At 33.0% G+C, this 144,179-nt stretch overlaps 11 protein-coding genes and 1 pseudogene across 19 annotated transcripts in view; 3 read left to right on the forward strand and 9 right to left on the reverse strand.

The window, feature by feature from the left end:
• Window positions 1–9,829: 9,829 nt before the first annotated feature.
• Window positions 9,830–14,055, reverse strand: LOC148612041 (uncharacterized). Its single transcript, XM_088593148.1, has 2 exons — window positions 12,955–14,055; window positions 9,830–9,964 (listed from the first exon to the last, which is right to left on the reverse strand). Exons 1-2 carry the CDS (start codon window positions 13,312–13,314, stop codon window positions 9,953–9,955), a joined length of 372 nt encoding a protein of 123 aa, XP_088449274.1. The 5' UTR covers window positions 13,315–14,055; the 3' UTR covers window positions 9,830–9,952.
• Window positions 14,056–24,760: 10,705 nt separating this feature from the next.
• Window positions 24,761–38,040, reverse strand: LOC148612042 (myeloid differentiation primary response protein MyD88-like; annotated as a pseudogene). Its single transcript, XR_015924299.1, has 6 exons — window positions 37,201–38,040; window positions 36,115–36,189; window positions 34,724–34,904; window positions 33,498–33,589; window positions 31,646–32,342; window positions 24,761–25,247 (listed from the first exon to the last, which is right to left on the reverse strand). The product of XR_015924299.1 is annotated as a myeloid differentiation primary response protein MyD88-like (transcript).
• On the reverse strand, window positions 25,308–31,308 carry LOC148612043 (myeloid differentiation primary response protein MyD88-like). Its single transcript, XM_088593143.1, has 5 exons — window positions 30,691–31,308; window positions 29,606–29,680; window positions 28,215–28,395; window positions 27,002–27,093; window positions 25,308–25,835 (listed from the first exon to the last, which is right to left on the reverse strand). The coding sequence occupies exons 1-5, from the start codon at window positions 31,025–31,027 to the stop codon at window positions 25,543–25,545; spliced, it is 978 nt and encodes a 325-aa protein (XP_088449269.1). The 5' UTR covers window positions 31,028–31,308; the 3' UTR covers window positions 25,308–25,542.
• Window positions 38,041–38,277: 237 nt separating the features above from the next.
• Window positions 38,278–44,698, reverse strand: LOC148612044 (myeloid differentiation primary response protein MyD88-like). Its single transcript, XM_088593144.1, has 5 exons — window positions 43,774–44,698; window positions 42,687–42,761; window positions 41,280–41,460; window positions 40,027–40,118; window positions 38,278–38,852 (listed from the first exon to the last, which is right to left on the reverse strand). The coding sequence occupies exons 1-5, from the start codon at window positions 44,108–44,110 to the stop codon at window positions 38,560–38,562; spliced, it is 978 nt and encodes a 325-aa protein (XP_088449270.1). The 5' UTR covers window positions 44,111–44,698; the 3' UTR covers window positions 38,278–38,559.
• A 154-nt stretch (window positions 44,699–44,852) lies between these two features.
• Window positions 44,853–50,814, reverse strand: LOC148612045 (myeloid differentiation primary response protein MyD88-like). Its single transcript, XM_088593142.1, has 5 exons — window positions 50,054–50,814; window positions 48,964–49,038; window positions 47,572–47,752; window positions 46,317–46,408; window positions 44,853–45,421 (listed from the first exon to the last, which is right to left on the reverse strand). Exons 1-5 carry the CDS (start codon window positions 50,388–50,390, stop codon window positions 45,129–45,131), a joined length of 978 nt encoding a protein of 325 aa, XP_088449268.1. The 5' UTR covers window positions 50,391–50,814; the 3' UTR covers window positions 44,853–45,128.
• A 2,522-nt stretch (window positions 50,815–53,336) lies between these two features.
• Window positions 53,337–59,467, reverse strand: LOC148612046 (myeloid differentiation primary response protein MyD88-like). Its single transcript, XM_088593147.1, has 5 exons — window positions 58,890–59,467; window positions 57,495–57,572; window positions 56,362–56,542; window positions 55,228–55,319; window positions 53,337–53,712 (listed from the first exon to the last, which is right to left on the reverse strand). Coding segments are annotated over exons 1-4 (603 nt in total). The 5' UTR covers window positions 59,233–59,467; the 3' UTR covers window positions 53,337–53,712; window positions 55,228–55,318.
• On the reverse strand, window positions 53,393–55,297 carry LOC148612047 (myeloid differentiation primary response protein MyD88-like). Its single transcript, XM_088595354.1, has 2 exons — window positions 55,228–55,297; window positions 53,393–53,712 (listed from the first exon to the last, which is right to left on the reverse strand). Exons 1-2 carry the CDS (start codon window positions 55,295–55,297, stop codon window positions 53,393–53,395), a joined length of 390 nt encoding a protein of 129 aa, XP_088451480.1.
• Window positions 59,468–64,083: 4,616 nt separating the features above from the next.
• Window positions 64,084–73,376, reverse strand: LOC148612048 (proteasome subunit alpha type-2-like). Its single transcript, XM_088593149.1, has 7 exons — window positions 73,241–73,376; window positions 70,666–70,742; window positions 68,929–69,061; window positions 68,424–68,546; window positions 66,974–67,061; window positions 64,943–65,016; window positions 64,084–64,601 (listed from the first exon to the last, which is right to left on the reverse strand). The coding sequence occupies exons 1-7, from the start codon at window positions 73,276–73,278 to the stop codon at window positions 64,427–64,429; spliced, it is 708 nt and encodes a 235-aa protein (XP_088449275.1). The 5' UTR covers window positions 73,279–73,376; the 3' UTR covers window positions 64,084–64,426.
• Window positions 73,377–73,414: 38 nt separating this feature from the next.
• Window positions 73,415–80,032, forward strand: LOC148612049 (large ribosomal subunit protein bL32m-like). The gene is made up of 3 exons (XM_088593150.1): window positions 73,415–73,573; window positions 76,654–76,899; window positions 79,783–80,032. Exons 1-3 carry the CDS (start codon window positions 73,480–73,482, stop codon window positions 79,998–80,000), a joined length of 558 nt encoding a protein of 185 aa, XP_088449276.1. The 5' UTR covers window positions 73,415–73,479; the 3' UTR covers window positions 80,001–80,032.
• Window positions 80,033–99,817: 19,785 nt separating this feature from the next.
• Window positions 99,818–100,827, reverse strand: LOC148612050 (neuromedin-U receptor 2-like). The gene has a single exon (XM_088595355.1). It carries the CDS (start codon window positions 100,825–100,827, stop codon window positions 99,844–99,846), a length of 984 nt encoding a protein of 327 aa, XP_088451481.1. The 3' UTR covers window positions 99,818–99,843.
• Window positions 100,828–105,354: 4,527 nt separating this feature from the next.
• LOC148612051 (uncharacterized) lies at window positions 105,355–114,040 on the forward strand. Of its 3 annotated transcripts, XM_088593152.1 has the most exons (6): window positions 105,362–105,469; window positions 106,584–106,822; window positions 107,222–107,312; window positions 108,853–108,951; window positions 109,880–111,623; window positions 112,554–114,040. In XM_088593152.1, the coding sequence occupies exons 5-6, from the start codon at window positions 109,896–109,898 to the stop codon at window positions 112,941–112,943; spliced, it is 2,118 nt and encodes a 705-aa protein (XP_088449278.1). In that variant the 5' UTR covers window positions 105,362–105,469; window positions 106,584–106,822; window positions 107,222–107,312; window positions 108,853–108,951; window positions 109,880–109,895; the 3' UTR covers window positions 112,944–114,040. The 3 variants fall into 3 exon arrangements, with proteins under 3 accessions (XP_088449280.1, XP_088449278.1, XP_088449277.1); XM_088593154.1 differs by lacking the exon at window positions 108,853–108,951 and having other exon boundaries at window positions 105,355–105,469; window positions 109,880–111,618; window positions 112,554–112,721; XM_088593151.1 differs by lacking the exon at window positions 108,853–108,951 and having other exon boundaries at window positions 105,363–105,469.
• A 12,708-nt stretch (window positions 114,041–126,748) lies between these two features.
• LOC148612052 (TNF receptor-associated factor 2-like) overlaps window positions 126,749–144,179 on the forward strand; it is a 23,359-nt gene continuing 5,928 nt past the window's right edge. Inside the window, exons 1-8 of one of the 6 annotated variants that reach the window (XM_088593155.1) lie at window positions 126,762–126,954; window positions 137,551–137,730; window positions 138,250–138,331; window positions 139,390–139,488; window positions 140,513–140,671; window positions 142,084–142,158; window positions 142,558–142,626; window positions 143,772–143,783. In XM_088593155.1, the coding sequence (XP_088449281.1) occupies window positions 137,585–137,730; window positions 138,250–138,331; window positions 139,390–139,488; window positions 140,513–140,671; window positions 142,084–142,158; window positions 142,558–142,626; window positions 143,772–143,783 (642 nt within the window). In that variant the 5' untranslated portion in view covers window positions 126,762–126,954; window positions 137,551–137,584. Of the gene's footprint in view, window positions 126,955–133,775; window positions 133,936–137,550; window positions 137,731–138,249; window positions 138,332–139,389; window positions 139,489–140,512; window positions 140,672–142,083; window positions 142,159–142,557; window positions 142,627–143,771; window positions 143,784–144,179 lie in introns of those variants that run through there. The other 5 variants (XM_088593157.1, XM_088593156.1, XM_088593158.1 and 2 more) reach the window with 5 other exon arrangements.

Genomic DNA, 144,179 nt, shown 5'->3' on the forward strand with positions numbered 1-144,179 from the left:
TTGTTTCTGTTGAAATATGCCTTAACTTTGAATTATTTCTTCTAAATTGTACTTTTCTTATATATTTGTATTTTATATCCTCAAATAAATGCATTGAATACATGAAATAGGTGTCGATACATATATTTTCTTGCAAGACTAAAAGTCGACCTAACTAAAATTCATATACATGTAACTTCTGGTGACCTTAATCCACGCATTTGCTGTAAGGGTCGACTCTTAAAAAAAATTTATCTGAGTGCAAAGCAAAAGTAGTTAATCAACGAGAAGTTAGACCCGTTTCTTTGACGGACTCAAGCCGTAAAAGAATAAAGTTTGATTACAACGCAAGGATCCTTTTGTAATTTACATATAGTAATATGATATGGCACAAATGCGGTCAGTAATTGTTATTATTTATTTGGAAACTAATAAAGAAATAGTTGAAATTAAATTAAAACAAGACATGTGCTTATCTATGTATCCGCTATTTTGAACCAAGGTGAAAGTATTTTCAACCCATGTGAATGTCCTCTTGGCAATCTTCGGAAGGAATGGCAAAAAATACAAGATTAGAGCTATCAATCTTCTTCGATTAATAAAACCTCGTTTTTCACAATATTGTGTGAGTATTATCGACTTCATTAATCATTGCTTCAATTTCATTACTACAAACTTAATTTCATTGAATTAGCAACATTCAGGAGAATCAAAACTGAACAAAATTAGCAGCTAAAGCAGCTTTAAACTTTGCGATTTCCATCTAAAAATCATTTAACATGATAATCACATGAAGACTTATTTATGAAGTTTATGATTTTATTTCGACTACGATTGTTTCGCCAAAGACATGACTCAGTGCATCTTTCATCATTCAAGAAGATTACTTAAGTTTGGAAGTAGATTCAACTTACTTTAATCACATGTCAAACTACAAGTTGGGTTTTATTTTCTGGGGTAATGCACCAATAATATTAAACTGGATGTGATAATGTGCACGTGGAACCGACACGTCGCGATCGATTTATTTTGAATAAGTCATCTTCTATTTTGATCCACATAAGATCACATCCTTTTTCTTTCCCTTTTTAATTAGTGGAGAGATTTACATGTGGTTCATATTGTTGGTTAAATATTATTTACTGTAAATTTACAGTTGACTCATTGAAGGAGAGTGGTTTATTCCGATATGTTGAGAATAAAAAAGTATATACCATGGCGTATCTCACCATTTGAAACACAACAGCAACAACGGAAAAGCTAGTTCATTAACCTAATTGTTATAGAAATTGAACAAATTTATTTTAATAGAATATTTAATATGTGATGCTATAATGTCATAAATTATTGAAAAATACAACACTCCAAGAACCTATTGTTACTTACGTGGATTTTGTATTATTAGCCTCCGTTATAAAAAATAAGGTATCTTGTGCTCCTCTACTTGCTGACCTATTCCTTCACTCTTATGAGGCTGACTTTATAGGTGATCTGATCCGAAAGAAAGAATATCGTTTAGCTATATGACGTATTATTTTTTCAATCTTAATTTCGGGGATTTGATACAACGCATCTACCCCCAAAGAACTTAAGATAAGGATACCTACAGACACTGTGAGGTCAGCCTCATATCTTGACCTACACTTAGAAATCGATGTTAAAGGAAATCTATTGACCAAATTTTACGACAAACGTGACGAATTTTCATTCAGAATTGTCAAATTTCCTGTCTGTGACAACATCTCTTCAGCACCTACGTATGGAATGTTCATATCACAGCTCATACGTTATGCCGGAGCTTGCCGAAACTACAGTTTTCGTTTCGTTTCGCGCTAGATTTCTAACAAATAGGCCTATGGAACAGGGTTATGTTGCTACAAGATTGAAGTCATCACTTCAGAAGTTTTATGGTCGTCATCATGAACTCGTGGATCACTACGGTGTACCCATCTGCGCAATGAAAACTGATTTGTTCCACGGGTCATAGTTTTCATACCCACCTTAGTCTACCCCGGACATGAATTTTTATGAGCAACTCGATGGGTATTCCTAGAAAAGCATAGGACGCTGTTCCTACTGGTGCTCCTGGTCCATGCTCCCAAATTTTAGTGGATCCCGACTTGCTTATTTGCTTTTGTTACTTTGAATGTATGATTTTAGTTACTTTATGGTCTGTGTTGTGTATGTCTGTTTTCCATGTCTGGTCTTTATCACTGGATTATATTCTTTTGATTACCGCTACAAACTTGGTTCCCTTGATTACTCTTTCATATCCATGATGAACTATAGTATAACCAATGAAGCCTATACTTCTTTTTCGAGTGGTCTTTGATAATAAAGGACGAGGAGTCAAAGGCATTAACCTTGACCTTTTAAAATAGTTCAAACGTTCATTCGAAAGGGAAATATTGTTGTATTCTTGCATAGAGCATGTAGTAGATTTGATTGAGGTAAATTATAGTTTCCATTGTTAAAGAAATTTTTCCCTCCATATTCAGAATGCGTTGAAGGTTTTTATCGGTTCAGTTATTCACTGCATTTTATTTTGGTAGCATACATTTAGCTGTGGTGGATCCATTATTCCAGGCTGAGGGGCGGTAATAAGGCCGAACAAGGCGAGGCAAGACCTTTTCGTGGTAGAATGTGTGAAAAATCTAGGCTTCATTTTTCGTCATAAAACACTAGGGGGCGTACGTCGAGTCCACGACATATGAAACTGTCCGCACAGGGACGGATCGAGAGTTTTGAACATACTTTTCTTACTTGTTTTGTCAGAATTCTGCTTGTAATTAGCAAACCTTTCCCCAAAAAACACTAGTATTGCATATACATTCATTTTAAATGCCACTTTGTATTTTGTTGAGGGAAATATCAATGTGCATTTCATTTTATTGGTTAAGATAGGGTGAATGATAAAAAAAGGACAGACAACTAATACATTGTTTGGTTTCTGGACAATAATTTGACTGAAAGTGGATGGATCTCTGAATGACATTGTCCTTTAAGTTACATCCAACAAAAGTAGGTGTGGATTGATTATTGGTGTATATATTCCAGATTTACGTCCATTCTCATCACTTTTAAATCTAGAAAAACTCCTGAAATATATTTGATATACACGATAAGAAAGGCTGAATACAAACTCAGTCAAATACCCCTCCCTCGGAAAAATAAAATATAGACCAAGAATTTCCCTAACAACAACCAAAGCGGCATGGACATGAGTGAAATCATATTCAACCAAATCTAAAGCTCAACTAATCTTCCGAAATTATATCGATTAAATTGCACGAGAGTTTTGTCCTTTTTCATGAAACTTATTTCGTTTTCTCCATGTTGATTGAGGGACCCTGGATAGCTACAAAAAGGTAGCTCTTGTGAGATATTCTGATTTTGTGGAAGTATATCATTTAATGTATCGTTTAAAACGTTACAACGACAAAAAGACGTTTTGGCCCGTTACGGGTTATTGGATCTCGTAGCCCTAGAAAAGGAGATACATAGGTCGTATCCAGAGGGGTTCAAGTCTTTTCTTTGCACATATTTGCCCTTATTTTACACGTAATTAACACAACAATCCCACAAAGGTAGGGTCTAACACCGAACCCAACCTGCATTTGCCGCTGTAATATGTCAAGGGAATTACATGCACATTTTTCTAGCTAGACCGTGAAATACTGGATATCGCCAGATTATCCTTATAACTATCAATGATCCTACAGATACCCCGAACATGCAAAGGAATAATCAAACTTTAAATATAAAATTTAACTTTTCTTTTTACATATTATTTTTTATAAACGTGTACCACTTTGTTATACCTGATGGCACCAAAACTCAGGTACTTGAATTTTTTTGATTTTTCGGATCTTCAATATAAATGTCAACAAAATAGCTGTACATAAAGCGAACGTTTGGGTGCCTAAAGATGTAAAAACTGTGGTATATGAAAATAATTCAATTTACGGCAAGAAAAAAAAGAGGTAAAGGCTAAATGCATCCCAATACATACAAATTCTGAATTGTTTAATTCATTGGAAACATGTAACATTTGATTGCATTATTTTCTAGTTTCTTGGCTATAACCTTATATAAAGTTTGATACCAATCATCACATTTATTTCGATCGTTCTTAAATTCCCCAACAGTCTTTCAAATTCCAAAGAATAGTACTTCGTATTTCATATTTTTCAGATCCGCAATTGTATACTACAGAACTTGTGTCATACGAACCATGGGACATGTAATTGTTGCAGCAAGCCTTTGCCATATCCACTCTAGATCTCTTGAGAGAGGGTCTGTAAAGTTGACTACACTATCTTTGTTGAATATCATTGGTATCGTAATAATGTCAAATAAAACTGGTTGTTGATATGCTAGAATAGTTGAATGTCAATCCTTGAGAACAAATAATCAGTACAAAGTTATATAAAGTTTATATAAAGTTAATAAAATCATAAAGAAAGGATATTACTTTACTGCAACTACAATGACAGATAGGAATTACAGATGCAAAGAAAAAAATTTGCTCTACTGTTGACATGTGGTAAAACAAAAAAGTGACAACTTCTTATTTTTATATTCACTCCGATTGCCTTTTTTAAAATTAATATCGTTGACATTGCGGAAGGATTTCAATAATCGTAAACCATATTACTCGTGCAAAACAAGTACCTAATTTGCATTGGAATTATATTATGTCATTTGAAATGAATTATTTTCAATCTTTCATAATAATTTTCTCCTATGAATCGATATATGTATTGCTTTGTAACAAACTCATGATAATGGCAGCCCAATGACCTTAACATCTACTGTTTAGTTGAAGAACTGGCCGTTGAATCATTACTACTTACTTGGTAGCTGTTGCTTTGGTCGTTTTTGGATATGTTTTCGTATCGTTTCTATCAGGAATAAACAATTTAACTTTGTATTTTTCTCCTTCGAGCTCTTTAGCCAGACTGATAACGCACTTGATATCATGGTCTGTATTGGCATGGACCATCCTTAAGAACAACTTTCCCATTTCTCAGTCAACATTCGTAATGTCATTCTTTCAAATGCTATTCTTGTTCATATTGACTTAAAGCATGTGCACAAAATTAGGAAAAATAAAGAAATTATTAGGGAAAATGTAACTTTGTATTACAAGCAATGTATTGTCTGACCAATGTAAGCTGTATACTTTTGAGAGACTCAAGATTTTCTAGCAAGAAAGGTTCTAAAGAATTGGCAACAAACTTCTATTCATGACGACGTTCAAAACTAAACTAATAAAGAAAGGAAAGTCGTATTAAGTACACATAAGTCATATTTACTCGACAAAGACACATATGACATAAATATAATTTTTAATTGCATTGATGAGAAATCGATACAATCGATTTTAATAACAAATACCTGAAATGACACATTCGTACAAATCCAACTTAAGAACAAAGGCATGATGACGACTTGACACATTTGTATCATATCAGTTTCTACTGGTTTAACGCCAATACCCGGCAAATGTTGTGGATTCTTGATACCCCTTACCTCCTGTACTGGAAAATAACATAATGTATAGTTGTCTAATGTAACTTGTTGTACTTACTAAATGTGTTTCCATGTACAAATGAAAGTATCGAAATTAATTCCTTTGTTCTTATTTGTAAATATAGTCACCATAATTTAATGATACAAAATTAATTATATCCGATGATGTTTTAATATGTTTATGAAAACTTTGTCAATGGATGTTTACTCTCTTACATGAAATTGAGCTTCGACCAATACTAAAATAAATTGTTTCACTCCACTGTTATTTACTCTATTACTCAAACTGTACTAAATAAATACAGCTGAAAGAAATAAATTAAACCATGATAATTCCGTTTTTCTTTTGGCAGTTACATTTTGTGTTTTGGAACTTTTTTTTTCAGTCCAATTCGTACTAATACACGTTTATTGTTTAAGAGTTCCTGTCACGTAGAACTACTTAGTTATTTATTTAAATTATTATTTTATGTTTTATATTTGCAGCGGAATGATGACTTTTCATCATTTATTTCTAAACAACAAAATGTACGAGTATTTTAGTTTTAAATTGGAAATAAGTTTAGTTGTATAGACATAATTGATTACCGGAAAAGATGTACAAAGAGTATAAAAATGATAGCTTTTTTACATTCTTTGAAAATATATTTATCCATTAGATAGTTAGGTCTAATTAAATCAACTCTTTTTTATTATTTGATATGAAATATTATTTGTAGGTTATCACAATTCCACATAACGATGCGATGTGTACAAGTCTGACATTATACTCATCCTCGCAAAAGAGACTTATGTATTTCCTTTCTACAAGCTCTAATTATATAAGCTACATTCAAAATTTTTAGATGATGTAACAACTTCCCTAAAGATTGGTTGGTTCATTCTTAGGGCCATATCAGTAGGTATACGTTCTGAAGGGTTCCTTTCCGCCAACACAAAAGATCGTTCTATCGCAAATAATTATCTTCTGTAATATCCAATGATTTCAGCAAGACCGATATAATTACAAGGACAATATCCAACATCAAGATATCTTTGGAAGTGTTAAAAGTTTGTACGAGGTTTGGGACAGACGAATATTTTATATAAGCTGAATCAACTCCTTAATTTCATCTGAATACGGAAAATTCATGAGACCTTTTAAATGACCCCAAATGATATCACGACAGAATTTAATAAAGTATAAGACGTTCTCAATTCTTTATTCAATATTATTAAAGCAAGCTGCTAAAGGAAGCATCGTCATTTATCAAATTTCCACTCTGTCGGTTTTCTCTCAAGACTAGTTTTTTTCTTTTGTGTTGGTAAATAGCAAACGTATTTCCGATATTTAGAAGTGGGAACTCGAGCGATTAAAACAAAATCCCGACCAACGTCACTCCCTAATGTCATAAGTGTATGGAGCATTGTACGAGCATAATTATTATCTCACCTCACCAGACAGAGTTTACTCGTGGAGATTCCGCTATCAATCTGGTAAATATGACCAACGATTTTGGGAGAGCATTAAAGAGTGCGAAAGAGGTACGGTTTGTTTTCTTATATGACATAATCAACGCCTTCGATTGAGTATGGTATAAGGGATTTGTTCATAAACTGAACCAATACGATGTATCCGGATAGCTTTTATAGTGGTTCAAACACTATTTAAAGGGAAGAGAGGGCAAAGGGGCGTTGTGATTGGGCAATATTCAGATTTGAAAAAGGTTGAAGCCGGAGTGCCAGAACTATCGATAATAGGACTTTTTATATTTAGTATCTTTATAAACGATATTGTGTAGGTTGTATACGCTTCTATTAAGCTCTTTGCAGAAGACACAAGTATCTATATCAAATCGATGATCCTCGTGCCTCTGCAGAGATTCTTGAAAGTGATATCGACAAAATTCACACATGGTCAAAGCAATGGTTGGTAAAGTTTAATACGTTAACGAAGGAAATGATTGTCACGGAAAAATAATAATCCCATCCCTCACTATGAGCCAACACCTAATTCAAAAGATCAGAAAACATTTCGATGTAATTTTGTCAACCAATGGTATATTGTAGATCATATTCATTATAATACCAAAAAGGCTTACACACAATTAAAATGATTAGGAAACTTCGCATTTTAGTAGATAAACATACTTTGGAAAAATTGTACATGTCATTTTTGCGACATATATTTGAGTATAGATGTGTAATATGGGATTGTCCATGCCAAGCATTGATTGGCAAAACTCGAAAATGTGCTGTTAGAGGCTACTAGAATTGTCTCCGGCAGTACAAACTTTACCCCCTTAGATAGGCTATACGATAAAGTGGGTTGGAAGAAACTGTCGAAAAGGACGGACGGAAAATCACAAACTGATTTTATTTTTATAAAATTCTGGAAATGGAAACTCATGAGTATTTACAAAACTTGATCCCTGGTATGATTCAGGAACGACACTCCTATAAGAATCGCCAGATTCAAAATGTTATTGGAATACGCACAAAACTTTTATTCAGATTATTTTGTCTTTTGCCGTCCACGAATAAGTCTTGGAATTTAGTACCACACGTCATGAAATCCTCGACTTCTCTTTGTATGTTTAAAACTTAATTTCGTCGTCATAATGTAAAGTGCCCTTCGTATTACTCCGGCTGTATAATAGGTCAAGTGCTACATGAAAGATTAAGACACTGGTGCCGTTCTTTAAAACAACACTTGTTTTGTTGTAATTTACTGGGGTATTCTTATTGTATGTGTGGTGCAGTCGAATCTAATGAGCATTATTTATAAACAATGAACTCTTACCCTACCGGTGCACCTGGTCCACGCTCCCAGTTATTAGTGGAGTCCGAGTTGCTCATTTGATTTTGTTACTTTGTTTGATTTTAGTTACTTTATGTTCTTTGTTGTGCATGTGTGTTTTCCATGTCTGGTCTTTGTCCCTGGATTACATTCTTTTGATTACCACTATAACCTTGGTTCCCTTGATTACTCTTACTCAAATTGTAATTTATATAATGATTTGAGAAATAAAACTATCAATCTAATTGATGTTCCTGTTATATATAAGATTTGTATTAGTAATTATTTCGCGCACACAATTTAGACGATTATCAGAACAGGGAAAATTTTCTCACTGTCCTTCAGTGTATATTCAAAAACAAAAGATACACAAATTAGACTTATATGAAATATGAAACATGTAATATTCTTTCTGCTTGTTTGTTTGTTTGTTTGTCTTTGTTTTTTGTTGTTGTTTTTGTTTGTGTTCTTCATTTATATATCGTTTTGTTATTTTATTATTAGCAGTATGTATATTATCTTTATTTATAACTTCTTTTCTTACCCGATTTCAATTTTATGATTGAAAGTTTTGTTCATAACATTGTCTAATTCTATCTTACAAAAAACATTCATCACCTTTTTTTTCACAGTATATTACAGAAATCCATAACTTATAGAGCATTGTACAAGTAAACTAAGTCAGCATAACATCCTATTGATTTTTGTCGTACTTTGTATATTGTAAATTATTTTTTCAAAATGTGTGTTATTTTTCAATAAAATATGAAACGCTAAATGTGTTTGTGTTTCAAACGAATGTGACATTGTTTGTTTTAAAAAAAAAAACCATGTCTATTGAAATGAAGTTGAGATATGAAATCGGTGTTGCCAATATTCCGATATTGTTGTAAGAAATATTTCATGCTTTATCAAATGTTTCCTGCCGAGAGATTGAAATGATGATGATGAAATCAAATCTACAAAGAAAACCAACCGGAATCCAGAGGACTTTTTTTTAAAAATTTAAACATATTTTTTTCATCTATAAGAGATCCATTGTCTACTTGAAAGAAATGCACAATTTAATACAATTGCTTTGTTTGTGTTACAATTGTGCATTTGTACTTTCAGAATTATGCATTTTAATAGATGTTTAAACAGGAGTTCATTTTCGAAATTTAAAAAAAATGACAAATGAAAAAATAAAAGGATAAAACTAACGTGCCTGCCTTTGATTTCTTGTTGCCCTTGTTGAGAAATTGTCATTTCCAACGTTCTACTGTCATTTTCTATGATTGGATTGACCTTTATGGGCTTTCTATTCCAATAAGGTAACCGACACAATATTCTGTTTTTCTATTCATCAATTCATTTTCCTATTTTGCATAATACCATTCAAAACTGTAAAGTCCACAACAACAGGTTCGGGGATTTCTGTTTTCAGTTCACAAACATCAATGTATTGAAGAAAAAATCTTATAGAAGATGGTAGTAATTCAACATGTTGTAAAATCACATTTGGAATAGAGGTAACTGTTATAAGAGAGCCAACGTAGACGATTTCAACTTGAAACCGGTCTTTTAGCATAGCAGTGGCTCCCCGTAAAACATCTTGAATCTTGGTTACCTGCCAAGAGTCAGGAGCTTGTAGTTTCAACTCAATAAGGCACATTTTCGCTACAGCAGCCGCTGAAAACATATATATATAATATATTTGTCTTACAACATACGTTTATGGAAAGGAAATGCATACAAATTGTTTTGACTTATGATGTATAATTTCTGACATGAGGCAGCAAGTAAAATTTTAGTGTAGAAAAAAAGCTTTTAATTCGACTCATGTAACTTAGGCGACTTACATGTACCATGATTTTAACTAAGTGACAGTTCACAATTATAGTAGTTGAATAAAGATTTTTAGATTTTACATTTAATTTTACTTTCTTTATCCCTGTTTCCTGTTGCTAATTGTTGACCATCATCTTCTAGTAAAACTGTTTTGGCTCCTAATCTTGTCAAAATTATGAACAAAAAGTTTCGAATTTGTTATACTTATACTTAACAATTTTACATCAAATTAAAGAGGCCAGCATTAATTTTTTAAATGATTTAACATCCATTGTAATTATGTGTAAATAGACAATGTATTTATTATAATTTTATACATTTCTACAGGCAAATTTGTTAGACCATTTACATGATGCAGAGGCTAAGTTAGCATTGTAATGTAAGAAATATTGATAAAGTTAGTTAGTTTTTTTTACATTATCTTTAACCCTTTTAATCTACACAAAAAATTGCAGCATATGCTTTTCATATGTTTTGAAATCACCCAAAAACATATGTTTAAGAATAACAAAGTAATTCATGAAAAAAATAAAATGATGATATATGATATTACTATGATTTCAATAGATATTCACATACACGAAGAGGATGGTTTCCATATGATCTTCGAAAACATGATTTCGTATGTTTTTTTTTTAAACACAAAAAACATACATTTACCATATTGGTCCTAAACATTGTTTGCATTTGTTTCAAAACGTGTGAAAACATATGATGCAATTTTTCCTGTCTAAATGATTCGTTAGTACAGAACATTACAGAAACACAGACCTTCATCTTTTTATTGATAATGAGTAAATATTTTGACATTAATCTAACATAGGAATGAAGATGTTGATTTTTCCATTGTTAAGTACACTACTATCTATTCATAACAGACTCCTAAATAAAGGGCTAAAAGGAAATGTGTCGGAAAAAGTCTCTTATCAGATTGTGTTTTCAAATATCAGTCCTTGGTTGAAAAACACTTACTTTCTTCTATAAAATAAGTAATTATTGTTTTTTAAAATCATTTCTATGCTGATATGACCATCGATTTACCCATTGAATACTGTAGCATACAAATGATTTTTAAACATCGCCGGTATATTCACGCCGCAATGGTAAGAAGGAGGTTTGGCGTGCTGTAAAACCTAGACTTAACCCACCATTTCGCTTTAAATGCCTGTACCAAGTCAGGCTAATTGTGGTACCAGCTGGTCGGGCGGTATAATGTCTTTTTTGTCAAATTTGCCTTGGACTTGACTTTATTATGGAACGGAAATAGTGTTAGGTAGTTTTACCCTTATTTTTCAAACATAAGCAAAACAGTGAAGTCATTGTGCAGTAACATCACTGGGACATGTAGTTACTTTATGAAATTTCAATTTCTGCATATCTTACCGAGACATTTTCTGTGTTCTACATTCTTCACAAGGCACATTTTTCAAGGACAACACGACTGATGATTTATACGGAAAAAAATATCAGTTCACTCCTTAGACGTAGCATAGTACAACCTCGGTTTTAAGTGGGGTTTGTATGGTTTGTGTATAAAAATATTTTAGTTTTCAGTGTTTCTGTCTGTCACGATTACTCTTATTTGACCATCATTATTACTATTATTATGTATTGGCGTCATGGCCGTACCCAGTGGTATCGATATTTCTATACTTCCTCACCGAAATTACTGCGTGAAGTGAATGAAGACAAATAAATAAATGTTATTACTTGCTTACCTGCTTTAGGTGCCCTAGACTGTTGAACATATTTGTCAAGATCATGCATTTTTATTTTGAAATTTAACTTTCTTATCTTAATGATAAGTTTGGCTGACAAAAATAGTTAGAAGTCATTAAATGTTAAAATAAACCTTTCCTAATGAGCATAAACACGACAAAGTGTATAAACCTTCTTTGAACTCATGTTTTTATTCATTGCTTGAATGTCCAATTTGTATTTAAATAAAAGGATTTATATTGCTTTAATATGTCTTTTGGTGACACAGATCGAACGCATTTGTTCGACATAAGTAGATATTCCTATAGTATCATATATTGCTGTTTCTTAATAATACACAACTCAGTGTGCATGGTATCCTACAGCATACAAATTCAAGTTTCATATGTTGCTATTACCTTCCGTGACGTTATATATTAATATAACCTTTAAACTTGTCAAGTAGTCTGCACCCTTTACATTTTCAAATGTCTGTGTCAATAATTGTGTTTCCCCCACTCGGTTTTTCAGTATGTCATGATATGTTCTTCCCCAATCGTGTTTTTCAACTGTTATAGTTATGATCGTACACTCAGTTTTTCTGAAGCCAAAAAAAATATGGATAAAGAGTAATCAAGGGAACCAAGATTTTAGCGGAAATCAAACGAATGTAATGCAGGGACATAGACAAGAAAAGGAAAACGGAAACACACAACAAAGGACATAAAATAACCATCATAATACATACATGGTAACAAAAGTATATGACCAACTCAGACTCCACAATGGGGAGCATGAACCAGGTGCATCGGTAGGGTAAACACATGAATCTATACTTTACGTTATTCTTACTTCTGTGAAAATTCAATGGACAAATACAACATTTTAAACGTCAAAACCACCAGAAATTATAAAACAATATCAGTATTTATAGATCATTCATACCACACAAAATTATCAGTAAATACGACATAACATGTAACATTTTTTGGGGCGTTTGTGACAAAGCAGTGAACCATTTATAACTGCCAATGCCGTTTGTCTTTAATTTTCTCACATATCATATTTTTAAATGAAGTCTGGATGATATATTAGATTCAAACATACTTTCTTTTTTAATTTAGTACACAAACCTTAGAATTTTCAGCTTTTACGGGATCCACAATTTTATTTGCTTGTTTGACATCACAACTAGCCATTTCCAACATCTTGATTTGGATCTGCACGGCTTCCATATACTCTGGTATTGGTAATATGTTTGATGCCAAACCAAGAATTGATCCTTTTACTTTATCCCACCAATTCTGGAGGCGATCTTGAACAAACACACGAACTCTTTCGTCATGAGCAAGCTTGTTTCGTACTTCTTGTATTGTATTCCACCACATGTCATCAGCCGGGTTTAGCTTATAACAGTTTTGAATAAAAGTATGCATAAGTGTCATATCAAATTTGTCTATATAACAAGCTGGGTTTACATTCAATCCACACATACAGTATTGTATTGCTTTGAATTGTTTGATATAATGTCCCGGAACAACATTATCAGACAAAGTATAGTTTTAGCAGCTGTTCCTTGTTCAGAGCTTTCTCTCGATTTAACTGGATTACATTACAATTCACTCTACAACATCTGGTTTGGTTGATCCAGAGATAATATATATCATGTTCATGCTGTTCAAAAGGTTTTACTATGGAATTCATGTAATTTGGAAGAATGTTTAAAGCTGCATTAGCTGCCAAATTTGTTCAGTTTTGATTCTACCGAAATTTGCGGATTCAATGAAATAAGTTTGTGTTAATGCAATTGAAGCAATAAATGTTGATAATACCTATAGAATATTGTAAAAAAACAGCGTTTTTTAAGAGACGATCGATATCTCTGATCTAGTTATATTTCGCCGAAGATTGCCAAGAGGACATTCACCTGGGTTAAAAATATTTTAACCTTGGTGAAAAAATTAACAATAATGGATACACAGGTAAGCACGTGTCTTGTTTTCATTTCATTTCATCTATTTCTGGATTAGTTGTCAATTACATAATGACCACATTTGTGCCACATAATATCACAATACGTAAATTTCAAAGGAATCCTTGCGTTATGTTCGAACTTTTTCTTTTACGGCTTGAGTCTGTCGGTCTTCCTTGCCGACGAATAACTACTTTCGCTTTGCATTCAAATTTGTCATTAAAGAAGCGACCTTTACAACACATGCGCGAATTAAGGTCACCAGAATTCACATGCATTCGAATTTATTTGTCTTGCAAGACAATAAATATATAGACACCTATTTCATGTATTTTAATGAATTTTATTGTAGATATCAAATGAAATTATACAGGAAAGTAAAATTTAATAGAAAATAATTCAATGTTAAGGCATATTTCAACAAAAAAAATATACAAAAATAACAGCCAATACAGCTTTAATTTAGTAAATACCTTTGCTACATTGTGTGAGGTTTCATATGACAATAGTATAAATCGGAGAAATGTTCCTGCATTCATTTCTTTGACCTGTATCAAAACAAAAGTAGTTACAAGGATAATTCTATTGAAATGCATAAACATATATACAAAAAAAGACCATAACGGAAATAAAATAATACATACAAAGTAACAAAAGCAAATGAGCAACTCGGACTCCACTAAGAAGTGAGGGCATGGACCAGGTGCACCGGTAGGGTAAGCGTCCTCTGTTTTTCTAGAAACACTCATAAAAAGTCATATCTGGAATAGACGAAAGAGGAAAGAAAAACTATGACACGTTGAACAAATCAGTTTTCATGGCGCAAATGGATACACCGTGGCGATCCATGAGTTCTTGATGACATCCATAAAACTTCTTTAGTGATGACTTCAATCTTGTAGCAACATAATTCTGTTAAAGATAATACGTCATCTATATAGCGGAAACTACGATTAAAGAAAAAGTACATCAAACATGATTTTATGTATAAATGTATGTATCTAATTTGTCATAGCTTTCATTTGTGTCATTGGTGTCCTAACATCTTTTGGCGTTCCAATCTTCAACTGCTTTTTTGACAATGAAATATTTTGTAGTGTCTATAAGGCCTTGAATTTTATGATAATAAGTTTTCCGTGATAGATATGTAGTAAGTCGTTAATCGGAATTGGACATTTTTATTTTAACCCGTAAGGAAACCTGAAATCTGACAATTTCTGTAGTGCCAACTTGTGAGATATCCTAGTATTGGTGGCAAGAACACAGTGTACGAGATGAGCCTCTATGTCATTGTATATTGAATTGTGTGAAACAATAAATGACCAAATTAAGTTAGATTATTCAAAAATTGAAATAATCTTTATTATTCTTGTAATATAAAAAAAGTAGAATTCTCATTACATTTCGATGAAACATTTTCCTGCAAATCATCTCCCTTTGGGAAGATTTAAAAAAAAATAATATTTGTAATTTTACCACACAATGTATGCCAAAAGTTATTTTAAAGTAATTTAAAGACATTATTTTCACATTATTTTAAACTCTAAATTCTCAATAAAAAATCATTCTTCTGTATGATTTTGCAAGACGAAAGAAAAGAATGTTCCTCGTAACGAGTGTGCTCTACCTGAGTGAGTTTTGTCAGATGACAAACCAAGATCTGTTGTTCACTCAAGAAACTCAAATTTCCTCTACCGTGTCAAGGGAAGCCAGATCTCAAGAATTGTGAGTTTAACAAACTAATGAGTTAAACACATAATTTGTTCTTATATTTACATTTATATTACTATTATTAAAAATACATTATATTACTTTCATTTAAACAAACAAAAAACAATTTCACTAATGAGTAATTACATTGTAGCTTTAAGTTAATACAACTAAAAAAGTATGTTATTATCTTCATTTTATTTTAATTAAAGCCTTTTCATTCCATTTTTATGTGAGAGTTGCATTCATATTGAAATGTACATAAACGGCCTGTATGAATTTCGCAATGATGTGAAAACATGTGACATTTGATTGCATTTTTTTTTCTCTTTTTTCTAAGTTCTTGCTCCTGACCTTTCATTAGGTTTCATATAAATAACCACCTTCTTGATATCATGAAGTCCAGTTCCATAGAACATGTGTGCAACATTCTTTGATTTATATTTCATATTTTTTCAGATCGTTAATATTACACTGTAGATTATGCATTATAGGAACTATGGGACTTTTGATTGTTTCAGCAATTGTAGGCCACACCCACATGTACATATAACCACAGAGGCTTATTAGCCTCAACTAAACTGTTTAGTTTTATATTTCTTGCGTTATCATGCGACATTATGCATCTACAACATTAATGCAGAACATCCGCTACAGATTTTGAATACATATCTCATAATACTTATACAAGTTACATCATAACAAAAAAAAAGACGGCCAGACACATTGTTTTCGGTGAAAACGAGAGTGTGAACGTCTTTTATTTGGCTGTACGACTAGTTTAAATCAGGGTCTGTTCGATTGGTAAAAGTCGTTCTCGTTCTCTTTCTGCCAAAAAGACGTTAAACCATCACATTAAATGGTCAGAAATTCGATATAGTTATACCTAAATTTGCAAAGTGAGGATATGTAAAGATGTAGGGTGTCCGTACTTCCGTCAGTCCATACTATCTTCCTTCCTTATGCTATATAGGGGATGCTTCTCGCATCTCTCATATCTTCAATTATTTCTAAAATGCTTAAAACATATTTTGGTTTCTCTTCCGACTATAAATAGACGTACTAAAGATTTAGAAAATTAATTGCAAATTAATTTAAAAAGATAATACTATTATTGACAGGCACGAGTTAACCCAGTTTCTTCTCTCTATAAATCCTTTTATTGTGGAAAACCATAAATCTGTGCTATCCTCTTTTGGTCTCTCTACCAAGGACGATGATTGTGATTTACCGTCTATGTACTGGATTCCCAAACTTCACAAGAATCCATACAAACAACGTTTCATAGTTGGATCTGCAAAATGTACTACAAAACCTCTTTCAAAACTTTTAACTTCTATACTCACAACTGTCAAAGAGGGTCTACAGTCCTACCACAATACTTGTTACTCCCGTAGTGGTATAAATTCAATGTGGATCCTGAAAAATTCGAAAGATCTTTTGGAGACACTCAGTTCAAGACTATTATCTGAATATAATAGCATCAAAACCTATGATTTTTCAACACTGTATACTTCTATTCCCTATACTCAGTTAAAATCCCGACTTAAAAACATTATACATCGTTGTTTTTCCAAAAAAGATGGTACACCTAGATACAAATATATGGTTCTTGGTAGAGATTCCTCATACTTTGTAAGAAATTATTCCAAATAATCTTCCAAATATACATAGGAAGATGTTTACAAAATGCTGGAATTTTTAATCGACAACATATTTGTCCAGTGTGGTGGACGTGTCTTTCAACAAACGGTCGGCATTCCAATGGGAACAAATTGTGCTCCTTTACTTGCTGACCGATTCATTCACTCTTATGAGGCTGACTTTACAGCTGATCTGATCAAAAAGAAAGAATATCGTTCGGCTAGATCCTTCAATCTCAGTTTCCGCTATATAAATGACATATTATCTTTAAACAATCCTAATTTCGGGGATTTGATACATCGCATCTACCCAAAAGAACTTGAGATAAAGGATACTACAGACACTGTGAAGTCAGCCTCATATCTTGACCTACACTTAGAAATCGATGGTAAAGGAAAACTATTGACCAAACTTTACGATAAACGTGATGACTTTTCATTCAGAATTGTCAACTTTCCTTTCATCTGTGGCAACATCCCCTCGGTTGCTGGGTATGGAGTGTTCATATCACAACTCATACGTTATGCCAGAGCTTGCCGAAACTACGCAGACTTTTTGTATTGCGCTAGAACTCTAACAGATAGGCTTCTGGAGCAGGGTTATGTTGCTAGAAGATTGAAGTCATCACTACAGAAGTTTTATGGTCGTTATCATGAACTCATGGATCGTTATGGTGTATCCATCAGCACCATGAAAACTGATTTATTCAACGGGTCATAGTTTTCCTTTCGTCGTTTGTTTACCCCGGACTTGACTTTTTATGAGCAACTCGGCGGGTGTTTCTAGAAAAGCAGAGGACGCTTACCCTACAGGTAATGTTCTTTGTTATGTATGTCTGTTTTCCATGTCTTGTCTTTGTCCCTGGATTACATTCTTTTGATTACCGCTATAACCTTGGTTCCCTTGATTACTCTATCATCCCCATGAAAACTTTTCTTCCTCTTAACGCTTTTCATACAAAATTTATCCAGACCATAACTTTTTTGTCTTTTGACCTAGATTTTTAATATTTGGTATATTGGTATATCCTCCCAAGGCAGAGTGTCGCCTACCAAATGACCTTTAACCTCAAGGTCAAATAACATACAAATTTTGGCAAAATATGATACACAATTTTGTTTGTGCCATTACTTTTTGGTCTTTTTATTTAGATATCTGACCTGTTTGACATTTAAGTACAACACATCAAGTTAGAGTGAAATGTTCTAGATTGGATGACTTTTTACCTTGGTCTTTGACTCCAAGGTCAAATGACATACAAAGTTTTGGCCAAATATCATACAAAAGTTTGTCCGGGCCATAATTTTCATTTGTCTTTTTACTTAGACATCCGATATGTGGTATGGGGTTATGTTTTCTCTTGGCGAGGCGCCTCGCACTAGATTGGTTGACATTTGAACTTGACCTTTGATCTCATGGTCAAAGTTATCCCGAGCAAGTCCGGGTCTCAAAAGAATAGGCCTGCAGCTTCGCTAAGCTTGTCGTAAAAGACGACTAAATAGTGCTCAGAAACCTTGCCGGGGGCTAGGCGCTCTGCCCACAGAGGAACTGGGATGTGTGCCCCAGGTTGTGGAATGGAGTACCCCTGGTGTGTTACATGCTGGGGTTGTCAGGTATAATACGGAAAACCTGACCGGAAACTATAGTTGTGCACCGTGTTGGGAAAGTTGTCACGTTCCTTGCACGTTAAAGATCCCTGCTGTAGTATTCGATAGGATTAGGAACCTTTGCGCTCCGCCACAGGAGGCTAAATTGCCCGACCTTACCCATCCCTCCCTTTTTCTAGTGGCAATCAAAATTTTTCGACCCTATTATCCTTGTGTCCCATCCCTGTTTTTTTCATTTCATCATTTCATGTTCATTTTATCATCCTTTTCATGTTCATCGTCTGAATATAGCTGAAATATTGCTGATCGGACGGACGTTAAACCCCAACAATTAATCAATCAATCATGCTCAAATAACATATCAACTTTTGACTTGATGAGTGTTAATGATACTAAATACTGAAATGCACATCTTCTAATCAAAATGTCCTAGGATTACAATCTTTTGATTTCCGCTAGAATCTTGGTTCTCGTGATTACTCTTGTAAACATGAACATGTAGGTTCTCGTTTACAGAATATTTCAAAATGTTTTATAATTTTGTAGTTTAAACAAAATGTCACAATACTGTGACTTACCCAACATGGATTTTTTTTGCCAGAAATTTAGATAAGAACAATTGAAAATCAACATTTATAATATATTATAGAAACCTTATAAATGGATAACTAGAAGCTTAAGAGAGCCTGAATCGTTCACCTCGTTTACCATTTGCTTATTTGAAAAAAAATGGCAGTGAGACAGGCTAAGTTAAAATTAACTGAATAGTCAAATGCAGGAAATGCTTTTAATAGCATTTTATGACCTGAACCAGAATTTTGTTGAAGGCAACACTTTTTGAATTATTTTTTAAAAAACTCTTCTGGTTTTAGAGAAGATTTTCAAAATTGCACATGTACATGTGGAAAAATTAAGAATTGTTTCAGGAGCCATAACTCCTACATTAGTAGACGAATCGTTTTGAAAATGTCGGTATTGGTCAATCCAATCTTATAATGCTGAACTATATAACCCTCCAAACAAGGGCAACAACCTTTGAGTTGTTTGCAACAAATTGCCTTCTGACCCCTTTGTTCTATTTTAAGTAACAGGGGTTATGTTTTTGTCATGGATCAAGAATCCCAACATTTATTTTGTGTGGAATATCATACAGAACGATTGTTTTTGAGGAGAATATATTCAAAGTTGTACATACGAGAAATGCCAAAAAATCTTGTATAGGGGTTATAACGCTTACATCAGTTGTAAATATCGTTTTCAGAATTTCGGCATAGGTTTTCTCTTAATATTATTCCCTGCCAGAATTTTGCACAAGGCAACGGTTTTTTTTAGTTATTTAAATAACAAAATGCCTTTAGACATGTTCTATCTCTAATAACGGCGGCTATGTTTTTTTTTCACGGATCATAAATCCCAACGGACATTTTGTGCACAAATATCTGGAGGAGGAGAATTTTTGGAAAAATTGTCGATGACGAAGGACGCCATGTGATGGCATAAGCTTACTTGGCCATTGGCAAGGATAGCTAAAAATAACAAATGCTTGTTTACTGGCCTATTACCCTACATCTATTACTTGTAGCTGTCTAGAAACTATGTGAGAACCAAACATGGGTAACCTAAAATTATACTTTAATTATCGTCAACGAGTTTACATGATCTTTCTACTTATTATTGCCCATACAAGAGATCAGAAGTTACATTTATACAGTCAATGAAATGTAAAATATAGGTTGCAGACTTCGTCTGGATGCTGTTTCAATATCCTTGATGCATCCGTATACGACTTCAGTTATATAATCCTGCCTTTTATTCAACTATATTCAACTATGTTGGAACACAGACATAAACATGTAGGTAGATTTATAACCGAAATACTTTTATAAGGACCTAGTTAAATCAGGTATAGAAAAGATTGCAACAAAAATGAAATTTAAAAAAGATTTTTGAAAATGATTTTTATAGACATTAGAAAAGATTGCAACAAAATAAAATTTAAAAAAAAGATTTTTGAACAAGTCAACAATGACAACAGACAACTACAACGAACAGAAAGTGATGGCAATAGCTCACACTGACCTTCGTCCCAGATGAGCTTAAATATACGATGGGAAAACCAACCTTTTCTCACTAAATTCTGTTATTCAGAATGTTAGTTTAAAACGCCAGACTTTGATTAATTTAAGTTTTAATTAATCTAAATTAAATATCATCGTATTTGAACAAAATGTAAACTTGACCTGTAACTTGTTCTTGTGAACTTATCATGTCATTATCTGCAAGCGTTTAGGAAAAAGTCCTTAGAACAATTATTTCTGTAAATGTTGCTAAGTTCAAGGCCGGTCATTTCGGTAAAATCATCGAAGCGAAGCCAAACACAAATTTGTATTGTAACTTATCACGTTAATTTATAATAAACATCATGTCAATATCTGCAAATGTTCAGAAAAAAATTTCAGGAAAACGGTTATTTCTGTGAATTTTGATAAGTACAAAGCACGTAATTTCGGTAAAAATTATCGAAAAGTAAATTTGACTTTTAACTTATCATGGTGAACTTATTAACAAAAAAATATTTCAATATCTGCAAGTGTTTAAAATGAAGTCCGGAAAACTTAAAATGGACTGATGGACAGACGGTCAGACGGACGGGTCAAACACATTATACCCTGCGCAACTGCATTGCGTGGGGTATAATTATTTAAGCTCAGAGTTATTCTCCTTTGAAATTAAGAGAACACATATTCCATTACAGATGTAAAAGATAAGTACTGCTACTGGAGTTACCCACAATCAGGTGGTAAGGGGCAAGTGATTCTTTACATTTACGACATACTGTGCGGTGAAATATTGCATGAAATCAGTCATTAACTTAAGCCAAAATTTTTACCATAAGGTCAAAGGTCATGTTTAAAAGTCACACACCTTGGTACATGACACTCAACCTTGGCGTGAAATACCCGCATAAAAATGTCAGATATCTAAGTAAAAAGGCAAAAAAGTATGGCACAGGCAAAACTTTGGGTGGTATTTTGCCAAAATGTGTATCTTATTGGACCATGAGGTTGACAGGTTAAGGTGAAATGTCATCTATTCTGGTACGCAACACTCCACCCTGAGAGGATATACCACTATACTAAATATTAGAAGTCTAGATCAAAAGGCAAAAAACGTTATGGTATGGACAAATTTTGTATGAATGGCGTCAAACTTTGGTATGTTATTTGAACAGGAGGTCAAAAGTCAAGTTCAAATGTCAACCACCCTAGTATGTGATGCCTTTCCTTCAGGTTTTATAATCCAATACCAAATATCAGATGTCTAAGTGAAAAGACAAAACAATTATAGCCAAGACAAAATTTTGTATGGTATTTGGCCAAAATTTTGTATGTCATTTGACCTTGGAGTCAAAGGTCAAGGTCAAAAGTTATCCTATCTTGAACATTACACTCTACTTAATGTGATTCACTTACATACCAAAAATCAGATATCTTGGTAAAAAGACAAAACACAATATGGCCAAGACAAAGTTTTTTTTATGGTATGTTGCCAAATTTTATGTTATTTGTCCTCGGGTCCAAAGGTCAAGGTCACAGGTCACCTACCTAAAACATTACTCCCTGCCTTGGTGTGATATACTTTTATGCCAAAGATCAGATATCTAAGTAAAAAGACCGAAAAATAATAGTACAGACAAAATTATGTATCGTATTTTGCCAACATTTGTATGTTATTTGACCTTGAGGTTAAAGGTCAAGGTCAAAAGTCTCCCACTCTGATATGCAACAATCTACCATGAGAGGATATACCAAAATACCAAATATTAGAAGTCTAGGTCAAAAGACAAAAAAAGTTATGATCTGGACAAAGTTTGTATGAAAAACGTTCAGAAGAAGAAAAGTCCTTATAGGAGATGATTCTGGGTCCAGATGAGCAAAAAACTAAGATATGCTACATATTTTTATTTTTGATATGTCTCAGTGGAGAGCACCTTCTACACATCCATACATACATTTAATTAATATCTTCTTGCTCTTGTTAGCAAAACGGGTCTGAACATAGCCTATTTTTGTACATTTCAAATTGTCAAAAATTAAGAATTTTGGTTGCTATGATAACCAGATCTAAACCAATCAAATTGCTTTGTACTTTATTGTAAATTGTTTTTCCTAAGACATACTTCATTAATATAATTATGTAGTTTTACAAATTTCCGTCATTAGATATAAAAAAATACATTCAAATTGTGATGTTTTTTGTGTTTTAGGCCCAAAATTGGTCGTTGCTATGGTTACGGTGAAAACATTTTTCCTTTTTTTATATTAATTCTTGGTTTTTCCATTAATTCCTACATATTGCAAGTCAATTTGGTTCAAATGTCTGATATTGATAAATCACCCACTGCATAATTTTTAGGTGGACTGCTACTTAAATATTTGTTATCGAGACAGTTTGAGATTCATTTGAAACTGGTCGAGACTTCTTTCAGACTATTCAAGACTAATAAGACTGTACAAGACTCTTCAAGACAGGTTGAGACTGGTGAAAACTTGGTCGAGACAGGTCAAGACAAGATAAGACAAGTCGAGACACAGTCAGACTTGATTGGATATGGTGAGACTCAGTCGAGACAATCCAAGTATTTTTTCAGACATATTTAGAGAAGTTAAGACAGAGTTAGCACAAGTTAGAACAAAATGTACCCTATTTAGACTTATATAACTTAGTAGTGAATTTCAATAGGTTTCTAAGATGTTGATATAATATACTAGTTATTACCTGGTGATAAAACTGGAAAAATTATAATGCAAAATTCACTGTGCTCAAATCCTGAGATAGTGGGAACTCAACTTATCATGGTATATGAAAACAGTCCTCTTTACGTGAAGCTGTCAGAAATTTGTTTCAGAAGAAACTAAGTATTTTCCAACCGCGACTGATATCTAAAAAAGAATTTGGTAAGAGACCTTTAAAGACGCATTTCCTCATATCCTTGATTCAGGAGTCTGTTTCGCAGATATTTATGGCGTTTAAGGAAATCAGAGTAGTTGCACTTGCTTTAGCGTAGCGATCAATTATGAAATATAAATACCATATGCAGAAGATGCAAGAATATTGCTGCACAAGTAAGAAGGTAAGAAAGTAGAAGATTTTATAGTAGGACGCAGTTTAATACACTTGTGTCTAGCATACAAATGAGTCAACTTAAAGGTCATCCAAACGAATTAGTTTTAAGCATACTTATACAAAAAAGACTTTTACCTTTACCATTGTCTACAATACTTAAAAAAATGATTTTGCAAAAAACCTTGATTTCACAGCAAATATATCAAAAGTAAAAGCGATGGTACCATGATTAGAACAGGAAATGCAGGATCAAGTGATAAAGACAAGACTGAGAAACTGACAAAAAAAAAATAGTACAAATTAAACTAAGGAATACAAACGTTAAGTACAAAAATAAATGTCTGTAGTTTTTCTATATGTAGTATATAATTCTTAATTGACGCAAGACTTTAAGCAATATTTGCTTTGCTCATTGGAAGTACATATTTCTATATGACTTTTTTGCAAGATGACCTTTAAATGTCCCATGTATTAGATATGATTTATCTTGAACGAGAAAAAAATGAAACATTTACTTGTTGTTTTTGAAACACGATTTAACTTGCAACTTTAACGTCAGCAAGTCGCCAGTTAAGATTTGTAAATATATTTTACGATAAGCAGGGAATGATTGACAAAACTGATTTGCCAAAGATTTATGTTATTTCTATGTTAATAAACGAATTTGAATCAGTGTTTTAGTTTGATGAACTTTGATCTAAATTCAATCTACATGGGACGACTTTCGAAAGTGTACGTCGTGATATCGTTAAGACAAAAAAGGCTATTCAAAGTTCATTTGTTGCTTTACTGAAACTTCGGGTTTACAAATGCTATATAGCTGCAAACTTTTAAAGGACATTACTAACTTTGATGAACTTTAATCATGAATTGATAATGTTTAATTGTCAAATTTATTTAGAAATATACTTGTCAGTCATAACTACAGTCACAATGTTTCTATAAGTTATCCTTGAAAACACCTGTGAAATTTTGATATAAAACACATAAGTAACCGAACTATATTCCGAGATAATTGAGACAAACAATAGGCGATCTTTTGCAACATTTCATATAGACTGCAAACTATTAAAAAAACTGGTATATAAGATTTCTTGGTAATGTGTATAAAGAGAACATGTCTGACATTTTTTCTTATTTCATAATGACAATTTGGGGTCATCGAACTTTCATACGTGTTATATCAAGACAAAATAATGTTTGTAAATTTACCACATATAGTTAATGCCAAACATTATTTTAAAATAATTTAAAGACATTATTTTTACATCATTTCAAGCACTATTTTTTTCAATAAAAAAACAAACGTATGTACGATTTTACAAGACGACATTAAATACTGTTCCGTGTAATGAGTGTGATCTACCTTAATTAAAGCATATGTTGTTCTTAAATTTATATTAACAAACACATAAAACAATATCACTACTGAGTAATTAGCTTTAATTCAACACGACTCAAACAAGTATGTTAGTATCTTAATAGTATCTTAATTAAAGCTTATTTATTCGATTTTGATGTTAGAGTTGCATTCATATTGAAATGTATATAAACGTCATGTACGAATTTTGTACTGATGTGGAAACATATGACATTTGATTGCATTTGTTTTTTTTCCTTTTTTCGAAGTTCTTGCTCCTGATCGTTCATTAGATTTCCTATCAATCACCACCTTCTTCTTCATCGTCCTTGAACTCACGAAGTGCGACTCCAATTCCATAGAACATGTGTGCAACATTCTTGGATTTATATTTCATATTTTTCAAATCGTCAATTGTACATTGTAGATCTTGTGTTATAGGAACCATGGGACATTTGATTGTCGCAGCAACTCTAGGCCACACCCACTCTCTTTGAAGAGGGTTTGTAAAGTTTACTACACCCACAAAGTTCAAGATTAATGGAATCTCAATATTGTCAATTAAAATTGGGATTATTCGTTTTGTCTTTGCACCTGGAAATTAAAAAAGAAAACAAACTTAATAACTTAATGTTTATTGATTTTTTTTCAACATTGTGTCGTATTGTCCTAATCACATAGGGTAGGAATCATTAATGCTATTAATTTTGGTTGGTTTATTCGTTGTCTTTATATCCCACATTTAATTTTGCATTTTGAAATAATAATAATCATGTACGTTGACATATATATCTTGAAAATAGACACATTCATCTTGAAATTCGTAATTACTATTAGTGTTCTGGCATATACGAGACATGTATGTCGACTAACAGAGCATGCATCTAGAAGCCAATTGTTTTTGTCAACTATCAATCCCTTCGATAAATTTCCTCATACAATACATCCAAAAGCGAACATAAAAGTGTTAATTGTACTGAATACAATAATAAACTCCGATAGATGTTGTGATATTTAGGACTGACTGCAGAACGGTAACTTTCTGTATAAACCAAAGTTACACATAAAGCTTTGGTTACACAGGCAATTATTTTTCACCTGAAATTCATTTTAATCGAGCTTCACGTGAAATTCATGTGAAATTTACATGAAATTAACATGATTTTGATGTGAAATTCACTAAACACGAATTTCATATGATCATTTCGTGCGAATTTCACGTGAAGGTTCCAATCACCCGAATTTAACGTGAACTCTGTCACTTAGTTTATTTGCTCAATTCATGTGAAAATCATGTCAAATTCATGTGAAAATCATGTGAAATAATTTTGCCTGTGTAGGTATTATCTACTATTACATCTAATTGGTTTGTTAAACGTTGATTAGAGAATATTCATAATAATTGATGGCAAAGTTTGTGAACATTTCAATAAAAATTAAATTCAATAATAACTCCTTTCAGTTTGGATAACAAATTGTGTCCATTATCTCATAGAGAATTTTTTAATGTGTCTTTGACGTCATCAACCTTTTTAATGAAGTACTCGTTGTATTCTGATACTTAAAGTTTAGTTAGAAGGAAAGACTGTAATATTTTTTGGCCTATTTGGAATAACTTAAATGCCCGTGGTAAACACTTGAAAATAACTTACTGCGCAGGTCATCTAGTGTGCACCACGTGATTGAGTTTATTTCTTCATAGAACGAAAAAATGTAACAAACATTCCTTAATGGTTTGTGAGACATATATTAGTACTTACCTGGAGATAAGGACTGGGCGAATTTTAATGCAAAATCGCATTCTTCACTGTGTTCAAATCCTGTAGAAAGAATAACTATAACTCTTCTGCATCTGTAAAGAGAAATATCATTGACGCTCTAAAGGAAACTATGTATATGTATATATGTATATATATATATATAGGTCTGAAAAATTCCCAACGATATTAGAACTGTAAAGTTTGCGATGCAAATTTTTGATCGTTCTCTCCGCGGGACTCGAACTCGTATCGCTGTGACATCTATGACAACACCACCTGCACAAAGTCCAGCGCCCTAGACCGCTCGACCAGCTAGGCTATTTAAAAGTATTGCTTTCACTGAACTTGTCATTCCTCCTCGTAGGATTAATCTAGGGCTGTAACTTAGTACACGATGTATGGTAGTACGGGACATTTCATTTAGATGTTATTATGTAGGATAGAGGATCAAATTAATGATGCATGTCATGTCACAAAAAATCAATATTATACACACGTCTCAGAATGTGACGACTCTATTCGCTACACTGCTCCATCGGATCAAATTGATACAGGGAAGATATCTAAACGTATAGAAATGTCTGACAAATTCCCAAAGATGTTAGAACTATCAAATTTGCTATGCAAATTTTTGGTTGTTCATATATAAGGTTAAAAGAATGTCTTTCCATTTCAGTTTTCAACATTGCGTTTGCATCCCTATTTTTGACAGAACACTTTCTATTTCTGAACCTGTTGAAATGTTTCGATACTTTACTTTTTAGTGCGAAATAAATCTATTTCATTACCTTTCACCTTTAAGATTTTGTGATTACTGCCTTAGCCTTTTGCTAGTATTGTAATTTTATGAGAAATTAATAAGATACATGTCTAAACATTTCCTTAGTTAAGGAAAGCAAGGAATCAAGAATTCGAATAGTAATAAACAAAGATATAAATCAGTACTAACGACTAGACAGTAAAAATGTACGCAGTCAGTAAAGATAATGAAATAACCAAAATAGCATGCGTATTTAAACAAAAGTAAATTGGCAACATGGACTCACTAAAAACTGTAAGCATGGACCAGGAGAACCGGTGGGGTAAGCGTCTTATCCTTTCCGAAAAAGATAATTGTTTCAACTTGCGTAAAAAAAGTTGTTTTAGACACAGTAATGTATTTAACGAAATAAAAATATTTCAGTAGACTTTCCCTGTTATTGTTAGTACTTACTTATTAGCGATTGTTTCTGCCGTGTTAGGATATTTGTCTGTGCCAGCTAAGTCATCTCTTCCAGGGATAAACAGTTTTATGTTGTGTCTTTCACCTTCAAGTTCTTTAGCCATATCGACCATGAATTTGATATCTCTGTCTGTATTGGCATAAACCACAAAAGCATCGAATCTCTCGTCATCTAAGGTGGAAAATTTTGGCAGTCACTCTTTATTCTTTATGTTGTTCTTTAAAACCTACTCTTGGTCTACTTTTGATGATCAGCACATATGTTAGGAAAGTTGCGTTGCAAGATATCAATTAACCGATCAATTATAGGCTTTAGAGAGCCCAAATCTCTTAAATGGTGATATCTAACTTGATCAAAATGGTCAAAATAATGTGGCATAGAAATTGAGAGCTACTTAGTCATAATGGAGGTCAAATCTTGAGTGTCAAAGGAACGAGAGAATCAAATACCAGTAAAGAATTAGAAAAAAAATGTTAAAAACAAATGCCTTGATTCGTCTATCAACTGAAACTAAATTTAAACTTTTTGTTCCATTCAAGTGGGTATTGAAAAACTTCATAATTAAGCGTCAGTTCCTGTAAGAATCAGGCAGTAGGTGAACCATGGTACGAAAAAACATCATTTGGATAGTGTAATTTGACTATTTACACCATCAAAATCTAGGAAAACATACAAGAATTTCCATATCATGCTGAACCATTGAACTACAATTTCATTGAAATACACTGAAAATTTCAAAAAATCTCTTTTCTAACATTCTATTGAAAAAATTGAGAGCAAAGCCAGTGACGCAGAGATAAAAACAAATGGTCTTAACAAATAAAAAAGCATCCTTGAGTGATATTACATTGTCAGATCAGTGGGGTTTTGATATGCATGTTTCTGATTTTTCCAATTCTGTCCGATTTTTACAAACACTTATGCTTAAATACAAGTAAACCAAAACATTAACAGAAATCTAAACGCATTATGATTGATCAATATGTAAACTAAATAATATAACTACCTCCGAAACCAACGACACCAATCTTATGTTCATATGTATGACAGTCCTATATTAAGGTTATAATAGACCCACTGATATAAACACACTTATAACACATATACAAATCACTGCGGCACCATCTGAAAATGCCGTGAATGGGCTTGACATATCATATGTCTTACCTTTGACGTAGGCATGGGGGTTCGGTGGTCGCGGCGATCTCCTTGGAACAAGGGAAGTACTAGTATTAAAACGGTGACAAACGAGCTTATTGCATTTGGTGAAGCACTACAGTAAGAACAAAAAACGTTCTCCTAAAAAAAAAAAAAAAAAAAAAAAAAAAAAAAAAAAAAAACTTCGAACCGCCTCAAAACTTTCTAGCTATGGGCATGTTACCTGTCATCACTGGGGGGCTTGGCCTAGGAATAGATACATGTTGAGATCGTGACGTCTGATGTTCTATATCCTTTCCTGAAATACACCGTAAGTAGTGAAACAGTAAATTTTACCACATAATACTAATTATAATTTTAACATTATATCGAGCAACAATAACCCTTAAAATTTAGAAGAAACAGTATAATTCTTCAACCAAAACCAATAAATAAATAAATAAATAAAGCGTAGAAATTTGAATTCAGTACTATTGATAAATCATGTTGAAAGCAGGAGAATAGACGCGAAGATTTATTGGATTGCAAATTTAACTGAGAGTATTTTCTTTCTAAGATGACCGAGGTAACGATAAGTTTATTATGTGAATGTTTGTCTTTATATCGTTCAAGCTAAAACGTCAGTTCTTCTGTATGAACTTGGATTTTTCTTGAAAGGAAAATCAAGGGAACCAGGATTCGGGCGATAATTATAGAATATAATCAAAAGTTAACGAAAAGACAGGCAAAATAGACACACACAACAAAGAACATGAAGTAACTAAAATAACATGTACAAAGAAAAAAATGTAAATGAACAAATCGGACTCCACTAAGAACTAGAAAGATGGACCAGGTGCACCGGTAGAATGAACACCCTCTGCTTATCCAGAAATACTCGCAGGGTTGCTCATAAATGTCATGTCTGTGACACGGTGAACAAATTGGTTTTCATGGTGTAGATGGATACGTCAGAACGATCCACGAGTTCGTGATGACGATTATAGAACATTTGTGGCGATGACTTGAATCTTGTAGGAACTTATCATTGTTACTGAATATGAACATTATTCCTTGTTTTTTTTCCAAACGATTCGGGATATGTACAACGTAATTTTATTTACATATTTAAATGTCTTAACTTGCACGTTTGAGTGGCTGCACATAAATATAATTTGACTTCCTGTAGGCAACAAATATATGAACTTTTATTAAATACTACCTGGGTTAAAAAATGTGCAAGTAAACAAATCGTTTGAAACACTCCATTACTCCAATATATTAACTTGTAAAAAATTCCCCACTAGTTGTTAGCTTCTAAGTACTTACTTATATTCCTCTCGCATTCTGTGATGACATCCGGTCTCTGTATCCGCAGTAGATGTTGAATTAATCTGTCAATATTTGGTGCCAACTGTGCCCGTGTCGACCAGTTGTCTAAGAGAGCACATGTTGGACTGTCTGATTGTTCAAATTTCCGTATTTCTTGGTTACTATAGCCTATAACTTCTGCTAGCCCATACCAGTCACTAGTGAACTCCCCTATAACGAACCCCTCACTATCTAAGTAATTCGAAATTTGTTTCCTGGCACTCGTTCTAAGAGCAAGAATAGGAACGTTTTTGCTGAACTCGATCAAATCTTTGAAACCTTCGTGATCCGCCATTAGAAACTATAACTTCACTATACAGTACTTGACGATAATACTTTACACTAAACAATTCGGGTAACAGCTTATTTCCCCCAACACCTATGAACTATGTATATCTGTTTGATTAAGCCTAGTAAAAATACAATGTTTGAAGTATAAATCTTCCGGGATTCCCAACTCAATCGATTTCGATATTTTTATCGCTACATCATGACGATTCAGGTCTATATTTGGCAGATTTAAAGGGTCTAAAGAGAGATAGGTTTTCACAAGTTTAATCCTTAATGGTATACCGAGTAAAGCCTCACTTTACTTTAGGATGTATTCTTTTCTTAAAACTATTCCAATTGACTAAGACAGGAAACAGAAGTTTTTTTTCTACATGTGCGTGCCTATATGTTGATATTGATACACGTATGTTTATTGTATTCGTGTATTATAAACAAATATAAAGACAAAATAATGTTTGTAAATTTACCACATGATACTTAATGGCAAACATTATTTTAAAATAATTTAAAGACATTATTTTTACATCATTTCAAGCACTATTTTTTTCAATAAAAAAACAAGCGTATGTACGATTTTATAAGACGACATTAAATACTGCTCCGTGTAATGAGTGTGGTCTACCTTAATTAGTATTTTCAAACAAACCATGACTTGTCATCTATTCAAGATACTTTAAAAGTTTCTTCAATGGGAATAAGACTTCAATAATTTTAAAGTTGAATAAACAAGTATGATAGAGCATATTTTGTTCTTATATTTATTTCAACAAACACATAAAACAATATCACTACTGAGTAATTAGCTTTAATTCAATACGACTCAAATACGTATGTTAGTATCTTAATAGTATCTTAATTAAAGCTTATTCATTCGATTTTCATGTTAGAGTTGCATTCATATTGAAATGTATAAAAACGTCATGTAAGAATTTTGTACTGATGTGGAAACATATGACGTTTGATTGCATTTGTTTCTTTTTTCCTTTTTTCGAAGTTCTTGCTCCTGATCGTTCATTAGATTTCCTATCAATCACCACCTTCTTCTTCATCGTCCTTGAACTCACGAAGTGCGACTCCAATTCCATAGAACATGTGTGCAACAGCCTTGGATTCATATTTCATATTTTTCAAATCGTCAATTGTACATTGTAGATCTTGCGTGAAAGGAACCATGGGACATTTGATTGTCGCAGCAACTCTAGTCCACATCCACTCTGTTGGAAGATGGTTTGTAAAGTTTCCTACACTCACAAAGTTCAAAATTAATGGAATCTTAATATTGTCAATTAAAATTGGAATTATTCGTTTTGTCTTTGCACCTGGAAATTAAAAAAGAAAACAAACTTAATAACTTAATGTTTATTGATTTTTCAACATTGTGTCGTATTGTACTAATCACATAGGGTAGGAATCATTAATGTTATTAATTTTGGTTGGTTTATTCGTTGTCTTTATATCCCACATTTAATTTGGCATTTTGAAATAATAATAATCATGTACGTTGACATAGATATCTTGAAAATAGATACATTCATCTTGAAATTCGTAATAACTATTAGTGTTCTGGCATATACGAGACATGTATGTCGACTAACAGAGCATACATCTAGAAGCCAATTGGTTTTGTCAACTATCAATCCCTTCGATAAATTTCCTCATACAATACATCCAAACGCGAACATAAAAGTGTTAATTGTACTGAATACAATAATAAACTCCGATAGATGTTGTGATATTTAGGACTGACTGCAGAACGGTAACTTTCTGTATAAACCAAAGTTACACATAAAGCTTTGGTTACACAGGCAATTATTTTTCACCTGAAATTCATTTTAATCGAGCTTCACGTGAAATTCATGTGAAATTTACATGAAATTAACATGATTTTGATGTGAAATTCACTAAACACGAATTTCATATGATCATTTCGCGCGAATTTCACGTGAAGGTTCCAATCACCCGAATTTAACGTGAAGTCTGTCACTTAGTTTATTTGCTCAATTCATGTGAAAATCATGTGAAATTCATGTGAAAATCATGTGAAATTCATGTAAAAATCAAGTGAAATAATTTTGCCTGTGTAGGTATTATCTACTATTACAGCTAATTGGTCTGTTAAACGTTGATTAGAGAATATTCATAATAATTGATGGCAAAGTTTGTGAACATTTCAATAAAAATTAAATTCAATAATAACTCCTTCCTGTTTGAATAACAAATTGTGTCCATTATCTCATAGAGAATTTTTTAAATGTGTCTTTGACGTCATCAACCTTTTTAATGAAGTACTCGTTGTATTCTGATACTAAAAGTTTAATTAGAAGGAAAGACTGTAATATTTTTTGGCCTATTTGGAATAACCTAAATCTGCAGGTCATCTAGTGTGCACCACGTGATTGAGTATATTTCTTCATAGAACGAAAAAATGTAACAAACATTCCTTAATGGTTTGTGAAACATATATTAGTACTTACATGGTGATAAGGACTGGGCGAATTTTAATGCAAAATCGCATTCTTCACTATGTTCAAATCCTGTAGAAAGAATAACTATAACTCTTCTGCATCTGTAAAGAGAAATATCAGTGAGGCTCTACAAGGAAACTGTGTATATGTATATATAGGTCTGAAAAATTCCCAACGATATTAGAACTGTCAAATTTGCGATGCAAATTTTTGGTCGTTCTCTCCGCGTGACTCGAACTCGTATCGCTGTGACATCTATGGAAACACCACCTGCACAAAGTCCAGCACCCTAGACCGCTCGGCCAGCTAGGCTATTTAAAAGTGTTGCTTTCGCTGAACTTGTCATTCCTCCTCGTAGGATTAATCTAGGGCTGTAACTTAATACACGATGTATGGTAGTACGGGATAGTTCATTTAGATGTTATTATGCAGGATAGAGGATCAAATTAATGATGCATGTCATGTCACAACAAATCAATATTATACAAACGTCTCAGAATGTGACGACTCTATTCGCTACACTGCTCCATCGGATCAAATTGATACAGGGAAGATATCTAAACGTATAGAAATGTCTGACAAATTCCCAAAGATGTTAGAACTATCAAATTTGCTATGCAAATTTTTGGTCATTCATATATAAGGTTAAAAGAATGTCTTTCCATTTCAGTTTTCAACATTGCGTTTGCATCCCTATTTTTGACATAACACTTTCTATTTCCGAACCTGTTGAAATGTTTCGATACTTTACTTTTTAGTGCGAAATAAATCCATTTCATTACCTTTCACCTTTAAGACTTTTGTGATTACTGCCTTAGCCTTTTGCTAGTATTGTAATTTTATGAGAAATTAATAAGATACATGTCTAAACATTTCCTTAGTTAAGGAAAGCAAGGAATCAAGAATTCGAATAGTAATAAAAAAAAGATATAAATCAGTACTAACGACTAGACAGTAAAAATGTACGCAATCAGTAAAAGATCATGAAATAACAACAATAACATGCGTATTTAAACAAAAGTAAATTGGCAACATGGACTCACTAAAAACTGTAAGCATGGACCAGGAGAACCGGTGGGGTAAGCGTCTTATGCTTTTCGAAAAAGATAATTGTTTCAACTTGCGTAAAAAAAGTTGTTTTAGACACAGTAATGTATTTAACGAAATAAAAATATTTCAGTTGTTAGCTACATGACATGAAGTCGAAGACTTTCCCTGTTATTATTAGTACTTACTTATTAGCGATTGTTTCTGCCGTGTTAGGATATTTGTCTGTGCCAGCTAAGTCATCTCTTCCAGGGATAAACAGTTTTATGTTGTGTCTTTCACCTTCAAGTTCTTTAGCCATATCGACCATGAATTTGATATCTCTGTCTGTATTGGCATAAACCACAAAAGCATCGAATCTCTCGTCATCTAAGGTGGAAAATTTTGGCAGTCACTCTTTATTCTTTATGTTGTTCTTTAAAACCTACTCTTGGTCTACTTTTGATGATCAGCACATATGTTAGGAAAGTTGCGTTGCAAGATATCAATTAACCGATCAATTATAGGTTTTAGAGAGCCCAAATCTCTTAAATGGTGATATCTAACTTGATCAAAATGGTCAAAATAATGTGGCATAGAAATTGAGAGATACTTAGTCATAATGGAGGTCAAATCTTGAGTGTCAAAGGAACGAGAGAATCAAATACCAGTAAAGAATTAGAAAAAAAAATGTTAAAAAACAAATGCCTTGATTCGTCTATCAACTGAAACTAAATTTAAACTTTTTGTTCCATTCAAGTGGGTATTGAAAAACTTCATAATTAAGCGTCAGTTCCTGTAAGAATCAGGCAGTAGGTGAACCATGGTACGAAAAAACATCATTTGGATAGTGTAATTTGACTATTTACACCATCAAAATCAAGGAAAACATACAAGAATTTCCATATCATGCTGAACCATTGAACTACAATTTCATTGAAATACACTGAAAATTTCAAAAAAATCTCTTTTCTAACATTCTATTAAAAAAATTGAGAGCAAAGCCAGTGACGCAGAGATAAAAACAAATGGTCTTTACAATTAAAAAAGTATCCTTGAGTGATATTACATTGTCAGATCAGTGGGGTTTTGACATGCATGTTTCTGATTTTTCCAATTCTGTCCGATTTTTATAAACACTTATGCTTAAATACAAGTAAACCAAAACATTAACAGAAATCTAAACGCATTATGATTGATCAATATGTAAACTAAATAATATAACTACCTCCGAAACCAACGACACCAATCTTATGTTCATATGTATGACAGTCCTATATTAAGGTTATAATAGACCCACTGATATAAACACACTTATAACACATATACAAATCACTGCGGCACCATCTGAAAATGCCGTGAATGGGCTTGACATATCATATGTCTTACCTTTGACGTAGGCATGGGGTTCGGTGGTCGCGGCGATCTCCTTGGAACAAGGGAAGTACTAGTATTAAAACGGTGACAAACGAGCTTATTACATTTGGTGAAGCACTACAGTAAGAACAAAAAACGTTCTCCAAAAAAAAAAAAAAAAAAAAAGAAAAAAAAAAAAAACACTTCGAACCGCCTCAAAACTTTCTAGCTATGGGCATGTTACCTGTCATCACTGGGGGGCTTGGCCTAGGAACAGATACATGTTGAGATCGTGACGTCTGATGTTCTATATCCTTTCCTGAAATACACCGTAAGTAGTGAAACAGTAAATTTTACCACATAATACTAATTATAATTTTAACATTATATCGAGCAACAATAACCCTTAAAATTTAGAAGAAACAGTATAATTCTTCAACTAAAACCAATAAATAAATAAATAAATAAAGCGTAGAAATTTGAATTCAGTACTATTGATAAATCATGTTGAAAGCAGGAGAATAGACGCGAAGATTTATTGAATTGCAAATTTAACTGAGAGTATTTTCTTTCTAAGATGACCGAGGTAACGATAAGTTTATTATGTGAATGTTTGTCTTTATATCGATCAAGCTAAAACGTCAGTTCTTCTGTTATGAACTTGGATTTTTCTTGAAAGGAAAATCAAGGGAACCAGGATTCGGGCGATAATTATAGAATATAATCAAAAGTTAACGAAAAGACAGGCAAAATAGACACACACAACAAAGAACATGAAGTAACTAAAATAACATGTACAAAGAAAAAAATGGAAATGAACAAATCGGACTCCACTAAGAACTAGAAAGATGGACCAGGTGCACCGGTAGAATGAACACCCTCTGCTTATCCAGAAATACTCGCAGGGTTGCTCATAAATGTCATGTCTGTGACACGGTGAACAAATTGGTTTTCATGATGTAGATGGATACGTCATAACGATCCACGAGTTCGTGATGACGATTATAGAACATTTGTGGCGATGACTTGAATCTTGTAGGAACTTATCATTGTTACTGAATATGAACATTATTCCTTGTTTTTTTCCAAACGATTCGGGATATGTACAACGTAATTTTATTTATAATATTTAAATGTCTTAACTTGCACGTTTGAGTGGCTGCACATAAATATAATTTGACTTCCTGTAGGCAACAAATATATGAACTTTTATTAAATACTACCTGGGTTAAAAAATGTGCAAGTAAACAAATCGTTTGAAACACTCCATTACTCCAATATATTAACTTGTAAAAAATTCCCCACTAGTTGTTAGCTTCTAAGTACTTACTTATATTCCTCTCGCATTCTGTGATGACATCCGGTCTCTGTATCCGCAGTAGATGTTGAATTAATCTGTCAATATTTGGTGCCAACTGTGCCCGTGTCGACCAGTTGTCTAAGAGAGCACATGTTGGACTGTCTGATTGTTCAAATTTCCGTATTTCTTGGTTACTATAGCCTATAACTTCTGCTAGCCCATACCAGTCACTAGTGAACTCCCCTATAACGAACTAAGTAATTCGAAATTTGTTTCCTGACACTCGTTCTAAGAGCAAGAATAGGAACGTTTTTGCTGAACTCGATCAAATCTTTGAAACCTTCGTGATCCGCCATTAGAAACTATAACTTCACTATACAGTACTTGACGATAATACTTTACACTAAACAATTCGGGTAACAGCTTATTTCCCCCAACACCTATGAACTATGTATATCTGTTTGATTAAGCCTAAGAAAAATTCAATGTTTGAAGTATAAATCTTCCGGGATTCCCAACTCAATCGATTTCGATATTTTTATCGCTACATCATGACGATTCAGGTCTATATTTGGCAGATTTAAAGGGTCTAAAGAGAGATAGGTTTTCACAAGTTTAATCCTTAACGGTATACCGAGTAAAGCCTCACTCATTGGGTAGCGTTTATATAGGATGTATTCTTTTCTTAAAACTATTCCAATTGACTAAGACAGGAAACGGAAGTTTTTTTTCTACATGTGCGTGCCTATATGTTGATATTGATACACGTATGTTTATTGTATTCGTGTATTATAAACAAATATAAAGACAAAATAATGTTTGTAAATTTACCACATATAGTTAATGCCAAACATTATTTTAAAATAATTTAAAGACATTATTTTTACATCATTTCAAGCACTATTTTTTTCAATAAAAAAACAAGCGTATGTACGATTTTATAAGACGACATTAAATACTGCTCCGTGTAATGAGTGTGGTCTACCTTAATTAGTATTTTCAAACAAACCATGACTTGTCATCTATTCAAGATACTTTAAAAGTTTCTTCAATGGGAATAAGACTTCAATAATTTTAAAGTTGAATAAACAAGTATGATAGAGCATATTTTGTTCTTATATTTATTTCAACAAACACATAAAACAATATCACTACTGAGTAATTAGCTTTAATTCAATACGACTCAAATAAGTATGTTAGTATCTTAATAGTATCTTAATTAAAGCTTATTCATTCGATTTTCATGTTAGAGTTGCATTCATATTGAAATGTATAAAAACGTCATGTAAGAATTTTGTACTGATGTGGAAACATATGACGTTTGATTGCATTTGTTTCTTTTTTCCTTTTTTCGAAGTTCTTGCTCCTGATCGTTCATTAGATTTCCTATCAATCACCACCTTCTTCTTCATCGTCCTTGAACTCACGAAGTGCGACTCCAATTCCATAGAACATGTGTGCAACAGCCTTGGATTCATATTTCATATTTTTCAAATCGTCAATTGTACATTGTAGATCTTGCGTGAAAGGAACCATGGGACATTTGATTGTCGCAGCAACTCTAGTCCACATCCACTCTGTTGGAAGATGGTTTGTAAAGTTTCCTACACTCACAAAGTTCAAAATTAATGGAATCTTAATATTGTCAATTAAAATTGGGATTATTCGTTTTGTCTTTGCACCTGGAAATTAAAAAAGAAAACAAACTTAATAACTTAATGTTTATTGATTTTTCAACATTGTGTCGTATTGTACTAATCACATAGGGTAGGAATCATTAATGTTATTAATTTTGGTTGGTTTATTCGTTGTCTTTATATCCCACATTTAATTTGGCATTTTGAAATAATAATAATCATGTACGTTGACATAGATATCTTGAAAATAGATACATTCCTCTTGAAATTCGTAATAACTATTAGTGTTCTGGCATATACGAGACATGTATGTCGACTAACAGAGCATGCATCTAGAAGCCAATTGTTTTTGTCAACTATCAATCCCTTCGATAAATTTCCTCATACAATACATCCAAACGCGAACATAAAAGTGTTAATTGTACTGAATACAATAATAAACTCCGATAGATGTTGTGATATTTAGGACTGACTGCAGAACGGTAACTTTCTGTATACACCAAAGTTACACATAAAGCTTTGGTTACACAGGCAATTATTTTTCACCTGAAATTCATTTTAATCGAGCTTCACGTAAAATACATGTGAAATTTACATGAAATTAACATGATTTTCATGTGAAATTTACATGAAGTTAACATGATTTTCATGTGAAATTCACTAAACACGAATTTCATATGATCATTTCGTGTGAATTTCACGTGAAGGTTCCAATCACCCGAATTTAACGTGAACTCTGTCACTTAGTTTATTTGCTCAATTCATGTGAAAATCATGTGAAATAATTTTGCCTGTGTAGGTATAATCTACTATTACATCTAATTGGTTTGTTAAACGTTGATTAGAGAATATTCATAATAATTGATGGCAAAGTTTGTGAACATTTCAATAAAAATTAAATTCAATAATAACTCCTTTCTGTTTGGATAACAAATTGTGTCCATTATCTCATAGAGAATTTTTTAAATGTGACTTTGACGTCATCAACCTTTTTAATGAAGTACTCGTTGTATTCTAATACTAAAAGTTTAGTTAGAAGGAAAGACTGTAATATTTTTGGCCTATTTGGAATAACCTAAATGCCCGTGGTAAACACTTGAAAATAACTTGCTGCGCTGGTCATCTAGTGTGCACCACGTGATTGAGTTTATTTCTTCATAGAACGAAAAAATGTAACAAACATTCCTTAATGGTTTGTGAGACATATATTAGTACTTACCTGGAGATAAGGACTGGGCGAATTTTAATGCAAAATCGCATTCTTCACTGTGTTCAAATCCTTTAGAAAGAATAACTATAACTCTTCTGCATCTGTAAAGAGAAATATCAGTGAGGCTCTAAAGGAGACTATGTATATATATATATATATATATATATATATATATATATATATATATATATATATATATATATATATATATGTATGAAAAATTCCCAACGATATTAGAACTGTCAAGTTTGCGATGCAAATTTTTGATCGTTCTCTCCGCGGGACTCGAACTCGTATCGCTGTGACATCTATGACAACACCACCTGCACAAAGTCCAGCGCCCTAGACTGCTCGGCCAGCTAGGCTATTTAAAAGTATTGCTTTCGCTGAACTTGTCATTCCTCCTCGTAGGATTAATCTAGGGCTGTAACTTAGTACACGATGTATGGTAGTACGGGACATTTCATTTAGATGTTATTATGTAGGATAGAGGATCAAATTAATGATGCATGTCATGTCTCAAAAAATCAATATTATACAAACGTCTAAGAATGTGACGACTGTATTCGCTACACTGCTCCATCGGATCAAATTGATACAGAGAAGATATGTAAACGTATAGAAATGTCTGAAAAATTCCCAAAGATGTTAGAACTATCAAATTTGCTATGCAAATTTTTGGTCGTCCATATATAAGGTTAAAAGAATGTCTTTCCATTTCAGTTTTCAACATTGCGTTTGCATCCCTATTTTTGACAGAACACTTTCTATTTCCGAACCTGTTGAAATGTTTCGATACTTTACTTTTTAGTGCGAAATAAATCCATTTCATTACCTTTCACCTTTAAGACTTTTGTGATTACTGCCTTAGCCTTTTGCTAGTATTGTAATTTTATGAGAAATTAATAAGATACATGTCTAAACATTTCCTTAGTTAAGGAAAGCAAGTAATCAAGAATTCGAATAGTAATAAAAAAAAGATATAAATCAGTACTAACGACTAGACAGTAAAAATGTACGCAATCAGTAAAGATCATGAAATAACCAAAATAGCATGCGTATTTAAACAAAAGTAAATTGGCAACATGGAATCACAAAAAAATGTAAGCATGGACCAGGAGAACCGGTGGGGTAAGCGTCTTATCCTTTTCGAAAAAGATAATTGTTTCAACTTGCGTAAAAAATGTTGTTTTAGACACAGTAATGTATTTAACGAAATAAAAATATTTCAGTAGACTTTCCCTGTTATTATTAGTACTTACTTATTAGCGATTGTTTCTGCCGTGTTAGGATATTTGTCTGTGCCAGCTAAGTCATCTCTTCCAGGGATAAACAGTTTTATGTTGTGTCTTTCACCTTCAAGTTCTTTAGCCATATCGACCATGAATTTGATATCTCTGTCTGTATTGGCATAAACCACAAAAGCATCGAATCTCTCGTCATCTAGAACGATAAAGTAAAGGTTGAAAATTTCGGCAGTCCCTCTTTATTCTTTATGTTGTTCTTTAAAACCTACTCTTGGTCTACTTTTGATGATCAGTACATATGTTAGGAAAGTTAGGAAAGTTGCGTTGCAAGATATCAATTAACCGATCATTTATAGGCTTTAGAGAGCCCAAATCTCTTAAATGGTGATATCTAATTTGATTAAAATGGTCAAAATAATGTTGCATAGAAATTGAGAGCTACTTAGTCATAATGGAGGTCAAATCTTGATTGTCAAATGAACGAGAGAATCCAATACCAGTAAGGAATTAGAAAAAAATGTTAAAAACAAATGCCTTGATTCGTCTATTAACTGAAACTAAATTTAAACTTTTTGTTCCATTCAAGTGGGTATTGAAAAACTTCATAATTAAGCGTCAGTTCCTGTAAGAATCAGGCAGTAGTTGAAACATGGTACAAAAAAACATCATTTGGATAGTGTAATTTGACTATTTACACCATCAAAATCAAGGAAAACATACAAGATTTTCCATATCATGCTGAACCATTGAGCTACAATTTCATTGAAATACACTGAAAATTTCAAAAAATCTCTTTTCTAACATTCTAATGGAAAAGTTGAGAGCAAAGCCAGTGAAGCAGAGATAAGAAAAAAAGGTCTTTACAAATAAAGAAAGCATCCTAGAGTGATATTACATTGTCAGATCAGTGGGGTTTTGACATGCATGTTTCTGATTTTTCCAAACACGTATGCTTAAATACAAGTAAACCAAAACATTAACAGAAATCTAAACGCATTATGATTGATCAATATCTAAACTAAATAATATAACTACCTTCGAAACCAACGACATCAATCTTATGTTCGTATGTATAACAGTCCTATATTAAGGTTATAATAGACCCACTGAAATAAACACACTTATAACACATATACAAATCACTGCGGCACCATCTGAAAATGCCGTGAATGGGCTTGACATATCATATGTCTTACCTTTGACGTAGGCATGGGGGTTCGGTGGTCGCGGCGATCTCCTTGGAACAAGGAAAGTACTAGTATTAAAACGGTGACAAACGAGCTTATTACATTTGGTGAAGCACTACAGTAAGAAAAAAAAACGCTGTCCAAACAAAAAACAAAAAAAAAAAACAATAAAAAAAAACAAAAAAAAAAAAACACTTCGAACCGCCTCAAAACATTCTAACTATGAGCATGTTACCTGTCATCACTGGGGGGCTTGGCCTAGGAACAGATACATGTTGAGATCGTGACGTCTGATGTTCTATATCCTTTCCTGAAATACACCGTAAGTAGTGAAACAGTAAATTTTACCACATATTACTAACTATAATTTTAACATTATATCGAGCAACAATAACCCTTAAAATTTAGAAAAAACAGTATAATTCTTCAACCAAAACCAATAAATAAATAAATAAATAAAGCGTAGAAATTTGAATTCAGTACTATTGATAAATCATGTTGAAAGCAGGAGAATAGACGAGAAGATTTATTGAATTGCAAATTTAACTGAGAGTATTTTCTTCCTAAGATGACCGAGGTAACGATAAGTTTATTGTGTGAATGTTTGTCTTTATATCGATCAAGCTAAAACGTCAGTTCTTCTGTTATGAACTTGGATTTTTCTTGAAAGGAAAATCAAGGGAACCAGGATTCGGGCGATAATTATAGAATATAATCAAAAGTTAACGAAAAGACAGGCAAAATAGACACACACAACAAAGAACATGAAGTAACTAAAATAACATGTACAAAGAAAAAAATGGAAATGAACAAATCGGACTCCACTAAGAACTAGAAAGATGGACCAGGTGCACCGGTAGAATGAACGCCCACTGCTTATCCAGAAATACTCGCAGGGTTGCTCATAAATGTCATGTCTGTGACACGGTGAACAAATTGGTTTTCATGATGTAGATGGATACGTCAGAACGATACACGAGTTCGTGATAACGATTATAGAACATTTGTGGCGATGACTTGAATCTTGTAGGAACTTATCATTGTTACTGAATATGAACATTATTCCTTGGTTTTTTTTTCAAACGATTCGGGATATGTACAAAGTAATTTTATTTATAATATTTAAATGTCTTAACTTGCACGTTTGAGTGGCTGCACATAAATATAATTTGACTTCCTGTAGGCAACAAATATATGAATTTTTATTAAATACTTTCTGGGTTAAAAAATGTGCAAGTAAACAAATCGTTGAAATATTCCCTTACCCCAAAATATTAACTTGTAAAAAATTCCCCACTAGTTGTTAGCTTCTAAGTACTTACTTATATTCCTCTCACATTCTGTGATGACATCCGGTCTCTGTATCCTCAGTAGATGCTGAATTAATCTGTCAATGTTTGGTGTCAGCTGTGCCCGTGTCGACCAGTTGTCTAAGAGAGCACATGTTGGACTGTCTGATTGTTCAAATTTCCGTATTTCTTGGTTACTATAGCCTATAACTTCTGCTAGCCCATACCAGTCACTAGTGAACTCCCCTATAACGAACCCCTCAATGTCTAAGTAATTCGAAATTTGTTTCCTGGCACTCGTTCTAAGAGCAAGAATAGGAACGTTTTTGCTGAACTCGATCAAATCTTTGAAACCTTCGTGATCCGCCATTAGAAACTATAACTTCACTATACAGTACTTGACGATAATACTTTACACTAAACAATTCGGGTAACAGCTTATTTCCCCCAACACCTATGAACTATGTATATCTGTTTGATTAAGCCTAATAAAAATACAATGTTTGAAGTATAAATCTTCCGGGATTCCCAACTCAATCGATTTCGATATTTTTATCGCTACATCATGACGATTCAGGTCTATATTTGGCAGATTTAAAGGGTCTAAAGAGAGATAGGTTTTCACAAGTTTAATCCTTAATGGTATACCGAGTAAAGCCTCACTTTACTTTAGGATGTATTCTTTTCTTAAAACTATTCCAATTGACTAAGACAGGAAACAGAAGTTTTTTTTCTACATGTGCGTGCCTATATGTTGATATTGATACACGTATGTTTATTGTATTCGTGTATTATAAACAAATATAAAGACAAAATAATGTTTGTAAATTTACCACATGATACTTAATGGCAAACATTATTTTAAAATAATTTAAAGACATTATTTTTACATCATTTCAAGCACTATTTTTTTTCAATAAAAAAAACAAACTTATGTACGATTTTATAAGACGACATTAAATACTGCCCCGTGTAATGAGTGTGGTCTACCTTAATTAGTATTTTCAAACAAACCATGACTTGTCATCTATTCAAGATACTTTAAAAGTTTCTTCAATGGGAATAAGACTTCAATAATTTTAAAGTTGATCAAACAAGTATGATAGAGCATATTTTGTTCTTATATTTATTTCAACAATTACATAAAACAATATCACTACTGAGTAATTAGCTTTAATTCAATACGACTCAAATAAGTATGTTAGTATCTTAATAGTATCTTAATTAAAGCTTATTCATTCGATTTTCATGTTAGAGTTGCATTCATATTGAAATGTATATAAACGTCATGTAAGAATTTTGTACTGATGTGGAAACATATGACATTTGATTGCATTTTTTTTTCCTTTTTCAAAGTTCTTGCTCCTGATCGTTCATTAGATTTCCTATCAATCACCACCTTCTTCTTCATCGTCCTTGAACTCACGAAGTGCGACTCCAATTCCATAGAACATGTGTGCAACATTCTTGGATTCATATTTCATATTTTTCAAATCGTCAATTGTACATTGTAGATCTTGTGTTATAGGAACCATGGGACATTTGATTGTCGCAGCAACTCTAGGCCACACCCACTCTCTTTGAAGAGGGTTTGAAAAGTTTACTACACCCACAAAGTTCAAGATTAATGGAATCTTAATATTGTCAATTAAAATTGGGATTATTCGTTTTGTCTTTGCACCTGGAAATTAAAAAAGAAAACAAACTTAATAACTTAATGTTTACTGTTTTTTTTCAACATTGTGTCGTATTGTACTAATCACATAGGGTAGGAATCATTAATGTTATTAATTTTGGTTGGTTTATTCGTTGTCTTTATATCCCACATTTAATTTGGCATTTTGAAATAATAATAATCATGTAAGTTGACATAGATATCTTGAAAATAGACACATTCATCTTGAAATTCGTAATCACTATTAGTGTTCTGGCATATACGAGACATGTATGTCGACTAACAGAACATGCATCTAGAAGCCAATTGTTTTTGTCAACTATCAATCCCTTCGATAAATTTCCTCATACAATACATCCAAACGCGAACATAAAAGTGTTAATGCTACTGAATACAATAATAAATTCCGATAGATGTTGTGATATTTAGGACTGACTGCAGAACGGTAACTTTCTGTATAAACCATAGTTACACATAAAGCTTTGGTTACACAGGCAATTATTTTTCACCTGAAATTCATTTTAATCGAGCTTCACGTGAAATTCATGTGAAATTTACATGAAACTAACATGATTTTCATGTGAAATTCACTAAACACAAATTTCATATGATCATTTCGTGCGAATTTCACGTGAGGGTTCCAATCATCCGAATTTAACGTGAACTCTGTCACTTAGTTTATTTGCTCAATTCATGTGAAAATCATGTGAAATTCATGTGAAAATCATGTGAAACAATTTGGCCTATTTGGAATAACCTAAATGCCCGTGGTAAACACTTGAAAATAACTTGCTGCGCTGGTCATCTAGTGTGCACCACGTGATTGAGTTTATTTCTTCATAGAACGAAAAAATGTAACAAACATTCCTTAATGGTTTGTGAGACATATATTAGTACTTACCTGGAGATAAGGACTGGGCGAATTTTAATGCAAAATCGCATTCTTCACTGTGTTCAAATCCTGTAGAAAGAATAACTATAACTCTTCTGCATCTGTAAAGAGAAATATAAGTGAGGCTCTAAAGGAAACTATGTATATTTATATATATATATATATATATATATATATATATATATATGTCTGAAAAATTCCCAACGCTATTAGAACTGTCAAATTTGCGATGCAAATTTTTGGTCGTTCTCTCCGCGGGACTCGAACTCGTATCGCTGTGACATCTATGGCAACACCACTTGCACAAAGTCCAGCGCCCTAGACTGCTCGGCCAGCTAGGCTATTTAAAAGTATTGCTTTCGCTGAACTTGTCATTCCTCCTCGTAGGATTAATCTAGGGCTGTAACTTAGTACACGATGTATGGTAGTACGGGACATTTCATTAAGATGTTATTATGTAGGATAAAGGATCAAATTAATGATGCATGTCATGTCACAACAAATCAATATTATACAAACGTCTCAGAATGTGACGACTCTATTCGCTACACTGCTCCATCGGATCAAATTGATACAGGGAAGATATGTAAACGTATAGAAATGTCTGAAAAATTCCCAAAGATGTTAGAACTATCAAATTTGCTATGCAAATTTTTGGTCGTTCATATATAAGGTTAAAAGAATGTCTTTCCATTTCAGATTTCAAGATTGCGTTTGCATCCCTATTTTTGACAGAACACTTTCTATTTCCGAACCTGTTGAAATGTTTCGATACTTTACTTTTTAGTGCGAAATAAATCCATTTCATTACCTTTCACCTTTAAGACTTTTGTGATTACTGCCTTAGCCTTTTGCTAGTATTGTAATTTTATGAGAATTTAATAAGATGCATGTCTAAACATTTCCTTAGTTAAGGAAAGCAAGGAATCAAGAATTCGAATAGTAATAAAAAAAAAGATATAAATCAGTACTAACGACTAGACAGTAAAAATGTACGCAATCAGTAAAGATCATGAAATAACCACAATAACATGCGTGTTTAAACAAAGGTAAATTGGCAACATGGACTCACTAAAAACTGTAAGCATGGACCAGGAGAACCGGTGGGGTAAGCGTCTTATCCTTTTCGAAAATGATAATTGTTTCAACTTGCGTAAAAAAAGTTGTTTTAGACACAGTAATGTATTTAACGAAATAAAAATATTTCAGTTGTTAGCTACATGACATGAAGTCGAAGACTTTCCCTGTTATTATTAGTACTTACTTATTAGCGATTGTTTCTGCCGTGTTAGGATATTTGTCTGTGCCAGCTAAGTCATCTCTTCCAGGGATAAACAGTTTTATGTTGTGTCTTTCACCTTCAAGTTCTTTAGCCATATCGACCATGAATTTGATATCTCTGTCTGTATTGGCATAAACCACAAAAGCATCGAATCTCTCGTCATCTAGAACGATAAAGTAAAGGTTGAAAATTTCGGCAGTCCCTCTTTATTCTTTGTGTTGTTCTTTAAAACCTACTCTTGGTCTACTTTTGATGATCAGTACATATGTTAGGAAAGTTAGGAAAGTTGCGTTGCAAGATATCAATTAACCGATCAATTATAGGCTTTAGAGAGCCCAAATCTCTTAAATGGTGATATCTAACTTGATTAAAATGGTCAAAATAATGTTGCATAGAAATTGAGAGCTACTTAGTCATAATGGAGGTCAAATCTTGAGTGAGAATCAAATACCAGTAAAGAATTAGAAAAAAATGTTAAAAACAAATGCCTTGATTCGTCTATTAACTGAAACTAAATTTAAACTTTTTGTTCCATTCAAGTGGGTATTGAAAAACTTCATAATTAAGCGTCAGTTCCTGTAAGAATCAGGCAGTAGGTGAAACATGGTACGAAAAAACATCATTTGGATAGTGTAATTTGACTATTTACACCATCAAAATCAAGGAAAACATACAAGATTTTCCATATCATGCTGAACCATTGAGCTACAATTTCATTGAAATACACTGAAAATTTCAAAAAATCTCTTTTCTAACATTCTATTGAAAAAAATGAGAGCAAAGCCAGTGACGCATAAAAAAAGAGGTCTTTACAAATAAAGAAAGCACCCTTGAGTGATATTACATTGTCAGATCAGTGGGGTTTTGACATGCATGTTTCTGATTTTTCCAATTCTGTCCGATTCTTACAAACACTTATGCTTAAATACAAGTAAACCAAAACATTAACAGAAATCTAAACGCATTATGATTGATCAATATGTAAACTAAATAATATAACTACCTCCGAAACCAACGACACCAATCTTATGTTCGTATGTATAACAGTCCTATATTAAGGTTATAATAGACCCACTGATATAAACACACTTATAACACATATACAAATCACTGCGGCACCATCTGAAAATGCCGTGAATGGGCTTGACATATCATATGTCTTACCTTTGACGTAGGCATGGGGGTTCGGTGGTCGCGGCGATCTCCTTGGAACAAGGAAAGTACTAGTATTACAACGGTGACAAACGAGCTTATTACATTTGGTGAAGCACTGCAGTAAGAAAAAAAACCTTGTCCACACAAAACAAAACAAAAAACAAAAACAAAAAAAACACTTCGAACCGCCTTAAAACTTTCTAGCTTTGAGCATGTTACCTGTCATCACTGGGGGGCCTGGCCTAGGAACAGATACATGTTGAGATCGTGACGTCTGATGTTCTATATCCTTTCCTGAAATACACCGTAAGTAGTGAAACAGCAAATTTTACCACATATTACTAATTATAATTTTAACATTATATCGAGCAACAATAACCCTTAAAATTTAGAAGAAACAGTATAATTCTTCAACCAAAACCAATAAATAAATAAATAAAGAAAGCGTAGAAATTTGAATTCAGTACTATTGATAAATATAAATCATGTTGAAAGCAGGAGAATAGACGCGAAGATTTATTGAATTGTAAATTTAACTGAGAGTATTTTCTTCCTAAGATGACCGAGGTAACGATAAGTTTATTGTGTGAATGTTTGTCTTTATATCGATCAAGCTAAAACGTCAGTTCTTCTGTTATGAACTTGGATTTTTCTTGAAAGGAAAATCAAGGGAACCAGGATTCGGGCGACAATTATAGATTATAATCAAAAGTTAACGAAAAGACAGGCAAAATAGACACACACAACAAAGAACATGAAGTAACTAAAATAACATGTATAAAGAAAAAATGTAAATGAACAAATCGGACTCGACTAAGAAGTAGAAAGATGGACTAGGTGCACCGGTAGAATGAACGCCCTCTGCTTATCCAGAAATACTCGCAGGGTTGCTCATAAATGTCATGTCTGTGACACGGTAAACAAATTGGTTTTCATGGTGTAGATGGATACGTCATAACGATCCACGAGTTCGTGATGACGATTATAGAACATTTGTGGCGATGACTTGAATCTTGTAGGAACTTATCATTGTTACTGAATATGAACATTATTCCTTGTTTTTTTTCAAACGATTCGGGATATGTACAAAGTAATTTTATTTATAATATTTAAATGTCTTAACTTGCACGTTTGAGTGGCTGCACATAAATATAATTTGACTTCCTGTAGGCAACAAATATATGAACTTTTATTAAATACTTCCTGGGTTAAAAAATGTGCAAGTAAACAAATCGTTGAAATATTCCTTTACCCCAAAATATTAACTTGTAAAAAATTCCCCACTAGTTGTTAGCTTCTAAGTACTTACTTATATTCCTCTCACATTCTGTGATGACATCCGGTCTCTGTATCCTCAGTAGATGCTGAATTAATCTGTCAATGTTTGGTGTCAGCTGTGCCCGTGTCGACCAGTTGTCTAAGAGAGCACATGTTGGACTGTCTGATTGTTCAAATTTCCGTATTTCTTGGTTACTATAGCCTATAACTTCTGCTAGCCCATACCAGTCACTAGTGAACTCCCCTATAACGAACCCCTCAATGTCTAAGTAATTCGAAATTTGTTTCCTGGCACTCGTTCTAAGAGCAAGAATAGGAACGTTTTTGCTGAACTCGATCAAATCTTTGAAACCTTCGTGATCCGCCATTAGAAACTATAACTTCACTATATAGTACTTGACGATAATACTTTACACTAAACAATTCGGGTAACAGCTTATTTCCCCCAACACCTACTAACTATGTATATCTGTGTGATTAAGCCTAAGAAAAATACAATGTTTGAAGTATAAATCTTCCGGGATTCCCAACTCAATCGATTTCGATATTTTTATCGCTACATCATGACGATTCAGGTCTATATTTGGCAGATTTAAAGGGTCTAAAGAGAGATAGGTTTTCACAAGTTTAATCCTTAATGGTATACCGAGTAAAGCCTCACTCATTGGGTAGCGTTTATATAGGATGTATTCTTTTCTTAAAACTATTCCAATTGGCTAAGACAGGAAACGGAAGTTTTTTTTCTACATATGCGTGCATATATGCTGATATTGATACACGTATGTTTATTGTATTCGTGTATTATAAAAAAATATATCTTACATGGGAGATTTTATGTACATGTTAAATCAAATTAAAAATCATTAATACGTTACCCTGACCTAATTGATATGAGACAGGAATATTAAGTATTTTGTATGTACTGGTATGGGGCGACCATTCAATTTTGAGGGGGAGGGGGGCGGCTTTGCAGAATAACTATTTTTGAAAATTGATACCTAGATTTGACAGAATTTTTTGTTATCGCTCTTAATCACTCTGATCTGAATATTATGTTTTTACACATGCGACAGGGGCGGATCCAGGATTTAAGTTTAGGGGGGAGCGTAAATTGAATTAAATACCGTGCAAAGCAAGGCAAAATATATTATGGGGTGAAACTTGTGGTGATTATTTTTTCTTATCGATTTAAGGTGGGGCGTACGCCCGGTACGCCAGTCCTTGGATCCGCGCCTGTACGAAAATGAGTAGTTTGATTTGATGTCAGTAAACGGTTGATATTTTAACGAATAAATAGTTTGATCCGAAGAAATTTTCCATGCCCAACCCCCCTCCCCCTTCATCTCCGGAGACTGAGTTGCTTACCATGTTTTATGTATGGTGGTTTTCAGTTGCTATGTTGTCTGTTGAAATTAATTTGCATCTCCTTTGTAATTTCAGATTATTGATGCGCAATTATTTTTTTTTACTTTCAAAAACCATAACGATACTTAAAATGGTTTTTAACTATTTTATATCCCAAGACCGTAGCTGGGTTTGCATGAACCCGATTTGAAAGAATCTGGATTTTGTACGGTCTTACTCCGACATTGGTACTTACTCATATAAAACCACTTGATGCACTGGTAATGTCATTATCAACATTCACTTTTAAATTTTAACGATAAGTTAACGATGTGATGTCAGGTAGGTCTGGTTTATAAACCCAATTCGTATTCGAATAGACTTGCTACTAGTCTCTCTGTATTAAAAGTTTACAAAATGTAGAAACAGTGGCGGATCCAGAGTAACTGAGTTTTAGGTAATAGGGGGAGGGGTGGCCAAAAATATTTCTTGATAGGATCATCGGTGAGCATCATGAAATGATCCGAATTTGCTAGGGGGTTGGGGGCATGCTCCCTCAAGAAAATTTGGAAATATTAAACCTCAAATCCTGCATTCTGATGGTATCTTGAACAATTTTTCAACAATTTTAAAAATTGCAATTTTCTAAGAGGGGCGGTCCCCCTGGATCCGCCACAGAAACTGTAAACTATTCACTACAAATGTATACAACTGCTGTACTACAAATAGTGTATGAATATTTGATAGTATTGATATTAAATTATTACAGAGAGACATGTTGCAAATCTAGTGCACAGGTCTTTTATCAACAACTTAATAAAACCGTTTTACTCAGTGATGTACTTACTGTTTGACACAGTCGACTTGTTTCCTTTAGGGGGGTATATCAATTTGGGTAAATATCCTGTACTGAGTTGTCGAGATTTGCCCGATAAAACTGACCCTGTAGTATTTTTGAAAGTGAAAAAAGGTCTTAAAACCAGTGTATCCAAATCCAAACACCAGAGCAGAAGCACCCAATGATCATACCCGTGAGGTAGATGTATAAGGTAGAACTATACGAAAATCAGGATTTCCAATAAGCAATGCAGTTGGAGTAATCCTCTATGGTGCCGAATTTTGTAAATTAATATCCGAATCATACCTAACTAAATTTAGGTTACAGACCACCAATTCAACCAATGAGCATTTGCAAAAATAGTCCTACGCAGAAATTACCCCTGTTCCTCATAGTGCTGTGAAAAAAGTTCTCATCTCATTTAAAAAAATTTAACAGTTTCTGAAAGGAAAAACATTTCTGTCATTTTATAGGTGCATTTTGCTTCTTGTGATGTGAAGCCTAATCTCCATAATGATTTCTAAATATACCCCTATTTTGTGAAAACACTGGGATTTCCCATGCTATTTGTAGACACTTCACTTCCGGTGACCAGTACTGCACTGCAAGTCTGCTAACCCCACATGCCATTCTGAGGATTGTGAGCTGACATATGTAGAATCATGCTGATATATAGTCCTCTGTAGGTTAAAGTTAAGGTAAAGTCCAGAGAAGCCATTGAATATTGTGAAATTAGCATAGAAGCCTATGGGAAGTGGAATTAGTGGTTTTTAGCCTAAAGCTTAATGCTGTTCATATCCGGTGCCTATGCAGAGTATTACGTATATATATAGCAAATATCATCCCACTCAGAAGGTAAAAAGAAACATTAAGGGGAGTAATGATTAAACGTGTTAAGAATGTACGTCTTTCCATCAATAGGGTAGCATAGGCCACAAAGGGATTAGAATCAAACGATCGTTAGTGAAGGAGAAGAAAGAAAGGTATTGGACATGAGAGCAAGTCCAACAATGGTCCAGTGACAGACGGAGGTCTCTGTCGATGAAATTATTTGCAGAAAAGCATAACAGGAATAAGTAAGTACAATACTAAGCTTTAGGGCACTCATTCAATAAGAAAAAATAAAAAAATATCAAATATCATGATAATTAATAAATATAATATTATATATCGAGGCTTTATCTTGTGTTATTTTTTCTTCTCCTTTGAATTATTTGTATTACTATCATCTTCATCCTCTGTACTCTGTATCATAGCAACCATGCCAAGGGAGTATAACATGTGCAAGGTTGCCTTAGTGTTATACCTCATACTCCTAAGGTCATCAATTGTGCACTGCCAGTCTTCTTTGTTCGGAATTAGAGGAGTTTTTATTACATTAGCTATTCTATTCCATACCCACTCTCGTTGAGACTCATTGAAATAATTCACTTGTCCCACGTGTTTAAGAATCGATGGTACTTCGATGTCATCGAGCATTATTGGGATCACTCGTCTAGATTTTGCCCCTGAAGTAAAAAAATAAAAAATAAATACGAAAAAACGCTATTCTGAGGCTAAACGTATATAGCAGCATTCCGATCTTGGTATCTGTTCTGTTTTTTTTCTTCTTCTTTCTGGTTTTTCTAACATTATCATCTCTTGAAGCTTCTAGAATCATAACAGATTTGAAAGTGCTTAATGGTGAATTATTTTCAAATGTATAGTATTCACAAAGTCCTATGACTTGCTGACATGAGACGGAGTAATTCAAGTTACTTTAAAAGCAAAACAAACTAAAAAAAAATAATAATAATAAAAAAAAAAAATAAATAAATGAAAAAAATGAAATAAAATAAAAAAAAATAATAATAATTTTTAATCTAAACAAAAACAAATATTTTTAAAGAGTAATCAAGGGAACCAAGATTCTAGCGGAAATCAAAAGAAGGTAATCCGGGGACAAAGACCAGACATAGAAAACAGACAAACACAACAAAGAACATAAAGTAACTAAAATAATACATACAAAGTAACAAAAGTAAATGAGCGACTTTTTAAAAAGTCATATTTACGTTAAAACTCGGACCGAATTCCTCATCTATGTCTGTATCAAAAGTCTTCGGTTACATGTACCACAGGCGCTTGCGGTTCAGATGGTTTCGACCACTCCCCCTTTTTTCCGAAAACCAATCAATTTAAATTGATAAAAATCGTATACTGTAAGTTTCTGGGTCCATTCAGTGAGACAATCACAAAGAAATGCCTAATACCACATACATGTATAATTTATAAATTCGACTCGGTACTACATGGTTCTCAAAAAATGGGGGATAATCGAAACCATACCTCCGAGGGGAAGGGGAAGGGGGGGTGCACTCCAATACTTCTCTGATAGGGGGTGTCGCTGGGATTCTATATCATCACCCTATCCATATAATGTTCTTTTGATAAAAATAGCCCTTTTCATATATTTTGTCGGAAAAAAAAACTTAATCCTATATATATGAGGAGTTTTCTCTTGATTATGATACGCTAAGACATAATAACAATATTCATCATGCTATTATTCTACAAATACGAAATAATTAATTACAACAGATGATATGACAAGGATGTTTTTGACTATACATATATATATTAATGTAAATTTTATTGACTTAGGGTAGGGGACATTACTTATGTCTATTGAAATCAATGATATGTTTGAATCATATTCAATTGATCAAAGCCTATCGAGCTTTCATTTGAATCAGAATGAAATCAGTCCATGTTTCTTCGATGCTTACTTGAGATTGATGTAAATTGCTGAATACAAACGTTCCAATGATTTTTAAGAGTTGTGTCCCTTACCCTAGGTCTACCTAATTATGTTCGTTCCAATATTCACACGGTACCTATTCCAGCGGCACGTCCTATCACCTTATATATTGGAAGTGCCCCCTCTCCTCCCCCCCCCCAAAAAAAAAACATCCGTACCCACAGTCCCTATTTAGGTTACGTATACGTTATTATGATACAAAGTCTTTTAATAACATACAAACCTGGTGACAGTGAGTGAGAAAACTTCAAAGCAAAGTCACAGTATTCGCTGTCTTCAAAATCCTTTGACATCACCAACAATACTTTCCGACATCTGTAAATTAATGGGGGCGGGGCGATTAAAATATATTCAACGTTTTAAAATGTCTAAGAAGTTTTTGTTTTAAACTTATTTTATCATAATAGCTAATTAAAAGGAATTTCAAGTAAAACGATGGTGCGAATTGTGGCTCTCTAAAGATAGAATAAAAAAAAAATGATTTAATCCAATTGTGTAAGGTAATTGTTATCAGAAATAACGGTTAACATGAATGATCAGTCAGTATGCGATTAATAAGGACCATCCTGACCTTAGAAAGGAGAATTCAAGAATGGTTCCAAAAATGGGGGTTCCAGGCTATCATTATCTCATTTAGGTCCAAAATTTGCACGAAATTACAAAAAAATCCATACATTTGTAACACAAGGTTCCCACCCCGACCTCCCCCAGCATTTTCCCAATTTTTCGAAAAAAAGAAGGCCCAAACTTTTATTTGCTTATGTTTGTCCAAATTTCGCACGAAAATTCAATATTTTCCAACAAATAAAGGGGGTTCACGGCAGCTGTGGACCCTAGTGGGTCCGCCTTTGTGACCTCGAACGACCCGATTAATTTGATTCACAGTTATCAGTCGGGTTTCATTTCAAGGAATATAAGCGTTACATTGTTGAGATCAGCAAAGGGCTAATATATTTCTTTGGTTTAGCGTGTTTTTTTTTCGACCTGAAGATGTCAGTGATAGTTTTACAGAGGACCTCGCCCAGATATGCCAACTATATTATAACCGTCCATAACAACATACATCGACGATTTTGCTATGTTTCCCTCGTCACTTTGGGAAGAACTTCCTTCAATAGACCAGAGCAAAAATTGTACTTTAAGCTTAAGGGCACCAGATAATATCAAATTTACTTGTATTTTGTCGCAAAGGATTCTTATTATTTTTTGGGGCGCAGTTCAACTACGAAATTTGAAAAATGAATGATTTGTGACGCAACAGAGTCCTATTTGGCGCAAAGGGAAATCGTTCTCAGCCAGATACCTCATTTGTCAAAATCAGTCAATGCGGATATTCCTTGATTGTTATTATATCTACCAATTAGCTATCATATCTGCAGTGAGAATGTATCTCTCTGTGCCAGCTAAGTCGTCCCTCCCCGGTATAAACAACTTGATACAATACTGTTCTTCCAGAATCTTAACCATTTCTTTTACAAACTGTGTATCTCTTAGGCTATTTCTGAATACAACGAACGCATCGTACCTCTTAGGAACATCTAGAAATCATTAAAGAATTCTAAATAAGCACCACACAAAATCATTGACTTCCTGGATACAAATAATGACAGCGAGCAATATAGTTTGAGTTGTATATAAATACAAGTGTGTTTATAAGAATCAGGCAAAATGGGAAAAATCAGAAACATGCATGTCAAAACCCCTGACAATATCATATCACTCAAGGATACTTTCTCCATTTGAAAAAAAAAAAAACATTATTGATTTAATCTCAATATCACTGGCTTTGCGCAGGAATTTTTCAATAGAATCTCACAAAATGAGGTTTTTGACAGAGTTATCTGCCCTTGAAATTTTCATTTTCAATGCATTTCAATGAAATCAATGGGCTAGCATGATATGGACACTTTTTTCTGTTTTTCTTGATTCTGATGGTGCAAACATCTATTAATTACACTATCAAAATAATGGGTTTTTTTCATACCATGTTTCACCGACTGCTTGATTCTTACAGGGACTAACACTTAATGAAAATTGCCACAAAATATACCCTTAGATATTGCTACGCGTTTTGTTACTTTCATTTTCTTGAAACTTAGAAAGAAACACAAAAGAACCATAGATTAGTAGCGACCATCTTATAATTTTTACTTACAATGATAATTCATAAAACCGTTGAAAATATGGAAAAATTGATATAACTGAAAGAAACTAGTCAAACAAATTTTCATTTTATAATAAAGAAGGCATTAGGCCAGTCATTAACACAAACAAAATCGTTAGGTGGCTCTGTGCTTTACAAAAAATGATAAATAATAAATAAATAATAAATGTAACTATGTTAATACGGTAGTGGTATCTCTCTAATATAATCGTTGTATTTCCTGGACTTGTATACTAGGCTATTCCTTATATCTTTATAAATATTAAGTTGTTTTTCATTATTTAATGTTTTACAGTAGTTATAAATCACGTTGAAATTAAAATTACCGCTTTCCAAAAAACTCTCTTTACTAGAAGGTTGGTGTTCATTCTTTCGTGACTGTCTGTAAAAATCAACGTCTCTTACTGAAAATTTCAAATCATTAATATATAAGGCAAAAAAAAAGATGTCTGTTAATGTTACTTTAACTATCTATTTTTTTCTGCCCATCCAAGCACAATTTATTGGTATTTTTAATGAAATACCACTATACCATCATTTTTCAGTAGAGCCCTATTTGAGTCAAGAAATTTTCTCATAAGTTCTATATGAAATAGGAAATAAAATGACTTCACCTACCAAGCTACCCTATTTTTCATCCAATGTAACCTTTTGAAATAGACATATTTTCCTTGGTCTAATATCAAAACATAGAGTCTACAGTTTGAAACAATAAAACTTGAATTGAACGAATAATTTAATTCAAACAAGTTCAGTACAAACGTACACTCCTTGAAACGTTCACGTTTCCCATTTTAGCGTTCGTGCATAGTTTATCGTGCGTTTAAACATCGTTTTGCGTTCGTTTAAACGCACGATAGAAGCGTTTGGTTTTTTTTTGTACTTTGATTATTTCCTTCATTCAACTGTTATTTTCATACTTTTTGCTATTATTAATTTATATAATTTCATCAATTCTATTTTCTAATTTTTCTTTCGTCATTATTTGTTATTATTATTATTTTTTTCATAGTTCGTCCATCGTGCGTTTAAACGCACGCTGTGAGCGTTCGTCTATCGTGCGTTTAAACGCACTCTAGGAGCGTTCGTTTATCGTGCGTTTGGTGTGCGTTTAGCGTGCGTTTAGGCATCGTGCGTGCTGGAAACCTAAACGTTTCAAGGTGTGTATACCAATAATGCATCATACAGTTTAAAATGTATGAAAACATTCATGCAGTAAAACGGTCACCGTACTCGCTATATACTTAACGTAAACCGGGGTATAGATACTTTAAGTTAGTTTGGACAAAGTAAATATGAACTAATTTTTTTGTCTTGTAGATCTACAGTACACACTTTTATGAAAATTTAGACAAATCCTGCAGTTTTCGTTTTGTTAAGTCGTTTGTGTGTTTTTTTTATAATCTGCGTTTTTGTTTGTTTGTTATTTGTTGTTTTTTTTATATCATAATAAGATAATGCATTCAATGTCGTTTATTTAAGATAGCATGTAAGGTGCATGCAGAATTAATTAATGGAGGATTAGCTAAACCATTTTTTTTGGCTCTTTATCTCGCGAAAAACTTAAATCTTAAGTATATATTTGCATTCTTTTTCAATATCCGTGACAGTGACTCGGATTAAATTACGTAATTCGACACAGGTAATGATCTTTCCAAAAGTGAAAAAAAAAAAAAAACTATTGCCTCCCCCCTCCCCCCCCCCGGCCTACACATACTTACATATATTCACTTTACAGTCCATGAGAACGTCAGGTCTTTGAATCTCCTGCAAATATCGGATCAATGCATCAATAGTAGGAGACATGTGTTCCCTTGTCGCCCAACAGTCCAAAAGAGCTTCCGTGGGTTTGGAGAACCGTTCAAACATATTTATCTCTGTATTTCCAAATCCAATGATTTCTGCTAGACCTATCCAGTCATTCGTATAATCGTTCACAAGATTTCCTTCTTGGTCCAAATAACTAGCTAGTTTAGTTTTAGCGGACTGTCTCAGTCCACTTAATGGCACATTTATACATTGGTCTACGAGTTCTTTGATTTCGAATTTTTCTGTTGCAGCCATCGACCACTATCATAATTAGTACACTTGCAAAGTAACTTATATCTTGAGTGCTTATATAAAACCTCCGTTTAGATATTGATAACTTTTTATAATCATTATGTCATCAGCCTTGATTTTGGTTGCGATTGAGAAGGTTAATTCTTTCGTTGCAAGGCGCACAATGTAAAGGTTCTTGTGTATATTTAAACATTTCAACCGATATTTTATTTACAAAACATTTGAAAATGATAAAATTTTTCGATAAATGGTTTAAATTAATTCTCTCTGTTGAGCGGTTGGCTTATATACCAACCAATGACAATAGTCACCTGTGACTGAGGAAAACAAATACTTTATTCGCATGTATTTTATTTACATACTTGTGTAAAAGTTCACCTTTACTTCATTACTATCTTTGTTCTTGAGTACCTTTCCTTGTTTTGTTTTACCGAAAAGTCAATTTTACAACATACAAATAAAAAGGGCAATGAACCTGTCATTGTCGCATGAATGTTTATACTAGAGGGACTGGTTCATGCATGCGGAAGTTATCGTATCAACGAATGACGATCGGGTTCACAAGTCTTTAAGAAAGGGGAGCAACTATTTGATTTTAAGGGGCTAGGATCAAACTTGAAATAAAAAGGCAGGACAATGATGTATGGTTATTAAAATTCCAAAATGAACAATTGAGTAAATGCAAGACTTGCTAAAAAATTATAAAATGTCATGCAGGTCAGAAATTATTCTGAAAAAAAAAATTAGGACACTAAAGGTGATCTTAGTCCCCAATAGCAATCAATTTGTTGCTCCATAATGGCATGCTAATGCTAATATAAAAATTACAACCTTAAGTATTATGGTGATGTTTACAATAAAACGGAAATATGTTTGTTTTACAACAATAGGCCGGGCTTCGAGTATTTATGAAAGGGGGTTCCGATCTTGAGTTTAAAAAATGGCACATGCAGGCTAGTATGATTCTGTCCAAAATTAACAAACTTTTGCAACAAAAGGGAGAGAGTGCAACTTCCGGAACCGTCACATGTATTCGTCACAGTGCTCCAAATTAAATGGATAATGAATACAACACAGTTTAGTGAAGTTTTTGCAAAAAAAAAAAACAACAAAAAAAACAACAAAAAAAAAAAACAACAAAAAAAAACCAAAAAAAAAAAAAAAAACCGCGGTTTTGTGTATGCAGAATCACAGTGTTGAAAAGGGATATTCTGTTAAACCAATTTTCAACCCTAACGCCCTCTTTTGTTTTATTGTTTTGGAGGGGTCCGAAATTCACTCGTTAAGGGCTCAGACTCAGATGTAGTAATACCCTGCTCCCTTTCCCAAAGGTACACATTGGCATCTAGTGTAAAAACATCGTGAACATTTCTGCAAACCATTAAGCGGTTCGAGAAAAGTTGCGTCTTACAGCATTCACCCCACCCCACAACACAAATGACAAAATCCATGTTTTGTATTAAGAAACACCAAATGTCATTGAGATAGGAAAGCCAAATAGAAGGTCACAACGGCATTATGTCATTAAGAATATGTAAAAGTTTCATCATATTCTTTTCAGCGGTTTTAGAGAAGTTGTAGATTATATGATGCCACGCCCCTTTTTGAACGGAAAATGACGAAGTCAATGTTTTCCATCAGGAAACCCCAAAAGTCATTCAGATGAACACAAAATAGAAAGTGCAGAATAGCATCATGAAAAATATATTTGGTGAATTTTATCAAATTCTGTTTTGCGGTTTTAGAGCGGGCGACCGTAACGCATGATCACCGTATAAACCACTCGATTAGAGACGTAATTGTAATAAAGGACATGTACAAACTGTTCTAATATAGTTAGATCATTTCAATACGTCACCGAGTCGATTATGTACTCAGGGAACAAACATATGATTAGTGAGTGGGAAAGAACTTGGATTTCCTTATTTTCTTAAACTAATGAAAATGAAATATTCCAAATTTTAGTCAACACATTTTTTTACTAAGTTATGGGCAGAAAAATATATGATTCAATATTTCTCCACTTACTTGCAATTCTATGAATAATAGACTTAGTCACGAAAAAGTTGTGGACAACGTATCAGACCAAGATTTGCTGTGAGAAACGCATTAGTCATCAATAAAATTTTCAACAAAACACAAAAGTTACTAATTCTGACCTTTTCCCTACAACAGTTTCTTCGTACAACTTCAGATGGAGACTGGCTAAGATTAAGCTTGTAATACTAAGGCTACATAATATTTACACTGCATGTGTTTGATTTCTTCTCGAAATGTACCAAATATCTAGAAAAAATACCGAAGCGTCAGTAGTGAGATGATTCAAATATATCAAAATCCCATAACAGCCTAAACGAGAGACGATCTACTTACACCGTGACAATGTAGAAAACCGAAGAAAAAAAAAGATTACATTAAAAACTGAAGGTAAGGGGAACAAGACGTCACACACATAAAAAAACAGCTAAAGCAAATGCACTAGTTGTTCCGGAAGGGAAAGCACGTAATCCTTTTATCAATCAGGAAGACGAGTTTTCGTAAATTACAGAACGTAAAAAACATACATGTACATACAGTTCTTCCTTGTAAATTCCCAACTGTTAAAGAGTTAACATATACTGGGATTTTCTACAAATATTAATGAAAACATAGGACTTCGTTTTTTTTTAATTGGCACAGCTTGTGGTCAAAACCTTGGGGAAAATGGCCGAAGTACCATTCGACTGTAGCCACTCAATAACAATTACTACAATGTACTATAAACTGCTAAAATGTTTGAAGAGCTGGTTTGATAAGGCCAATTTTACTTGAATAGATGTAGCAGTTTCAGTGGTGTAGGTTTAACTGAAGATAATTGATAATAGAAGACCACGTGGTGGAATAAACCAGTAAATGATATAAAATTGAAGCTATGAAGGTCAGTCTTAAATGTTTCACCTCCCATACAGGAATGTTCAAATAAAAAACGTGAATTTGCACCTGTTGTGGTGCTAAGTATACAGTTAGTATCGAACAGCAACAAAGAACTTCTGTCCCATCTATACAAAGCAACATACCAAATTTGAAATTAACCTGTCCAGTAGAAGCAATGATTTTTGTGACGAAAACTTCAATGGGCAAGAATAATAAGATTCCATCTGTCTCTGTTAACATGTTAAATACACTTGTATATAAAGTATCTGAGCTCAGATTTTAGCACATGCTTCCTGATCATGAATAGTTTTTGAGTTAGCAATCGTGATTATGTTGGTCAATATATTGTTCATACAATGTTTTGTATGAAAATTTACTATTTATTTGTAAGAATGTCTATCTTGTCTGTCATTGTTGTATTGTAAATGTGTTAGTTATCTGCCTCTTGTTACAGTGTAATACCTGTCAGAGAGTATTAATAAAACTTCAAACTTGACAAGGTGATTCGAATACACTATTTACTGCTGCTTGGAATTATAAATTCAGTTCACAATATCAGCAAAACAGAATATGATGGCATTCTTTTTTTAAAAAGAATTGCATTGTTTTGTCCTTTAACTTAATGAAGCCTACTTAATAAGAGATAATTGAGTATAAATATAGGTGAATTTTTTACCACATTTATATATTCTACAGGGAATTTTTAGTTTTTTAGTTTAGTTAAAAAACTGGTAGATAAAATTTCTCTCAAATTTGTCTAAAGAACACTTATCTGACATTATTGCATACTTCAAAGAGAAAATTAGGGGTCACCAAACTTATTTTTTGTAATATTAAAAAACTAAAATAATACAACATTTTCTTGGCAACTACCTCCCCTTTGAAAGAAGGCTAATAAAATTGATGTTTGAAATTTTACCACATATAAATTAATGCCAAAAAATCTTCCTGAATAATTTAAGAACATTTTTTGCATCTTTTCAAACACAACTTGCTCACTGAAAATAGACACTTCTGTATGATTTTGCAAGATAACAGAAATGAATGCTCTCTATATTAGGTTTGATCTACCTTAAATATCAATGTAAATTTCATTTGAACTGATGACAATTTCATCAACTTTGATAGAAAAAGCATAACGATGCATGCATCCTCATACTTTGTCTTACTGGAGCACAACCAAAGCTCTTAACATATACTAAAGCTACACACTAAACTCTGACAACTTAACGAGAGCAGAAATAATTGCACATTGCCAATAAAATTGGGATGGACGAAATGACAGATGAAGGTGATTCCAGTTTACCAATCATTTAGTGAGTAGGCTAGGGGTATAATATATGTTAATAAATACGTAATTTCATATTGGCCCTGTTATAGGTTTGAGGTTGGTCATATTGGTCAGGTGGTCGTTACCGAGGGCCAATATGATTGACCGAAACCTATAACAGGGCCAAAATGAAATTACATACTTATTGACAATTGACAATTGTTTTTGTGTTTTACCAAGAACATGTAGGTTAATTTGCATTAAACAGTCTTAAATATCCTTTTTGTATAAAATGGAAGATTTTTTTGTGTTTTTTGCAGCTAGTCCTGGTGATCAAAGTTCATGAAATCAAATTGTAACTAAAAATTGTGGTGTCAAATGACTGGAAGTTATGATGCTGTATTGGCCCTGGTTTAATCCATATTGGCCCCGTATAGATGCCCATTTTGAATTCATATCAATTGGTCAGTTTTTGACATATTTTAACATATTTTGGGTAGTTGGTTAATAACGATACATACAGACCCTTTAATTACATGGAACAAGAAATTTATTCCTGAACACCCCAAATTAAGTGACATGTAGATATAAGCATCTGACTTACAATTGTATACTAACTATGTCAATGGGATTGAACATTTTCATTTTCAAAGGCCTACATACAAAGTACAGTAGTTATAACTATTTATTTGGTTGATCAATAATGTACAAGTGCACCAGATCTGGTGTGACAATTAGAAACCATCCAGAGACAGGTAGGCTTAAAAATTTTTTTTCGGTGATTTGCAGGGGCTTATTTGGACAAAATTTTCCCAACTTGAATAATACTTCATCCATTTTAAGCTTGTTTTCAACACATTTTTGCTTCCAAGGGAGAGAAGTAAGAACCCTTGAATCCCTTTAAGTGGTCAGCTGGTTTTAAAAATGATAACTAATCAATGACAGCTATAGACAGACTTTCTCTGGATGGTTTATAGCACTATAGAACAATGAGAAGATGAATGTAAACAGGTACTATTGAACTGATGCTAAATAGTCTTTGACCTCAGGAGGGGTCAACCTTCGGAATCCATCTTTATTACATACACCTATCTCAATATTGTCCTCTGTCATTTGTCCTTCAAAACTTTCTTTCAAGGTCAAAATGGCTGTATGTATAGCATCTTCTAATTCTAAATTATCACTGTATCTAAAAAATAACAAAATAATTCCTTTACTTCTAAAAGCACTTCATAACTTTCATGCAAAGTGCCAATATAACTATCAGAAAGCACTAATGTTGCAATACTTAAAAGATATTCAAATATGAGTTAATAAACAGTACACAATACATGTCCCCTCTTTTTTTTTTTGTTTCAACTTGAATAAAAACTAAAATGAAATCTTACAATCAAACCCAATATCATTTACAAATGAAGCAGTTTAGTTAAAAGACATTTCCACAACAAAATGTTCTTTTCTTTTAAGTAGCAAGTCCATTAAGTAAGAAAAAAATGAATCTAATTTATTCTGAAAAATTTCATTAGTTACCTTTTTTCTAGAAATGTTTTACCATTAACGAAATTCTTCCCCATAGCAGTTGCCTTCCATGCGAAGTATGCACCCTGTTAATAAACAGAAAGACAGAAACTTTCATGTTTGTAAATTGCATACACATCATAATTGAAGAACAATTCCCTTGTTAGATTTGTCAGTTGGATATATTAAATATCTTAACTGTAAGTTTAAATTAAAAATGTTATGAAAAATATTAGCTCTTTTATCCCACTAAAGATACAAGCATATTTCTATTTTTAGCCATGTGAGATTTCCACTGGTGAGATAAAAACATGTGACATTTGTGATGTAACATCTAATGCTGCACATGAAAGGAATTTTGGCCAGCAGAAAATTTAAAAAAATAACAAAATAAGTTCTAAATGTAAAAAAAAGAAACCCACAATACTAGAAAATTCGACACTAGTGCAGTTTTGTTTACAAATTAATTAAAATTAGATCATGCACTTGCTTGCCCTTTATTGATGTCACATCATATCTATAAGTAGGAAGCATTATATTAGTGCAAGATCTCTTTTTAATTAGATTGCTTTTGCTTCTAAAACATAAATACTCATTGTAACTACTGAATTTCATTTTCAAATTTAGCCATTGGAATAAGAAAAAGCAAAAATATATAAAAACTAGATGCCCTGTTTATCACAGAAGCCCCCGCCTCATTTGTTAGTAGTGATTTTTTATTTGATTAAGAAATCAAATGTGTCTGTAAGACACTAATGCTGCCCCCCGCTCGCTAGATTTGCCCAATTAGGAACATGTCTATTTTTGTATGGAGACGTGGTTTGCAGATTCAGAAATCCTTCCAAGGCTTGTGTTACTCATAGTCTGGGGATCAACTTGGGGATCAGAAATTCCTAAATATATGCATATCTACATATTGTATCCTGGCCACATAGTGTCATGAAATTCTGTTTGGTAGTGTCAGACTAGTTGCGAGGATCATGTGTAATCCGGACGGACGAACGAACAGACAGACAGGGGTAAATTAATACGCCCCAAACAGTTTGTCACAGGGGCATAAAAATATATATACCAGGTTTTGTATCAGCTTTCAAGGACTTTTTTGAGTAACACAACTTAGCTTAGCACAAAAAGGTATATATCTACAATATTTGTCTGAATGGTCAGTTATATAAAAATGTGAATATTCAATTTACTTCAATTTCATTTCAGAAACATTTGTTATGTTTTCCTGATACAATAACATGTAGGTCAAAGTTGTTATAAGAAAAAAAGGGTTTGGTCAGGAGCTGTATTATGTGTCAGTCTCTGTAAGAATCAGGCAGTGGGTGAAACAAGGCATGACAAAAAACCCTCCATTTTGAAAACTTAATTTGACTATTTGCACCATACAATTTGGTAAATTGAGTTATAATGTCATTCAAAAGAACTGAAAATAAGCATTTCAAGGGCAGATAACTCAGTCAAAATCTTCACTTTTCTAATATTCTATTGAAAAATGTCTGACCAAATATAGTGATGCAACAAATAACAGTCTTTTCAAATAAAGAATTCATCCTCAAGCAAAATTGTACAGTCAGATCGGTGGGTTTTCAATGTGCATTTTTCTGATTTTTCTGATTTTGCTTTATTCTTACAAAACCTTGCACTTATACAAAACACTTCATACTCTTTTGCTTCCATGACAGTAATTTACAATTATAAAAACCTATAGAGATAGAAATAACAAGATGATAAAGGGTTCCAATAAGTGTGGATCTTCTGCTTTTCCTTCATTTCATATTTTATTGAAACTTTGGAAAAATCCAGGCCCAAGCACCACAAAAGTTAAAAAATACTTAAGTATGAGAATATTCTTTACTTCCATGGTAATTTCAAGCAGTCTTTGAAACTGATGACGTCACAATCTGTAGAGAATTTTCTCAGACTTAAGTATTTTTTTCAAGTTTTTAGGTGCCGGGGAGAGGACCTTTAAACCCCAAAAATAATTGTACATTTAGTTCAAAGTTTCCGAAGAAGAAGCATTTGGTATTTAGAACTTACAGAAGGATCACACTGGTATAAATATGGTCTTTCCTCATCTTCATCCCATCCAGCTAACAGCAAAGACACTCCAAATGGACGAACTCCTCTGTATGTATAAAAGAAACAAAGCAATCTATATTTTATTCTATGTTGATAAAAAATATTCAGATAATATCAATATAGATTCACATACAGCCATAGGTACATGTAAAATGATAAGGGTGATATTTCAGAATGAATGCTGCTTTCCTCAGCTCTATTTAAGTACTTCTCAATCTAAGAACCAGGCAAAATGTGTATTTATAAGGTGTGGCACATGAAGGGAAAAACACTGAGATTTCATTGCATTAACCAAGTATTCATACCCGATAAAATCCAGAAATAACCATCAAAGTGTTTGTAAAATTTGCCTTTTTAAGATATTGATAGGTCAAACTTAGTTGAAATGCACTATGAAAATATGGTGGGAAAATTTTTCCATACTTCTTCCTTACATTACCAGTCAAAAAATATCGAAGTCACAGATGCTTCAGGATAGATTTAAATAGCTTTTCAGTTGTTTTCTAGATGAATAGAATATTTTTGAGGCAAAAAAAAAACCAGATTGAGAAATATGATTTGCCAACCATTGCCTGATTCTTACACAGAATGGTACTTAATTCAGATTGATTGATCGTTGGGGTTTAATACCTGAACAGCAATATTTCATCTATATTCAGGCGATGAACATGAAATGGATGATAAAATGAACATGAAACGTATTTAATTCAGACCATACCATATACAGTGAAACTTGTCTACATGATTGTTTTTTTGTAATACATGTATGTTCTTTGTGCTGATGTGACTGCTGATTTACCGATTATGGCAATAGCGTGCAAATGCTTTTCAATCACCACTGGTATAGTCATGCCGCAGTGGAAGAGGGAGGTTTAGCGCGCTGTAAAACCTAGATTTAACCCACAATTTTGTCTGAAGTACCTGTACCAAGTCAGGACCATTGTTCAATTAAAAATGTACCTAAAACATTGTATTAAAACATGCAAGAACAAACTTATAGTAAACATGCAGTAATGAGGTAATCAGGTATCTAATTAAATTGATTGGTCTTTTATGGGTCACACACATATGTACATGTACAGGTACTTCATTTCCTTATATAGTAGAAGTATCGACTTGTTAAAAGAAAGATAACTCCAATTAAACAAATTGTTTTTGGGGGTAAAAAAAAATTAATCTGTCAATCTTGATCTGTATTTTATGATACTCAATAAGTACCCAAAGTTTGAAAAAGCTCCTACAACATCTTCTTAATTATCATCTGGGAACAGACAGAAGGATGGACACCCAGCTTTTCACAGGGTATCCCCTAATACCTGGCTACTTCATGTGGGGTGAGGGGGGGGGGTATAAAAATGATTTAAACAGCCATGACATTGGTTTAGAAACTAAACAATTGCTTTTTTACCCAGATTGTGTGTATTCCTGCATCACATTAGCCACTTTGTGTACAATCTGTGCTGTTGGAATATTCTCTTGGTAAGACAACTGGTATTGCTGGGCTAATTTCCTGGCTGACTTCAGTAGTACCCTAAAGTAATAAAACTTAATGATACTATACTCCTTAATATTACAACATAACCTAGACGGAAGGTAATTATAATTAGTCAAACTTTTAAAAAAATCTTTGTATCATTGTCCTCTAAAAGAAAATGTCTCCATGAGAAGGACTAAAATCCTTTTAATAAGTCCATCGTTCTTCAAGTCTTGCGTAAAAATAGACAATTACTTTTTGATTGATACTTCAATACTTGTTCTAATGCACACTATTGTATTGTGTTACTTCATTGGAAAGTTTATTTTATTTTAAAATTGTCATTGCAACTTTTTTTTTATAAAACAGTGTATGTAATGCCTTGCCAATGTACAATTTATATCACTTCTCAAAAATTTCTATTGTTGTATACTGTCACCTAAAATCAGGTCCCATTCCACTGTAAACCATGCCAACATTCTTGGTAATCATTTCTATTTTGTGGATACTATTTTCATCATACAGTATAGATTTCTGCTTTTTCTCTGTCGCTAAAACTACTCCATTTGTGGCTGAAGTGAAAATTGGATATATTCATTCAATAAAAATAACAGATTACACTTACCACAGTGGTTTGCTCCCACTATCAAATATGCAGCCAGACTAGTGTCTATATATTAATAAGGCTGTATACAAATTATTTGATAGTGGGATTAAGCCTGTATTTATATACTAGTTAAGCTGAATGTTTGATTAAGATGAAGCAAGCTTCTCGATTGGAATTTACATGTACTTGGTACATGTACCATACCACTAATTCACAACTTATAATATGATTAGAATAGTTCAACAAGTACTTGGTTAATTGACATGTATAATATCTTGTTGACTTGTAAATATTTGTGTCATTTTTCAAGCATATTTTTTTAAAGCAATTACAAATTTGTATATTGTCTGTTATTTTGCCATGCAGCATGTAAAAACTAAAAATTAATTCAAAATGTCAAAGCATTATTTTTTAAACAAGCAATATAACCTCCAGAAATAACAATCAAAGCCTTTGTAAAAATGATGTGTCCCCATTGCATTATTCTTAGTACTTTTCCTGTCTAAAAACTCATCATCATGGAATGCAAGAAAACTAAGTAACATTCTGTGAAAGAATCAGGCAATGGGGCACATCATTTTTCTCAATTCAGTCCTTTTAGCCTCATATATATATTCAATACATCAAGCTAACAACCAACAAGCTATTAAAATTTGTGATGCAGATATTTTTTACTGTTTACATAGGAAAAATTGAAGGAAAATTTTCCCGCCATTTTTCCATATAGCGTATTTCAACCATATTTGACCTATCAATACCTCAAAAAGGCAAACTTTAAAAACAGTGACTTTGATGATTATTTCTGGAGGTTATAAGATATGAATACTTAGATATTGCAATAAAATCTTTGTATTCTTAGACAGGAAAGTTCTATAAAACATTGTCTGAATATAGCTGAAATATTGCTGCTCGGACGTTAAACTCCAACAATCAATCAATCTATAAAACAAGGGCTTGATGCATGTGTAAATAACCAAATGTTAGTTGTATCATGATATCATGATAATGTACATTTTTTTGTGTATTTCATTCACTGACATGCTTTTAGCCATAAAGTCACTTTACAATAGGACTTGTTTCACTTCTAAACAGTCCTTTTACTTTACATAAGATAGGATACATTCTCTGAGATTATAATCATATTAGTGGAAGTATTGTGTATTTTTTTCATTTTTTTCAAAAGTTCGCTAAAATAAAAAAAAAATACATAAATAATAACTCCAAGCAAAAGACTTTGGAACATCCGTTGTCATTTCTATCAAAGCCATCTTCCCTTACAACACTGAATCCAAAATACTTCTATACAAGAGATCTAAAGCTTTCAGGGGGATCTCGCAGTTAATTTTAATAGTAACAATTTCTGACTCGGTGACCAAGCCATCCAAGTTCCCCATTTTGGTTATTTTCCTCTGCTTAAGACTCCTTATTACCATAAAGAAGTAATACCAGCCAATGCTGCAAATAGAGTCAGACACATGGTAATTACCACTACACCGATAAAGATGAAAATACTAATCTTTTTTCAGTACCTTGGAATAGAGTTTTACCTCTACATGCTTTACAAGTTACCTTTGATTCCTACAGAAGGGGCTCCTGCTGCCACTGCTGCTAGAGCATATTCTATCTGTACAAGTTTCCCTGAAGGGCTGGAAAGAACATTAAAATGTTATTACCAAAACAGCATACAGCTAGAACTATGAACAATCGCACAAATCATGTAACATGTACACATACCTAACATTCATTAATACAATGAGTATACCTGATTATTTTGGTAACTTCAATAAACGTTTAAATAAATAATTACAAACCAGAATTGTTTTTATAGTAGTAATTTAATTCTTGACAAGCCATGTGGATGGTTTTGATACAGCCATTTTTTCATTCATTTTAATTTTGGTACAACCAATATACAAATTACAATCATAAATATAAAGAACAACAAAGAATAAAACAGAATTGTCAGAAACTTTATGATACTCTAACAACTCATTTTTGAAGATATTTCAGAAAGTTAAGAGGTTTTATCTCAAAGAAAAAGAAATTCATTAAAAGAATTGGCATTACCGCCTAAATACTGATTACTTTAGTCGCAAATAATGGTACATCATTGGCTGGGTCATGTTTCTATTACACCTCTGGGTCTTTAGCTATATGAGTGAACACAGGCCATAATTGATACACAAAATGGATGAGTGGGAAATACGAATACAATCATGAAAGGCCAGTATTGTGGCAAAATAAAGACTAAACAGTGAATATTATGCTTTTAGCTGCAAATGGTAAGAGATGAAGACAGTCTTCCTAAAGCAGACATTTACATTTTTTAAAACATTTGGGTAAACGGTCTGGCTATTCAATAATGTTGGTGTCACGCGCATGTCAAGTATCAAGCTTTTGACATTTACAAACTGAAAATTTTGTACAGAACCTACACTGTAGATCTGGTCTATAAGTTGGAATCCTTCCCAGCAGTTAAAAATTTTATCCTAAAAATCTGACTTATAGGAGAGTATGAACGGTAGCTAGAAAGTGTTGAAATATTCATGGGTAACTGTTTTTTTTCATGAAAAACTTATTTCAAGTATGTTTAAATAATATAGTGAGCAATTATTCCACCATAAACATATTTTATTTAGGTTTTCAGATATATGCACCTGATTTTCAGATTTTCTATCTGATTTATGGTTAATACCGAGGTTTTCAATTATTCCAGCTACCTGGTTCTAAGACTAAGGTCCAATAACCTCAATTTCTTACAGAGGATACTTGAAACTTTTAATACCTTGGACCTACCATTAACCTGTTTTGTTGACACTTTAAAATGTACTGAGGACTTGTGGTTTTCCTCCAGCGGACCACTGTCATTGATTTTAAACATGGAAATGTAAAACTTGAGTTTTACATGATTAGGATTGCAGAATTAAGACAATAAAAGTTTATTGTCTAGAATAAAAAGAATATTTGAATTCCGATCAAATAGGAAAAAAGCTCGGCAAAGCTTCACATTTTCCCCTTTTGAAGCCTCATTCATATTTTGTATTTATTTAAACTAAGACAGTTGCTGCTCATCCACACATTCATAGACTGGGAGCCTATTCAGGCTAATTGTCCACACATGTATCAAATGTAACAAATATTGATTAAAAATAATTCAAAATTAAGACAAAATACACATTTAACAACCTTGACTATCTTAAATTTAGCACATCCAAAAAGATTATTCTAGCACATAATTCAGTTCAGCACATTTATATCATAATGCTGCCATTTAAGACAATAATCGCAAGCAAGTGAGTCTTGATCAGACAATTTCTCCTTACGCATGAAAAATGTTCATTTACACAGGTCGGCTCTTCTTTATTACAAGAAACTAAAATTTGAAGAGCATCTCATGCATTAGCATTGAAGTATTTTTTAACACATGGGATATTTGCATTTCTGTCCAAGATTTTATTACAAAGTTTTAAAACATCTTGTAAAGACCATGCATAGACTTAGGCACCAGTCATGACAACTCCTGTGACTTGTTTTGTGTCTGACCAACAGAAAATCTGTCCATTTTCAAGCACAGGATCTAGATTCCCATTCAAATATGCAATGCCTTATAGCATATACATGTACATGCAACACAAATAAAAAACTTCAGTCTATTAAATGTGAACTCTATTTGTGAAGCCATTAATAGTCGTACATTTGCTGAGAAGTTTTCAACCGTATTTCTGTAACAAATCAGGCATTTTCATCACAATCTCATATGTATATGGCACAAACCGTATGTATGGACGATTAGCCTTAAACTAAAGTCAATACATGTAAGAATGGTTACACTTGCCTCACAAAGACATGTTGAAAATTTAAACACATGATTTATGGGGCCAGAGTAATTAAGGACCAGTTCAACTTTAAAAAGCAAACTGGAAGTATGGTAAATGTTTGATTAAAGACGTTTGGAAGTGGAAACGTGCTGTAGTACACATTCTTCAGCGGCATGACAATGCAAAACATGGGAAAATATTCCTACTTTTTGCAATTACTTCACAATAACAAGACATTCAATTGTACTTTCGGAAAGAATGGTAGGGTATTGAGTTATTCAAGTATAAAAATGATAAAAAAATAATCATATATATTGGCTGTTTACCTAAAAGTAGTGAGTGAAAAGCTGTATCTCTCAGACATTTTCTTACTAGTAGAAACTAGCCGGTAGAATTGTTAACCCCTCAATGATTGGACAATCTCGAAAAATCAACCAATGAAATTTGATTTTCTTGAGACTTACGGTGCGAAAACTTCCGATTACGTTGACTGGTTTAAAATTCAAGTCACTCATGTAGTATTGCTCTTATTCAAATTCTAGGTAACAGTTGATGGAACTTATCAATGATGTCGAACTTAATATTGCGTATTCGTCAGTCTTTACAGAGAATTGAACAATATCTCCAGACATCGATAGCATCACATGTACTCAATCAGCGTATGTTTTAAATGTTTTTTGTCCATTGTAGTATCATATAAACAATATATTCAATGCAAAATTCTCGTAGGAAAAATAAATTTTGAATTATTTCAATCTCGGAGGTAAGAACGAAAAATAATTGTAAGGGAATCGTACTACAGAACGACATGAATAAAATGGCAAGTTTTTGAAAGGAACCGTCGAGTAATTACAAAATTAAACGCAAACAATCTGAGGTTACTTGGTGTATAGTACCCTTGATACTTATATTGGCATGCAATGGCAAGTGAAGAGAGTGCAATCTTACAAAGTTTATGCAAAAACAAACATACACTACATTTTTAATTTTATAATTTTTATTTAAAAGTTGTCACTTCAATAGCTACTATTGCATAAATATGCATCAAAATGATTTCATTATTAACTTTGACTTCAGTGCAGCATTGAATTTGGAATAGTACTTTGCTTTCTTGGCAGGAAGTGCTGAAGATGAAATATTACGTTTCCGCATTTTGACGGTTGATGAAAATGCTCCTAATTGAAAAATTCACATAGTTCCTCCATTGACTTTGATAAAAAACAAGCCATACTTTGAGTCAATTTCTTTTACAGTGGATTCATGGTCAATGTTTCCATAACCATCAAAAGATGAAATGTTTCGCATCAATATTTACACAATAAGTCCCAATCGTCGGTAATACATGTAAATCATTTAATCATTAAAGTGTGTGCCACTAAAACTTAGGATAATTGTCAATCATCTCCTGTTGTAATATAATCATCACACCTTTTAAATCATGTCGTCGGTAACCACTTAAACTCTAAATTACTGTTTATGACCCTACTTAACATGTTCATCTGTCTTCCTGAGATCAACCAACAATGTCGTTATTCAATCCTCTCAGGTTTTTGCTTCAGTAAATAAAATGGCTTCCAAAATTTTCTGTTTCAACGGTAGAACAGTAGGAAGGTTGTAATGCCGGTAGAATTGTACTACTGCCGGTAGATTCACATTTACATGTATGATATCGTAATAGTCTATGAGGCAAAACAGGGGATTCATTTGAAAATATGATACTCCTAACCTGGAGTGCTCCATATTAATGGAGGATATATATGTTTGTGTGTGTGTGTATTAAATTTTACTTACAGCTACAAAAGTACGTTCAAGGAGTGGGCGATATCATGTAGAAATATTATTTTGTATTTTTATGAAGTAATAATGCAGTCTTTTGATTTTTTAATTCTGCACTTTTAAATTGATGATTACTTTAATAATTATAAATAAAACACTCTGAATGTATAGATTGTTGTACCAACAATTTTGATTTGAGTGAAAGACTTGTAAAAATAGTCTGGTGATGCTTTTTTGTTTCTGATAGTTTTAAAAATTGAACAGCTTTTCCAGAAATAAAAGAAACTACTTACAAGTTCTAAGCCTTCTAGATAATGTGTGCAAAAGAATTGCAAAGAAGCCTTTATTCAGGACTGCCAACATAGTCAGTGATAAGCTACATGTAATGTATAATACTGTGTCTAAATGAAGACTAGAAGGTGACTTTGTTAAGTCTTCTTCAACAGGTTGGAATGCTTCCAGTTTACTCTGAGACATTTCTTATTTAAAGTGCGTTTCAAATACAACCAGTATACATTTTTTTTTAATTACATGTATAAGTTTTATTAAACAATTTCAAACTTTAATTGGTACTGACCAATGTTTACTCGTGAATGAAAACAATCCCTTGACAAACCTCACTCACAGTTGTCTATTTTTAGACATCTCTGATGTGTGTCCAGTCATCTAATGGACTTCAATTAATTATAATTCTGTGCGGAACAGTTATGAAGTATTTATTAACAATAAATATCTATTCCATGATTTTCATATTCTTTTCATGTTATATTTATCAATCCTTAATACCACATTCTAATTGTCTCAACTACTGTATTATTGTGCCCATGGCTTGGGTTAAAGCTGGAGAAATTGTATTACAAGTGTATTTCGGAAATTGGATTGAGAATTTTCACAAGTCCCTTGGACCCCTGTTGTTTTTTTTTTTTCAGGGGTCCCCAATGAATTTTGGAGGTCAGGGACTCTAGAGTCTTCATACCATGAACGACTCTTAACAACTAGCTTACTAGCTACACAAACCCTGTGGATTTTTTTATGTAATAGGAGGTCATGATTTGTCTCGTAAAATTAAATTGTCACCGCCAAGAATGGAACCATGGACTGCTTGGTGACAAGCCAGCAACAAACCATTTTGGCTAAAGAATAGCCAAGTCAATTAACTGGCTATATAGATCTCACTAACTGCTACAATGCTGGTAGCCTGTCCTGCCACACAGTAATAAAATAGTTAATTACCTTTCTCAATTTTGTTTTCAGCAACATTTCATAGGAGTAGGCCTTAAATTATGGTCTTCCTATTTTAATTTAAAATTAATCATTTACATGTGAATGTATTCTTATAAAGATGTAATAAAATCATCAAGACTACAATTTGTTAAAATGGTTTTAACATTTGTTGTGTAACAGGAGAGCATGATTTGACTCACAAAATTATACTCCGCCACTGAGGATTGAACCCTAGACTGCTTGGTGACAAGCCAGTGACAAACCGATTCAGCTAAAGAATTAATCCTTTAGCCAAGTCAATTAACTGTCTATATAAATCTCACTACTTACTACAACGCAGGTAGGCTGTCCTGCCACAGCTGTGATAAATAAAAAGCCAAACTTTCTTTAACCCTGCCACAATTTTTGTGCCTGTCCCAAGTTGAGAAATTCTGGCCTCTGTAGGAATTGATTACAGAGTAGTTTTCACTTTCAGTTTACTTTTATGTCACTGGAGTATGTGGGGAAAACTTTTTTATTGTACCTGTGTGAAATGTTGTTTTGGGGCCAGCTGCAGCCTGCTCTGTGGCCTTAAGATTTCCTCATCATTCATTGAAGTCCCATGGGTGGCCTTGAGCAGACATTTTTCATCCTGGTGGGGTTGTTGATCATATATCCATTCTCATTATATTTAAATTGTTATTTTGGGATTTTTCCAAAAAAAATATCAGAGTCAATGTCAACATATTTTCAATTTCAGCTCACTATGGCTTAGCATTAGACATTCCTCCTAAAGTAAACGCAAATCCAGCTCCTGAAAGAACTGTGTTAGATGAAATATTCTCACCAGTTGACTATCATTTAGCTCCAAAGCACAGAAGAAGTAGAGAGCGTAGAATGCAGAGACAGTTTGGTGAACATCAAATGAAAAAGATGATCGATATTAAACAAAATCTTATTATGTGTTTAGAGTGTGGACACTGGCATGAGAAAAGGACAATCTGTGGTAAAGTTTTAAAAGAAAATACTCTTTGAATAGTCATTTTTTCATATTATGGAATGCAAGCCATTTAGCATGTTTTTCATTGAAGTCATCACTATAGAAATTTTATGGTTGTCATCATGAACTCGTGGATCGTTATGGTGTATCCATCTGCACCATGAAATCTGATTTGTTAGACGTGTCATTGTTTTCCTTTCCTCTTCCTTCTACCCTGGACTTGACTTTTTATAAGCTGAACTCTGTGGATGTTTCTCGAAAAGCAGAGGACGCTTACCCTACTGGTGCACCTTGTCCATGCTCCCAGTTTTTAGTGGAGTTCGAGTTGCTCATTTACTTTTGTTACAGTGTAGTTTGTACATATTATTTTGGTTATTTTATGTTCTTTGTTGTGTGTGTCTGTTTTCGATGTCTGGTCTTTACATTGGATTGCATTCTTTTGATTTCCGCTGGAATCTTGGTTCTCTTGATTACTCAGTCAAAGGGACCTAACCCACTAACACCCAACATCTTGGTTGGCGGCCTCATTGAAGAAGGGAAGAACAGTAAACATTTTTTGTTACTGGATACTAACTTAAACTGTTCACACTTTGGTAAGTAGTTAAATGATTTGTGTTTGCATGAGGTCAACTGCTGTCCATTTACCAATTGGACAGTAAACCAATCTGTCAGGTTTGAAGTATACTTCCCTTTGCTCAAAACTTGAACAAACCAAGTCGAAGTCAGGAACATGAAAAAGCTATATTTTCTATGTCTATGGTGTGCATTAGGCACAGACCATTTCCAACTCATGGTGGGGGGCACCAGGATTGGCAACTCATGGTGGGGGCACCAGGATTGGCAACTCATGGTGGGGGCACCACGATTGGCAACTCATGGTGGGGGGCACCAGGATTGGCAACTCATGGTGGGGGCACCAGGATTGGCAACTCATGGTGGGGGGCACCAGGATTGGATTCTTTTCAGTGAAATTTTTTTAGCAAGTTGAAATTAAATCTACTTTTTTTCAACAGGAGGAGGAGTTTAAATGTTTAGTTTTTTTAAATTCTACAATGTTAAGTAATTAAGGAAATATTGAATCATAATTTTTTTCCGTCCATGACTGAGTAAAAAATTGTTTTAGTTAAAATTTTGATTCAATTTATGATTATTTTAAGATCACATTGCTGTCATACAAATGTATGCTCTCTGAAATCAAGGGCTATTTTGTATACATTGTACATTGACTGCTTTTTAAACTAGAGTCTAGAATAACTACAATGTACATGTTTTTCTTTTTCACAGTATTTGAAATATTAATTTTTTGTAAAGTTAAAATCGCAATTCATTAAAATTCCTGAAAGGATTTGATACATTTAAAAATTGTATTTGATATTTCATATGCAATTTTCATCATGATGGCATTCCGATACATGTACATTCTGTATGCAAAACTTTTTGCCGTGATACAACTAAATTTCTATTTTATTGCTAGAGAAATATTTTATTACACTGTTGTTTTGATGAGGTCACATACATGTATAATGTACAATCTCTATACATGTATGTACAATAAAATGAATAACCATAAAATGCACATACATGTACACTATAAAAGGTGATCTAATTTTCAAGTGCTCACTCACACAAACAGATCTTGTAACCCTACTCAAGGAGTGAGTGGTACATGTATATTGGAATCATCTTGCATTGTATCTGTCCCTCCATTTTCCATCCATCATTCTATTTATTAGAATTTCATTGCAATTAACTTGACTCTCAATTAAAGTATTGAATATTTGTTGTGTAATGTGGATTTAGATGGATGGGGCATATGTTTCGAGAGGGTGTCCTTGCAAAAACTAGGCAGTTAATTGCACATGACAAATTTTGTTTTCAAAATTTTTTTATCCATTTCATATCATGAATGCATCCTTTCTCAGAATAGTGTGTTAGTCTTTGATTTATTGCAATGGTTAAAGAGAAAAAAATAACATAGGAAGCATTGAAAAACATTGAAGAAGGGAGATAATGCTTTATTTTGGTGGAGAATTTGGTTGGTGTGAAACGGAACTTTAAAATTATTTTCCAAGCCATTGATTGCTGCATTAGAAAATCTTTTTATTATTTGACATACATATGATATAAACATTACACTGGAACAAAAAATTAAGTGGGATAAAATTTACCATTTGACAACCATATCATAGGATCTGCCTGATTTTTATATGGACAGACTGTTCTGTGATTTTGATTGTCTGGTATCGACTTTCTGTTTGAGTGGGATTATATCCAAGAGTAATCAAGGGAACCAAAGTGATAGCGGTAATCAAAACAATGTAATCCAGGGACAAAGACCAGACATGGGAAACAGACATACACAACAAAGAACATAAACTAACTAAAATCATACATACTAAGTAACAAAAGTAAATGAGCAACTCAGACTCCACTAAAAACTGGGAGCATGGATCAGGTGCACCGGTAAGGTAAGCATCCTCTGCTTTTCTAGAAACACCCGTCGAGTTGCTCATAACAAGTCAAGTCCGGGGTAGACAAACGAGGGAAGGAAAACTATGACCCTTTGAATAAATCAGTTTTCATGGTGCTGATGGATATATCATAATGATCCACGAGTTCATGATAACGACCATAAAACTTCTGTAGTGATGACTTCAATCTTGTAGCAACATAACCTTGTTCCAGAAGCCTATTTGTTAGCCTATCAAGCTAGACAATATGTGCAAGTTCTTGTTTTGACTAATAATACAAGGTTTGACATGATTTAATTTTAATGAAGGTTTAAAGAAAAAAAATATGAAATATACCGACCACAAGTAACCTCTTTGTGACAGTACGAAGATGATTTAGTATAATGGTGGTATATGTACATGTCATGTTTTTTTTCAGGTAACTGTTATGACAAGGTTAGACAAGAAACAAAAGAAATGAAAGAAGCACTAGGAGAAGGCATGAAATATACACCAGAACAAAAAGAAGTTGAGTTCAAATATGAAAATGAAGATAGACAAAAAATTCATGGAAAGTATATTGTAGAAATGAAGAAATCGAGACCTAAGTGGTTTTCAGATTCTCTAATGACAAAGGTGAAGGGTGGTAGAACATGACAGATGTTTTATTGAATAAAATTACAACCATTTTTTACATTTTATTCTTCTTGCCCAACTGACCCCCCCTCCATATTTCTGCAAAAATAATAATAAAATAAAAAAATAAGTGGTACCTTAGAATCATTTTGTTCATCTGGATGTATCTTTTAAGAGTAACTTCTGTGGAATATGAATAAAAATATTTGAAGTCTGAGTTTCTAACAGTCAGTAGATAAATGATAAAGTTTGGGATGAAGATAGCTTTTGGTGCAGTTAACGAAAACAACGATGGACCAAGGTTGTAGTTCCATTATGGAGGCAGTTTTCAAATTGGTTAAATAGCCTGAATATAGCTGAAATATTGCTGCTCGGGCATTAAACACCAACAATTAATCAATCGATCAAGTTGGTTGACATAGCAGGATGATGATTGTACAAGTCAGTACTTTAAGAAAAGATGAAATAGAGTATTGATTTGTGATATGTTGTAAAAGTAATCAAGGGTACCAAGGTTATTGCGGTAATCAGAAGAATGTAATCCTGGGACAAAGACCAGACATACACAAAAAAGAACAAAGTATCTAAAATAATACACACAAAGTGACAAAAGCAAATGAGCAACTTGGACTCCACTAAAAAATGGGAGCATGGACCAGGTGCACCGGCAAGCGTCCTCAGCTTTCTAGAAACACCCACCGAGTTGCTCATAAAAAGTCAAGTCCGGGAGAGTCGAAAAAGGAAAGGAAAACAATGACACGTTGAACAAATCAATTTTCATGGTGCAGATGGATACACCATAGCGATCTAAGAGTTCATGATGACGACCATAAAACTTCTGTAGTAATGACTTCAATCTTGTAGGAACATAACCCTGTTACAGTAGCCTATTTGTTAGAATTTTAGCCCGATACAAAAAGTCTGCGTAGTCTCAGCAAGCTCTGACATAACATGAGTTGTGATATGAACACACCATATGCAGTCCATACATGAAAAGATGAAATAGAGCAATTTAAATGTATTGTAATTTTGGTGATCCAATGTGTAGCCAAACTCATCAGCTTCAATATAAAAATTATTAGCTGTAAAAACCCATTATTAAGCGAATCAGTTTGTCATGAATTATCAGTCTATAATTCTTTTACAGTATCTTTAATTTGTGAAACTGGAAAAAAAGATTATTTGTAATTTGATTCAATTTCCAAGTCCTGAGAGTTTACAAATGAAGAAATTTGACATATTACCCAGTAACCTGTTGTCTCAGCTTTTTAAGTAGCAGTCTTTGTAAGATCATGCAAATTTTGTAAACTGTTATATACCTCACAAAAGGCTTTATATTTTTATTTTTGTTATTAAGTTGCTTAATTTGTCTTCGTGATGAAATGCATAATTATTCACTCCTATCTGTCTGCTCTAAGGAGATAATTGACATGGAGAATCCAATAGTTTCTATTGTATTTTATTGTCATTTATAGAGTTAGTGTAGTCCGAGTTGTTCATGTGCTTTTGTTACTTTGTACGTAAGATTTTAGTTACTTTGTTGTGTATGTCTGTTTTCCATGTCTGGTCTTTGTCCCTGGATTACATTCTTTTGATTACCGCTATAACCTTGGTTCCCTTTATTACTCTTTGAATACTGCAGTACAATCTATGTAATTTTATCTCATATGAACAAGGATTACATGAAAAGCCACATGTTACTATCTGTTTTCTGTGGTATTTTAAACAAAATATCAAAAATAAAAATATATAGGCTTTCCAACTATGAAACACATATTACTCGATTCTTATGTTGAGTGCCACTGAAGATGTCCATTGAAGAACATATTTTGTTTCAAATTATTTTCAACCATTTGATACCTCTAACTCATGTTACTATAAAATAAATGTTTGTAATTTACTCAGAAAGTAAGAATGAGATATTTATATCAAGAAAGCACCAGAAACTTAAAAAAAGTTCCTTACCACAAAAGTAAGCTTGGTATTTATTTTTGGGATAATGACTCCAAATTTTTGGGTTAAAGGGTCATAATACTTAAGTATAAGTATATAGATCTCTTTCATCTTGTACTGCAGTGTTTTATACCACATGATCAGACTGGGATTGATTTTTGGGTGACTACGCAGAATTCATAGGAAATTTTCAATGGCTTTCTTGTTTCCGAACTATAGGTTGAGTAAAAGTATATGGTTTTCAATGTAATACAATAAGATTCCATACCACGAAAAGATTGGAATGCACTTTGGGGGTTATATCATTAAGTGTTTAGGAATGGGACGGAAAAGCGACCAGAAACAAACATTTTATAAAATTAAGAATGTGCATTGATCTCAATGAAATTGTGTTGTAAGATTCCATATTACCTTAGTCAGACTGGGATTTATTTGGGGCCGTTATGGCCATGACCCTGAAGGAATTAGGGACCAAAGGAGGAAACATTCATTTCTCTTATTTCTGATCATATAAAGGAAAGGTCTTGATGAATATAAAGGGTTACTGTGAAAGTACTTTAATTCGTGGATCGAAGAAACACAAGTTCGTGGATTTTTGAATTCGTGGTTTTGGGATTTTCAGTATACCCTTCAATGGAAATCTCCTTTTCATTGGGAACCAAATTTTGTGGTTTGACCTACCCATGAAGACCACAAAAATTGGTACCCCACGAACAATAGTACTTTCACAGTATTCCTTTCACTTGTATCAATGGCACAAAGGAAATGTCTTGACGAATATAAAGGGTTATTCCTTTTATCTTTTAGGAAGTAGGGGTCAGTGTCTACAAGATGTTTATAATTGTTTACAATTGTTTTATATTAGCTTTGGAATACCGAAAAAAATTGTTGAAATCAGAATAGAAGTTAAGAAATCGCTCTTTTTTTTTACAATAAAACTTGTCTAATTCGAACCCGATAAACCGATCATTTGTGTCCACCAGACACTTGTTAAGTATCAGTCCATATAAAAATCAAACACTGCCTATGGTAAGGTGATTCATGATGTAAAAAACCCTCGGAACTAACAATGCATTTTTGGTCTACATATGCTATATTTTTATGTGACAATAGTCCTTTCTGTATTTAGTTCTGTACTTTTGATCGCCTGAATATAGCTGAAATATCAAACAAAAACATCAAATAGGACAATTTAGAGGCATAATAAATGAAATTACATACGCTGTAGGCGTGCTTCAAAATTGAAGTCATCACTACAGAAGTTTTATGGTCGTCATCATGAACTTGTGGATCGTTATGGTGTATCCATCAGCACCATGAAAACTGATTTATTCAACGGGTCATAGTTTTCCTTTCCTCGTTTGACTACCCCGGCTTGACTTTTTATGACCAACTCGGCGGGTGTTTCTAGAAAAGCAGAGGACGCTTACCCTATAGGTGCACCTGGTCCTTGCTCCCAGTTTTTAGTGGAGTCTGAGTTGCTCATTTACTTTTGTTACTTTGTAAGTATAATTTTAGTTACTTTATGTTCTTTGTTGTGTATGTCTGTTTTCCATGTCTGGTCTTTGTCCCTGGATTACATTCTTTTGATTACGCTATAACCTTGGTTCCCTTGATTACTCTTTCAACACATCATCGGCAGCAATAGGGCCAAACAAAAATTATATACAAGCAGTGCTCAAAACAAAAAGTATCAAAATAGGAAACCGAATTCCATGGCCAGCACCGCAAAGTTCTACCTAGTGCAATACAGCAGTTTTATCGCTTTTGAGTTTTGTATTATAAAGCTTTTGGTAAATGATCGACATTACGAATCGGACCAGGCAAGTCTAGACTGTTAAATAGACCATCGGGGATCTTTTGTAGAATCGACCCAGTGGTTGCTAAATATCAATCCCCCCCCCCCAAAAAAAAAAGAAAACAAAAAACGTATATATATCAGTATTGCAAATCCGTATGCTGCATGTATTTTTATAAATGAATCAAACTAGTAAACAGCAGGTTCCCGTTAGAGTTTCAGAAATATATGATTCTACAATTTTTTAAAAATTATCACCTATGCCTCAGAGACACCATAGTCATAAAAATACTAGTACCCTATTAAATGATCTTAACTTGGTTCACCTTCCAAGGGGCCAAATTTCAACTTCCACATCAAATTCCAAAATCTCATTATCAATTCCCATGTAATATTGGCAATTTGTCTAATATTTCTGAACCAAAAATTAAGCAACACATAACTGCTAACCGAGGACAAAAACGAATTCATCCTCTCTTAGCTGTATATGCAGGAAGAACTTTTTTAATGTTTAATATTGCAGTAATTAGCCGTTTAAATGCAACAGTTGTCTTTAGCATTTGCTGGCGCATATCAAAGAAATAAATAACGCGACCACGTTAATGTAATTAACATTTTTTTCATCTGCTCTAGATTTATAAATCAATAAAGTACTCAGCATCACGACTGTTTAACACTTTGGTAATGTATAACAGCGAGTAAAACAGTTACCTTTATGTAATATAGTTGGTCTTCCCTTCGTCGAAGGACCATTACATGCTTAAATGTCTTAGGCGTTTAGCTGGAAGCTGACATAGAGATTTAAAAAAAAAAAAACTTTTTCAAAGTTGGATAAAAAAATACCTAGTTAAATCTCCTGGTTAATACCTTAAGAAGTTCATCAGGTGATTGCAATTTAATCAAGGGAAGATAAACTTTATTCCTGGTTTGAACTATATCATTCGCTATATATTTATTTCTACTCTTTCATTAAGCATTTTACAAAGGGAACGCTAAATGAAACAAGTTGTCCGTTGTTCTAAATGTTCGTTACATAAAAGTACAAGATTGTAATGTTCTAGGTAATGGTAGTTACTAATTAATGATTGTTCGAGTTTATTCAATGGTGTTTTACTTTTGATCAATAGAATAAAATAAGAAAAAACTATTGCTATTCTATTGCATTAGAAGAACCATAATTTACTAGCACAAAACAGATTTAAAATTAAACAATGCGTTTTTTACTTGGCACAATTTACAAACAACACTTTACCAAAGTAAGACCAAATAAAACGGTATGGTTCCTTATAATAATAATTTTGTGATTTTCAATGTTGCTAAATATTTTGTTTCTGCTCTTCTTAAAATTATTTAATATTTTTTTTCAACAGCAATCGAATTACATTTTTTTCAGGTATTGCAGGTTTTTTTTGCTAGTCAAATTTACGATAAATAATAAGTGGAAAATATTATAAAAATAACAAGGGAGGACATATGAAAGTGAAGACAGATATTGTATTCTTGTAAAGACCAAATAAAATTATATCAATTAGGCATGAAGCCATCTATGAGTAAATTCATAATTGTATATTATATCTAATTAAATTCTTGCACACTTATATAGAAATAAAGGGTGACTGGAGACTACCTTGGAGTATTTCGTGTATGTTCATTGGAGGGTGGTGAGTGTTGAATTTTGGATGACTTGGCATTTGGTGTTTTTGTAGAGTCCTTGGATAATCTTTACAATTTAGTACCTTCCAAAGTGCAATTCTGTGAAGGCCTTCTTGAAGCCCACGAAGTTAATGTAGAGGGCAGATTGCCATTCTATTTACTCCTCGATGATGACCCTTAATGTGGCAATTTGGTCAATGCAGGATCGACAGCATTGGATTCTGGAGAGTAGCTGAATTCCTCTCCAGTTTTGGGCAGTTGCTCAGGTCGCCCTTCTTTGGAAGCATAATGATGTAGCTTAAACTTCGACTGTTTCCCAAATGTTTTCAAACAGGTCATGCAAGGTGATGTAGGGCCCCATGCAGGTTCGAGTGTCAACAGGACAGGTGAAATATTGCTGCTCGGGCGTTAAACCCAAACAATCAATCAATCAATCAATCGAGATGTTGTGGGTTTTTTCCGAGTTGATCTTCAAGACCTCGGATGGAAATTTGGTTCGGTCCTGGGGCTTTTGCAGTCCTTATTCGAAGGGCTTTTATGATTTCCTTCTTCGAAATTTGACTAGTATCAACATCAAGGTCTTCTTCAGGAGGTAGATCAAGACCATCTTATATAACTTCCCCATTTAAAAGTGGTCGATCTAGGTTTGGTGTCACATTGCCATCTTTGTCTTTCACTAGTTTGGATGTGTTCGTCTTTCTACCTGTCAGTTGGCGTGTGATGTTGTACTACTCAGTTTTTGTGTCATTTCTGCCCAATGCATTCTTTGCGTTTGAAGCGAGCTTCTGATGAGGTTCTTTTATCGTGTCATTACTCTTTACTTCTTTTCTAATGCTTATATGTTCGCTTGTCAACCATTCTTTCAGCAATGTTGTCTTGACCTGGTCAAGTTGTATCTTAACAGACCTACGCTTCTCAGTTGTCTCGATTGTATCGTCAGATAACCATGGCTTGTATTCCTTTTAGAATCCAAGTTCCTCTTGGCATGTGGTATTATATGTGGATTTTACTCTTTCCAATTGTTTGCCTACTGCGCCTCTTCCTTATGTTATACTTTCACCTTTTAATCTATTCTTGTCTGGTTGCCATGACTGTCTTGATCTTCAATTTAGCCACCACAAGTTGATGATAGGTTGCTATATCAACACCTCGATAAACTGTAACGGCTGTCATGTTCTTTCTCCATCTTCTGGCGACTGTAATGTGGTCTTCATCTCTGGAGATACCCGGGTTGTTTTGTGTATATCCTTGTGAGGGAGTTGGAATGTCATACTCCTATGACCATATAGTTCATGTCACCTATAACAATCAAGATGCCCCAAGTGTTGTTCAATATAGGGTAGCTTGGAGCTGGTTGTAAAACTCTTCTTTGTCTTCCTTCTCTACTACGTTGGTAGGAGCGTGGCAATGAATGACAGTTACTTTTTGTATCTTTGACATAAATCTTGCCGCGATAAATATTTCACTCACAGGATTCCATTCGATGAATGATGATTTGGTCTTCATGTTGACCTCGTTTTGTGGTCCAGATTACAGTAAATTTTATCCTGACGATAGCATGACCGCTTCTGATGATTTCCATCCAACTTATTCTACCTAAATATCAGGTTTGTAGCGCTCCACTCCTATTGCAGCCTGGGCAGCTTTTCCGGTTTCGTATAATGTCTCCACGCTCCAGCTTGCAATCATTGAGGCTGTCTTAAGGGAAAAAAGTTTCATCGGCGGATGAAAAATTATAGTTAAGTAAAATCGAATGTATTTTGTAATACATATATACATATCACAAGTATATATCACGAATGTTGCATTGGCTTCAGATCATATAGTGAAAATATTAATTAGTTTCGTAATTACATGTATTAGGTAAAAGATGCATATGTAAATAACGGTATATACATGTGATGATTTTATCTTCAACAGATAAAAAGTGTTCGGGAGTATAGTTCAATTGTTCATGAAAGACGTGCATTATAAAGGTTTGACCAGGGTCTGCTTTAGTGATGTTTCTAATAGTTGAGAGCATTCAGGGTCATTAGTTATATAAGACCAGTGCTTTCGAGATTGTTTGTCATGTTGGATAGTATTTTGTTACAAATGTTAATAACTTTTTATTATTTTATTTTCTTGACTAAGTCTGAGAGGAAACGCTCTGCTAGTGGGCAGCACAATCTGTATATTTTGCAGTCGAGTAACTTTTTAATGAATTAAAACTTTTGAGATTATGCATTAGGCACATTGGACTACTATTAAGTCTTAGGTGTCGTAAGGTTTCACCCTATTCCATTTGGATTTAATTGCACTTTCTCTAAGAAATGTACTGTGGACTTAGATAACGTATAAGTAAATTTGAGTAGTTCAGGTTCTCATTAGCAATGTTAAATAACATTTGAAGTTGATCAAAAGACCCATTAAAGACAATAAAGCCATCATCTCGGAGCTAATTATGTTGTGCTTGTTTGGGAACTTTTCAACCATAAAGTTAATAAGTTCTTACGCTTGTATGTCGGATATGCACATCGTATTAAGAACTAATTCTAATAGAACAAATTATAATATTAGAAGTAAATTCTCAAAAGTATAGCATAGTCTTCTTTTTTTCATTTGAAAGTGAACGTTTTCAGCCGCCTTAATTAGTTCATTACTGAACATGCTTGTATACATGCGTACATAAGTTCCTTGGTCTTTAAATATAGGTAGCAAACAAAAATAGTGAAGAAGTTTCCACAATAGGGAATAATCGGACGGCATGGTATTCTTATCTTTTCTTTATTGGAGATAAAATCTGAATTGGTTATAATGTATAGTGGTAGTTGGCATATTTTTTGCATCTTTCTAACAGTTTGTTTAACATACTGGATTAATACAAAATATCTCTGGATATTAATATCCATTTAGTTGCTTATTATAACATTATGAATTTTTCGACTATAAACCGTAAAATGTTAATATTGAAGACATTTGTTACATACTTCTTCATACATAGTTTAACATGTTGAATGGCAGTGTATGGTACATTCCCTATATGTACATGAGATTCCTCTCCTTTCCTTAAAAAAAAAATTCTACCTAAACATTTGTTCTTATGAAAAACAAAATACAACATTATTTTTTATTCACCATTAAGCAACTTCATTTATTTTTTTTTTGCCACAGCAGAAATATTTTTTTTTTATTTTTCTTCGAAGTGAAATTCATATTTTTTTTCAAAAATATCCCAGCCCCCCCCCCACCTCAGTATAAAATGCTCGTTGTCATAATATCAATCAACAATAGTATATGTTAAATGTTTTTGCAAACAATGGGTTAGAAGAGCGATCGCTTGACAGTTTACATATCTCCTCTGATCATCATCAAGAAAAAAGCTTACTTAAACAACTGGCAAAAATGTTTTTTTTTTTTGCGCCGGCGGATAAAGCGAGTACTAACGTAGTTTTTATATGACATAAATATCATACAGAAGTACTTCGTAAGGAAATAACCAACTCGGGTACTTTCCAGTTCATAAATTCTACAGTAAGTGAAATAACTAAATAACATAAATCGGCTGCATTTTTTTTTTGTGAACTTTCACCGATCACAATACCGTTTCGACTTCATACTCGATACCAAAACATTACAAAAAAGCCGTTCAAATCACGTTTTATTTCATATTCTAGCAAACGTTCTACTACAATTTTATTCTAATTTTCTAAATTATAACCCTCTATTCTAACCACCATGAAGTGTAAGTATTTGTAAGAATTGGGCAAAATGGGGAAAAAAAACCAGAAACATGCACGTCAAAACCCCATCGATCTGATAATATGATTTCACTCAAGGATGCATTCGCTATTTGAAAAAAAACCATTATTTGATCTCTGCATCACTGACTTTGCTCAGAAAATTTTCACTAGAATATTAGAAAAAATGAGGGTTTGATAGAGTTATCAGCCCTTGAAATGTTCATTTTCTGTGCATTTCAATGAAATTAAAACTCAATGGTCCAGCACGATATAGAAAATCGTGTCTGTTTTCCTTGATTCTGACCGTCCAAATAGTCAAATTACACTATCGAAATGATGTTTGTTTATACCATGTTTCACCTACTGCCTGATTCTTACAGGGACAGACACTTAAAAACTTTGTAATTACATGTAGTTAAATATTACAATAAATGTTATAGGAATAACGGTGTAAACTATTTCCGGAGTGCCCGGTATTTAAAAGACTTAGATGAAAGAATTTTGATAATCTTGTACAACAGAGGAAACTACTGGCGTCAATGCCAAGATGATCTATTAAATATGAACAATAAGGACTCTAAACAATTTTGGAGAAAAATTGGTAATATTAGTATTGGCAATGAAAGACAGTCCTCCATTCCCAATGAAGTTGTATTGCCGGATGGTACTATTACAAAAAATATGGACTCTCTATTAAATATATGGAAAAAATGTTTTTGTAATTTACTTAATCAAAATTCCAACAATGAATTAGCTACAAATGTAAATTTGAATGTTGAAAATGATAAAGTATGTGATTGTCTCCAGACAAAGCAATTATCTTTGAAAAAGTGTTTAATGTTGTCATGAGTTCCAAAAATGGTAAAAGTGTTGGTATAGATTTAATTCAAGCTGAATTATGTAAAAAATGTACAGTTATTAACATTTTAACAAAATTGTTTGATTTGTGTCTTAAAACTGGTAAAATTCCAAAAATTTGGAATAAAAGTATTATTGTTCTAGCTCAGATCCATGAGATAATCAATGATGAACAAAATAGTTTTGTTAAAGGAAGGAGTACAATTGATCATGTGTCCACTTTAACATCAATTATTGATACTAGAAAGAAATGTAAATTGTCAACTTTTGTTTCATTTATATGATTCCGTAGATAGATCATTATTGTTTAATAAATTAAATGATTTGGGTTGAAGTACTAAGTTTATGTTTGCCTTGAAAGCCATTTATTCAAACGTAGAGTGTTATTTTGGTTTGATTGGCAATACTACTGATTGGTTTAATGTAAAGACTGGTTTCAAAAAGGGTTTTGTTTTGTCAACTGTAATGTTTAATATTTTCATTAATAATTTAATTACTGATGTAAAAGAATTAGTACTGAAATAGATATAGGCGGTCAAAAGGTTGCTATTTTGTTATATGCAGATGACTTAATTCTTATGTCAGAAAATGGAGAAGATATGCAAAAGCTGCTAGATGTTTTAAGTGTATGGTGTAATAATAATTGCTTGAATATTAATTTTAATAAATCCAAAATGATTTAATTTAGAAATCAATCAATACCAAGGTCTTAATGTACTTTCCAGATCAATGGTGAAAATATAGAATATGTATCAAGTTATCAATATTTGGGACTGGTTTTAAATGAATGTTTAGATTATAATGTAATGGCCAAAGCAGTGCCTAAATCCTCCAGTCGAGCACTAGGTTTACTTATTGTAAAATGTAAAACTTATGGCGGTTTCCAACACAATATTTTCACAAAACTATTTGACACTTTAGTATGACTCAGCAATTTGGGGCACGAAAGAGTTCTCCTGTATTTCAGCAGTTCAGAACCGAGCCATAAGATTTTATATGGGGGTTGGAAAATACACCTCTAATGATGCAGTAGCTGGTGATATGGGTTGGAAACCTTCATTCGTTCGACAACGAAAGATTATGTCTCAGTTGTAATGACATAGAGGATAAAAACCATGTATTATTAACATGCCCATTGTACGATGATCTAAAACAGTCACTCTTTTTAGATATTATTAGTTATAATGAAAATTTTTTGTCATTGTCTGATGATGATAAATTTATATTTTTATTTAACAATGAAATTGCATGTAGCTTAGTTGACAAAAACTGCCATAGTATTTTAATGAGAAGAAATAGTATTTTATATCATTAATCTATAATACCTTTTATAAATCGTACCTTTTTGAAATGTATTATATATATATATATATATATATATATATATATATATATATATATATATATATATATATATATATATATATATATATATATAGAGATATATATTACTATGTTCTCAATAGTCTCTCATAATTCTTTTTAGAATGGCTCATGCATTTTAATTTGTATGCTTTATCTCTTACTTTTATCATGTTTTATATGAATGTATATGGTGAGACTTTAATAAAGTATTGAACTTGAACTATTCCAATGGGTACTAACTATGCTCCTCTCATAGCCGACTTATTTCTCCACCATTACGAAAAACTCTTTAATGTTCCTTCTAAATATGATATGTTGTATGGATTTAATAATGCTTTAGATATCGTGATGATATTTTGGCAGTAAGTAATTTACCCAAAAGAATTTTAAGTTCACCAAGTCTTAATGTAGGGTGAGGTAGAGGTAGAAAATAACAGAAGTGATAAGACCTATACTTCCATTACACTCTCAAACGAAGAGATAGTGGATAACCATAAATCTGTGCTATTCTCTTTTGGTCCCTCTACCAAAGATGATGAATGTGATTTACCGTTTATTTACTGGATTCCTAAACTCCACAAAAATCCATACAAACAACATTACATAGCTGGATCTACAAAATGTACCACCAAACCTCTTTCAAAACTTTTAACTTCTATACTCACAGCTGTCAAAGATGATCTCCAGTCTCACTACAGCACTTATTACTCCCGTAGTGGTATCAATTCATTGTGGATCCTGAAAAATTCGAAAGATCTTTTGGTTTGGACTTATTTTTTACAAAGGTATGAGGAATCTCCAACAAGAAGTACATAATTATATCTAGGTGTACCATCTATTGTTTTATGAAACAACGATATATTATGTTTTTGAGTTGGGATATTAACTGAGTATGTGGAATAGAAGTATACAGTGTTGAAAAATCATAGGTTTTAATGCCATTATATTCTAATAATAATCTTGAATTGAGGGTCTCCAAAAGATTTTTCAGGATCCACATTGAATTAATACCACTACGGGAGTAACAAGTGCTAAGTCTGGAGACCCTCTTTGACAGCCGCGAGTTTAGAAGTTAAAAGTTTTGTAACGTTGTTTGTATGGATTCTTGTGGAGTTTAGGAATCCAGTACATACACGGTAAATCACAATCATCATCTTTGGTAGAGTGACCAAATTTTGGTCGTGGCAGTATAGGTCTTATTACTACTATTATTTTCTACGTCTACCTCTGACAGAAATTGGATGTAATATATTTATTTATGAAATTATCGATCTCTAAATTACTCCCAATTTTTCGTAAAACTGGACCACCTTTTTTACGACAACTGTTATTTCAAAGTAAATATAATTTGTTCAGATGTCCATTGACATATTTTTTCGGGTGCATTAAAATCTCATTTTCACACCTAAACCATTCCACTATAAGTCGTAAGTGTATACGTAGATGTTGAAATTAGTCTAGACAGTCAAATAACTTTCCCTCATTCAATCATTGCCTCGATGATTCTCGATTCGAGCTTGGATGTCAAAAATTGCAGAATTCAGAGGACAGCTTTCACTACATCCTTCAAATACACCCCAAATCCCATGTCCAGTGGCATGATTTAGGTCATAAGACACCGACCGTTTTATTATCGAAAAGGGACTGGGATGATGGAATCTTTTTGAAAGAGTAGTCAAGGGAACCAAGGTTATAGTGGTAATCAAAAGAATGTAATCCAGGGACAAAGACCAGCATTGAAAACAGACATACACAACAAAGAACACACAGTAACTAAAATCATATAAAGTAACAAATGCAAATGAGCAACTCGGACTCCACTTAAACCTGGAGCATGGAACAGGTGCACCGGTAGGGTAAGCGTCCTCTGCTTTATTTGAAACACCCGCCGGTCAAGTCCGGGGTAGACAAACGAGGAAAGGAAAACTATGACCCGTTGAATAAATCAGTTTTCATGGTGCAGATGGATACACCATAACGATCCACGAGTTCATGATGACGATCATAACACTTCTGTAGTGATGACTTCAATCTTGTAGCAACATAACCCTTTCCCAGAAGCCTATTTGTTAGAGTTCTAGAGCGATACAAAAAGTCTGTGTAGTTTCGACAAGCTTTGACATAATGTATGAGTTGAGATATGAACACTCCATACACAGGTGCTGAAGGGATGTTGCCACAGATGAAAGGAAATTTGAAAATTCTGAATGAAACTAACAAAACTTAAAAAAAATAATGCTCCAATTATTGGGATTTTTCTTTTACTCAACCATTAAAAATATATAACGATTCTATATTTTCCCAATTATTAAACAAGGCAGATTGTCAATTCAAAAGTTGATTACGGTTGCTGCCAATATAAAAATAAAAATAATCCTATGAGAAAAAATCCCATCCGACATCAAATCCCAGTCCCTGTCGTGACAAAAATGGTCGGGCCCTAAACATCCCAATCGCTGGAATTGCAATATTTCAACTTTAGCCAATCGATCGCCGAATCATCTTATTTCTCATAAAAGAGAAAACATACGATTCGTTATTCATAAATCACTAAATATTTTGATACAAATGAAGAAGCAAATACCTTTTTTGCAAGTACAGATAAAGCTAGATCAAGAGATGTGTAGATCATTTATATACTGAAAGGAATTGTTGAGGTCTACAACTGAGAAAACCTAGATAAAATAAAACAAGTGACAGGTACAACAAAAAATATATATGTAGGTATCAGGGATAATACTGAAAATCACGCATTATATCAATATACATATATAATACATCCTATGGGGAATTACTACTCCCATTTTCATGAGTACGCGTTAATGTTTCAACGAATCAAATTACCTTGAATGTGAATGAAAAATTTCAGACGCCATCCTACTCATATGTTAAGTTTACAAAATGTCATTATTACGACACCTTTTGCTGATGAACAAAAAACCCGAACGTCAATCAAAACGATATACATTGATATTGATACAGAATGGCATCCCAAAGTTCCTTACAGTCCTAGCTCTGGGAGCTTGACAAAAATAACTAGGGCTTAGTTACATTTCACATTTTTGTAACTTAGTCTAGATGAGACAATACGTTTGATTCAAATTTCAGCAACCAAAAATCCAAACATATGCATCACCACTTAGAATAAATCTTTATCTATCCAGATTTATTATAAGAATGTCGTCCAGAAAAAAATGTCTGATTTAATTTTATATGCATCAAATAAACAGCGCTTTATGCACTTAACGTAATATCAAAAGACCACCTCCAAGGAAATTGAGAAACAATTCTTCAAAAACAGGAACAAAGACTTCTATTACAACATCCGATTTAAATGTTGACTACATAAATGTAGTAATTTATTACATATGAAAGCTAATTAATTACTTGAGGTAACCAAAAGCTCTACATTTGGAATATGCAAACAACTTTCAAGACTGCCCTAAATATAAATAATGTGACTTAGAATCAATAATAACTCATTGTTGCATTAAATGGTCCGGTGGGCAAAGTTAACCAGGATTGGGCAAGCCAGTGACAAGAAATACAAAGGGAGGACTTCTAGATCTAAGAAGCTAATTGTTATATGTATCTTATAATTCTTTTCTCAACATTTCCTCAATCTTAGCAATTTTGAATTAGTGGTTTCTTTTTTTATCATTTATATTCGACAGGACATACTTTTGAGGCCTGATGTATAAATAAAGCTAAGGAAAACGATGATAAATGTTAACAAACACTATCTCTTTCAGTTATTCAAACCATTAAAACTTTATTCAAAAATAGCATTATTTTTACTATAAACAGTATATATTCCTTCCCCATTTCATGCTATTACAGCACTACTATTTGTTCCAAAGTCAGTTCACGTAAAATTACTTCACCTATAGCTATAATAAGAGAGAAACCATTTAATTTGGGGCATAGGATAAACTTATTCGCCCGTTTTTGAAAAAAAATATGCAAAAAATATGTTTGAAATATATATGAAATATCATAGTAGCCTGTCCTGCCTTTTTCCGGAATATTTTGGATCCTACCTCCTTCATAAAAAAATCAAATGAGTTTAAGTTACGAACCAGTTTAAAAATCAGTCTGTTAGAATCAGGCAATGGCTGAAACATGGTATAAAAATCCACCATTTTGAAAGTTTAATTTGATTAATCGCATCAAGGATAAAAGACAAGATTTTTCATATCACTTTGGTAAATTTAGTTTATAATTTCAATAAAATGTTCTGAAAATGAACATTTCAAGGACAGATAACTCTGATATAACCTCATTTTGCTTACATTCTATTTACACTTTTCTAAGCAAATCCTGTAATGCAGATATAAAATAATTGTTTTTAAAATAGAGAAAGCATTTTTGAGTGAAATTATATTATCAGATCGATTGGATTTTGACTTACATGTTTATGATTTTTTTGCCCGTTTCTTACAAAGACTTAAGCATTCTTTTTTTGCAACTCGGCGGGTGTTTCAGAAAAAACAGAGGACGCTTACCCTTCCGGTGCACCTGGTCCATGCTCCCATTTTTAGTGGCGTCTGAGGTGTTCATTTACTTTTGTCACTTTGTATGTATTATTTTGGTTATTTTATGTTATTTGTTGTGTATGTCTGTTTTCCATGTCTGGTCTTTGTCCATGGATTACATTCTTTTGATTTCGTAGAATCTTGGTTCTCTTGATTACTCTTAAACTTAAAGTGAAATCTCATCTGGATCTATGGTTGACATTTCAGAGTCCTATTTTACATTGCAAGGTCCCCTGTATAAAAACGAAAAATCATTGCTTTGAATATGAAACATACCTGATTACATACACTTTATCTTCTCTGTAATTGAGGAGGAATTAAATTATTCATCAAATTGTGTATGTGTAATAAGGCAAACAGTTTTAAATGTAAATATATTTAGTGCAAAATATTTGTGCAGTGTTTTTGTTGGTTTTTTTGTTTTGTTATTTTATACATAACTAGCCATTTACATATGGGTCGTACAAGTACTCAAGACTACAGAATCCAAGGAGAACGATTAGATAAGGAAAACACAAAAAAAACCCCCAAGAACACGAAATCACAAAAATGATACGAACAAAAAAAAAAAAAAAACAATCAATTTAAATTGCTACCAGTTTTCGCCAATTGAAAAGAAAGAATGAAGTAGTATATATTGGAGGAAGTTATTCTTTAAGAGTAAGCCTTTTAGATTCTGGAACAGGACGCCAACCTGAACTTTATTGCCATTAAAGCACAAAACAACTTCATAAATTCACATAACAACCATTTACCTTGTATAACCATCCCATCCTTACATACTTCACTTCCATGCAATTAAGGACAACGGAACAGATGGTTTTTCATTGGATAATAAAAGGTAAACAAGCCAAAAGATATTTATCTTGGGATATTACCATTCATCACGGAATAATAATGAAGTCAATGTAACCGTAAAATGAAGTCAAACGTGATTAGTTTCACGTTCTAAATTTCTAATTGACTTTGTTCTGTGACATATAAAATACTTTGCGCTTTTTTTTTATTGCAGTGCATTGTAGCTCAAAACATTTTGCATATACTTTTTTTGTAGGAACACATTGATAATATGCGTCTTTACATTAAATATTGGCTACGTACGATTTTAAATGAAAACCAACACAATATGCTAATTGTATTGTACCCATACTGTGAAAGTACTTTAATTCGCGGATACCGATTTTCGTAGATTAGGGAAGAAACACAAGTTAGTTGATTCTTGAATTCGCTGTTTTAAGGTTACCAGTATACTCATCAAAGGAAATCTCCTTTTCGTTGGGAACCAAATTTCGTGGTTTGGTCTACCCATGATAAACATAAAAATACAATAGTACTTTCACAGTAATTACTATAATAGCATGGTGTGATATGCTATACAGAATAATGACATCATAGGTCGCGGTTTCTGGCAAAACGTATTTTTAGACAACTACGCACTCCGAAGTGGAAAGAAGTCAATAATCATCATATTAACAAAGGACATATTTGTATAGAGTTTGATCTAAAGTAGTCAAATATTTCAGATTTACTGCTATTTTCGTTAAAATAATCATATGACTAAAATATGTTTGTTTGTTTGTTGGGGTTTAACGTCCGAGCAGCAATATTTCAGCTATATTCAGACAATGAACATGAAATGGATGATAATATGAAACATGAAATTAAAAAAAAGGATGGGTCACAAGGATAATAGGGTCGACAAATTTTGATTGCCACTGGAAAAGGGGGGATGGGTAAGGTCGGGCAATTTAGCCTCCTGTGGCGGAGCGCAAAGGTTCCTACTCCTATCGAATACCACAGCAGAGTTCTTTAACGTGCGAGGAACGTGGCATCTTTCCCAACACGGTGCACCACTATGGTTTGCGGTCAGGTTTTCCGTATTATAGCCTGACAACCCCAGCATGCAACACGCCAGGGGTACCCCATTCCACCTCCTGGGGCACACATCCCAGTTGCTCTGTGGGCAGAGCGCCTAGCCCCCTGTTAGGTTTCTGAGCACTATTTAGTCGCCTTTTACGACAAGCTTAGCGCTGCTGCAGGCCTATTCTTTTAACACCCGGGCCTGCACGGGGCTATGATTAAAATAAATGCGCTATAAGTGCAAGTGTTATGGGACAAATACTTATGTGTAGCTTATTTGTTGAAGAGATCGAATCCATTGAGGAAGCTTATTTCAGATAACATCCGAAGAAATGTAGTACCGGTAATTAATATTGACAAACATCACAGTAATATTAATACTCACATATTAATGTTTATACCAAATAGAAATCAATATTTTTAGAATATAAGCCAAACAGTTAATTGTCTAATATCAAATGAATCTTTTACTGAAACATAATTGTAAAGAGGAAATGTATATCAAAAGTGTCGAGCGTTAGATTAAAGTCATGACAAAAATATGAAGCAGACTTTTTGTATCGCAGTAGAACTAGGCTTCTGGAACAGGGTTATGTTGCTACAAGATTGAAGTCATCACTACAGAAGTTTTATGGTCGTTATCATGAACTCGTGGATCATCTGCAGCATGAAAACTGATTTATTCAACGCGTCATAGTTTCCCTTTCCTCGTTTGTCTACCCCGGACTTGACTTTTTATTACTAACTCGGCCGGTGTTTCTAGAAAAGTAGAGGACGCTTACCCTATCGGTGCACCTGTTCCATGCTCCCAGGTTTTAGTGGAGTCCGAGTTGCTCATTTGCTTTTGTTACTTTGTATGTATGAATTTAGTTACTTTATGTTCTTTGTTGTGTATGTCTGTTTTCCATGTCTGGTCTTTGTCCCTGGATTACATTCTTTTGATTACCGCTATAACCTTGGTTCCCTAGACTACTCTTTCAAAAAGATTCCATCATCCCCCTCCCTTTTCGCTAATAAAACGGTCGGTATCTTATGACCCATTTAAAAACGTGCTCAGAGTGATGACAGACATGACAATAAGACATGATCACTTATCTTTTTGATATTGTTAGTATCTTTGTTTCATTCATGTTCAAATTAACTCCAATAATTCATGCCCTTTTTGTCTCCGATTCTCTCCACCCGAATTGAGCAATCAGCAGTCGTAGATCGGCGGAATCACACGACTGATATTATTCTGGTTATGTTCAAATATCAGTAAGTGGTACGCTAAGTATAGTAGATACTTGTATTAGTTATATAACTGCATGCTTTGTATGCATTATTTTGGTAATTTCATATTCTTTGTTGTGTATGTGTGTTTTCCAAGTCTGGTATTTGTCCTGGCCTGGATTACATTTTTGATTTCTACTAGAATCTTGGTTCCCTTGATCACTCTTCAAGACAGCGATTTCCAGTGTGTTTCAAATAGAAAGTTCACAAAACAAATTTTTGTGCAGACGAATCCTTTACATTTCTGTACCAAATGAAATAACCGATACTACAAGGGAATATTTTCGATTAACGTAAAACCTCTTGATAACGGGGAAATCGGCAACGTCAGGGTTTGCTATATTTGCAAAGGATACACAAGTACAGCGAATTGATAAACGCAGGAAAGAAAAATTAAAAACAAGGACCATTAACTAAACACTATTATTGACACAGTGATGGCTTTTTTTAACCCAAGATAAAATAAAACATTAGCATCCGTTCTGACAGTAAACATGGTCATAAAATATATAATTTTTGGGGATTTTATAAGTTAACATGTTTGCAGATATAAATTGCCGCGGTCTCAAAAAGAAAAATGATTAGCGTAATACATATAGTATTTGAAGTTAATTTCGCTGGAACCAGTTTTCGCGTTCTTTAGTCCACCGTAAAAATGGCGAAAATTAGTACACCGCAAATAATTGTAGTACTACGTTTACAATATTAGAAATCAACAAAGAATAACCGATACTATAACGCTTTATTTTCTATAACACAAACTTAATTACATGATACAAATCACTTTCTGTAATACATTTCTATAACACTATACTTGTTATTTTTCGATATTTGTTTCTCGGTAAATGTTATCGTCGACATATCAAGTCTTTCACTCCATCTCGGAATTCTTTCGATGAACACACATAAAGAAAGAAATTGATAGCGTAGTTGATTATTTCAAGTATATGGGAAGTATTTCGGAATACAGAGAACCAGGTCATATCAACAGCAAACAGATTAGCACCACTGTAGTTGACAATAATTCGAACGACCCCTATCGGCGAAACAAATAAAATATAACCAAACATTATTGATAATAACATAATTGTTGGTCTTGTGCTTATACTTTTATGAATACTGGAAAGTTCAGCCCTTTGTCTTTCTATTTTTACAAGACTTATAAGAATGACGGGAATTATTGTCAATAATATTGCAAGTGGACCGATAAAATATAACGTTACGCCGGCATTAAGGAAGTGACGGAATGTAGTCACCGACGCTGAATTATTCCGGTCATAAATATCTGGATTACAAATTCCATTACTATCAATTTCAGTAAAGTATGCATATCCAGCGTTAAAACCACTAAGGCTGAGGATAATAAAGCTCAAACCGATTAATATTTTCCTGTGTGTGAACCATTGCTTCACTTTAAATGGATATCGTATCGCAGCCAAACGTTCAATCGCAAGACAAGCTACAATCCATGACGATGTCATCTTTCCGGTTTTATGTATACCAAAATAGATTTTACAGCCGTATAGAGAAATTGACCGGATGTCGTAGCCAAAGAGTTTAACAATAAACATGTTTTTAAGAGGATGTGTAAAAATTACAGAGAGGTCGGCTACCGCAAGCGCTATAAGAAAATATCTTGAGCCGAAATGATTGAAACGGTGGGTGCTCATCACAATTACTGTGATAAGATTCCCAAAAACACCCGTAAGGAAGGCAATAGGAGTAATTACCATATTCAAATAGTCAATTAAATCATATTCGTAGCTGATACTTGATACAACAGTTGAAGTAATTGTTGAATCATTAGAGTAAATATCAGTTGTCAGGTTCATTTCTTTCTACGCAGTTTCTGAAAAATGAATAGAATAGAGTAGAATATGTCTGAAGGAATAATTCACAAGAGAGTATAACAATTATTTAGCAATGTTATATTTGTTTAATAGATCGAACAAATGAATTCAACGTCACATTGAAAAGACTATTTCACAATGAAAACAGAAGAAAACCCATGTCTGTAATGAACGTTAACAATTTCATCACGTTTGTAAATTACAATACTGAACAAGTATTTGGGTTCAATTGGGTTCAAAACATTTATTGATATAGACGAAAAATGAAAGAATTACCATCAGCTGTTAACGTAATATATAGTGATTCTGATAAAAATACTGAAATCAATTAAAATGCACGATCATTATATTGATACACAAACCTACAAACTTACTAATTTGAATTGGTTGTCTCGAAAAAATTTAAGGAGGTAGACCAAAGGTAAGGGACATAACTCTTAAAAATAATCGGAACGTTTGTATGCAACATTTTACATCCATGTTAAGTAAGCATCTAATTAACTTGGATTGATTTTATTCTGCTTCAAGCAAAAGCTTGAGACGCTTTGGTGAAATTGAATATGATTCAAGCATATAACTGATTTCAAGAGTTATGTCCCTTACCCTAGGTCTACCACCTTAAGTGTAAGTTTTTTGAAAAAATCAGAAACATGCATGTCAAAAAACCCACCGACTTTACAATATAATTTCATTTAAGGGTTGACCTTCAGAAACAGCATGATATTGTTGACTGAAATGTAAACTGAATAATCAGACATAATAGATCAACGATCATGTAGTATAACATCAGAAAAGTAAATATTTGACAACCGAGACTAACTCTGCTGAGGAACTGCTTTAAAAGCGATATAGGGTAGCTGCCTTAGCATTGATTTATTTTTGTGTTGGATATTTTGATTGTTAGTTTTAAACATTCGCCGTTTTGGTCATTTTTACTTTGAGAAAAGAAACACAGGAATAGTCAAATACACCAAGGTCATATTAGTTGAGCAATGGGAACTACGACACAACTCAATATCAACCTCCTTTTGTTTTACATTTAAAAGGTATATTAAGGAGGTTGACATTGAGTAAAGGACATAACTTTTTAAAGCACTTATATGTCTATCTAATATTCAACTTCACCAAAGCCTTTCAAACATCCATTTGAAACAGATTGAAAGAAGTCCAAGTTACCTTGATGTTTACATGAAATTAATGTAAAATGCTGAATACAAACGTTCCAGTGATTTATAAGAGTTTTATCTTTACCCTAGGTCTACCTCCTTAAGTGTAATATGTAATGAAACTATAAATTGTAAATAGAACCAATACTACAATCGTTAACCTAATTGATCGATACATTTAAGACAATAAGTTCAACAAAATTTCTGAGATAATGAAAATAAAGACATACTATGATTCTTGTATTGTTGTTTGGTTTGTATACGAGGTGAAACATTTGGTCCTACTTTATCAAGTTAAACAGTCCGGATTGGAAGAAAAATGAAAAAACCGAGGAGTCAACAGAGTGTATATTTATAGACAATTTTAAAAAAAAATTACGTACTTATAAAATGAAAAAGTTAGAAAGAACTAAATGGAACTGAAACGAACAGAAACTGCAGCACCAACCTAACTAAAAACTGATATTGATTTTTTTTAAACTCACGAAATCAGTGATATGTTTGTATCATATTTAATTTCATAAAAACCTATCAAGCTTCCGTTTGAAGCAGAATAAAATGAATCCAATTTAATTAGATGCTTACATAAAATTGACGTGAATAATTAGAATAACCTTAACAAAGTATTTCACATACAGCACCCAAAACAACATAGAAAATGATTTCTTCCCAAGAACATCATTCTATAAAAATAACGTCGGTCAATTTCAGCTAATATGAGCTTATTGCACATTATTTCGGTGAAGAAAGATATAAATGAATTTTTATTTCAAGAAAGACGTGTTATTAGATACCAGATCAAAAATCCACAAACTTACCTTGGTCGTCCAAGGGTCTCTCCAGCACAGCATGAAGTTATCTTGCGTGGATTCAATAGTTATCTGTTCATCAAATAATTAATACAACAACTATAATGAGTATAGACCGTCTCTTACATGAAATCACAATTATTGCTATCAAGGCAAATAGCTGTAGACGACATAAACTCTGAGAGGATGTCTTCACTAATATCCTATGCCATGTTGTTTGAAGTTGTCATGTTATTCCGTGATTCGATAAATTCGATGACGTCATTCTTACGTAATGTCCAATAACTGGATTTTGTATCTTTTTATATATGTTTTTCAAGATAGTTTCATACAATATAAATGTATTAATAAAATGCTTTAAAGATTAGACCAACAATTAGATCGTGTTCTTATGTTTTAAATATAATAATAGTAATAAAAATAATAATAATAATAATAGCAATAATAATAATAATAATAATAATAATAATAATAATAATAATAATAATAATAATAAAACAAACTTGGAAATTTGTCATTATACAGATTGAAATTAATACCGATTGTCATTATGGTCGATGGTCTCTTAGAAAATAAGCCTCATCTTTTTCAATCTCATTTTTGCTTTTTCGGCGAAAAAAACCTTATTAATGTTTTATTATCCTTTCTGTATGTTTTTCTCAAGGGTTTTTATTGAGTGGTATAAAATTAAAAAATACCCATACTATATTGCAAATTTCTACCACCTATAATCTAAGAGAATTATGTTCCGAGCATTTGTTAGTTGTCAGGGGGAATCGCTGTGCTCTTCGTCTGGTATACAGCAAGAGAATCCGTGGTTAAATACAATATGGTTATGTACAGGTTTTGTGAACTTTTACAAACAGATACTCTAAAAGCTTTTAATTTTCTTCCTTTTCGCGGCGGACAGATAAGCGGCGAAAAATAGTAAAAGTGAAATTGATTTTTTGACAAATCAAAGTTGCAATCATTACCTACCCCAAAGAACGTGAGATAAAGGATACAAAAGACACTGTGAAGTCAGCCTCATATCTTGACCTACACTTAGAGATCGATGGCAAAGGAAAACTATTTACAAAACTATACTACAAACGCGATGACTTTTCATTCCGTATTGTCAACATTCCTTTCATCTGTGGCTACATCCCTTCAACACCTGCGTATGAAGTTTTCATAACACCAGTCATACGTTATGCAAGAGCTTGCTGTAACTACCGAGACTTTTTGTATCGCGCTAGACGTCTTACGATTATGCTTCTGGATCAGGGTATGTTGATACAAAATTGAAGTAATCACTACAGAATTTAATTGCCGTCACCGTGAACTCGTGGATCATTACAGTGTATCCATCTGCACCATGAAAACGTATTTGTTCAATATGTCATAGTATTCCTTTCCTCTTTCGTCTACTATGGACTTTACTTTTTTAAATGGGTGTTTCAAGAAAAGCAGAGGACGGCGCACCTGGTCCATGGTTCTAGTTTTTAGTGGAGTCCGAGTTTACTTGTATTACTTTGTATTTTGGTTATTTAATGTTCTTTTTTGTGTGTGTCTGTTTTCCATGTCTGGTTTTTGTCCCTGGATTACATTCTTTTGATTTCCGCTAGAATCTTGGTTCCCTTGATTACTCCTTCAAACCGTAAAAATTGGTACCTGCGAGTATGTTCACTTGCAAGAATCCGCGAAAATTGATAAGTTAACAGTATTTCAATCATAGCAAGTTAGGTGAAATTCAACGAATGGGAAATAATGTGTTTCAACTGTTCGTTTTCCAAAGTAATGCAATGGCTCAATACGAATGGACATGTTTACATTGTGTCTCACGTTTAAATGACTATGTATTCTTGGACGAAGCTCAGCATACCGTATAGCGGGAAATGGTTGCAAGTATCTTATATGGGCTACATTCGCGAAAAAATGATACCCTTACTTACAGAGCACAATGCGAATTTTGTCATCCGCTATACAGTAATTTGATTGATTTCTCTAGTATGTTTTTCCGCATGTTGTAACTACATTATGTCACAGATGTCTATCTTGAGGACCGGAATGATAAGGGGTCTCTTCTTTCAGGTTTTTAAGTTGATTCATATCGAGTATAAACATTTCTCCGAATCATAGAATAAGACTATATCGTATTATTTCATGAGTGACCGGTTATTAATTGGTACTATTTTCTAACGTTCTCTCAGAATGGAATCGGGGTCTCAGTTCCTCTAATTATTACCGTTAAACGGACTTCGTCCTCTATTTTCAATGCCTCGGGCATTCTGGAGTCGTAACTAAAAAAAGGCAAAGAGGCTGATGTACTAAATCTTAATCGTCTTTCACAAGAACATATCATAACTTTTAAAAGCTGCAGAATAAAATAAAACCATGTTATTTTCAACGTTGTCTTTCATTTCTGTAGCAAATACTACGTCAAACAGATTATGACAGCATTTAACATAAAAATTAGGACACAACACACTTAAAAGACTAATCGTGTATACTTCCTTAATTAGACACATGTACATGGTGTATTGTTGTAAATACGTGTATAGCTTCTGTGAACGATTGTCCCAATTTTGTTTCAGATTTTCAGATATATTTTAAACAGCATATCAAGAAGTTTGTTTATGACAAAAACAACTTATACTACAAATTTTGGTATGTATTTTCTAAAACTTTTATAGATTTTTAGATTGATTTTAATTAAATGTATTATTTTAAAGTTGAAGTTATTTATTCAACAGTAAACTCCAGTTGCACAAGCCAACAGTGAAACATCCCTGTGAACAATCACTTATTTTTGCCGGGTACTAATAAATAGAGAAAACATTTGTAAACACATAAAGCTATCAAGCGAAAGAACAACTTTTTTAAATATTGGTTTTTACAGCAATTATACACTATTTTTCAATACATTGACATAATTTTTGTTCGCCAAGTAGTAGGTCTTGTTAATTAAGTAGATTACAAAGGTGTATCATATGTTACCATTATGAAATATGTAACTGATGTTTAATTTGTTAAATTAATATATTAGTTTAGTAATATGTTTTTTTCTTAGAATTTTGTAATTGCTTTTAATTTTTCTTCCTTTTAGCAATTACTGTGTAATACAATTTGTACTAGTTCAGGGTTATATATTTAACTGATAAACTGTATGGAAATTAACACAATTTTTGATAAAAAATTATACACTACATACAGTTTTTCATAATACTATACATCGAAATTATTTGTTTTAAACGATTACATACTATCATTTCTCATTCCATGTGTTAAGGACAAATGAGTACATATAGTCTTATAAAAAACTTTATTCCAGTCTGTTATCAGTAGTTTAAGGCTTATTTTTGTGGTTGAAACACATGAGATCGGGTAAATTGAATTCAATGAGTAGGTACAGATGTGCGGCCCATTTCGGTCTACTTTTTATGTTTAGTGATATATGGAAAGGATAGGTATTTTAGTTGCAGTATATATGATAGGGGTTAAAATTTACAAATAAGTTATATATTTACACATGGTTATTAATTTGACATCAATTAAATCATCCATAAAATTGTCAAAGTAAATAAAGATTAACATTTATATAGATGATGCCAGATTGATAGGCAGGAAGGGATCCAATTAAACCTGACACGATAATGATGTCTTTAGATACAATGTCATATGTTATGACCAGCATACTAAATAATCGATTACTGCCAGTTATCCTCGTGCAAATATTTTAATTTTCAAGATACATTAATTTTACATACTCTTTATTTTTTAGGGAAGGCGCGCGTGTTCTATATAACACGGTGGATGAGATAAGGAAATCTAGCACAGCTAATACATTTTCATGTGTCATTCAGTGAGAAAATTTCCACACTATACTTGTAAGAGCTATAAATTCTATTTTTAGAATATGGTTTTTCCGTCGGTAATCTATTCTTTTTTTCGGGGAATCAAACGTGCACAAAAAGCTTCTTTAATGCCACTTAAAAACGGACAGTTTTGTTCTTTATGCAGGTAAGACTCTATACATTATATACAAGGATATGAAAAATAAAGAAAACTAGCTCATGTGCTGATCAACATTTACGACAGATAGTTGATATATATTTGTTACCTTTTGTACATGTACAATTTTAACACAAGAGAATGTAGTGTATATGAATTAAGACGTTTAAGTACCAATCTATATAGAAACCATGCACTTTCACTGATATGGGTGTTCATGGTGCAAATTAACAACCCTGCAAATAAACATATTGCTATATAATTTTTGTAGGACCATTACTTATCATGCATTATTATTATTCACCTTTGAAAGATTAAAAATGACTTAAGTTAAAATCTAACCACCCTAAAGTTAAAATCTAACCACCCTCTGCACTTTTGTGGTATTTTTGTCTGTTTTCTTTTTAGCCAACGCTCTTCATAACCAAATATAGACTGGAGTAGGTGACGTCTCCAATAGATGGAAGGAGAAAAAATATCTGTCGTTTAAAGTTTAAAAGTAAGTCAATTAATACACAGATGGACTTTCAATTTCAATCAAACTGAATAAATCTCTGTAAAAATTGCATCTGACAATGTGAGAAACGAAAAATAAACAAACTTGCGATGGAAAGTCATACATGAAAGTATTTCCCGTTACTGAAGAGTTGACTAAATTGTCTGACAAGAAGACAAAAGGTCCAGTTTTTTTTGTCGTCAGAGAGTAGATCTCGCTGTTTCTAGACAGAGGCAATTCCTGCAAATCTGCTCACCAAAATTGTATTCCTCATTGAAAATCGTTGTATGATAGCTCATTGTATAGAACAAACTATCAGCAATCTGTTTTTTTTTTCTCATAAATGTTGGGCATTAAATAATTTTACAGGAGAGGACGAAAAAAAACGATTGACGAGAATTACTTGCTGGCGACAACTACTCAGCGACCAGTAGTTGTAAAGTTTGTTTTCTGAAGGGTTATTCTAAAAAATACACATGCAGGCAATACAGTTTAAAAAAAACACGAACCCACATTCAACCATACAAATTATGAGTGTGACTGTATATATATATATATATATATATATAGAGAGAGAGAGAGAGAGAGAGAGAGAGAGAGAGAGAGGAATGACCCGGCCAGCCAAAGCTATATTTTTATATAGCCTAGCTGGCCGAGTGGTCTAGGGCGCTGGACTTTGTGCAGGCGGTGTTGCCAGAGATGTCACAGCGGTACAAGTTCGAGTCCCGCGGAGGGAACGACCACAAATTTGCATAGCAAATTTGACAGTTCTAACATCGTTGGGAATTTTTCAGACCTATCTATACGTTTACATATCTTCCCTGTATCAATTTGATCCGATGGAGCAGTGTAGCGAATAGAGTCGTCACATTCTGAGACGTTGTATAATATTGATTTGTTGTGACATGCATCATTAATTTGATCCTCTATTCTACATAATAACACCTAAATGAACTGTCCCGCACTACCATACATCGTGTACTAAGTTACAGCCCTAAATTAATCCTACGAGGAGGAATGACCCGGCCAGCTAAAGCTATATTTTTATATAGCCTAGCTGGCCGAGTGGTCTAGGGCGCTGGACTTTGTGCAGGCGGTGTTGCCATAGATGTCACAGCGGTACAAGTTCGAGTCCCGCGGAAGGAACGACCAAACATTTGCATCGAAAATTGACAGTTCTAACATCGTTGGGAATTTTTCAGACATATATATATATATATATATATAGACCTGCTACAAGTCTCTGCAATATATATGTTCTTTGATTAAATATCATTACTATCAAATATTAGTTCACTATCTAGCTGCAGTAATGTATTGCAGATAGATAGTGAACGAATATTAAATAGTAATGATATTTAATCATATAACTTATATATAAAAGAGAGACTTATGTCAAGTCTAGTTATATTTGCACGGATAAATGAGAAAGTGCATACATTCTAAATACCTGGGAGAAATCAATAAAGCATGATAATACTATAAAACAAATCCTGCTACTCTCTCTATAAACTTGTCATGAAACGCCTCATTTATCTTCTAGTGGAAAGATAATTAATGAAAAATAAAGAAAGGAAAAATTTGTTGGAGCAACCTACATAGTGAAAGTGATATTAATTTGACTTAAGGAGGTAGACCTAAGGTAAGGGAAAAAACTCATGACATCAGTGATATGTTGGTATCATATTTAATTTCACCAAAGCCTCTCAAGCTTCCGTTTGAAGCAGAATAAAATAAAGTTAATAAGTTAATTAGATGCTTAATAAGATTGATGTGAAATGCTGAAAACAAACGTTCCAATGATTTTTAAGAGTTATGTCCCTTACCCTAGGTCTACCTCCTTAAGTTTATTCCGAAATAATGATGTTTCCCCTGATAGAAGTTTCTATATCTGTCCAAAAACAATAATCCTTAATAGGATAATAATGATAGGTGTAACTACTCAACATTACATTAATTAATTGTTTATAACTTATCTTTTTCTTGACATTCTCTATAAAATATATTGTTTTTAATACAAATTCAAGGTTTTTTCGGTTTCCTAATTGAAAAACAAATATGAATATGTTCCCAATATAACAAGGATAAGGTAGTTTTGGAAGAGCCCCCTATATTAATGAGTGGTTAAGTTATATGGCACGCAAAACAAAAATAATAATACTGCAATTGGGTTCATTGACCGCCTGTGTATCTAATAACAAATCTGGTTTCCAACAATTACCTATCATTAATGTTATTGGATATCGCTTTACATGAAAACTGATTGATTCAACGGGTCATAGTTTTCCTTTCCTCGTTTGTCTACCCCGGCCTTCACTTTTTATGAGCAACTCGGCGGGTGCTTCTAGAAAAGCAGAGGACGCTTACCCTACCTAGTTCATGCTCCCAGTTTTTAGTGGAGTCCGAGTTGCTCATTTTCTTTTGTTACTTTGTATGTATGATTTTAGTTACTTTATGTTCTTTGTTGTGTATGTCTTTTTTCCATGTCTGGATTACATTCTTTTGATTACCGCTATAACCTTGGTTCCCTTGATTACTCTTACATCAAGCTCATTTCTTTACTATTTCAGTAAAGAGATCAGAACAATGACAACTCAGTTAACACATCGTCGTGTACGTTTAGTTTCTGAAAGTAGTGAATATTATTCATCTGGAGACGAGTTTGCATATTCAGTAGAAAAAGAGGCAGTCTTAGCCTATCTCAAACAACATGGGTCCACAGTATTGCCCAACAAGTCAGCAGAGGAGAAACATGATAGTTCTAACACGGACCCAATTACATTAGATGTATTACTGGAAGATTGTACAAAAAATGTTGAGCAAACGTTAGATGCACTTTCACAAGAAGGTTCATTGTCAGATACAGCGACTGTATGTTGTAGTGGAGATGAATTTTGTAAAGAAGAGGACTTCTCGTCAAGCACAGTATTTGCTTCGTCAAACGAGAATACTACTTATGGTAAAATTTTGAAACAGCAGCCAAACAATGATAAGCAAATGATAAATGACGTCACAAGGTCAAGGGCTAAACCGAAATGTTTCCTGTGTTCGAATTTTAGCTCACGAGTTAAAGACGGTAACACGCTATCAATAGGAGATCATATTAAGTTTGGAAGATATTCTCCTACGACAAAATCTGATAGATTCTTGCGACAAAAACTGAAAGGGAAGCTAGGTTTCCTTTATTATCACCATGCAGTGGTAACTGAGATTTGTAAGGCAAAAGACAATCTCATATCTCTTTGTGTTGTCCATTTTACAAAAGGTAGGAACGAAGAAGGCCAATCAGAAATTAGAGTACTTGAAGAACGCATGGACGATCTTGATCTAAACGATGAATTTATATTTAAAGTTGAATATCATGACAGCAATTCGTCCATTGATGACGTGTTATCTCGTGCTAGAAGTTTAAAGGGAAGTAAGTCGTACAGTTTGTTTACAAATAATTGCGAGCACGTGGCGATGTGGTGCTGTACTGGAATAAAAGTTAGCTTTCAATGGGACAATAAGCGTGATTCTGTAGAAATATGGTCAGTGTGGTTTTCAACATTTTTAGGTAAAATACCACATCTAGCCTCCGTAGCTGATGATATAATTACAGCAACTAGAGCTTTATTTACTAAGGTTTCTACAGCTGCTATAGTATCGTCTATGTGTTTCCCAATTCTTGCATTCATCGTTGAAGCTATTATGTTAATAAGGCTACTTCAGGAATTAAAGACGCAATTGAAACAGAAGCTGATCTGTTTGAATTGCTACTCAAAGAAGAGAACACGTATCACCGCTAAACTTGTAGTGGGATTTGTCACTTCCATTGCACTTATGTTACCCACAATAAAATATGCACTTCCAATTATTGGAGTTAGCGTATTAGCATTGGTTGTATTGCCATGGGCATGTGAAAGACTTATAACAAAAGTTAAGTCAAAGATCAATCCAACTTCAGTTATTCCAAAAATGCCAGTTCAGACATTACATGATATTCAACCAGGGGATGTTCTGACTGTCTATGAAGGTTTTTCAAGCCACGACGTGTTAGTTGAGAAGGTTCAACTCAGACAGAGAGATCAGATGCCAAACATAGCTACAGTAGACATAATCCACTATGCATTTCAAGGACTTCTCGGCACGAGGACCATTAAACAGGAAACGATAAATATCAAATTGGATTCAGACTACTTGTACGTTTATGATTTCCCTGATGAAAAGGTATTTTCTAATGACGCAGCGGTGACAAGAGCTATAAGAAATATAGGAGAACAGAAATTCAACATGTTTACGAACAGATCAAGTCATTTCGCCTGGAAATGTAAGGTAATAGTTTCAAAACACATAGGTTGGGGTTGAAAAGGTGTGTATAGAGAGGAAATATATTAGTCCATGGGCTGGGAGGGTGCACCGTGCACGCCCACCCAACAACATCATGGTGATTTTAAGGAACTTTATACTGCCCGTTACCGAATCAATTTGTCGCCAAAGAATATTCGCGGATTTTTTTTTCAGTATAAGCCTATATGTGTATCCCACTGGGTTAAAAAGCCAGGATTTATATGACTCAATTGTTTGAGCGTATAAGCCTTCCTGAGATAGCATGTGTTAGCAAACGAAACCAATTTAGGTAGCATTATGTTACCAAGTGTCTCAGCTTTACATTCGTACCAGGAAAGTTGCAACAACACTTACGGTTTAGGGGTAAAATAGAAAAATATACTCCTACCCCACCAAAAAATCGCTTAAATTGACATATTTTTCTAAAGTATTTATGCTTCACTAAGAAAGTGTTACCGCAAATCATATTTTGTTTGATGAGTGGGGGTGCACGGAGATTATCTCAGCCCACGTACTATATGTAAATTTTGCGGGAAAGTATTCTTTCAGTATTTCAATTAAAATATCGAAGGAGAATTTGTGATTACTTTTTTTTCGGTAGCACTTATATTGGTACATACTCGGGCTTCATTTAATCATTGAATATCTTTTTTTATTGTAACTAGTAATAGTACAATTATGTAGAAAATACACACAACTTAAACAATCGAGCTGGTAAAACGCATAGCTTAAACAATTGAGCTGGTAAAACGCATAGCCATAAGAATTTTAAGCTCTATTAAGGTAACATTTGCAAGCGATGGGTAATTTAGCATTCGATTCAGGATTAAAATAACATTTCAGTGAATATTAACGCGCATCTGCAGACAATGAATAAAGAATCAGAAGCAGTTAACTTTCTTAATCGTTTTCCAGGTTTTACCGAACGTGACAGTCGGAAATGTTGACAAGCGTCAGGTTCACAGAGTCAAAGATGTAAATGCCGGTGATGTCATACAGTTCAAGTATTGTTCACTGCCACATGTTGCAATTGTATCTTATGCAGATCAATACACCCCACTAGATATTATTACAGTCGAATTTATTCATGTTGACAAGAATGGAAAAGTATGCCGTGACGTCAGAGAATTCGATCTAGACGAAAGCTATGTCTTTGTTCAACAATACAGTGATGGTACCGTGGAGGATAATACTGTTGTTTTAGAAAGAGCACGCAGTCAAATTGGTGAGGAATATGGTGGTTCATGGGTATACAAGTCAGCTCGATTTGCCATAAACTGCAAACAGAAAGAACAATCAAGTTAACAACCATCTGTTTATGTGTGGTTTGACAATGCACTCCTTTACACATAACAAAGTACAAACATCAGAACAACATGAATATACCCCCGAACAGTACACGTACATGGTGTATATGTACTCAGTTTGTTTCATACACAAGCAATTCTGGATTAATGAAATACAAAAATTAAATCAAGTCATAAAGAGTGTCAACAAATTAATTTTAAAGCCACAATAATCAGTGTTGAAACATATTTCAATCATGGTTTGTAATAAAGCAATCAGTTTTTGACTTCGAGACATCAGAGTTAATTACATGTAACCTCGAAGTCCTATCGAGCGGACTGATAGATTACCTCGAGTTATCCGAGGTTTCGATTCATTCGATGTAAAATTGTATTTGAGTAAGGGGAGTTTTGCTGGGACTTTGTAATTAGTTCGAGTTATACAAGATTTCGACTAATCCGAGTTCGACACATCGAGGTTCGATCGTACGTGATATATGTGTACTCAATTTGCGAATATTTTAAGATACAGCGTGAAAACTATATTGTAGAAGAAATAGTACGGCCTCACAAACCAAAAATCAAACTTGCTATTCCTTAACGAACTCCACGTACAACTGAAAAGGGTTCGAAAGTTTTTTTTTCTTAAAAATCAAAACACAGATATTTTATTTTCTTTGATATGGAAACTGTTGCGTATAACAATTCAATTAATGTGTATTGCCTTTCATGTGATCATATTTGTTTAAAGTAGTGTATTAACAACACACATTTAACATATGGTTTTTATTGAAACCATTAAAATATACATTAATTAAAAATGTCGGGGTCAATTTTCGAAAAGCATACTTCGGTGTTATTTCTTTCAAATTTCAATTCTATATTTATCTCATTCAAGGTAAACTATAGTAGACGAAAGTGAATGAATAGGTGTAATAATGATGTTACATACAATTATTACATGTATACGTTTTGTAGATATTAGTTTTAAATAATCGCCTAAGGTTTATGATGGTGGTAACGAATGTTGAAATGTTATGTCAAAACAGGGATACATCGAAGGGAAAATAACGACGCTGTATATAATTGCCATAAATAAATATTTTTGTTGTTTTCTTTGTAGCGTCTGTTTTCGAAAGTCAAGTGCGTTTACATATAGTGTTCAGGCCACACCATAGTTCTACATTTGAGAAACTTCGAATAATGCGAAATGTATTTGTTGTAGATTCTCTGAAATATTTATAAAAACACATTTAAATTTCATATTCAAACATCATTGCAAATAAATATTTAATTTACAGTTTCATCTCATTAGTTACATGCTACATAGCATTTACATATTTATCAGTAATGGTTAGACGCAAGAAAGAAAATGGGCGCCAAAGTCAGTTAAAAAATATGCTCCTCAGCAAGTAAAAAAGCGCCATCAAATAAGTATTGAAAAGACAAGAGACAATTTTTTTTGAAACGCTCAGACACATGTTTGTGACGCTGCAGTCTGATTGTTTCATATAAGTTAAGCATATAAGCAAGTCGGGCTCCAGAAAGTTCTAACCTAGGTATATATAGATGTTTATTTGGAACAAAGCACGATTTTGTAATGCATACGTAGGTACATGCACCATTTACTACTTCAGAACCATCGTTAAAGATATGTAGTTGGGCGTTTAATACATCTTGACTGGGTTCAAAGCTTCTAGGAACAGATATCCTCTCCAGCTCTGTTTAAGTTGTTTACCATTGTTACCATTCTTCTCGGCGTTGCGTCGATATTTCATTATCCCAACTTAGCTATTCACGACACCGGTGTCGAATGATAAATTTTGCTTTCAGTGTTACAAGTGTCAAAATTATTATAATAACAAAATAATATTCAGATTACTTAAACATAATTAGTCCATTATACAATGTTTAGTAATGATATGATGTCATAACATTTTGTTGATATAGATGCAAAAACATGTCTTAGAACTGTGCAAACACATTTATAATAATTCATTTCCACTTTTAGATAAAAGTCTGGAGATAGATTATTCATTGATAGACCAAATTTGTCTCTGAAAAGGCACAATTTATCTTGTGAAAGGTACACACATTCAATAAATACCATTTTTTTTCCTTTCGAAAACTTAAAAAGAAAGGAATAAAAATGTTCTTAGAGGGACTATTCAAAAACAGAATTGATAAAGTATTTTGCCAAGAGAGTGCATAAATTAATAACTACCTGTTGTTTTGCATAATAATACCAAATATAATTGTATATAATGATAGATTCAATGTATGGTCAAAAATTTTAATTAACTATTGTTAAAAGTATCCCAAAAAGGTTTTAATTTTACACATTCAAAATATTCGTGCTCAATACTTACTACTTTATTACATTTTTCACATTTATTATTGATGACAAATTTGAAGTTCGATGGCAAGCCAAAGTGGACAAAAATGAGCATTTTCTAATATTAAAAAATGACTTCTTTAATATTACAAATTCATTTTCTAATATTACAAATTAGATTTCTTTTATCACAAAAACTTTTTGAATATTAAAAAATCATTTTTAATATTAAAAATTCAATTGAATTTCTAATATTAAAAAAATATTTTGAATATTAGAAATTGATTTTCTAATATTAGAAAATGGATTTGTCTTATTCAATGACGATTTTTTTAATATTAGAAAATCATTATGTAATATTAAAAAAATGTGACTGATTTTCTAATATTACAAATTCAATTTGTAATATAACAAAAGGTGTGATATTTTATAATATTACTAAATCAGGCATTTGTAATATTAGAAAATGAATTTTTAATATCAGAAAATGAATTTGTAATATTAGAAAATGATTTTTAATATTACAAATTCATTGTCTAATATTACAAATTAGATTTCTAATATCACAAAACACTTTTTTAATATTAAAAATTCGATTGAATTTCTAATATTAAAAAACGATTTTTTAATATAAGAAATTGACTTTCTAATATTAGAAAATGGATTTGTAGTATTCAGTTGCGATTTTTCAATATTAGAAAATCATTTTGTAATTTTAATATTTGTAAATTTAATATTACAAACTGTGTGATATTTTATAATATTACTAAATCAGGAATTTGTAATATTAGAAAATGAATTGTTAATATTACAAAATGAAGTTCTAATATTAAAAAATCTTTTCTAATATTATAAAAATGATTTTATAATATTAAAAATTCATTTTCTAATGAGTAACAAACCCTGTATCGTTAAGATAATATTCCACCTTGTTATTCTGTAAATATCGGCGTTTTGGTGACAAATCCTGCATCATAAGATGATGTCGCGCTTTCAAATCATCAAATCTAATAAAATAAGCTTATGTTAAGTCGGCAAATTAATTACAACAATACAAGATAAGCTCTTAGGAGCTTTTGTAACCGACATAAGGTACATAAATAGCTATATAGTGCATGCATACATGTAAAATACATGGACAAACAGTTGTAATAAGACAGACACTTACAGCACATAAACAAAAATAGCAATTGTTAATAGACCAAATCAAGCAAAGGAACTAAAAGCAAAAACAGGCAAAAAACAAAACAAAAATATGGTTTCGGGGTCGCTGCTCCAGGAACAGTCGCTGCAAGCAACACAGGAAGATTTTCTCTCCCAGCATGAAATCGTGGTTTTGAACTGATTGAAGTTCGAGCACTGCCTGCAGTGTTCGGGCAGAGAATTCCAAAGGGCTGGAACAATGTACCTGAATGTTTGTTTCCAATACCTTGTTGTTTTAACAGTGGTATCCGTAATAAGCTGCTGTATATAAAATTTTACGAATGATATTGTTTACATATTATATGAGATAATACAGGTGGAGCCGGATCATATAATATTTTAAAAGTTTCTAATGCCATTACTCTGATATATCTTACATGTAAAGTAGGCATCTTGGCCTGTGCCAAAAGATCATCATAAGAGGAGTTATAATCAACATGGATATACCGTAAAGCTCTTTCTTGTGTTTTTGCTATTTTCGTTGTAGAAAGAGGTTCAAATATTACAATTTGACAATACAAATGTGTGAAAAATAGTTAATCTACTTAATTTACATAGGTTTTGCCAATTCTTTTAAAATATTAAGTTGTTTGACAGCTTTCTTGCTGATAGATTTACTATGGTTGTTAAAATTTAACATAAAATCAATATCTACACCTAAAAGTTTTACGCTATCCTCACAAGATATATTAATATATATTAATATCACCAATATTAAAAGTTGGTGCTCTGTCTGTGGTCTCTCTTCCTACAGGTATCGCTTGGAACTTTTCTGGGTTTGCTTGCATACAATTAAAATGGAACCAATCTTTTAAAATTTTACTCTCTGATTCTAAAGTATTTACAAGTTCATTATAGTTATTAGATGCATAATATAAAGTGTTGTCATCTGCATAATTATACAAATATCCTTTATCAATAAAATAAGAAATATCATTAAGTAAAGGTCTTAATATTTCGCCATTCATAAACGCTGAAATAACGTAACAGGTTAATGACGTAAACTTATAATGGCTTGTCAAAAACCGGACACAACTCAAGAATCAGCGTTACATTAATTGAACTTTCATTTAACTCGCTTTATCGTTTACCCGATGAACAGTACCCATTTAAGTTACTTTATGTTCTTTGTTAGATTGTCTGTTTTCCATTTCTGATCTGTGTCCCTTTACTTGATTTAGAAACTAAAACGTATCACCTTCATATTTAATTTTTGGCAAAAGAGAATATTTTGATTTTCCTATTGTTAAGGATGTTTGCTGCTCTATATAACAAGGATTGCGAATCTTTTAAGATCTCTCATGCTGGAACAAAAAGAGAAGAAACAATGAATTTGATAGGTTAGTGCGCTCGTTTCTGAGATATAAGCATTGAAAATTTGGAGGGAAAATGATTTCTTTAGGTTTGTCGTAGTTTTTGTCTTTGTCGGCTTTATTTATTAAAGCACTGAAGAAATAAAAAGAATTTCGATAAAACTTCCCAAATAACATTTTAAAGTTTGTGTAATGAAATTATAAAAAGGATGTTGCGGTCACTGGGCAATATATATTAATGCTATGAAATGGGTAAAATTAACTAAAGGAGTCCAAAAATCTGACAAACATGACCAGTAAACATCCTTAAAGTCCCGTTCCGACATAATTAGATGATGGTATATTTTTGAAGGATGCTATATATCCTATGCTATTTGAACAACTGGTCTGTTTTTGCTCGTATTTGTAATAAAGCGTCAGATTTTAATTATGGACAGATTCCTACAGAAAAGCTGTGGCATCATGGGTTTCGATACCCCAACCTCCTAAAAAAGTTACTAAGTGCTTTCGCCGCCTATGCAAATAGATAATAGCACTTGCAAGAGTATTAGCTATCCAGGTTTTCCCGTAATATTGTATAAAAAGAACACGCTTTCAAACAAACTCAACTGCCCTTTATGGATTTGTCTGTAAAGGAAACGATTTTCAACTCGTTGTCTATTCTTTAAACCTTCCTTTCGAAATAGACAACACTAAATCACTTTTTGCATTACACTGCATCATTTTTGTCTATAGTGCTAAACCACGCCCAGTCCATTGGAATTATAGAGGTCATTCACTTGTAATCCTTGCAGATTTTATGGTTTCGTCACTCTTTTATGTTCTGAGCTTTCAGCAACTGTGAGCTTTTATCATTTAAGCGGTTGTCTTTTTTCTGTGTATATGTTGTATAATGAATGTATAATTGAGTGAATTTTATTGGGTGTGTATTTGTTGTTTCAGTTCATTTTTTTACTTTGCATTGAAGAGGGGTGATTAAGGCACGAGAAAACTAATTAAATCCCACCACGGATTTCATTCGCTTGTCTACAGTCAGGAGATGTTGGTCATTAATGTGACTTTGTGTTGGAACTTTTATCGTTCTAATAGGTTATCCTGGATGTATTATACTTGTTCCTCGGTGTGTTTACACTTGATGGGGCCTTATGGTGACCTCTGAATGTATTTACTGTTTTGAATTTAAGTTAAAAGCTAGTCAAGTTTTTGCGGAGATGTTTTTTTTTCACCTACTATCACAATGAACTCAGATATGTAATGAAACAGATTTGTGTTGTGATTTTCAAGAGGAAAGAATGAAGAAGGTTAGTTAGATATTAAAGTACTTGAAGAACGCATGGAGGATCTCGTCCGAAAAGATGAATTTAATTACTAATAGTAATTTAAAGTTCATAATCGTGAAAACAAACCGTTTACATTTGACGTGTTTGAAGTAAGTCGAATTGTTGTGAGCGCGTCGTGTTGTGGTGCTGTACTAGAATAAGAGTTAGCTTTTAATGGCACAATAAAGATTATTCTGTAGAAATACGATGAGTGTGGTTTTCAACATGACGCAGTCATTCCACGTCATAACTGAAGTCAGACAAGCCACTCGACTTCCAACGTTTTCATTCATTTTGACAATTCATCTGTAAAAACAACAAACGATTAAGAGATCCAGAAACAAATGTTACATGACAGGCATTAACATGGAATTCTCTAGAAAAAGGAAAAGAATTAGACCTTACACTACCTGACGAATGCGGAAAATGAGTTTCTGTCACGTGAATTTTCTCCAACGTCGCTGACGACATGGACGAAGAATTGTGTCATCAATTACCAAATGCCGGCAAATTCGGACCAAGGAGCCGTCATGCAATATCAAGTCTCAACGATACCTGAAGTTTTTCTTCGCGGGAGCGTTACAGAAAGGATTGGATAAAAAACAAATTCCGTCTTATATCATGTAACACATGTTTTTAGATTATTTCGTAATATTTAGAAAAGAAGGCAAAACATTATGAATATTAAGTCATAGCACGGCAACTTCAATATTTTGAACCACTGAAAATGAAAAGGTCAGATTTGAAAAATAGAGAAAATGTCAACTCATATTAAGACATGATTTAATAAAACAATTCTACAATTCTACACTGATCTAGACAAGATTCAATCTCTGAGCCTTAAGTTTCCTATAATAACCAAGAATTATAATTCCCCGCAGTAATTAAGTAGCTGTCTTTGTAAGAATCATGCAAAATCTGAAAAATGTGCTACACCCCAAAAGCGGCTACACATTTTTATGTTTGTTATTGAGTGGTTTTACAGGTCTATATAATAAAATGTATAATTATTCATTACAATCTGTCTGCTCTTAGAAGATAATCCACATTGAAAATCCAACAGTTTTTATTGTATTTTAGTGTCATCTACAGAGTTATCTCCCTTAATTTTGAATTTTACAGTGCAGTCTATAGAATTTTTATCTCATAAGATTACAGGTTATATGAAAAACTGAATGTTGATTTCTGTTTACTGTGGCCATTCAAACAAAATATCAAAAAGGAAAATATGTAGGTTTTTCATCCATGAATCACATTTTGCATGATTCTTAGCTGGAATGCTACTTAAAAATTATTAGCTACAGGGAAAATTGTTGACCGAATTTCCTCTGACCCTGCAAACCTTCTCTTTTATCTTGAATATTGATATGTCGGGTTATCAATATCCAAATAAAGAAGAGTAGGAACGCGTCAAGTTCAAGATGAAAATAAGACGATGCAAGAAAAAAGGTACAGAAACTAAGAAAGTCGATTTTAGGAAAATCCATCCTCTATCATTTTTTATAAACAGAGTACTTCTCACTAAGATCTAAATAATGGAAATAAAACTTTAACGGCATCGTATAAGACGTATTTAATTTCAAACCTTGGTCCAAAAGTTACTCAGGTAACGATGGCGCATAAAATCAAAGAAGACAGAACAGTTGCCACTAGTTTTTGCATACCTTAACAATTGAGAAATATAAACACCACATGCAGGGGTAGTTTGTAAATTACTGCACAAGAAAAAGAAACTTATAATGATAAAAGAACAGTGTTAAAATGTCCCCTGCATAAAAAAATACATTTCAACCAACATATTGCCTTCTTTATCAATGTCAATGTAATAACACTGAACAAGGCTATGAAAATTAAAAAAAAAAACATGATGTTTGGCTAACATTCTGTTATATAAAAAAGTAATTTATTCCATAAATTGGTAAAAGCATTACAAAAAAGTGAGGAAAACTTTTAACTTTAAATTCATTGAAATTTTCTAAGTCCAAGGGCCATAACTTCCGTAAATATCATTCAACCATAACCAACGTCGAACATAATATGTAACTTCTCATAGTAAGTCTACATACAAATGATAAAATCAATTGGTAACAGCATTACAAAAAAGTGCGGAAAACTAAATTCACTGAAATTTTAAGTCCAAGGGTCGTAACTTCTGTAAAAACTATTCAACCATAACTAAAGTCGAACTTAATCTGTAACTCTTCATAAAAAAGCTACACACCAATAGCAAACTTATTTGGTAGAAGCATTACAAAAAAAAGTGCGGAAAACCCGGACGGACGGACTCCCGGCATTTCCATGTCCCTTCAGGTTACAGACCACCAATTCAACCAATGAGCATTTGGAACGTACGCAAAAATAGTCCTACGCAGAAATTACCCCTGTTCCTCATAGTGCTGTGAAAAAAGTTCTCATCTCATTTAAAAAATTTAAACAGTTTCTGAAAGGAAAAACATTTCTGTACATTTTATATGTGCATTTTGCTTCTTGTGATGTGAAGCCTAATCTCCATAATGATTTCTAAATATACCCCTATCTTGTGAAAACACTGGGATTTCCCATGCTATTTATAGACCCTTCACTTCCGGTGACCAGTACTGCACTGCAAGTCTGCTAACCCCACATGCCATTCTGAGGATTGTGAGCTGACATATGTAGAATCATGCTGATATATAGTCCTCTGCAGGTTAAAGTTAAGGTAAAGTCCAGAGAAGCCATTGAATATTGTGAAATTAGCATAGAAGCCTAAGGGAAATGGAATTAGTGGTTTTTAGCCTTAATTCAGTACTCGTACGACGTAAGAGATTGGAATTCCCTTCCTCCGCTGGGATGGCACCAAGTCAGAAAATAGCTTGCCAGACAACCTCTAGCATTGCTGGAGTATTCTGATCAGATGTCATGTGCCTTTAATACAGTAAAGTCTTTCACCGATTCATCTTTTACAGACTTGTCAAATTCGCTTTGAGTATTGATATTACAATAACAGTGAAAACACTCCAATTATTCTTATTTGTAAGTAGGTTAAATTTACAGTTTCCGGTTTTATTTGTCACGTAGAGGGTATAAATTTACATATGTGTTTAATCAATTAGCAACTTTCGAACTTTCAACATCAAAGCAGTATATGACGATTTATTACTATGCATGCAGTACTGCATTGTTAAGTTTGGAGCAGGGTTATGTTGCTACAAGATTGAAGTCATCACTACAAAAGTTTTATGGCCGTCATCATGAACTCGTGGATAGTTACGGTGTATCCAACTGCGCCATAAAAACTGATTTGTTCAATGTGTCATAGTTTTCCTTTCCCCTTTCGTCTACCCTGGACTTGACTTTTTATAAGCAACTCGGCGGGTGTTTCTAGATAAAGCAAAGGACGCTTACCCTACCGGTGCACCTGGTCCATGTTCCCAGTTTTTAGTGGAGTCCGAGTGGCTCATTTGCTTTTGTTACTTTGTATGAATGATTTTAGTTACTCTATGTTCTTTGTTGTGTATGTCTGTTTTCCATGTCTGGTCTTTGTGCCTGGAATACATTCTTTTGATTACCGCTATAACCTTGGTTCCCTTGATTACTCTTTCATATGTAGATGAACCTGTATATGTTTCCCCGTCCTTTTATTAACATGTAAAGTTTATCTAGTGTTAAAAGCTCAGTCATTCATTGCATACACATTCACTGGTGGTCTTTCACGATTGGTATCATCAGAGGCCTGGGTTGATTTATTTATATATAAAAAAAAAGAATTGCTATTAACATCAATAAATGATCTAAAAGGACTAGAGCCATAAAGCGCCTATCCCTACAGTCATGAGTTATTGCTGCTATTATAATATTGGATAAAAATAGTTTTTTTTCTAAGGATAAGATAGAATATACTTTATTTCAGTTCACCTGTTATAGGCAAGATAAATATTGTTAGAATTATATATATTATTCCCCAATGCAAATTTTTCCTGTGATAAGGAGATTGTAAAAGCATTGAATATTTTCAACCCCGGAATTACTTTTAAAGGGTACATAGGTGCATGATTTTCGATCCGTACTGTTTTCGTTTGATTTTGTCAGCTTCCTGCATAATACTGGTATAAATATTTTTATACAATGGGCGAATTGATGAAAAAAGTGATTAATATTTTATTGATATAGAAAAAAAAAAAAAAACAATCGAAAACATGAAAAACTCTATGTATAAAATACAAACCGCTGTCAGAGATACGCTAAAAGGAGAAAAAAATGCAAATTTTGACCCCATGATGTACTTACAGATAAAACAAATATTCATGCTTAGATACCGCGCGTACGCGTTTTTTTTGTTTTTGTTTTTTTTTTAGTCTTTTATACCAAGCAGATATAGGATTCATCGTATACTATTTGTAATTAACACGTGTTATCAATTAATTATAGCTAAATGTTTATGCGATTAGCGAAATTTCTTTGGATACTGGAAGTTAACTGTTATAATAAGGTAAGGATGGATATTTCAGAATTTTGTTTGATAGGCACCGTTGTTCGATCAACAAAATACCTAAATCTGCTTTTTATAGTATCATAGTGTAATTATAAACACATATCTAAGAGGCTCTCCATGTAAAAATCAGGCAAATCCTATGAAATGGTTGGCACATGGTAAATTTTATCCCAAGTACTGAATTTTGTTTCTATGTTATGTTTATATCATATGTATGTCAAATAATAAAACGATTTTTACAGGACAATAAATGGCTCGGAAACCGATTTTAAAGTTCGCTATCAAAGCCAACAGATTTGGCACAAAAGTAAACAGTTATCTCACTTTTTCAATAAATTTCAATGCTTTCTATGTATTTGTTTTCTTTTAACCATTGCAGTAATAATAAAAAAAAACTTTGTGAAAGGATGCATTTTGCGATATGATACGAATGAACATTTTTTTGAAACAAAATTTATCACGTGCAACCCACTACCTGTTTTCTATTATTATTATTTTTTTTTTGCGTGGACGTATATCCTCTTCGTAAATGAACTAAAACCCTGCGTTCGTCTGGAACCTTTTCCTAATCTGGTCACCAGCATCCTTCTTGGGGTGCCACCTGAAAAACACATTTGTTATGATGATGATCAGATGTGGTAGATCTACGGCTATATGCAGCAATTTATTCAAGTACGTAGCACAGGTACTTGGGATCGGGATTATTTTTTGGTTAATTACAGTCATGCACTCAACGAAAAACATTAGAAATTCTTATGAAACAAAAATACAATATCGGTATATAGAGGTCTTTATGGCTAAATCTATCGGTATTGACGAGTTCACAATTAACACTTCAAAATCAATTTTTGAACAAAATCTTGTATCAAACAATTTTATTTAAGTCTAAATAGTCACATACATTTGTAGTACGTACTTGCTTTGCAGCTGTATAAAAAACATGTATATCAAGAGGCACGGCCAGTATCATTTGGTTTCAGAATCAACATAACGTGTATGTAAATTCAGCACTTCACAACACTGTCATTATCCTTTCTTTAGAATCTTTATTTATATATATTTCCGGTCACCCAACTGACCCTCCTTCAGACACCTACTCACAAATTTTTATTTAAAATTTTGAAGGAAAAAAAAATAAGGTAAAGATTCTGCTGATTGCCTTTCAGGAAAAAAAAGAGAAGAAAATTGAAAACACACATACCATGAGTGTGCTCTTGGTCGTGGATAATTCCTTTTTGGAATTCGACTTCAGATTTTTTTTTACCACCTCCGTCAAAACAAAACAAAAAAAAACAAAACAAAAAAAAAAAAAAATACTCATACGCCGAATCCCAAACGGGATTAGGCTGTGGACTAAGTCTATTACAAGTCTAGTCTTTGTATATTTGGTTTTCATCGTATCTTTATGACTTATTTCATTTAAAAAGTATCAAATGAGAATAAAAATCCCTACCTACCAACCCTACAAATTACAGAATAGTGCTGGGAAATATAACATTATTTTTTTCGGGCTTGGAAATTTCTCATCAATTGACTGGCATGCACCAATATCTGTTTTACATGCACTGGAAAGTGTTGATTTTATCCCAAAAAGTATTTTGCAGGGTCAAAGATTCAGCAAATGCTGCAGTAGGCTATAGAACGCTGTATATAGCGTGCATATTACTAATTGAATCTCTAGGTTTCGGATAGACATTAAATCACGTGATAATGCATTAATTTTTCATGAATTTAACCAATAAACGTGGTCACATGACAACTAATTTTCCCGAACACACAATGACCCACTTTCACGGGACATGTGTAAAGGCTAAAAACCACTAATTCCACTTTCCATAGGCTTCTATGCTAATTTCACAATATTCAATGGCTTCTCTGGACTTTACCTTAACTTTAACCTGCAGAGGACTATATATCAGCATGATTCTACATATGTCAGCTCACAATCCTCAGAATGGCATGTGGGGTTAGCAGACTTGCAGTGCAGTACTGGTCACCGGAAGTGAAGGGTCTATAAATAGCATGAGAAATCCTAGTGTTTTCACAAGATAGGGGTATACTTAAAAATCATTATGGAGATTAGGCTTCACATCACAAGAAGCAAAATGCACCTATAAAATGTACAGAAATGTTTTTCCTTTCAGAAACCGTTTAAATTTTTTAAATAAGATGAGAACTTTTTCCACAGCACTATGAGGAACAGGGGTAATTTCTGCGTAGGACTATTTTTGCGTACGTTCCAAATGCTCATTGGTTGAATTAGTGGTCTGTAACCTAAACGCTTTGATGCTTTACACCGTCCGTGAGAAACCCCATACGATAGCCAAGGACTTTAAGAAACACCTCATTTCGTCGTGTATTACACATATGAGTGCAAACCAGGTCTATCAGTATTGAGTATATATGTCAGCACGAAAACGAAAATTAAAGCAAATATAGGAACGGTCAGCTGATTGTCAGCGTCACTCATATCGCGTAATTGATTGGCTAACACTGTGTTACGAAAGATTTTTGGGGATTTTAGGGGTTTATATCCACAATAACAGTCGAATTATCTCCTAGAAGCAACGATGTTCTAGCCTTATAATGCACAAAATGAAGGATGTAACGGATATACGGAATGTGCTATCATTTTCAACTTTATTGTTATAGTGTTATTTAAAAAGAAAATGAAATACGAAATTACGTGTTATAACAGCGAATATTGCACTTATACTATCCATATGAAATTTTCTGATATATTGGGGGCGACTGGTATATCTAGGACCAGTCGAAAAACAAAAAATAAAAAAAATCCCGATCCCGTGACCATGTACCTATGGTACATGCATGTAGGTGTATTATTTGTTGTATGTTCTATGAGAGCAAATATCTGCTTTAGTGTAGTCCGAATTTCCTCTGACCCTCCAACCCTCCTCTTTTATTTGGATATTGATATGGCGGGTTAACCCGACATATCAATATCCAAATAAAAAAGAGGAGGGTTGCAGGGTCAGAGGAAATTCGGACTAGCTTTAGTGTTGAAATTAAATGGAATGTTAACAATTTGGTTATGATTCACTTTGATTTCCAATTGCGAAAAACTGATATGAATCTTTATTATTGTAAATTTAACCATGATTTCTAGAAGAAAATTTTAAAATCGCTATTTATAGAATCATTGGATATGATAGGGAATACCCGAGTTTAAAAATAGACAAAGTATTCCGTAGTTGTTCATTTGATTTTGTGTAGATCGAAATCCTATCAGTTTTGCTATGTGACATCTCTGAATTAATTTATTCCTTCTTAATTCCATGGAAAAAAACAATATCGTGATTTCGACTATTCGTAAAGTTCTATATATAGCCGAAAACCAGTACGCGAAGATCATAAGGAATATTTTTACTGTGAGTATCTCTTTCAATTGTATATATCATATTCTTGAACATATTTCCTTTTTTTTTTTGTTGTGCTGCATAAGGTACAATTTGGGTAAGATTGGTAGGATGACGTTTTAAATTAACATAACCAATTAATTTATAAATACACTCCCTGATCATGACACGCATCAAGTATATATATAATAAAAATAATAATTATAAAAAAAAAAATATATGATAAAATAAATAAATAAAAAGAACACGACGTACACATTCGTTCGCTGGTAAGAAAAGTTACAGTCATGATACAATATTTGGCTTAACATCAGACTTTTTCTTATCAACACATTGTCTGCATAATTCTATTGTGTTCAAAGAGGGATAACCCTGTTAATACAGTACAAATTTATACAAATACTTTTATTTCCTTATCCCAGGACGTTTGCAGGCATATCAAATTACAAACATTAAGCATTCACCCAACATAGCTCACAGAATATTGTTTGACACGTGTAAGAGATCGGGGGGGGGGGGGGCGGATAAAATAAAATAAAAATTATCATGGTAATTAATAGAATACGTGTGTATACATGCATAGATGACCCTATCAATACACGTAGTTGTTCATGTGGTTTACCTGAAATATAAGTCAAGCATATTGCACTTTCTACTGATAAAATTTGATTTCAAATAATCAGCTAATAAAGTTATGACTTCATTATTTTCATTGGTCATAGTCAAGGTAAAAAGCATTTCAGGGGTCAGATTATACAAATTTGGACAGGTTATATATGGCTTTTCATAGAACACTTTTCTATTCGAATCATAACTAGGACAAATACACATAAAGTCCTCAATACAATTAAGTGTGCATTTTGACAGATTCTCTCACTGCGAGGCAGAACCTGTTGCTTGCCCATGTTATTTTTCTCTCGAGGTGGCTTACTCCTACAATGTAAGCGGTTAGAATTCAGTTCCTCCATACACCAACCTCACACATCCGAGCGCCATATTGAAAACTGCTCGTTCCGACGTTCTTTTTCTTTGAAATCGACAGAATAATAGTAAAGTTTATACAGTTTCTTCATTATAACACGGGCGAAATCGACTAAACTGAAGAAAAACAAATGACCCAAGTGATGAGAAAATCCAGCAATCCTGGAAATCCTTTGTAAAAGCAGTTTAAGCGAACATGACATTTGGTTTTCAGCATTTGGAACGGGTATATCCGGTTAATAAAGTTACGAATTTTAATTTTCGAAGCGAATTGCCATTACCAACTTTAAGTTCGTTTTATCAAACATATATTGTATTCCGTAAAATTAGTGACCTAATTCAAAATGGCTGGTCACTTTGATTACCTTGATTACTGTCTTAATTACAAATGTTTTCTAGGTATTTAACAAAAAAAAATTGGTTTTTTTTGTCGCCTGTTTTACGGTGGGTAAAACTTCTTATATGTAAATAAAAGACTTAAAACATGTTTAAATTTTGCGGTGGCTTACAACATGCCCGAGGTCGGGATGGCACCAAGTCAGAAAACAGCTTGCCAGACAACCTCTAGCACTGCTGGAGTAGTTGCGACCAGTTTTCATTCTAAGAGATTGGTTACTTATTAAAAATTTGCTTATAGAACAGAATAATTTCTGAAGTTATTCGCTTTCTGCTTGGATAAGCAATTTTGTCCATAATCTCATAAACCAAAGTTTGTATATGACTGTGGCGTCATCAACCTTTTTGATTTTCAATACTGAAAGTAAGTTATAAGGAATGACTGTACTTATATGTTTTCGGTCTTTCTGAGATAACCTCAATGACCGTATTGCACACTTGAATGTAACCTGCTAGGCAGGTTATTAAGTATGCAGCATGCACATGATTGAGGTTGTTTCTTCATTGACCGAACAAATATAACTGTTATTCCTTAAATAGAATATTTTATTTTGCCAAATTACAGGACCCATAAACAGCATACAAAGCTTACATTTTATGAGCAACTCGGCGGGTGTTTCTAGAAAAGCAGAGGACGCTTACCCTACCGGTGCACCTGGTCCATGCTCCCAGTTTTTAGTGGAGTCCGAGTTACTCATTTAATTTTGTAACTTTGTATGTATGATTTTAATTACTTTATGTTCTTTGTTGTGTATGTCTGTTTTCCATGTCTGGTCTTTGTCCCTGGATTACATTCTTTTGATTACCGCTATAACCTTGGTTCCCTTGATTACTCTTTGATTACCGCTATAACCTTGGTTCCCTTGGTTACTCTTTCAAAGTAAACAATTATAGAAAATTACGCAGTAATATCCATTGATCATTACATATCACCATAACCTCAGACAGATTTAAAAAAAAAAAAAAAAAACAATAACTGCTCTCACTGACTACTCGCATGCTCTTGTGTCAAAACGATGGGCAACAATAATCCCGAAAAATAAAGTTGTGTTTTTTTCTTATCGAGATTATCATTTCCAATCGATCTCCCTATTATCTCTCACGTACGACATTTTTCATCTGTGCACAGTTTACAAAACAGCTACATTGTAACTACAGCTAATTTTCTAAGGACCGTGTTATGTCACCACTGGTATCGTCCTTGCGTTATGACTTCTTGACATGAGGATAGGACGATTTCCTTCTTCATTGCTACGCCGAAAAACAGATGATCAGTATGCTAGAGTTTCTCCTCGACAACATATTTGTCCTTCAAATTTTGGAAGGACAATTTTTCGATTAAGTATAGGCATTCCAGTGTGCATTATAATTTTGACCCGCTCCTAGCCGATCTGTTTCTTTATCCTTATGAATCGGAGTTCCTTCAAAATCTTGTGAAAGAGCTAGGCTAGATCCTTTAATTTCATTTCGATATATTGATGGTATGTTCTCTCCAATAATACATTTAAAGAATGGCTTCCGTTTATTTATCCACCAGAAATAGAAATTAAAGAGACTACTGATACAGCCTAGGCCTCCTCCGCGACATTTTGAGACCTTCATCGCGAATTTGACGACAGTAGTCATCTCAGTATCACATATGAATGAAAGCTAGACGATTTCGATTATAAAATTATAAATTTCCCTTTCTTGTGCAGTAATATACCAGCTTCCTCTGCATATGGTGTTTATATTTCTCAGTTGTGAAGGTAAATCAGAGCTAGTAGCGAATATTCTGACTTCTTAAGACGCCATGGTTGCCTTAGAAACTGGTTTTTGAACAAGGGCTTTAACAAAATGCGTCTCATACGTTAGCTTAAATTAAAGTTTTATTTCAGATATATCCGTATCCTATTGAAAAAATATTTTGTTTCTGATAAACTGATTATGATTTTCATAATGTCTACAAATTATTTTTTCTGTAGTTATTTACGTGTATACATGTATTATTATCATTATCATTTTGAATGGTGAAAATTTATGTTCCAATACACCGGAATAAATGACCCACTCTTGTCGCGGGTGAAGCGCGCTATAAAACCCGGATTAACCCATATTTCAATTTTAAAAAATGCCCGCACCGAATCGGGACCATTGTGGGGTTTCCAGCTTTCTGGTTTTTACTCTGATACTGTCATTTGTTGTAAAGACTTTCCTTTTGACTACTGCCTTGAATTCATCAGTTTGGTAATTTTGTTTTTATCACTCATTTGCTTACTTCAAATCCAGCTTTTTTTGATTTTCTCATCTTTGGAATTTCTTACAGTCATGCACTGTCAGCCTTATTTAAATTATACCTTGATTCACTCAGCAAGATATACACTTGGCAGTTGGAGTTTTGAAGATCTGCTGTACAGCCCTATGCTTGTGAACATGGAATGACTCCTAGCCAGCTTTTTAATAATGCGTTAACTGTTCTTTTTTAAGGAATTTAGTTGTGGTGCTAGAACATTCAGAGAGTCAATAGCCATGTCAATCTAGTAAGTTGATAAATCCAGGCCTTGAATTTCCTTGGAAGTTTTTCTTCAATCTTTTTCCGTTATTTTTTTTAATTGCCCTTAAACTGCTTTATTATGCTTTGGTCTTTTTGGTCTTTCAAGGTGGCATCGAACCTCTTTCCTGAACACTTCATCAGATACTCCACTGTTAATGGTATGGGTTCAGTTCGTATCTTCAAAGGAAATGTCTTTGTCATCTGTCCTTTCTTTTAAGATGAGGCTTCTGGATGTATGTAACTGGAATTTCATTCTTGTCCAACTAACCATATCACCAAAGGCTAAGGCCTTCAAGTATCCAACGTGCTTGTACATATTTGTTTATACTTCGATAGTTATACCGTCAGCAAAGCCTGTGTCAGGTGGTAATCCGATGTCTGAAGATGTTTTTGTACCCCTTGTTTCTTTCAGCTGCTTTAAAATCACTCCATTACAAATAAGATCACTGGTATGGTGCAGCCTGTCATGGTGCCTCTTTCTAGCTACTGCGTTTATTTTGTGACTTACCAAATAATGAACCTCTGAAATATGTTGGGAAGTAGCTATTTCCATTTCATCCCTTGGGTTTTTTCCTGAGACATGGTACCTGTAGTGCTTGAGGGCTTTCGTAATGAGTGCTTATGGAATGCCATGGTGCCATATGCATCTAACTAGGATGGTGCTATTTGCATCTAATCAGACTGTTGTTAAATCGTCATTGGTCGAGACAATGTAGAGGTGCATTATCAACAAAGTCAGAAGTTTTTTTTATAGTACAAAAGCAGATTTCGTAGGTTTCTTTTAAATCTGGGGGTAAAGTGAAACTAAACGTAATTCTATTTTCCGAGTTGTGACGAATAAATACAGAAAAAAGCAATCTGAACTTCTACTGATGTATACTAAACAGATTTTTCATTTCAATGAATACACTGTGCACTCAATGGACATATGGTACATAGTTGAACAACATACCTATCATATGTTGGTGGGCATGGGCTCCAGAAATGCATTTAAACAGATGCTATTAGTTCCCTGAGTTATTAAAGTGACTATGGGGATATGGAAAAAAGGACACTTTCCGGACAGCTGGAATACAGGAATTTTCAGAATACCAAATGTCGTCTCACTGCTCATTATAGAAAAGCATGCGTGGTTTTGCTATCACAAAGCAGTTAAATTTATGGACCCGGGATCAATCAGCAAAATGAGAGAATAACTCACTCCAGACTTTTGTTTCTATTTTTGTTTTTTGTTTACTTAGAAACTTTCCAATCGTGGCATTGTCAAACTCTCTTTTATTGAAGTTTAACTTCACATTTTAATAATATATTGTTAATAAATGTGTATCTCACTCTAGACTTTTTTTCTATTTTATATAAATAAATTAATATCTGGGGATATTCTCATTCTGTTTTACTTGAACTGTAAACATGAAACCAAAGTAATTACCTTGGAATTTGATTATTTTAATGAAAACGAACCTAAATACAAATGTATAATGTGAACATTTTGATTGAAATTTCATAAGAAAATGCTAAATAATTGTTTTAACCAAATTTTGTTTTATTGTGAAACAAATGCTTTAGAACACAGGTTAGGAAATGTCAAACATGTAGTTTGTTCAACAATAATGAGCCCTTATGTCTTCCATTTTCTGTAAGGGTGTTTTTTTTAAGTTTAGATAGCAATAATTTATTTTTACAATATATTAAACAAGTACTAACTTTTATAAAAAAAAAAAAAAAAAAAAGATAGCCGACGCAGCAAACTTTTGTTCTTTTTACTTCTAAGTTTCTACAATTCTTTCATAAAAATAACACATGGCACGCAATTTGAAATTTTCGATACACAAATAAATTCAAACTAGGCATACAAAAAATGTATTGTATGATGTTAAAAAATGTTACTTGTAACCTTGGGGAAGATATTGCAGGGACAATTTTCAGCCTTATTTAACCAGGGCGGTCATTACGTATACTTTGCCAACCATGTTCATTCCTTTTTACATAATTATGTTATTTGCCACTTTCATAAGAATTTAATGACATGCAACTTTAGGAAATTTGAAATAATTCAAGTTAGTATGCATAGGACCTGATATGTCTGATCAATTTTCACAATGGAAAATAGCTATAATGATACACATCATGATATAAACTCAGATTGTAGTTCGCAGGGCTTAACCAAAATTTGGCAAAAAGGCTAAAAATAAAAATGCAAAACATATTTTGGGGTTTAACCTGGTACATACATGTATTTGTTAAAATATATCATCATGGGGTATTTATAATAAAATATATAAAAAAAATATGTTTTGCATCTGTCCCATCCTCCCAAGTCAGGGTTTTGAGAGCGAATGTGGACTCAAAACCCTGACTTGGGAGGATGCATCTATCCATAAACAATAAGATCAAACGCTGTTTACAAGAAACTTATACTTATTAGATTTCAACACTAGAATAATCGTTTTTGACATAAAATCTTAAGATATTGTCCATAGACATAGTGTATAAGTTGTATTAAAACATGGCAAACCGTTGTGGAATTTATTTAGATCTCTTTAATTAATATCACTCATTTAAACAAATACTTTTAAAACAACATATGATTAAATCAATATCAACATTTTAATAAATATTTATCAAAATGTGCAATTCTTTTCAATAAATGAGGGATTTAATTGTTGTTTTAATCCTGGAGTTAAATTAAACATATTTATTTACTAATGTTATATATAAATGTGCGAGATTCCAATCCTTCTATATTTAACTTCTTGTTTTAACATATTAAAAGTCAAAATTTATTTACATGTTGATAAATTTTATATTAATATCAATAAATTAAGCGATGTAACATGTTATTAAATCCTGTTTCGGAAGTCATGTATGCTGGGCAATATCAAATCTACAACCGGTACCTTTGGGATGTTTGAAAATGGGCCGAGTTTTGATAGGTCCGAGTTATCGGGAGAGCTTACATTGTGTTTCCGGTTAATTCAGATCACTGATTCAGATATATATCACTGGATATGTATATCAGAGATAACATGTAATGTGATGCTTTTTATGAACATTTTTGGACAGTCAAGTATTCTCGAAATTATGTATGTTATCGCTTCTTCGCGTACTGGCCAACCTAAGCACAAATTATCGCCTGTTAGTGTTAACATTATTAACGAACGTGAATCACGCTTCGTGGCTTTACAAATTTTAACCATGCAATATGATATACATGTGTAGCACATATTTTGACATCATCGATATATTTAAACACTTCATTAACATATGACAACTATCTTATGCATTTCCAGTATTTTGAAGAAACGAATTGACTTTTGTATTTTTGTATTGAAACTTGTACACAAGTTTTCAAGGGAGACAGTTTGCATGTACATGTATGTTAATGTTTTAGATTTAGATGCATGTGCATGTACAATATGATGTTTACATTTCTAAAATTGGGAAAAGTCTGTGCAGATTACATTTACATTTGAGAAACATTTTTCTTTGCATACTAGTTTTGTACTATACAATTACTTTACCAGGAAGTAAACCAAGTAATCCCTGCATTTATATTAAGAATAATCTGATGGATTGTGGGCACTTAGCTTGCTGAAACTTCAGAAAATGCATTAACATAATTGTAAATTTTGTACATTTGTACATTGATGTAACAAAGGTACATGTTTGTAAACGCATGTTTATTGTAAGTAAGTCTATTATAAACCTCTGTTATAGCAGATTTGCTGTCAATATTATGACATTTATTGGAAATTACCAATTTTTATTTTGCTTACAGTTTGCAGAGAGAGTGATTTAAGGTCCTGGCGAACAGAGTCCATGAAAACTTTGTTTGTCCTGTCAGTCATGGGACTGACTTGACAGATTGTTCAGTCAGTCCCACAGATATTTATCCAGTCCCACTGTTTTTTGGTTAATTTACTGTAAACAAATCAAAATGGACGCCAAGTTGTTTTTCATTTTTGGAGTATTGACTTAGTTGTGGAGTTTTTTTTCTCAATCTGTTTTCAGAAATGTCTATAAATGCAGTTTGATTTATTTCCCGTTTTGCATGTGATTAGTGTAGTAACTAGTTTGTATCAATATGTTTGTCTGAATGTTAATAATTTTATTTTATCATAATCATTCTTTAGCAGCATATTTTACAGTGGTTGAAAAGATTTCTGCTTCAGTCTGTTCATAGTCAAACTCGTCACCACTGTCCATTTCTCCATGAACTGCAAAATCATAGCACTCGATCGTTTCTTTTTTCGGATTTTACGATATAACATTAAAATCACAAGTAATTGTAAGAGACATTTCGCAGCTATTTCATCACCATGATCTTTTATGGGTATTATTAGTCTGAACATTATTACAGTTCAGTCACACTAACATCATCAACCCAATTCATATTCTTTATTTTCTTCTTGCTGAGCTGGCTGTTAAAGTGTAGAATACTCCACATTAGCATGTTGTCAAAAATCTGGTACCTGATGAATAACCGTAGATGGAATTACACAAACCAGTCAATGTCTAATAACTGAACAAAAAATGAAACAAACAAAGCAATCAGATGGCCATTTTTTATCAGCGGTCCTTGGACTGTCGCTCGTGATAAAACCATTGGACAAACCCATTTTTAGCTCACCTGGCCGTAGGGCATGTGAGCTATTGCCATGACTTGGCGTTCGTCATCGTCATTAACAATTTCTTCAAATATCTCCTCTGAAATTACTGAGTAGATTTACATGATACTTATAATGATTGTTCCTTAGAGTATCCTGCACAAAATGACCATTTGGATTTTTGATCGGTTAATAAAACATGGCCACAGTTACTAAAAATAGCACATAGGGGTCAGACAAAAGATTTTTGCATATATCTCCAAAACAGTTAGGTTTAGCCAAATTCTGATGTGGATAGAAATATTCAGCATGATGAGATCTATCTGTGGTCTAATTTTGGTTGAAAATCTGTTCACCCATGTTGGGGATCTTGCCTTTTTTGGACGTTTATTTTTCTTTTTTTTATGTTATTACTTTCAAGAATCTTCTGCTCCGAAAATACTGTACAGAATTCAGTGAAAGTTGGTATTCTTGTTTTTTTAGGGTGTCTCAAACAAAATCATTGTTTGGATTCTTGATTGGTTAAAAAACATGGCTGTTACTACTAAAAATAGAACATAGAGGTCAGACAGTACATGTAGTTTTGTGCATATATCTCCAAAACCTTTAGGGTTTATTTAATATTTATAAGACAAATTGAATTTGCAACAGTTTATAAAGATTGTATAACAAATTTTTGTAAGTTATTGACTAAGTTTACTCAAAGAAGTAAAGGTAACAAACCAAAAAAATAAATAAATTTTCATCCCCAGCCTAATTTTTCATGCCTGCCTTGATTCTCAATTTTCTGGAAATATTCTGTGTCTTGTCCAGACCGGATAAATGTTAATTTTCATTTAGTAACTTCCAGTTTGTAAATCATAGTTTGGGGCTGCTATTTCTTTGGAAAATAGTTCCAAATTGATGAAAATTGGTCAGGACTAATTCAAGAATTCAATTCAAGAACTGATTAAAATCTATAGACCGTCGAGATCATTGAGATCACGATCTCAAACTTTTTTAGAAACACCAACTACCCAAACAAAGTCATACGGTGAAAGACAATTTGATAGGTCTGCTGCCTTTCAATGGAACGCTTTGCCAAATGATATGTGGGACACTACAGTGAGTGTGGATGTTTTTAAAAAGCGACTAAAAACCCATCTTTTTAAGCAAGCATTCATGTGATAACTTGTATTAATCTATTTTATTTTTTTATAGTATTATTTTTTTCATGATATTACCATACTTAAATAATATAATGTTTTCCATGCATGTTCTAAACTTCATTTTGGTTTATTTATTTTATTTTCTTATTTTGAATATATTTTCATACTCTTTACAAATTCAATTCCAATCATTTAGTTTTTTTCCCCCTTTTTCTCTTTTTTTTTTTTAATAGATTGTCTACACTTTTATCGTCTTTTGTCACTTCAGTTCATTTTTGTTTCATCAAAATAGGTATCATTGTGTTACTTGATATTCATTCAATTTTATTTTGTCGTGTTATTTTTATTTTTTTAATATGATGTACCTATATCTATTTTTTATATATGCATGTTATGTACAATGCTTTGAGTATATGTATTATAGATATAGTGCTTTATGAGAGATGTAATAATAAAATAATAATATATACAATTTAGCACCTGAAGATAGCATATCTCAAGCAGTGGCAAAGCCACAGAAAGAGTTGAAAGCTCTACAGCAACATGCACATGACAGTGATGTTGTTACTTTTTTTCAAAAGTGTCCTTTCATGTTGGATTTGGGAAGACAATAAAACAATTGAGAACAAAAACAAATGGAGCAAACTACATGTGGTATTGCATGAATTTGTTATACATGTACATGTAATTTTGCTGGGGGAAAGTGCATGTTTTAGGAAGTAAATTCAAGATAACAAAATCATTGCATGCAAGTAAGAAGGTTGTAGAATTTCATGATGCAAAAGTGATACGTCACAGAGAGAATACAAAACAACAGAAAGAGTTCCAAATAATTATAAAAAACAGAACAGAAATGCTGTGCTTGCTTATGGGTAATGCCTGCTCTGAGTACTCCATATTAAATTTATCCATTATTATATGAATTATATCTGATCATTTACAGATTAGAATAACAAGCTCCAACTGATACCTCGACAATGCAGGCTGGGTATTCTAGAGATGTGTTTCCAGCTGGATTTGATGTCAAGTTTTTATGCAACTATTGTGGTAATATTCTAAGGGATCCTGTTCAAAGTTACTGTGGACACAGATTTTGTAGAACATGTATTCAGGGTCTTGTAAGGTATGTAGAGTGAGTTTAACTACTTTCTTAGTGGGGATATAGTTACATGTCAATCAAGATAATGAGGACCATTTAAATGGGATATTTTTTAAAGTAGTATTTGCATCGGACATAAGAGATTTCAATATTGTCTGTTATTTACAGCACTTGGTTAATTTCATGCTACGTAACAAGTCACCCGATTATAATATTTTTTATCTATACATTTGTCAACCATAGGGTGTTGCCTAGATACTGTCTTCATTTTTTGATGGATTTCCTTTGAACTTTGGTTAATGGTTAGTGCGTAAATGGGATTGATTATCTTAGAAATTGGTGCAGGGGGACTAATTTTTTGGGAACAGGTTTTGATTTAGGCTTTCACCTTAATAATTCCTTCATTTTTTTACCAGTTACAAAGATAATGTAATGAAATCTTAAGAAAATCATTTAATGATAGTCTAAAGCCTAAAATAAAACAATGTTTTGGTGCTCATTTGTTACAGAAAAAAAACATGTAACGTAACTTTTTTTTTTCAGTTCTGGGGAAAGAGTACAATGTTTACAGTGCATTACAGAAGGAAATGCAGATGAAGAATACAGTATCATTAATCAGGACCAAGTATATACATTTATTTAGGACAATACACTTTGTATTTTATTCTAATGGTTCTCTAATCATCAAAACCATTGACTTAGGCCAAATAAAAAAATATGTGGGGATTAGGTCATCTGATTGACCCTTTTATACCCCCACAAACAAAGATTATGGGGTATATAGGAATCTGTCTGTCGACTGGTCCATCAATCTGTTCATAGTTCTTGCAAGCCTAACTCCTCCTTAACAGCTCCATGGATTTTGATGAAATTTTATAGGAAGGTTGGGTATCATTTGTAGATGTGCATGAAGGAATATGATTATTTTGGAGGACTCCAAAGGGAGATGCTACGAATTATGTGTTTTACATGGTAAAATCTTGTATGTGCGGCTCCTCCTAAACCACTCAAGGGATTTTAATGACATTTTATAGGAAGCTTGGATATCATATGAAGATGTGTGTAAAGGAATGTTATTACTGTTGGATGGAGTCAAAAGGAGATAATCCAAACAAGCGTTTTACATTTGAAGTAGTGGGTATTCTCTTTGTGAGCTTACTAACAGTATTCCTAGTTCCAACTGCCAATCCTAGACTTATTTTGGCAAAATAAAAAAAAAAGAATAATAGAATAAAAACATAAATCATAAAAACAGGAGGATTAAGGTTCTGAAACACAGAATTTGAGTCCTATTAATTAATGAATGAAAATGACAACTACTACTTCAAAAAAAAATTCTTACTTTCTGTGTTTTTCTCTGTGAGGTGGCTGGAACCACACATTTTTTTATTTGGCCTTATCGATTCTTGGGATTATAAACTTTCAATTTTATTCATCAATTTTGCCCTTTGTTGTTAAAAACTAATAAGTAGTGCCTTTTTTGTGTATATATGCATGTGTATGTGCAGATATATACATGTACTTCATTGCACAATGATGAGAAAGTGATATGATATTAAAATTGATTTGATGAGTTGAAATATTGTAACTTTAAAAGAAAAAAATATGGAAAACAAAATATGTCATGTGTCACCAACTTTATGTTTTTTGCATGGATTTCCTCTTAATTTCTATTCTTATCAGATATTTCCTGACATGGCTGTGAAAAGAGAGATGGCAAATTTTGAAACCAAATGTGTGAACCCTGGTTGTACTTGGAAAGGCACTTTCAAACAATATGAAGTAATAACATATGTACTATCAGCACAATTTTCAATATGAATAAATGAATAGTAAAATATAAATTAAAAAAAGCAACAATTGGTCAAATAAATGACAGGGGTTGAAAATTCCTGAAGCCCGATGCCTGGGACAAAAAAATGCACCTTGGACTTGCCATTTTTCAATGAAATAAGTCTGTTGGGCATGGTAAATCTAAAAAAATAAAAACTGTTTTTTGAAAGATTTTGTTGTCATTATTTGGACCATGTTTCTCGATCTATTCCCTGACCTATAAATAGTTAAAACTTTATTTTTAGAACGGGTATTCACTAGATTGATCTATTGATTAGTCATTCTCAAGTCTGAATCACACCTGCGCTTGATCAGATGCATTTTTTCATACTACAAATTTTGTTAATCAAGCGCTGGAATGATAAAGATCAACTTTGGAGGAAAATATTTTTGCTCAATTACAATTTCATGGTTAAAAAAACGCAGAAACGGAAAGCTGATGACAAGGCATCAGACCTGGAGACGGAATCAACTGGCACTGTGTCTTCTTCCCTGCAAACATAGAATTATAAATAAGAATATCAGATAACAAAATTGCATTTATATCGATTGGGACTTGACACAACATTGTTCGGGCTTAGTGTACAAAAGATGAAAAAGTCCAGGGCTCGGGGTCTCGCATAAAAATTTTCAACCCCTGAATGATAGTGCTCGAGGATTTAATCAGTTTGTCTCTCATGAAAATTAGTCAATTAAATTACACAGTTTATATCTAAATTCAATTATTATTGTTTAGGGCTATTCCAGAAATAAATGTATGGGTGAGTTGGGAGGCACTTTTTATTTGACCCAACCATGCATACAATTTTAATTATTTTCTGTCAGTGTTAAGGCTAACTATCTTAAATAACAACCACCCATCAAATTTTGATACAGGTGCCTCCCAATCTCCTCTCACTATTTATTCTTAAATAGTCCTTAGTACAATAGCAGAAGATGTGATTTAAAAAAAAATTGTTGGTGTTTTTTTCAGCTACATTTTAAAGAATGTAAGTTTCAAGCGAACCCCTGTACACAGTGTGGCAGTCTTATCTTAACATCTAAGCTGACCGATCATATGAAAAACGACTGTCCGATGAGACGGGTAAAATGTAAACATTGTAATGCCGAAATAGTTCACCAGGATTTGGAGGTTTGTTTAATAAAGCTTCTTAGGATTGCAATAGTACATGTATTATTCATAATGCATTTTCTGTATGGTACCAATATAGTTTGAAATTTTATATAAAAAAAAAACAATCACATCATAGTAAAAAAATGCTTTCAATTTCTGTCACTACAGATATTAAATTTTAATTTCCTCTGTAAAAAATACTTTACCTTAAGAGTTACCCTAATCTCAAGTTGTTATGGACTTTTTAATAAAAAATCAGATGAAAATGCCTGTTGAAAAAAGTAAAACACCTTCATCTGAATATCACAAATATTTTAACCCTTTCTTATTCAACCATTAAGTGTTATTCCCTGTAAGAATCAGGCAGTAGGTGAAACATAGTATGAAAAACCCTAGCTGCGAAACGTAGCTCTAACTATTTTTTTTGTATTTTCTTAACGTTCGCAAAATCGAAAAAAAAAAGATCAAGAGCTACGATTTCGCAGCTATGAAAAACCCATCAGTTTGATAGTGTAATTTGACTATTTGCACAATCGGAATCAAGGAAAACGGACAAGATTTTCCATGTCATGCTGGTCCATTGAGTTACAATTTCATTGAAATGCACTGAAAATGAACATTTCAAGGTCAAAAACTTATTTATCTAAGATTCTATCGAAAATGCCTGAGCAAATCCAGTGATGCAGGGTCAAATAATGGTCTTTTCAAATAAAGAAAGAATCCTTGAGTGAAATCACATTGTCAGATTGGTGGGGTTTTGACATGCATGTTTCTGATTTTTTTCAATTTAGCCTGATTCTTACAAGAACTTGCACTTAACATGTAGGAAATTTTCATTCATAGATAGATGAGTGTTCATGTTTGAATAAATTGCAAACCTTAAATAACTAGGAACCCCAGGTATACCCTCTTGGGTAAATGTACCAGTAGAATGTAAACAAACAATTGCCATATTGTAGCTTTTGATACATGTAGTAAGGCAAAAATAAAAAAAAAAACATAACAATGAATTTCTTCTTTTATTATTCAACATTAAATGAGATTTTTTTTCTCCCCCTACATGTATATATGTCGGTAAATTGTCTGAAAAGTTACAAAGACAGTTAAGTTTTATGCCTGATTTACCCAATTTATTTTTAAAGTAAATTGTTCATAAGTCTGCTTATCATTATAATTGTGAATTTATGTGTTTAGTCAGTCAGATAAAGGATGTTGTAACATTGGAAAAAAGGTTTATTTGCCATTTAGTTTGTATTTAAATTTATGTTGGGGGAAGTTTTCATATAACATAAATAAGTCTGGTAAATATCCCTAATATTACGCCTTCTGAATTACCACATAATGGCTTTTGTACTTGTGTACAGTTTATAATTTGTACAGGTCAACAGTCTATCCATTTATGAGTATGAAATATGACTATTTTTTTACAGGCTCACCAGAATGAATGTCCGAAGTGGCCTATTAAATGCGATGCATGTAACAAAAAGAAAATACCGCGAGAAAAGGTAAAAAATGTTATCATGTTGTTCTAAAGTTATACATCATTTTCTCAACATCTTTCATTTTGAGAAAAGTACTTCCAGAGCTTTCTCAAAGCTGTGTTTACACTTATTGAAGACGTTTGGTGATCTCTGGAAGTTTTTACTATTTTGTACTATTTTGCATTTTTCACTTTGCACTATATCGATTCTTTTTTATTTTATTGACTTCTTAGGTGTTTTATAACCCAGTGTCATTATCTTATGAACTATTCTCCCATATTTTTTAAATTCTACTACTAAAAATATTTGAATGGAATTACATACCTAGTTATAATGTTTCGAGTAACCTATTTAATATAGTGAATCAAGTAGTTAGGAAGTGTTTTTTCAAGAGTTACATGTGACATTTTACTTCTCCTTCAGATGCAGCATCACATTGAGAAAGATTGTGCTAATCAAAAAGTTCAATGTCCTGTCCTTGGATGTGACAAGGTAATTATATTGGTAGATTCGTTTAAGTATTTCTTTGTCTAACAATCAGGGAAAATGTGTGTAAGGTTTGGCACATAAAGGAAGGAACACATAGATTGTACTGCATTATATCATAACCCCCAGACATAACAATAAAAGTGATTGTAAAGTTTGCTTTCTTTAGATATAGATTCGTCAAAGGGGGTGGGGGAGGTATTTCCAGCACTTTTTCAAAGATGCTTCAGGGTGAGCTTAAATAGCTTTTTAGTTGTTTTCTAGATGTACTGAGCATCTTTTATGCAAAAAATGACTAAATTGGAAAAAAATGATGTGCCACCCATTGCCTGATTCTTACACAGAATGGTACTTGAACAATTCCCACTGTTCAGTGATTGAAGAAACTATGCAAAAATGTAAGAGTATAATCTTACTGTTCAAAAGGTACTGGAGAAATTGTTGATCAACTCTTCAAGGTTTTATCATAGGATTTTACATAAAACCTTTTAAACACTGAATCAACATGTACATGTATAATCAACTATACGCATACTTGTTAAAAAGTTACTTAATGCAAGGACTCAAGTCATATGTCTAATGCCTTCCATGGGAAGATTTTCTGATAATAAATTTCATTTAAGTTGTTATTGGCAGTTTTCATAGTTTGTAGAAGATAAACACTGTACTTAAAACTTAATGGTATAAAATGAAACCTGTCTAAAGCAGACCTTGAAAAATCCAGAAGCCTGCCAGACACTTTTAAAGTCCTTTATATCAGTCTAAATATATTTTAAACCTTTGTAAACCAAACACCTGTCTAAACAGAACAATATTTTAAGATGTTAGACCTAGGGTAAGGGACATAATTCTTGAAATCCATGATTCATTGTATCATATACAATTTCACCAAAGCCAATCAAGCTTTTATTTGAAACAGAATTTAATTGATCCAAGTTACTTTAATGCTTACATTAGATTGATGTAAAATGCTGAATACAAACGTTCCAATGATTTGTAAGAGTTGTGTGCCTTACCCAAGGTCTACCTCCTTAAGTCCAAATGGGGTTTGGTTTTAGCAGGTTTCAGTGCATATGCAAATATCTCTTCTTTGACATATGTTTTTGTACATTTTAAAAAAGAATATTTAATAAGTCAATAATTGTTTGCAGCACATAACTAAGGTATTTTTATGTATTGGCTTACACTCAGAATTTTCTGTGCTGTGCTTATTTCCTTTCATTCTGTTCTTGCTTTTTAAAATAACAAAAAAAAATTGCAGTTGCACATTGGTGTGGCACTGTTGTCAGTTGGTTTGCTGTTCCATCGATATTTGGTATCTGTACAATTATTTTAGTATAGGTGTATTGCAAACCATGAAAAAAAGTAAATTGATTTTTGGGGTTATGACTTTCTTTAGGATATGGGGCCAAAATGGGTAAGAACCAACACACTGATGTTGGTCAACATCTTATCATGATTTAACTGCAGTCTGAATTCAGTACTGTTTCAAGTTGAAATGTTATGTCCATACTTGTCCACTTGTTTGGGGTTTGTTATTAAACCATTATAGTGGCATG

Source organism: Perna viridis, chromosome 7, assembly GCF_037379345.1.
Source record: "Perna viridis isolate PV_CMFRI_1.1 ecotype Kerala chromosome 7, ASM3737934v1, whole genome shotgun sequence".
Lineage (NCBI taxonomy): Eukaryota > Metazoa > Mollusca > Bivalvia > Mytilida > Mytilidae > Perna > Perna viridis.

Bases quoted from the DNA above. Each gene is read 5' to 3' on its own strand.
- LOC148612041 (XM_088593148.1), bottom strand. From the start codon at position 13,314: ATGTGTGGATTGAATGTAAACCCAGCTTGTTATATAGACAAATTTGAT.
- LOC148612043 (XM_088593143.1), bottom strand. From the start codon at position 31,027: ATGGCGGATCACGAAGGTTTCAAAGATTTGATCGAGTTCAGCAAAAAC. The intron at 27,094-28,214 runs GTAAGTACTAAC...TTCTCTTTACAG, and splicing joins GCAGAAACAATCGCTAATAA to ATGCAGAAGAGTTATAGTTA. The intron at 25,836-27,001 runs GTAAGTACTAAT...TTTAATTTCCAG, and splicing joins CGCCCAGTCCTTATCTCCAG to GTGCAAAGACAAAACGAATA.
- LOC148612044 (XM_088593144.1), bottom strand. From the start codon at position 44,110: ATGGCGGATCACGAAGGTTTCAAAGATTTGATCGAGTTCAGCAAAAAC. The intron at 42,762-43,773 runs GTAAGTACTTAG...GGTGTATTTCAG, and splicing joins AGAATGTGAGAGGAATATAA to GAAAGGATATAGAACATCAG. The intron at 38,853-40,026 runs GTAAGTACTAAT...TTTAATTTCCAG, and splicing joins CGCCCAGTCCTTATCTCCAG to GTGCAAAGACAAAACGAATA.
- LOC148612045 (XM_088593142.1), bottom strand. From the start codon at position 50,390: ATGGCGGATCACGAAGGTTTCAAAGATTTGATCGAGTTCAGCAAAAAC. The intron at 49,039-50,053 runs GTAAGTACTTAG...GGTGTATTTCAG, and splicing joins AGAATGTGAGAGGAATATAA to GAAAGGATATAGAACATCAG. The intron at 45,422-46,316 runs GTAAGTACTAAT...TTTAATTTCCAG, and splicing joins CGCCCAGTCCTTATCTCCAG to GTGCAAAGACAAAACGAATA.
- LOC148612047 (XM_088595354.1), bottom strand. From the start codon at position 55,297: ATGTCAAAGGATTTTGAAGACAGCGAATACTGTGACTTTGCTTTGAAG. The intron at 53,713-55,227 runs GTTTGTATGTTA...TTTTTACTTCAG, and splicing joins TTCTCACTCACTGTCACCAG to GGGCAAAATCTAGACGAGTG.
- LOC148612046 (XM_088593147.1), bottom strand. From the start codon at position 59,232: ATGGCTGCAACAGAAAAATTCGAAATCAAAGAACTCGTAGACCAATGT. The intron at 57,573-58,889 runs GTAAGTATGTGT...TGAAATTTTCAG, and splicing joins GGACTGTAAAGTGAATATAT to TAAGAGACGTTGATTTTTAC. The intron at 56,543-57,494 runs GTAATTTTAATT...AATGATTTCTAG, and splicing joins AGAGAGTTTTTTGGAAAGCG to ATGTTCCTAAGAGGTACGAT.
- LOC148612048 (XM_088593149.1), bottom strand. From the start codon at position 73,278: ATGTCTGAGAGATACAGCTTTTCACTCACTACTTTTAG. The intron at 70,743-73,240 runs GTAAACAGCCAA...TGTTCTTTCCAG, and splicing joins TTTTCACTCACTACTTTTAG to CCCTTCAGGGAAACTTGTAC. The intron at 65,017-66,973 runs GTAAGTTCTAAA...GTTTATTAACAG, and splicing joins TATACCAGTGTGATCCTTCT to GGTGCATACTTCGCATGGAA.
- LOC148612049 (XM_088593150.1), top strand. From the start codon at position 73,480: ATGATGTCGAACTTAATATTGCGTATTCGTCAGTCTTTACAGAGAATT. The intron at 73,574-76,653 runs GTATGTTTTAAA...TTTCAATTTCAG, and splicing joins ATCACATGTACTCAATCAGC to CTCACTATGGCTTAGCATTA. The intron at 76,900-79,782 runs GTAAAGTTTTAA...GTTTTTTTTCAG, and splicing joins TGAGAAAAGGACAATCTGTG to GTAACTGTTATGACAAGGTT.
- LOC148612050 (XM_088595355.1), bottom strand. From the start codon at position 100,827: ATGAACCTGACAACTGATATTTACTCTAATGATTCAACAATTACTTCA.
- LOC148612051 (XM_088593152.1), top strand. From the start codon at position 109,896: ATGACAACTCAGTTAACACATCGTCGTGTACGTTTAGTTTCTGAAAGT. The intron at 111,624-112,553 runs GTAATAGTTTCA...ATCGTTTTCCAG, and splicing joins ATTTCGCCTGGAAATGTAAG to GTTTTACCGAACGTGACAGT.